This window comes from Mastigoproctus giganteus, chromosome 4 (assembly GCF_048544385.1).
Source record: "Mastigoproctus giganteus isolate SK-2022 chromosome 4, ASM4854438v1, whole genome shotgun sequence".
NCBI classification, from domain to species: domain Eukaryota; kingdom Metazoa; phylum Arthropoda; class Arachnida; order Uropygi; family Thelyphonidae; genus Mastigoproctus; species Mastigoproctus giganteus.
Window position 1 is genome coordinate 7968325 of NC_143578.1, and position 140711 is coordinate 8109035.

A 140711-nucleotide genomic window follows, 5' to 3' on the forward strand; every position below is an offset into this window, starting at 1 on the left:
GTTCTTGGCAGATGGTGTGCAGGGCGCACGAACGTGTTCTTATTCGATTCTGGGATTGGAGCGAGCTACTAACACTTCTTTCCTGTAAGTTTTATTGCTACAAAACCTATGCAAGTCAGTGTCGAGGTGATGTACTTTCGGTAGCATTTGGTTTGGGAGGAAGCGGTCTGAGATATGAAGCCTCCGATTCCTCGAGCAGAGCATCGGGGTTGACCGAAGTTTTGGCTTGGGTATTCGCCAGTAGCATGAATCCCAAATGGACGGTGTTGAGATCTGGCCCGTTATCATTTTAACTGTAGTTATCAGTCGTTGTATTTCGATGATATCAGGCAGTCGGTGCATCCCCAGTGAGGTAGTTAAGGCTGTAGTTCTGTCCTGTGGTGGGAGACAAGCTTTCCGGTTAGTCCATTTAGTAGCTAGAATTCTGCAGCGAGGATTGGTTTCTTCGTTGTAGTAGCTGCTGATGCCCACACTTCAGCAGCGAGGAGTGGAGAATGATTACTGTTCTGATGAATTTCTTAATTCAACGAGGCTCCTTAACATGCATTAGTTGTTGTTTATCTAGCCATCGGAGAGAGGCTGCTCTGGAAGTGAGCTTGTCTACATGAGCATGAAACCGGAGTTTTGGGTCAAATACTATTCCCAAATCCGCATGTGTAGGAGTGGAAGATATTACAATTCCATCGAGTGTTGGGGCTATTATTGTAAGGGTTGGTCTGAGAGAGAACACCATTAGTTTTGTTTTTTGTGGGTTGATCAAGAGTCCATACTGTTTGAGGTAAGAGGCGACGTTGATGAGACTATTATTAATGCTTGTTGTAACTTATCTCCAAGAATGTGATTCATTAAGACAAGCAGCATAATTTTTTCCAGGATTTTCAGGAGTGTTGAGCAGTTAGATATCGGCCAAAAGTGGATTTTTTCACTCCATGGCTGAGTTAGTCGGTCTTAGGAATAGATAGCAAGGTTTTTCCCCCAGAAACTGGGGTTTATCGTCCAGCAAACAGACAAATCGACCATAGAACACACACGCAATTAACAGACGTGACAAAGATTAAATTATTCGGGCGGCCTAAATACAATAGTTTATCCAAAAGTGCCTGGGTAGAGTGGGGTTTCGAACTTTTGGATGTGGTCTGAAAAGGTAGCTATTCCAGGCTTTAGGAAAATTTCTTTTGGTTAGAATTCCGTTGAAGATGGACTTGAGCAGTTGGAGGATGAACGGACTAAGCCATTTTACCATGAATTGTGGCACTTTGTCGGCCCCCGCGGTTGCTGTCGCTGGAAGGGAGTTTATCGCTGCTGTCAGCTGGTGTGTAGAGATGGTAATGGAATGCAAGATGTTTTGTTGTAATTCATTGTCGGGACATAAAAGAAAGTTTATTTGACCTGCGCGCGTATTGAATCTGGTAATATGATCTAGCCATTGAGCTGGGTCCAGCTGACTAGGAAAACTATGGGATCTGAAGCAGTATGGGATTTTCCCTTTTTGAAGTTGGGCGCCCAGGTGTGCTGTTATTGCTCGTGATTTCTCCCTATTAAATTGCGCTCGTGCTCTTGAATAAGGTATCCGGTCTGAAATCTGTTAAGTTATTTTCCAGATCTGGTGTAGCTGCTGCTTTAATAGGAAGGCCATGTGTACATTTGGATTCCACCAGGCTTTGGAATAAGATGAGATCCTTATCTTCTTTGCAAGTTGAGATCCTTAACTTCTGTGATGCGGAATATTGTGCAATAGTGTTTACCCAGTTTGTCAATAGTGTTACAGCAAGCGAAACGTCACACGTTTCAAGGACATGCCAAGGTATAAGGGTGGCAGCTTGCAGGCATTTTTGTATGTTAAGGAGCTTGGGGCTGACGATGACGGCGGTTTGAACGTTTTTTCGGACAGGTGGTCCCCGAGTAGAAATAATTAATTTTTGCATTGATAGATTGGTAATCGGATTTGTAGTGCGTCTCAGGTGGCTCTTCAATCATACATGCTAAGGAGGAAAATAACAAGTCAAGGTGGTTTTCTCCTCTAGTAGGGCAGTGATCGATTAGGTGTATATTTGCTGACTTCATGTAGTCAACAACAATTTTCTTGTGATCAGTGAGCTGTGGAGTGAGGTTGGAATACTCGATGGTGATATGGTGAGCTGAGAAGTGAAAGTGGGTGATTGCTCAGTTGGCTGCCTCAGTAGTGATATCAATTGTGGGTACCGGCGGGATATACACTACGCAGATACCTATTGTGGATGCGTTTCTGAGCAGTGTGATGGCTAGGGCTTCGAAATTTGGTGAGTCACTGGAGATAGTGTTGATCAATTTGAAGGCCGCATCTTTGAAGAAAATAGCAACACCACCTCCCCTTCTATTCCTCCTGGAGGTGAACTCCCCCACATAACCTGCTGGTGTAGATATCACTATGTCCTGTTGTTCATGCTCAAGCCATGTTTCGGATATAGCTAAAATATCGAAATCGCCTGCTAGCAGGATTTGCTCTGTAGTCTCTATTTTATTTCGCAAGCTCCTAACGTTCTGACACATTACACTTATGGTGTCAGAGCGGTGCACTTGAATTCAATTTTTGGACCTCGAAAGAGGAAGTACCACATGAGGTCGTGGGTGTCTCATTGTGATCACTGTTGGGATCGGCCAGCGTAGCTTGGCTACTTGATCAGAGAAGTTTGGCTATGGAGTAAAATGGGACCGTTGTCTACTGCGAGGGTAGAACCGACTGTCTTGTTTTGTGTAGAGCCTGCATCTTGAGTCAGTTTCTTTTCAGTCGAGTGTCTGATGCGTGCTCCGCGATGTTTCTCCTTCTGAGGCTGCTGCTTGAGTAGAACCGTCGGACAACACCGACCGGCCAGGAAGAGGGGTTTCTGAGAGCTTCGACAAACGGTGCTTCGCAGTGTACTGTGTGTTTCTTCAGGCATTTACTCAATCAAGAATTCTCTATGCCTCCCTTTGAACTATGCTGCTCAAGCTAATAGACGAGCCATTCGCCACGGTGGTGGAGTTGCGATCATGTATAAAAATTCCTTTTCTCGACATAGGACCCACTCAAGTAGTTTTGAAAACTTTGAAGCCATCTCTGTAATTCTTGACCTCGATGAAATTAGAATACAGATTTGCACTCTCTACCCCCCCCCTCCAGAACACACCCTACAGGTTAGAACGGAACTAGCGGCCTGGATTACTACCAATCTTGTACTCAACGTCCCTACTATTCTCGTAGGGGATTTCAACATGCCCCTGCCAAGGTACACAATGGCTCAGTCTTCTCTGGAAAACATGTTACATATGCTCGAACTTCATTCTCTTCAAACTCCCCCAACTCAGGGAAATCAGCAGCTCGACCTCATTTTTGACAACATAGCTCATGCAGAACTTATGAAACCAACCTTCTTCTTCAAATCAGATCATCAACCGTTAGATTGTGAATTTTATGCCCACTCCGACCTCTCTAATACTTCGTTTGAAGGGCGTGACCCGCTGCATACGAGAAGAGTCTTTTCAAACAAGTTCATAAAGCAAGAAATAATCCTCCATCGCCTCACTACGTATAAATGGAACTGTCTGTTAGAAAAGTCAGGGCCTGAAGCCGCTTCCATCCTGGCTGAAGAATTATTTCAAATAGCTTGTGTTGGTGCGTCTAAGTAGATTCGGATCTCACATCGGTCTAACTTGTGGTTTAACAACAATATGAAGGTAGTGTTTGTAAGAAAACAAAAGACTTACAGAAAATGATAGAAAACCAGAACCCCTGAAGACTACATCTCTTACAAAAAAGAACGAGCATGTTTCTTAAAGCACAAATGCCAAGAGTACAACTTTGCTATTTCTAAAAAGCTTAAACAGTCTATAAGAATCAATAACAACAAGAATACCAACTTCACCATGGATGAAACCTTATTTAGGAAATGGGCGAACAGTACCTTCGGAAACTCTCCAGATGCTAATTTAAAGTATAACTCTCTCAAACCAGACAATACCAGTTGGCTGGTAAATTACATGAAAAACATGACTCTATCCGGATCCAATCTTGTATCAGACCTCTACTAACAGAAATCACCATAACCAAAGAAAACGTAATTCAGACATTAAATAGTCTCCCAAATAAATCCACTTCTGGCCCCGATATGTTCACCCTCTTCATCATGAAAGTAAGCAGTCCATTCATCATTGAGGTCTTGCTACACATATTTAGAGAAACCCTACACACTGGAATTATCTCTGAAATATGGAAACATTATATTGTAAAACCCGTGCCTAAAGTCAAACACCCGAAAGACAAGAAGGATTTTTTGTCCCATGTCTATGTATATGCTGCAATTTATTAAAACTGTTCGAGAAGACTCTGCTGCCAATTCTTTTTATGTATTTTTTCCATAAAAGACCGCCATATTTACACACTGCGATTCCAAAGAGATCAACTGTGACTAATCTAATGGACAAACTATTTCGGATCCAAACGACTCTGAACGCCAAAGAACAGATTGGTGTAGTATATTTAGACATTAAAGCTTCTTTCGATAATGTCTCAATCAATTCCTTGATGACAATACTTGAAAGGCATTTCAGAATACAGGGAGGTTTATTAAAAGTCATCTTTTCCATTCTCAAACAAAGGCATTTGAGAGTAGAACATAGAACCTTCCAATCGAACCACGTCGTCTACAGAGGAGTCCCCCAAGGTGGCGTCCTTTCTGCACTATTTTTTGCTGTCATTTTGGACCCCTTCCTCTCAACGCATCCTGACTGCAGCTCTTACGCAGATGATATAAAACTCTTCATCTCGTCAAAACACGGTGACAAATCTGAAGCAATCACCGCCCATGCCACTGCCCTAATAGAAGAACTTGACCATTATCTTGAGAATATTGGCCTATCCATAAATCCTACCAAGTCAGCACAAATGTCTTTCACCAACCTGAAGAAAAAGAACATAGACATCTACATCAATGGTATTAGGGTCCAAAAGGTCTCTCATCACACTGATCTAGGGCTCACCTAGGATGAAGGCTTGACCTTCCAACAGCACTTCGCCAACACTAAAGCAAAACCTCTGTCAGCAATGTGGGCGATAAGACAGGAACTTACTGGAGTAAACAACCAAAAACTTGCCACTCACTACATACAAAGATGTCTGTTCCGATTCCCACGTATGGCTCGATGATCTGGTCCTCTGCTTCCCTCACTAACATCAAAAAATTCATGGGTATCGAGTATTGGATTTTAAGGTGGTTGAACTGTGTTGATGGCCACACTTTCACCATCTCGAGATCAATCATGTATGCTAACCTTGGTTGCACTTCTTGGAATCAGTTGCTCATTACAGGAAATCTGCGTAATCTCTGTCAACTCCTCACCGATCGCTTTGATGCTCCAAATGTCCATAATCTTGTTGTAGGCCATAGGCATTCCCGCGTCGTTTGCAATAATGCATGGGTTCCCATAAGAAGAAGCTCATTACAGAATCTGACTATGCTTAGAAGATGTTTTCCGTCTAACATCCTCTAAACGTGCAACACCCTGAAGATTGATTCCCACAAGTTCTGTGATGAGAAAGCGTACAGATCTGAGATCCACCACATACAACTGTAGAAGTTTCCTGATTAACTCCTTCAGGATGGAATCTCCCATCAACTCCACTTTGCTGAAGAATTAATTTGTTTTAAATCATTATGTGTTTTGTATGTATATGTATTAGTTGTATATTAGAACGCGTATGGGTTTATATGTCTCTACCTTTTGCTTGTGTCACTGCATATATTTGTATGTGCTTTATTTGCTCACATTAGATGTTATTTGTTGGAATATAGAAACTAATGTTTATAATATTATATAGAAACTAATGTTTATAATATTATATAGAAACTAATGTTTATAATATTATATAGAAACTAATGTTTATAATATTATATAGAAACTAATGTTTATAATATTATATAGAAACGAATGTTTATATATGCGTAATTTATATACGATTTCTATGTTTGCTGTCTAAGTTATAATGTACAAATGTATATAGGCACCCTCCTAGCTGAAGGCTGTTCAAGGGTGAAGCATAGGTAATAAATTGAATAATAAATAAAATAAAAATAAATTGTATGGACACGGTATTTTCTGTTTAAACTTAACATTATATCCATTGGTTAGAGTATCTTAAATGGTCTTGCTGTTTGGTCTGTGGCCGTGCCTCCAACTCTTGTAAGCAAGAGGTTCCTGCGTGGAACTATGTAGACACGTGAATTTATTATGCCTGAATAAAAAGGATTCACGAAAAAAATGCGAGAACTCGAACGCAGAAATCGTGATGGAAAGCATTCTATTCTCCATAATTGGAGAGCTATTGAACTCTGAATATTTTAAATATATCCAAAGTTTGTAGACTTATTAAATTCCTAAGATTTCGTACCATTCCCACCGGAATCAGTAATCAAATCGAAGGTAATGTGTGTGAACCACTATTCCTGATTTTCAGGTTTAAAATAATTCTTCCTTCTTCGCAGAAAATTAATGGGATACTCTGTCTGGGACATTCAACCAAGATGCAGATCACAAATCCTCAATTTGAAAACCATTTTGTGTGTGTCTTAAAAACTTTTGATAAATCCACCGTTAATTATCTCCTCTAAGATACTTTTGCTTTTTAATGCGGGAAATAACCTCTTCATATTCAAGGTCATCTAATAAAATTATTATAAACATTGAAAACACCCTATAGAAGGTGTTTTCAAGTTTCAATGTCTGATAACAAGACGAAAGTTTCGATATTCAGACTGTACAGATATCTTAAAGAAAAAAAATGCCTTGTCATTAGACTTAAATAGGCTACACCAAATTATATAAAGAGCAGGAAATAGTCAAATAACCTTCCTTTCATATCTTGGAGGGAATCTAATTCTTTGAGAAAGCAGTAATGTTACCCTCTACAGTATGGATTTCATTCTGGAGGGGCCTTTCTGAATGCTCTATTTGAGATGATTAATGATACGATTTGGATTAGAGATAAATCCAGTTTCAATTCATTACGTCTATATATTTATTTCAAAGCAGATTTTGGCTGCTTGTTTTGAAGTAGTGTTTTTTACCGGCTAAGGATGGCGCGCAAAGATTAAAAAAAAAAAAAAAAAACACCGATCTTTTATTTAGATCTTTCACGTGGTTCTACCAGGGGTTAATTGCGAACCTGAAATTTGGGATTTCCTTGAAGATTGGCTGTCACGTCACGATGACCTTTGTAAAATCAATAATGTGTGCTTGTTTAATGGATGTAAATGCTCCGTTTAACAGATGTAAATCTAAAGCCATGAAAGCTTACATTGATAAAACACTCAAGGTAGGGAAGACACCGTTTAAGGCAGGACATGATGATTTCCCTCACCAAATTAATCCGATCGAATGGCTTGACTACATTACAAGATTCAAGCGCAAGTCTGCGTCAGACCGCAGGAACCTTCATAACATTTGTCAGCAAGATACCCGCACATCCATCATCATTACAAAAGGAGAGCTCATCCAGGCCATCAATAGTATCCCGCCAACATCATGCGCTGGATTTGATGGGATCCCACAATTTATCCTTAAGAGTGTAAGTGTTTTCATCATAGATGCGCTTCTAGGAATCCTAAATTGAATTCTCACAACTCAAAGTTTCCCAACAGCCTGGAACCAATATATATAGTTCGGGCAATTCCAAAAACACATGGAGCTACTTCAGTATCACAGTTCAGGCCAATTATGAAAGCGTCATGCATCCTCAAAGTTTTGGAAAAGTGCCTTCTCCCATCTTAACCAACCAGGTTCTCCCATGCAATTCACAATTTATCCATTATGCACTGAACTGCAGGTCCACCGTCACCAACCTGCTGGAGACACCTCTACAAGACAGGGAGGAGATGGCAATTGTGTATTATTATTATTATTATTATTATTATTATTATTATTATTATTATCAGCCATATGGTGCAAGGAAGCCTGGAGCTTATGCTGCACCAGCTAAAAAAATTTCTTTCTGAGTTACCCTGAGAGAGAGGAGGGGGAATCATCAAGGAAGAGAAGAATGATGATATCCAGCTCAGGACCCTGGGTGCGCCAAGCCCATACTCGCCAGATGTGAACCCCTGGAGTTAATATCTTTGTTTATTAGTTATGTTTTGACTATGTATATATTTTCATCAGCAAAGAGCTCACTCAAATCTACAACAAAGTTCTCAAATTTGCACAGGTACCTTCAAGCTGGTTATCATACAGAGTCGTGGCAGTTCCGAAAAAGCCTCATGCGAAAAGACCGGCTGACTTCAGGCCAATATCAATTGCCTCTCCCTTCCTGAAATGCCTCGAGAAGTGCATCTATAATGATGTAGCACTCGCAATCTTTGCGCATAGGCCAGAACATACCCATTATGCCATGCCTAATAGATCTACCGTAACCTGCCTACAGTCATTATCACAGAAAATACTTCAGGCCTGGAATGACAACGAAGATCTTCACACCATTTTTCTGGACATGAAAGCTGCTTTCGACTCAGTCCAGATAACACCCCTTCTTGCCTTACTTGAAAGATTCTACGGGATATCCGGAAATATGCTCGAGATCCTCAATAACCTGCTATCTAGGAGAATGCTTCACTTCACAGGAAATGGCATTAGAGTCTCTAAAATCGTCGAAGTCGGGATCCCACAAGGTGGTTGTCTCTCAGCCTTGTTATTTGCAGCAATATTCGTTCCACTAATGGATCAAATTCCAGCTTTCCTATCGTATGCTGATGATATTGTTTGCTACTTTCCATGCACACGCCATGTTGGTGATGCACAAGAAAGGCAAACCGCCTCTGAATCTGCAAACAGTTACCTAAATACATTCTATAAGTATGCTAAATTTTTTGGCCTGTCAGTCAATCCAGAGAAGTCAAACTATCTCATCTTTACGCCAAGTCGAATGACTTCTACTGATACTGCATCTTCTCTACTTCCGGAATTGGCAGGAAAGATCCTGACTCCCACAGAAAGCGTCAAATTCCTAGGAGTAATCCTTGATGCCAACCTCACATATAAAAAACAAATCCAAGCACAGTATTCCAAAGCCCTAAGAGCGTTCTGAGGAATGAAAATTGATCTGTGCAAAACGCACAATAAGAAAATAATCAAGAAGTACCTTGCAACTTATTTCTGTAGTGTGCTCTCCTATGCCGTGGAGGTTTTGTCGGCGGCACCACCCACTAGCCTCAGGAAACTATGGGGCCTCGAATTCTGGGTGCTGAAGTGGGCCAACTTGTGGTCGCACCAGAACTACACAACATCTAAATCTACTCCCTGCTGCAACCTGCAATATACGCCCATAGTCCACAGAGCCCATGTGCTAAAAATAAAGTCATTCCTTCATCTGTGCTCAGCTAAGCAGGATCACATCAACATCTGGAACATGGTTGGTTGGCGTTTGCCAGGCAGACATCTCCGTAGTATCCCTCCCTGTGCTCAAGGCTCCAGCGGTTAGAGAATTTCAGGAGACACTTCCCTAATGTGACTCTGGACACTCAACATCGACATCGACCTGTGGACTATAGACAAGGCATATCGCGATGGCATCTTGGCCCATCTTGCTGTTTGTAAAGGACATTTGTGTAAGTGCCGATCTTAGCTAGCCGATGTCATTTCATGTTCTGCTCAACTTGTAGTCCGTTTTCGCTGTTTCTACTTCATTCATTTTACATTCTGATTATCATATTTGCTTTGATCTATTAATTATTATATAGTTATTATTATTATTATTATAGATACACATATGTATATATATATATATTTTTTTTTATATAAAACAAAATCACTTGTATAAACAACAAATTGTAAGATTCCTCTGGATTTCTGTGTACGGAATCATTATTGTAAAAAAAAAAAAATTTATGTTAATAAAGAATCTTATTATTATTATTATATTAAGTGCAATAGCTGCCTAATCCATTAATACACAGCCATTTCTGAATAAACAGAATATTTTTAAGGCGGCATCGTTTTAAGTTATATCTCATATTGTGAATACCTTCACAACGAGTTGCCATGATATTGCACTACTTCGAATAAGTAACGCTTCACCTATGGAGAAGACTAATGTTACTTATTCTCAGATAGGTATCACCACCCAGAGCACCGTTTCAGGGCTATTTTGTATATGTGTGGGATAATAACTGGACTATCCACTTGTCCCTATTAGACTTAGAAAAGCAAAGAGGTAGAGGGAAAGTAATAGTAGGAGTGGAAGAGGAAAAGAAACGGTGTAGAAGAATGAAAGGGACAGTAACTCCTTCAACTCATACCACTCAAAAACTTATAAACTCCTCGAATAGGCAACGCTTCCCCAGTGGAGAAGGCTGTTGTTACCTAGTCTTGGAAACTCCTGACATCATCAGGCTCCCCCTGGTGCCGTTTCAGGGCTATTTGTATATGTGTGTGGGATAATCACTCGACTATCCACTGGTATCTAGATATCCAGTCTGCCTTCGACTGCATTGACGTCCAGTCCCTCCTTCAACTATGTGAGGAGGGATAGCAGATTAAAGGATATATCCTTGAATTCTTAAAGTCGCTTCTTTCTACCAGGGTTCTTCACCTGATGGTGAATAAAAAATCCTTCACTAGAAAAGTCAGTGTAGGTGTTCCCCAGGGCGGATTTCTGTCTGGGCTTCTCTTTATTGCTGCCATCCACCCATTCCTATGCCAGGAAATGGATTTACTCAGCTACGCAGATGATTTTAAGCTCCTCTATTGGATCCATGGGACCGAACAACCTGAGACTGCTTCTGAAACCATCAACAACAGCCTAAAATTTCTTGTTACGTACTGAGCGCAGTTCTCTCTCCAGATTAACCCAAATAAATCTGCACAAATGGTGTTTTCACTCAAATCACACCCAACTCAACTAAACCTGAAAATCCATGGAACCGCCATCCCTCCAGTAATCAAGCACAGAGATCTTGGGATCATCTTTGACCCTAAGATCAGTTTTAAACGCCATGTGGCCGATATTCACAACAAGGTCTGCCGATTCAGATTGTTTGCCAAACAACTTCATGTCACAGAGTCCCAGTACACCCTTCAATATATTTACTGGTTTCTTCAGCCAGTCATTACCTACGGATCTGAAATCTGGGCGTCGGCATCAAAAATCACGTTAAAATCCATCTCATCTACTGGCTTCTTCGGTGGGTACTCTTCAAGCACAAGCTTCCACCCCTCACGCACACTTCAGAAATGACGAAACTTCTAAAATACAGAAAAGTCTCAGAACGGATCTTCACCCTCCGCTTACTCGTCACCATTAAAATGATAGCGGTGAAATCAACACGCCAAGTTTTTGACAGATTTAGTTGGAGAATCCCCCCGGGACCCTTAAGGCCAGTCAGTGGCGTGGAGGCTCAGGAAGAGCAACAGATTCCTGCCAATGGAGATGCTCCAAAACGTCCAAGATATGGATGCTGACTACAAGAAATTCATTGAGGACAAAGCCGACAGAAGACGTATCATCAGGGAGCAGCTCTCATCTTCAACTGAGTGACTGTCACTATTTTCCTTGATTGGTTTGTTGATATTGTTAAATAAAAAAAAATCTGTTTTCATGTGTTTACAACTTATTTTTTTGTTTTTAGAGTTTTAGTTCGTTTCTATTTTAAATCCTTAGCATTTTTGCTGTTATGGGCAATGCATCAGGCATCCATGTGAATTTGCTCATTTTCGCTGATTGCAATAAAGATATTATGTACTGAGTATGGAAACGACCTTGCTATCAGCGTTCTTCGCAATTCCCAAACACCGTTCGAAGTTCTTTCACGAATTTGTCTCTTGTACAAAAATATTATGGAAACCCTATTGTCTGGAAACTTGCTACTGCGACATGTTGGACACACAACTTGTTTAATCGAGACCCGTTAATATATGTATTAGCGGATCTCGATTACGCAAGTTAGCTGTCCAAAATGACTTTGTCTCATCTGCTGTCTGCAGCTCCTGCACTTCAGTTACATTTAATTTTTAAAGGATTCTATTTGTCCTGGAGGGTGGCACTGTGGGTAAAATCATCAGCTCTGTACACTCATTTGAGAAGGCCTAGGTTCAAATCGGATTGTTATGGGCTGTTTCTTATTATAATTTTTATGAAGTGGTTTCACAACGTGGCTAAGTTATTCGGTCTTCGGAGGACTTTTTTTTAATTTTTTTATTTTCACCTGAAAATTAGGAATTTTTGCTCTTAACCCAGGCCAATCGACCTACAGACTGATCTCATAGCGAAGAGGAAAATAAACATTAGTTTCGCTTGGAAAATTCAGAAACTTTATTATCTCCATTTCCTGTATTTTACACCTCAATATACCAGCTTGAAGTTTTAGGATTTGTGCCTATTTCCTGTTTTGCTGGAACTGCATGTAGGTCACCTTGTGTAATAAAGTAAACAAAACTTGTAGCATTTTGTTATTGTTTCTGTTATATACGCTCGTTATAATAATATTGCTGAATCCACCACTCTTATCTTTGGATAGTTTAGATATTTTATCTCATTTCCTGTATTAGACATCGCAAAATACCAGCTAGAAGTTTTAGGATTTGTGCCTGTTTCCTGTTTTGATGGAACTGCATGTAGGCCATCTTGTGTAAAAAAGTAAACAAAACTATTAGCATTATGCTATTGTTCCTGGCATATACGCCGGTTATAATAATATAATAACAAAATTCTTCATGAGAACCTAGCAATCTATTTGGAAAGATATTTACTAACAAACTGCTAAAACATAGTAAAAGTGCACAGAATGCGTAGAACATACATAGCAGACATACAACATCCATGAAATACATAGAACATCCATAGAATACATAAATCACTGCGGATATATCGCTTTCTTCAACATAAGATTAACTTAAATAGCTTTGAGTTATCGATAATTGCATTTTAACTGGATCTTCTGAGATACTGATGATATAGGGTGATATCGTGGGCACGACCTTGTTGAACAAATTGAGCCAGTCTGAATATCTTTCACTTGGAAGGTATTAGGTTTAATGGCAATTACAGGTATGCTGAGGGCACGTGAACAATAATTTTCTCTTTTTTCCTCTGTAGGTTGAATCACTGGACCACAGATTAAAAATCAATGTCGGGGGAGCTCAATGCGCCGATGATGCCGTTGGGAAAGTGCCGCTTGAAGGTCGAGAACTCCTGCAGATTTGAACAGAGCACTACAGGGTTTCTGAGAGCCCTACCTAGGATTTTACAGCCCACAAATTCCCAAATGTGGATGAAGTCATGAACTGCAGAGCATAGATTAAGTGCCATTGTGAGCTTACGCGCATGTGGCAAGTGCTGGGCTGGAGAGTAGCTTAGATTTTTGCAGGGCTGTGATCTTGATGTCGTATAGGGAAGGTGAGCCCAATTGTTGGCCCACTAAGGACACAGAATTCTAGACACCAAAGCGAATTCATGCTAGAGAAAGGAGCTGCGGACCAGACTTCAATACCTTAACCGGTGATTGAGCTGAAGTAGAAGAAGAGAAATTTTCTCACTGTATCTTTATTAGGCGATCTACAAAAGTCGCTGGATCCACCTTTGTTAGCGGTATAGAAATATATTGCAATCTTCAAAACAGTCAAATTTAGGACATTCAGATATTTTTTACATTCTACACGTTATGGGTGAAGGGGACGTTAATTAGGTGGAGGGATTTGCAACATTGATTAGTTGTGTCTAATTTTGGAACAAAATATCACCTTATCGGAAAAGATATAGATTTTTTAGACTCAGTTTTAATTAGTAAAGACCTTACAGTCATTTATTTATTGTTATATATAAAAAAAAATAAAGTTTGTCAAATGGAGTCAGGTTCACACATGGGTTGTCTCACTGGGATGAAAATTGTAGTATGGAACTGAGGATATTGCAGATTTTACGAATTTTGAAACAAAATGAGTCTAATGTTGTTAGAGAGACCACTAATTCAACAAATTTCACACATAATTTTAGGAAGAATTGAAATTCTTCGCGTAAGCTGGAATTTTAAGATCAAAATATATCACAAGGAAAATTGTCGAAGGGCGTAAGCAAAGAATCTTCTGAGGCTTCTGTCTCCAGAGGTGCGATTGAGAAAATGATGGATGGGAGGAGATTCTCTCGGGTAAAGCGATTATGTTGGCAGAATTGGATATGGATTTGGCTGAGGAAAAGGAAATTTCTTCAGTTAAAATTGAGACAGGAAATGACACTGAAGCGAGTGTTTTGTCGTCGTCTTCAAAGGAAATTAGGAGCGAAAACATGAAATTTAATACTAATTTAATCCTTACAATCTATGTAAATGAAGTGTCAACAGTCTAGCGTTCCAACAAACCAAAACAATGAAACGATGTCACTAGCCACACAGCCTCCTGAACCAGCACCTATTCTGGACCAAATAATGCTGCCCGAGGGCTTTGTAAATGGCGCAGCTCCCAGGCCCTGCGGTGGGAGCTGGAACAGGTGATGGCAGAACTGAATAACCGCATTACCACCGCCCTTCGGGGAGAGAATGCAAATATGGAGCAAGATGGAATTCATTTTCTTCGAAACATATGTTAACAATTAAAAAGCGATGGCAAAGTTGAAGCCATTCATGAAGAACGTGAAAATCAAATGTTTGATTATCCTCAGTGTTGATGCACTGAGGATAATCAAACATACTATAATGATCAGTAAAGAAGCTCAAACTAGGAAAAAAACACTAATCAAACAGCCATTTGATTTGAACGCTAATTAAAGCCATTCGCGAAACGTGTTATGTAGGTGTGGTAATAGAAACCGAGACAAAGTAAGAAGCTGAAAACATCAAAACGAATTCAAATATCCCCACTCTTGGCCTGTCTGCAGAGTACCCAAAAAAAGAAAGAACCCTCAATAATTATTTTTGATTTGGATACTGATTCTACCCCTGACCAACTAGTAGATTAACTATATCAGCGTAATCTCCAAAGATCTCTCAAAGACTAGGACAAACAAATATTCGCCTATACAAAGTCCAAAACTGGCAACAGCACAAATTGAATCGTTGAATTGGAACCAACTGCATGACAAGTAGTACGTTCAAAGCAAGAATCTACGTAAATTGGGATAACTACCGCTTCCACGAGCGTATGGCTGTGCCCAAGTGCTACCAGTGTTATTAATTTGGCCACAGGTCGCACACTTGTTCCCAGGCTTTTGTGTCTATTGCTTAGAAAAGGGGCACGATTTTAACTCATTTTGTCCAAACAAAACCTAGGAGCTTGTCTGTGCAAACTGCAAATCCCTAAAAATGGATCATGCCCACTCCACCGGGAATTAGCAGCGGTTAACGTTTAACAGCAGCTAAGTTAGTCTGTCTCAGATAAAAACAAGGTTTTTCTTCCAGTAAAACAGACAAATCGACCATAGAACACACGCAATTAACGGACATAAGACACAGCACGACAAACGAATTTAAATATTCGGTTAGCCTCATATAATATTTTGTTTTGTTTTTCTTGTACTTAAGGATACGATACAATACACCCATCACGGCATGCTGTCAGTGGGTTCACGTGCATAATGATAATGAAAAATAACAAAATTAATAAATAAAATAACATCCATGAACAGATGTCATGTGATCCAGTTCTCCATACATCTGGACTACAGGATTCGTCTTTTGCAAATACAATGGCACAGATCGAGTTTTTTTCAGAGTTCACAGATAGATTTTTATAGTTCAGAATTGTCACCCTTCTGGGTAGCGAGAAAATCACGTGCTTTCGTTAGACTTTTTCTCCTGTACTCCTTGTCAGAAGCAAACCGGTGCATATCAACGTCCAGCGAGTGTACCGTTAACATATCAGTTGGGAGGAACCTTTCAGACATGTGCAGTCTCCTATGGGTCGAGTAAAACTGTGGCTTTGCTCTCAGCGCAGGAGGAGGAACTCTCCAGCAGTTTACGTCCCTGATGTTGGGGCCACAGATCTTTCCCGTGAGCATCTTCACAGTGAACGTTATGCGTCTCTCTTCCATCTTCACTGGCAATCGTTCCTGACCGAGTGCCGTGCCACCGCTGTAGTTCGCAGGTATGGAGGTAACTGTGACTTCCATGTGTCCCATTTAAATAAACAAAACTGGGCTTCATATAGTGGCTTTAGAGTGGTTCGGATCCCTAACCCCAAATTTCTGTCCGTGGAGGATACGTTGGAGGATGATGGGCCCTTGGTAGAGTCAGTTTTTGTGATGTACAGAAGGTGTTGTTTTGCCATCCAGCGATTTCAACTCATTGGAAAGCGCAGATGTTCAAGTTGGTGGTTGAAGCGTAATTTTGCGTCGAAGATCTCCCCGAGGTCATCATGTTTTGCTTCACTTTTCATGACTTCCTCTTCAAGTGTACGCTGAATGACTCTCGGATCTGAGTGATGATAAACATGACGTTGAACACAATGATATTAAACACCATTATGAACATGATGATTATGACATTGGGATTGAAAATTATCTTAATTATTGCGGTTATGATATACTGCAAACCTCACTAAAAATCTGAAAATATCGATCTGAGCAAAATAAAAACAACAGGCAGTACCAATGTCTACAGTAATACTGATATTGGTTTAAAAAGTGGTATAAAAACTTCATTTGATAAGTACAGTGTTTGATATTCTTTTTTTTTTTTTCTAATACCATTGAGGACCTAGTGATTACATCATTAATGAAGTAATAACCTGGATCACTGCTGTTCTTAAGCCTCAAACTAGCATCATTATAATGGACGACTTTAATCCCCCCTTGCCCAAATATAACTTACAAATGAAGTTGCTGTCCCACTCCTTTTTGTTCTAGGAGCTAAAAATTCAACGTCCCTGTTACAAAAGGAAATCAATTGCTTGATCTTGTGTACTCTAATTTTCCACTGCAAGAAAAACTTAGCAGAAACATTATATATTTAAATCTAACCACAAAAATATAGAACTGCAAGCAACAATTTGTTGCGGGTATCCTCGCCCCCCTCTGAAAATCACCAGAAGAATATCATCAATTAAATTCCTTCAGAAAGAAAAGTTGCTGCAGCTCTCAAAATACTGCCCATGAGATTCTTTCAAAAATATTCCTATACAGGACGTCACCTTTCTTCTTATAAAATGGCTGAATCAACTGAAAACAGAGTCGGCATCCAAACTTGTTAGAACATCTTTTTACTCCACACCCACCTGAAACCATACTTTAAAAGTAAGCAAATATACCACAGACAGTGAAAGAAATACGGCACTTCATCAGTGCCCAAAAAATATAAAAATTGCAGGGCTGGCTTTGTTTCAATTAAAAAAAAATCAGGTCGTACAAAAATCATGTTATGTCCAAAGAACAATAAAAAACAGCTACCTTACAGCACGATCTAGATTTCGAGTGGATAAGATGCAATATGGAAACAAGCCATTCTGACGTCCGAACTGAAGGTATGTAAAACAGATTTAAAGAATTCAATTCTTATAAACAAGCAGATAATGTGCAACGTGTGATGTCTCCCGGTCAAGCCCAACTAGTGAACAACCAACGTTTCCACATACAATACAGTTCGGCATGCAATTAACCAATTATGCCTTGATAGTAGTAAGGGCTCTGATGGCATCCCTAGTTTTATTACTAGATTGACCATCGTCGATTCGTTAGTGCATATCATTTTCAGGTGCGTTTCCCAGCCATTCTTTCCAAGACAATGGAAGACTTTCAGGATTACGCTGATCTGATTCCTAAAAAAAAGTTTGAAGTAATAACCATACAAGCTCCTCAAACAGGCCTCTGAGGTTGGGTATATTCATATTGGGTATATTTATAACCATACAAGCTATCCACCAATTGATGATTCGTCAAAATTACTAAAATTATTGAAAAAATTCATGCTCCCATAACTTGAACATGCAATCTTCGCTAATCCAGTTGTCAACATGCATTTTGTCTTAGAAGGCGCTCTACAACACTAACTAGCTGACACCATTGTGAGTATCCAAACTGCGTTTCAAGATAAGGCCCAATGCGATGTTTTTACTTAGACGTCAAAGGTGCTTCCAAGAAAGCTTTCGAAATACTAAAAATTCATTTTCTCGTTGACACAATGATAATTTCCTATTTTCAGTACAGCCTAAGTCGCAGTTTTCTCCTCTTCGCCACTAGTACTGACAATATTCTCGTCACAACCTAAACAGGTATTCCTCAAGGAGCCGTTCTCTCCAGTATTATATTTTCAGCATCTCTTCAACAACTTCTACAAGAAAACCCAAATCTACTGGCATATGCAGATGATTTAAAGTTATTTATAATATCCAAAGCCAGTGAGGATATTCGCAAATAAATATCTGGGAAATTAAAATCCCCCATTATAAGACTCTCTGATTTACTGGCCCACTCTATTTCCCTGTACAGTTTCTTAACTAATGGCATAATCTCTCCTCCTTTCCAATCCTGTTTATTCTGCCTGTACACATTGTACCCCCCAAATTCTAGTTCTGCATTCCTTATATCTGTGTGACACCACTTCTCTGATATCCCAACAATATCCGCCTTTGATGCTTTGAGCAATACCTCAAATTCATCAAATTCATTTACCAAACTCCTAGAATTAATAACGTCACTTGTGCAAGGTAAATGATACAGAGACATTCAGATACAGAAATGCAAATACACAGAAAAAACAAAAAAAAACAAAAACATGGCGTATCGGTTCCTGTTTCATTGTTACCAATCTGTCTATTCTCTAGACTCCAAAATTCCTTAATATTCACCAAAATTCCCCTAACTCATAAGAGGGGCTATATCGTGTAGGGAGCCGAGAGCTAACTAAGGGTTTTAAATATTATATTCGTTGTTCTCATGCTGAAATTTAGAAGAATTGACTATTTCAAGCCAGAAATATTTTTGGTGTTGACCCATATAATCTAATTAGTTTACTAGCCCTTAATAATCTAACTTTTAACCAGAGATTTTCACAAGAGCAGCTCTCATGAGTAGCACATGTGTATGTGAGCTCTGTCCATGGTGGTCCAAAAGAAATGTCCTTCTCCATCTAGTGTTGTTGTGTCCATATACAGAAAATCTGCAGATGGACTGGGGTGTGTGGTTATTGTGCGCTTGTGAAGCGTTAATCCTTGTACTGTATTGTGTGTCACGCCTCTTCGCCACCAGGGAGCTGCCATCACTGGGAGAACTGCTGCCCAGTACGTGCTCTCCGGCACATGGAGCTAGGCGTGTAATCCTGTCCAGATATGCATCCCATGGCACTAGTGGGTGCATATTTAGATGAAAAGTACCCGAGTTTGATTCCCGTCAATTACACCAGGAATTTTTCACAACCTGGGTGTTAGTTGGTCTCAGGCAAGTGCAGCATGTTTTTTTGTCCTGGAAACCCACATTTTTCGACCACCAACCAGCAAATCCACTACGGAAATTGCTATATATTTCCAAACCGATAAGAGAGAGATGGATACAGCTACATTATTATAACACGACAATGGCGTAATACCAATATGTTCACTTTTATTTATTTCATTACCTGATGGTGATGGCCTACATGCAGTTCCAGCATAACAGGAAGCAGGTACAATTCAAAGTGCATAATGCAGGAAATGAGATAGTAAAATTTCTGAAGCTTCCAAGGGGAACTAATTTTGTTTTTCTCTTTGCTATGAAATCAGTATATTGTCTCAAGATAAATTTCCTGAATTAAGGACAAAAATTCGGAATTTTCAGATAAATAAAAGCCATAAACCCTCATCTGAAACCCAAAAACTCAGCCACGTTGAGAAACCAATCCATAAAAATTAGAATAATAAACAGCCCATAAGAATCCGATTCAAGACCAGGCTTCCTCAGATGACTGTACTCAGATGGTGATTTTATCCACTGTGTCACCCGCGAGGGCAAAGTTGTATCCTTTAAAAATGAAATGCAACTCAATTGTATGAGTTGCAGAAATGATTTGTGAAACAGATGAGACCAGGTCGTGAAATTTCTCAATATGTTCCCTAAGAAAAACGTTGATCTCTTTCTAAATAACTTTGAATTGTCATGGAAGGTCTTCTAATCCAGATTACGGCAGCATTAACAGCATCAGATTAACGCACGCAATTTGCAGACACAATACATATATGGGAGTATAGAAGAAATTCTTGGTGACTCTAATAAAATAATTTCAATTCCAGAAGTGGAAAGTTTCGTTGCTAATCTCTTGAACTTTCTCATCAAAAGTCACCAAATTTTTACGGTAATACTCACACTAAACGTTTTAATCAATTGTTCTTTTGAAGAATCTGATGGGCTTTGAAAATCCAGAGTTCTTGAAACAAAGCAAACTGTAGCTCTCCCTTATTCTTCTAATTAGTACTCCCTTATTAGACGAATAATAATGTTTTTCTGACATGGAAGTTAATTATAAAATATGAGAGTGTGGTAAGCAAGAGGAAACCACGCCTATTGAGAGAAAGTGGTGCAAAGATTGCGCCATAGCCACAGCTGTGTCTATGACGCATTATTTTGCATCACAGACACAATTTCGTAGTGATCCTATTAGAATGGTGCAGACGCAATTCAAGATTTCTAAAAATGGAGAAATTTCCTGCATAACGAAAGCCTCGACTGCTTATAAAATGGAGCATTCGTCATTCGTTTTAAAAGTTGTCTCACGTTTACACGGCGGCTTATTGGTGCTTGTAGAATCAAACGGAAATCTCTTCGGATCTCCATGGGACGATCAATGCAACTCCACTTCTCCCTGGCGTTAGCCCTACTCTGGGGTTGCAGTTGTCAAGATGACTCAAAATTCGGAGAGTTACAAGAAAAGCCAGAAATATTGAGAGAAGAATTCAGAGAAGTTTGCAGTAAGTTTGTCTTTTTGTTCACGCTTCCATATGCGGTTTCAAAGTTTTATGAGCAGACAATTATATGATGATATAATGACGCTCTATTTCGGAGAAAATTTTCATTTTTCCAAAGCAATTACGTCCATGGGGGTTAGCAGAACTACTAACACCCAATGGACTTAATTGCTACCCTTAAATTTTCAGATCAGAAAAAACTTTGGGGGGTGCAGAGGAGGAGGCAAACCTGAATTATTTAACCTGAAACACGCATTTTTTTATGATTTTTAATTAAATAAATACTAATCTGGTAAATAATATTCACACATAAGTAGGAGTTAGGATGATTTGAACAGATTTTTTTCATCCACGATCCATTAAGGCACAAGCGATGCCGTCATCCACACGTGACTTGCGACCTCACACACACCACTGTCGACCTCCCATGACCCGTTTGAACACCTTCCCATGATGCTTTGTTCTGGCAAAACTCCATTATTTATTTCTTTATTTTATCAACAGATTATTTAGTTATATTATTTGAGCACATATTTTTTTAAAATTATTTCAACACCAGTTCTAAGTGCCCTAGAAAGGAAAGGTAACTAACGCAGATCTGGCCCAAAATCCCTCTCAAACAAAAGTTTTACACCTATAGAATCCACTGTTGTTGATTCTTCCTCTTCTGGCATATGATCAAAATGAGCTGGAAGTTAGATACTAACATCAAGCACAAGATCAGGTGCGATAGACAATGCATCGGTTACGTAGGCAGCCATATTGGCGATCGTTGGGCCCCTATTTTTAAAGAAGAAAAAAGCCACTGTTGCCAGCACTTTGACATAAGGAGACAGGTCAGGCGCACCCAGTAGATTCTTTAAATACTGTAGCAGGCCCCGCCACCTAATTTTCGAGGATTTCAGTGGATATATATAAAAAAATAAAAAATAAAATAGGGGGGATGAACACTAGGAGTTGGAAAGGCCGAAAGAGGTTTACAAGAAAGCAGTTGATTTAGACGTTGATTAGAATTTGGCGGCATTGGTAGGGGCGTACTCGTTCGGTTTAATTAGAGTGGGGAGAGGGGGAGACTGCAAACTGGACAGAAGGATGGAAACGATAGAATAGACATCCCCAAAGAGGTCAGTAGGGACGCTCCCCACCAGGGAAAAATGGGGGGGCCAGTAACGGGTGCTGACAGAGACCCATACCCTGCCCCGTGCCTGGGGATAGGGTTTTAGACGGAACTGGGTTTGAGTATCTGGTTCCGATCTCCAAATGGCGTGTCGGCATTGACGTCACAGTATGTCTCCGTCTGTTATCGTTGTCAGATCCATGTAAGTGTCGAATACGCTAGGAACGTCAAAAACTATTATTTTTAGGCCACCGGAATAATTAAACTCATCAGCCGTGTTGTGTCTTATGTCTGTTAATTGCGTGTGTTCTCTCGTCGATTTGATTGAGTTTTTCAGGACGAAAACCTCTAGTTTATGGAGGAGAAACGTTGCTATCTACGCTGAGACCGACTAACTCAGCACGGAGTGAAAAAAGCCCACTGAAGTTCCTAGCGTCATCGACAGGATTCGAACCCGAGCCTTTTATACCCGGTGTGGAATGAATGAGGTAGGAAGACCATGTACGTGTTTCCTGTCTATGGTGGCTCCTAGGCGTAAACGGGCCTGACATAGTATTGGCGTGTGTTTGTGTCTGTGTTAGTGCGTGCACTATAGTATGTGTTGTTCATGTCAGGCCACTTTTCCACAAGGTAGCAGCTAACACCTGGATAGCTGAGTCCTGGTGTCACCTCGGTACGTAGAGACGGATCTGTACCAGTAGAGAGAGAGAGAGAGAGAGAGAGAGAGATAATCTTTAATGCCCTTCACGGCCAAAAAGCCAGGGGTTTACATTTGTACAACTTCCCGAAACTTCCGGGAAAATAGAACAATTAATTTACAAAAACAGGTAATTTTACAAAAGAAAACATATTTTAATACAAAAGAGAGAACTCCTTACGAGAGTTAGGTCTGATTGAGCTGACTTAACATCAAGATAAGAGCACCAGCTCAATCAGACAGGAACAGATGCAAGGTACACATGTCAATGCAGATTAGTCCTACTAGACATAATTTTTTTCCTGTAAGTCCGGTCAATAGCGAATTTTTTCAGGTCGGCGTCAAGTGCCTGGGTTTGCTTGAACATCTGCTGAGGAAGGAACCTGTCCGAGAGATGGAGTCGCGCTGAATGCGAGTAGAGCTCGGGATTGGCCCTAAGTGCAGCAGGGGGGATCCTCCAGCCACAGGTATCCCAGAATGAAGGTGTTGCGATTATGCCTGTTATCATCTTGACTGTTGCTAGGAGGCGTTGGTCTTCGACTAAGGTGGGAAGCCGTGGAATCCCGAGAGAGTTGGCAAGCTGCGTGGTGTGAATCAGAGCTGGAAGGTTGTGCTTCCTGTTGGCCCACTTTAGGAGCCAGAATTCTGTGGCAAAGAGTGGTTTCTTTATTGATGGTGCCGCTGACGCCCAAATTTCAGCAGCATAGAGTAAAGGTGGAAAGATGATTGCTCTTATGTACCTCACGGTTGTCTTTTTATCTCTGATATGAAGGAGATGCTGTTTTGCTATCCACCGGAGTCTTGAAGCACGTGTGAGGAGCATGTCTATGTGGGCGTTGAATCGAAGTTTGGAGTCGAATACAACGCCCAGATCACGATGGCTGGATGCAATTGGGATGAGGATGTTGCCGACCGAAGGCTGGAGAGAAGAAGGAGTTTGCTTCAATGAATACACCATGAATTCGGACTTAGCAGGATTGATCTTGAGCCCGAACTGGCAGAGGTAAGATGTGACTGCAGTGAGAGTGTTGTTAATTTCCGTTTTTACCAGATCAAGGTCTTGACCAGGGATGATGGGAGTCAGTATCTTGATATCATCTGCATAGCTCAGTAGACATCGAGAATGTGCAACCAGTGGGAAGATAATAGATGAGAACAGAAGGCCGGAAAGGACCCCTCCTTGTGGGACTCCTGCGGTGACGGATCTAGTAAGGGTGCGATCTCCTGTATGAAGCTTTATAACTCTGTTATTCAGAAGAGAGGAGAGAAAGCATAATATGTTCCCTGTGATCTGGAAGTGGCATTCCAGGAGAGTGAGTAGTTGGTTTACTTGGACGGCATCAAATGCAGCCTCAATGTCTAAGTAAGTCACAGCTAGTTCGTGCCTTTTCTCGAATGCGATCACAAAACTCAAGATAGTATTCGCTGACAAGATAGTATTCGTTGTGGCTAGCAGATTTGTGATCGTTGATCTGTTTGGAAGGGAGTAGTGAATTTGGGCTGGATTACTGGGCATGATCTGCTTGGTGAGGATCGGGAGTAAGGTCTTCTCCAGGAGCTTCAGCAGGCTGGAGGAGTTGGAGATGGGTCGGAAATGTTTAGGTTTCGATGGCGACTGAACTTTGGCTAAAGGTTTGATAAGATAGTTTTCCCATTGCTGTGGGAAAATCTGGTTCGAGAGTAACTGGTTGAAAATAATTAAGAGTGGCTGAATAATGTACGGACTTAGGCATTTGAGCATGAATTGGGGAACTCCATCATCACCAGCGGTTGACGAGGCAGGTAGAGAATTGATGGCGACGATCAGCTGTTGTTTTGTGATCTGAATGGTGCTCAACACTTCTTGCTGGGTGGGCTCTGTTAGTAGAGCCAGATCTGAGTTTGGCATAGGATTACGATTAAATCTTGTGACGAAATCGAGCCACAATTCAGGATCAAATTGCAGAGGAAAATGAAGGTTCACTTTCTTGTATGGAATTTTTCCTTTAGCCAGATCTCGGTTAACATATAATTTGATTGCCTCAGATTTCATGCGATTAAATTGAGCCCGTGCCCTAGAATAAACGATGCGATCATTGACATTTTGCGACTGTTTCCATGTGCGATGGAGCTGTTGCTTCAGCTGGAAACTCATTTTGAGTTCTGAATTCCACCAAAGTCTTGTATATGGACTGATTGTGATTTTTTTAGAGGCGGCATATTTGGCAACCGTGTTGATCCAGTTTGTGAGAATGTTCACAGCTATTTCTGGGTCACAAGTCTCTAAGGCCACCCAGGGAATGAGAGAGGCGGCTCTGATGCACTTATCTACGTCAAGTAAGTTGGGGCTAGTGATGTCAACCTTTTTTTTTGTCCTTCTGGTTTCTAATTTGGGGGCTGGCAGATATGCAGTCACATGTATTGGGACATGATCAGAGTCGAATGACGTTTCTGCAATGTAATCAAGGGTGCAAGGGATAGAGGCTAGAACTAGATCTAAGAGGTTATTCCCCCTGGTTGGAGCTTCATTAATAAGTTGTAGATCAGCACATCTCAAGTGTGCCAGAAGATCCTTTTTCATATTAGATAGCTGAGGAGGTAAATTGAAATCACCACAAACTACGTGAGAGGCTGTGGGATGCAGCTGATTGATTATCCAGTTGGAAACTTCAAGGATGATTTGCGGGGAAGGCGTTGGAGGTATGTACACCACACAGAGGTCAAACGTCACGAAGTTGTATCTTAACGTAACGAGGATTGCTTCATAGTTAGGGGAGTTACTGGATTTATTATCCAATAGCTTGAAAGTGGATTTCTTGTAAAATATTGCGACGCCTCCACCCTTGCGTGCAATCCGAGATGTGAATACGACCCCATAATCAGCTGGGGCAGCTGCTGCTAGGAATTCTTCATCGTCATTGAGCCAGGTTTCGGTGATGGCGAGCAGGTCAAAATATCCGGGGAGCAGAATTTGCTCCATAGTGTCAAGCTTGTTCCTAAGACTACGCACATTCTGATAAAATATGGTGCAGGCAGGTACTGTAGGTACTTTGATACGGACAGGTGGTCTCTGACATCGCACGACTCGATTCAGCGGGGTGTGTCTAGGACTGATGAGCACAGGGATCGGCATATTGGTGTTCCGTGTCTGTGGTTCTAGTTGCGGTAACGAGATCTGGGATTGCTATGAATCAGGGTACCATTGGTGGGAGTCCTTTCCATTACTTCTATATCGCTGCCCTTTATGCCCGAGATATGGCATAACAAGAGCTCCAGCAGGCCAGATTTCAGGATTGAAGAGTGCTTCAAAATCTGCATCAGCCACATCGATCTTAAAGGAGGCGTAGGTGGGATATTTTGTGTATAGTTTGGTGACTCTACCATTCATTTTGAAAGCAGCAAGAAGGTGTTCCACATCATCAGCTGTGGTAGCAGGGGAGAGCCTACTAATGAAGACATTACGGATCCGCTTGCTCATCATTCCAGTGTTCGCAATTTGCATCTTGCTGAAGTGCAAATTGGTTCCAATAACTTTAAGATTGGGGCTCAGTTCCTTAACAGTTGGATTACGGGTCAGTGTTTGTTCTTTTGTTCGTTGGCTTGCAATCATTGCATACGTTGTAGTGTCTCTATGGGTCTTTACATTAGATGCAATCGTAGTCCCTGCATAATGGTTACCTCTCACGTTGTTTGAAGCGGAACTACAATTTCGATGTACTTCAGCAGCCAAAGCATTATCCGGTTTTGAGCGCGAGGACCCCATATGTGAGTTTTGTGATCGCGAATAGGTGCGATTTGGCCGATTCTGCTCCTGATGAATTCTTTGGATCTTCTGTGAGGCAGTATTTCCTGAGTATCCGTTGGCATCTGCTGTGATTTCAGCTTATACTGGTCTAGTGCTACGTTCAGGGCACACAACTTCAGACTCACATGTTGTAAGAATGGGGGCTGGAGAGGGGTCAAGTGGTAATAAAGATGGGGTGGTTTGGGTAGGAGCTCTCGGTTTCGCGTGAAAGTGTTCGTCCGGAGGCTGCTGCTCATGATGGTTAGTTTGAACAGCAAGATCACAAACCGATTGCTTCAGGTCCTCAAAATTTTTCCGCAACACCTCCAATGTTTTGTGTATGCATTCATTGTGTTCTCGTAGTCGCTTGTTTTCTAGCAGTAGGTCTGCGAGGATATTATGAATTGGCGACAGCTTTATACATAGAGTTGTCTCAATATTTGTGAGGAGCGAGACCAGGGGTGGACTGTGTTCGAGTGATGTTTGATTAATTATTGCGGAGATCTCTGTTGATAGGGTGTTATCCTGTTGGGAGCTACTAGATTTTTGCATGATGAGATCTGAATGGTCATTTTGTTCTTCCTGTAATGAGTCGGGTGTCAATTCCACATGTGCATCTGGCGATGTCAATTTTTCCGTGTCTACCTCAGGTTCGGGTTGGGTCCTGTGCTCAGGTGAATCCGAAATTTGGTTAACGTCGTTAAAAGTTTCACCAGTTGTTCCGAGTGAATGCATATAATTTTCTCCCTTACAGGGGGGACACTGCCAAACTTTCCGTCGCTGCTTTCCGAGCCTCTTTAGGTCCAACGCGAGACATTCGCTTCCGTATGTCTTGAGACAGGAAGTACATTTTATAGCTACGTCCGGAACAATTCCACAAATTACACAGCTTTCATTATTTGGGTGATCTTGCTTTAAAGGCATTTTCAGATTTTAGGCGCAGATAAAAGGATTACGAGTAGTGGGCTGGAAAAGAGTTTACAATTGTGTTTAGTAGTTGCCTTAACTACGTATCGTATTCCAAGTGATACGTTTACCGATCAGATACAAAATAAGTCAAAAATTACGGCTTATTTTAGTTGGCTGGACTTGTTACTGTTGGATGTAGAAATCCGCTTGTACGAGGCGTGGATAATTGCTAGGAGGCAGTAAACGACGTGTGTTGCCATGGTCACTTGACCGCAAGTACAAACCCACAGCGCATTTGCCTGACCTTGACCTGTAGCCGGAAGCGATAGGTATCTCTGGTCAGCCGTGAGTAGCAAAAACAGCAAATTTTGCAGTATAAGAAAACTATAAATAATAAATACCTGGATGTCCAGGTCGCCACACAATGGATATCCTCTTGTTCAGCATCAAATTAGGAATACACCAACATAAAAATCATCATATAAACCTGAGCATAATTCTGTTAATTTAACTGATTAACCGGAGCAACAAAGACACACAGCCGTACAACTGAACAACTCTCTATGATCAGTAGTCTGTGCTATAAAAAAAAAAAGTAAAGTGCAGCCATTATCAACCCACTGCAGGGTGGAAGCCTCCTCAACAATTCATGCTGAGGGAAATGGACCATAATCTGCCACGCTGGTCCAGTGCGGGTTGGCAGATTGACCGTATTCAGCAGTCAGGGTCTTGAACCCCGGTCTACTCAAACAGCGTGTGCTACTGCACTCCAGCTCCTGCCCACTCGGCTACGGAGGCCGTTCTATAACGTGGAGTCTGTGCTATAACGCACCAAATTCCGCATCCACCAGTATGTGTGCCATACTGGTGCATGCCAGCAATCCCGTATCCAGGTTGCCCACACCCGAGTACTAGCTAAAAAAAAAAAAAACACTGGATCCCGCAACCCGTCAGTTGCCAGCAATATCCCGTACCTGGGTACCAGCAATAAAAAATAATGATAATAAATACATAAAATGAGAAGAGTATGCACATAGACGTGGAGCCGATTGCAAGTCATGAAGAACTTATTTATATGTTCCTGTTCACTACTCCAGGACCGTCAATATTCACCAGGTTTCTTCTTCTTCTAGCGAAGGCACGAATAGAAAATTTCTATAATGCATTGAAATTACTAGCATTAGACAGTAGTAACTGCTCCACTGTTGGCTGAGTTGTGGAACCTGCACTATCAGTTCCTGCCTCTCGTCGAAGTAATGTGGACATTCATAGAGCACGTGCCCAGGTCTCTTCTAAACCACAATCACCCTAGCTATCAACTTCTAATCCGAAGTAACACAACTTAGATTTAAGCGACCCTTGTCCAGTTAAAATATAAAACGTGACCATGGGGGGATCGAACCATTTTCCCGCAGATGTACAAGTAACGTACCTTACATCAGGAATAAACTTCATTGTAACTTTTCCTGTCTCACTAGCAATCCAACCTTCTTGCCATAAGCTACATAAAAGCTGCAGTATTCTCTCTTTTTTTTCTCTCTTAATATAAGAATAAATGTTTAATCCGAACTTTACTCATAATGTACCATATTCCAGCTGCATAAGTAAAAAGACAGCCTTATAGTAGAGCATTAAGGTCTTTTTCTGTAAACCCCACTCTGATCTTGTAATTCTCACTACCACAGATGTGAAACCTTTTATTTTCTCCGTAATACCAGCAATATGGGGCATAAAAGTAAACCGGTCTGTGATTACTCCTAAATATCATCATTACTGCTTTCTTAGATGATATTTTTAATATATTTTTATTAGCCCAATTCTCTAGGTCCTGCAAAACAGGTGCAACTACTACTTCCTAGACCTGCATGTGATACAATTAACCAAATCGTCCGCATACGCTATCTTGTGGCAGTGTGCATGATTCCGAGAGAGCCAGTCATCCAATAATAAGTTCCAAAAAGTTGGATCTAAAACGGATCATTGGGGATATCCTCTATATACCCTCCTACTGTATGACAGATGCGTTTTAACTTGAATACTCCGATTTCAAAAGTAGTTCTCGATGACTTGATATAGCTGGGAAGTGCATTCATGCTTCCTAAGAACACCAAAAATACTGTTCCACAACAGGGAGTCGAAAGCACCCTCGAAATCAATAAACACTGCCATAACATATTTCTCAACTGATGTATTACAATTCTATGAAATCATTTACAGCATCCTCTCAAGATTTGCCCTTTTGAAATCCATACTGACTTGCCTCTTCTAAATTGCAACAATCCACCAAATATTGTATTCGAATCAACAAAAGTCGCTCATACAGTTTGCCCAAATGTGCCGCCAAGAGTATAGGACTGTACGCTCTGGGATCGGTCACCTCTTTTCCTGGCTTCCTTAATATCTTTATCAAAGCAGACTTCCATATTGCTTGAAAATTACCCTCCAAAAGACATTTGTTACACATGTTTAGAAGAACAACTGGAAACAGACCATACATCTTGACTATAGCTACGTTTTCAACCAAGTCTTGTCCGGGACACTTACTACTATTCAACTAAGACACAGCTACCTTTAATTCTTCAGCAGTATATAACTCCGTATGCACATTAATGGTGTACTCATCAGATTTTGTAAAGAAGACCCCACGGCTCTCTTACATGTGGTTGATACCAAATTTTTTCAAGCCTTTAATTTACTATCCATAATAAATTTATAATATTATCTTCTTTTAACTCTATATGTTTTCTTCAATAGATGTACTTCACTCTTTTCCCACCGCTGTTACGCTGGTAATTTTTCCTGGCTCTAAACACTTCTCGCCTATAATTGGACAATTCAGAAGTCCACCGTGGCAGAACAATATTCCTTTTTAACTTTTTCCTCAAAGTCAAACTGCCCATCTTGCAGAATGTATTTAGGTAGCTGTTTACAGATTCAGAGGAGGTTTGTCTTTCTTGTGAATTTGCATGTGCATGGCATTTGAATTTAAATTTGGCATTTGCATGGCAAGTAGCAAACAATATCATCAGCATACGATAGGAAAGCTGGAATTTTATCCATTAGTGGAACGAATATTGCTGCAAATAGCAAGGCTGAGAGAGAACCTCCTTGTGGAATCCCTACTTCGACACTTTTTGAGACTCTAAAAATTGCCCGTGAAGTGAAGCATTCTTCTAGATAGCAGATTATTGGGGATCTCGAGCGTATTTCCGGATATACCGTAGAATCTCTCAAGTAAGGCAAGAAGGGATGTTATTTGGACTGAGTCGAAAGCAGATTTCATGTCCAGAAAATTGGTGTGAAGATCTTCGTTGTCATTCCAGGTGTGAAGTATTTTCTCTGATAAGGACTGTAGGCAGGTTACAGTAGATCTATTAGGCATGGCATAATGGGTATGTTCTGGCCTATGCGAAAAGATTGCGAGTGCTACATCATTATAGATGCACTTCTAGAGGTATTTCAAGAAGGGAGAGGCAATTGATATTGGCCTGAAGTCAGCCGGTCTATTCGCACGAGGCTTCTTCGGAACTTCCACGACTCTGTATGACAACCATCTTGAAGGAACCTGTGTATATTTGAATACTTTTTGCAGAGTTGAGTGAGCTCTTTGCTGATGAAATAAGAAGCAATTTTTAGACTAAAAAGAGGTATTGCGTCAATTCCTGTGGTGGACTTGTCACGTAGGTGAATTTATTATTTTTATTAGTTGTTCTTCGGAAATTTCTGTATTACTAGTAGGTGAAGAAATGTTAAACGCTTCGTTCCAAGGATATGCTTCTGACACACGGCGACCTCGCTTAAAACGCAGCACTTGTTCACACCATTCCTGGACATCTAAAGATAGAGGGGAGCAAATATGACTTGTGGATCACACACGTTTTCCCCTGGATAGCTGGCCGTTCATGAAATTGTCAATAGTAAATTGTTTACTCTTCTGGAAATCCATCCTTTCTTTGGAAAATTTACTGACCGAGGAATGTTCCTTCAGGCTAGGATTAAGTAGGGTGGTGATGAGTTGACCGCTTACTTTTCGCAGTATGTGGGCTTCAACAGGTAAAGGAATAAACCTGTACTCACAATGGCGAACAACAAGTTCCGATTCAACTTTAGCAATTCTGCCAGGAAATCCGAAATTGCTGGACGAATTAATAGGAAAAAGCACTTCGATACTTACTCCTCACAAACTGTGAATATAGATCTAAGACATTAGATGAAAATTAAGATGGTTACACTAGTTTAAGAAACTAAAACAATGGAGAATTTTTCACTTCAATATGGAATTTATATTCTGTTAGGCCACTCCCAAAAGTTTCCCAGCCAACTGAAGCCAGGCACTTTAGACCCATCTCTCGTTCCTCGTGTCTATTGAAATTACTTGAAAAAACAGTACTGAAAACGCTTACCACGCACATTCTCCCACACAGGCCCCAGCAAATTAATTATTCGTTGCAAAACAGATCCACAGTTAGTAACCTGATTATGACTACTAATGCAATCCTTGGATCATTTGAGGAGAAAGAAGAAATGGCAATCACATATCTTGATTTACAAGCTGCGTTCGATAGTGTTCACATCCCAGCCTTGCTCAAACTCCTTCGAAATTATTATCACATCACAGGCCCAGTATTGAAGTTTCTGACATCCCTTCTCCAAAATAGAATCATCCAAATGTACAGAGCAAACAAAGGTATACTAGACAAATACATGCAGGCGTTCCACAAGGAGGAGTGCTGTCCGGAATTCTTTTCACTGCTATCATCTACCCACTAATACACAATAGAACAGATATGATATCATATGCAGATGATTTAAAGATCTTCACAAAAATAAATTTGACCGATGAAGCCAAAAACGCCACAGTAACTATCAACAAAACCTTATCAGAAGTACAGCAGTACCTCAAGAACTTTGACCTGCAAGTGAACCCTGAGAAATCTGCCATCATGGTATTCTCTCTTAAACCCATACCAACCTTAATTCAGCCTGCGATTGACGGAGTCCCGATCCCCTGCGTTGAAAAGCAAAGAGATCTGGGTGTAATCTTCGACAGAAAATTACGATTCCATCACCATATAGAAGAACTCTGTGCTAAATTCAACAAGAAACGGTGGGTTACCAAGCAGCACTTGCTACACATTCACAACAGAAACCTGATAAAAATGTATATCAGGATGATGATTTTTGGAAGTGTACTGTATGGAGTAGAGTTGTGGGGCTCAGCTGCAGACACCATAATTAAACCATTAAAAGCCGCTAAATACTGGCTCCTGAAGTGGGCAACCTGGAAGTGTCATCTCCCACCACAGCAGCGCACAACACCGATGGCCAACGCGCTGAATTTAACCAGGTTTTCAGCATTAATGCACGAGAGAAGACTCGTCTTCACCGTAAAAATGATTGCCGTGAGAGTCTCAGCACCCAACGTTTGGGACACCGTGTGCTGGCGGATTCCCCAACCAGGTCTCCGCTCCACTCCCAAGCTTCTTGCTCTTCCTTCGAGACTACATTTGAAAGATAGGTTCCTCCCTTATCAGAAGCTCCACCTGGTTCAATCCCTGGATGCTGACTTATTTAAAATCATAGATGATAAAAAGTATAGACGGATCATCCTAGATCTGCACGTGGTCTCCAGAACTACCAACTGATCTCAGATCGTTATGGCGGGGCAAGAGACTCTCAGAAAACTGGACTTGAGGAAAAGCTTTTGTTATCACAATTTGTTATTTTTGTTATTTTATATTAGTTTTCCTTTCAAGTCAATGTTATCTGCTATGAGTACTTTTTTTTTTTTATTATATAATTTGCTTATAATTAATCTTTACAATTCCTTTATTATCTCTGCCGTTTGTTAACCCCTGGCATGGTGCCGTGAAGGGTATTGTATGGTCGTGGTACCTGCGTGTACCGGTGAACTGTACAGTAAAGAAGTAAGCGGAGCGTGTAAATCACCCGAGCTGAACAATCACGCGCACGCGCACTGTCTCCTCGATAGCTGAAACGGCCATGCTTTCGTCATCGCCATGCTAGTGCTCCTGAACTAAAACTGGACTTTGCGATGGCCTCTGGTATTCAAACAAGTGCACGAACTATCCAAAGACTGCTTTTGGAATGTGGTTTGCATGCCTATGGCCCAAGAAATGTTGACCCAACAAATGAGGAAGAAGCCACTTGCTTGGACTAAAACGCATGTTTCGTGGACAAAAGAGCTCTGCCCATCATGTTTTCCGACGAATCGAAATTCAACCTACATTTTTTTATGATTATTATTATTATTAGTGGGTTTTTGCGGATTTTAGGGGGCCCCGCATTCGCCGCTTTGTCGTCGTGTAGTTAGGAAGCGCCATCGCCGGCCGTTTGTACTTAGTGTTGGAATATGTGAAGGAGTGATGTGTTTCGAGTGATGCCGGCCGGCGTCAGGCGATTTATCAACCTGGGGCCAACAAACACATGTTTGATTTCCCCCTATCTCACAACTCTAGCTGCGCAGAGGTAGGCCAGCTTCATCTTTTAGCTCTTGCTGGGCGGCCCCAGAACGGATGATCTGGGGAGGCCCGTGGAAATATAGGAAAACAGTGGATGTATATCAGGGAGAAGATGGGGAAGGAAAGGAGGACTGGGGGGAATATAGTGACAGAAAGATGGAGATGAGAGTCAGAGACATCCACATAGAAATAGGAAGGAGGAGTTGTTAGTTAAAGTGATAGAGTAGAGCACTAGACAGTATGTCCAAGAATCCCACCCTTTAGTAGGGTCAGCAGTGCAGACTGCACCACTGGGTGGGTCAATAGCTGAAATCCCACCCCTCAGTAGGTTTCAGCAGGCAGCAAAGATTCCACCTCAGGTTGGGGTCAGAAACAAAGATCCCATCCTCATTAGGGGCTATCAGGCAGTGAAGGTTACATCCCAGGTGTGGATCAACAACAAATTTCCCACCCCTCAGTAAGGGTCAGAAGCAAAGATCCCACCCCTCAGTGGAGTCAGCAGGCAGCAAGGATCCCACACGCAGGTTGGAGTCAGCAACAAAGATGCCAGGTTGGGGTCAGCAGCATTCAACCTGCATGGCTCGGATGGAAAGCAATATGTCAGAAGATGAAAATAGGACGCATACCATCCTGACTGCATAACACCGACTGTAAAGTTCCCAGCAGATCAGATGGTCTGGGGATACATGACAAGCAAAGTGTTCAGGCGAATTAAGTTTATTGACGGAACGATGAATGCAGCAACCTACACTGTTATTTTGGAGGAGTGCCTGAAACCCGCCCGTTATTAGGGATCACCACACAAACGTCCAAAACTGAATTTTTCGACAGGACTCATCACCTTGCCACACAGCAGAATTGGTAAGTTTTATGCTAATTAAATTTAATGATGAGTTTGTCTTTTTGTCTCACAAGGCTTAAAACATACACCAAGTTTTCCCTCGCTTTTCTCCCTTAAGGTACAGTCATACCTCACAAATGCTGGCATTACGGTGTTCGACTGACCCGGCAACGGTGCAGATTTGAACCCTATTGAAATTTGCTGGTACATAATGCCTTCTAAAATTGGTCAAAAGAAGCCAACAAGTAAGATTCAGCTGCAGGCAAGCTTTCTAAGGATGTGGTACCACGAAATTGGGCAATCGTATATCCAGAAGTTGATTAACTCTATGCTAGATCGTTGCAAGGCTGTAATTGCAGCTCAAGGAGGAACAACAAAATATTGAGGACTTATTTTGCTGATTTACAGTACATAATACCATTACGTTAACTTGTGATTTCTCCATTAATTATGCATTTTACCCTATGGGATTATATTTATGGCAATTAGGTTTATCAGTTGGAGTCTTTTTATTGGATTTCATTCATACAGATATATATCCCATCTAACAAATGCATTTCGAACATTTCTGCAACCCACAATGCAGCGCAAAAGAAATTATTTGCAAAAATTTACAAGTGATGCGTCAGCCACGTATATATATATATATATAACTTACTGTTATTCATCGGTTGTGGTGCAGGCCTAGCTGCAAGTTTCTGCAGGCTAGAGGAGAATGGAGTGATAGTGTTGGCGTTATCATCCAAATTTCTTGCGACGACCGACTAACTGGTTAAAATAGATTTATTAAAATAAATGAATGATATATACATAAAATATAACAGAGATAAAATAAGATAAAAGCTTTAAAATACAATAAGATAAAAATGTTAAAATTCACTGAAGCTTTCGAGACTAAATGCCTCTTCATCAGCTAGTCGGTGAATGATGCACTTCAGTATATATTGATGGTTACAATAGCAAAAGTCAGTTGGGCATCATCATGTATCACGAGTCTAGTTTCGGTAAAACAGAATTACATACACGTGATGACCGCCAACACTCATCGCACTGCAATACAGTACATTCTATAATAGGGTGTCAGTGCCCTCCCCTCGTGCAATTCATAGTACTTTTATTGGTAGCTATATGCAGTGCTTCAAGCCATGAGCGCTGGAGGTAATCACGTGAATAGTCAATGATATCAATATCCCGCCGGGGATCAAGTTTGTGCTGCTCAACGCAACAATGCTCGGCGACTGCAGAGCGTTCAAAATTAGCGGTTCGAAGAGCCACCTCATGTTATAAAACCCGGTGTTACAATCATCCACCAGACTCACCTACATAAACCCCAACAATCCGGACACGTAATGCGGTATACGGAATCACTCCGTAGGAAAGGAGGAACAGGTGTTCACTTTAGAAATAATGGATTGTAATTTCCTCCCAGGATGTTGAACACATCGTATATGATGGAGACGCGAAAAATCCTAACAAAACGTTCCAATACGCCCGGATAATAGGGGTTGTAGGTAGGGATAAATTCATTGACGCGAGGGGGGTTAGTTTGCGTAACAAATTGGTGACCTTGAAGTCACATCTATCTAGAACATGAGGTGGATAGTCGCAATTAGAAAGCTCTGCCCTAATTTTGTAAATCTCCAATTGCCTATCACCAATCGAACTAGAGGGTATCCAAGCTCGGGAGAATAAAGTGCGAGCAGTGCTACGCAAATGACCAGGCCTATACTTGGTAAATTGGCCTGCGCACATTGACTTCCTAAAAACGGAAGTTACTAAACGCGAATCCATGCATTGGACTAACACATCCAAAAAAGAAGAGTATTGTCAACCTCTAGTTCAATCGTAAACTGAATGACGAGCGACAGGGAATTGAGATATTGCAGCATATCTCAATTCCCTGCAATATCTCAATTTTTGTCATGTCATGTTTCTGCCAGGGTGCAGAATACTGCTATCCTGACAGTTTTTAAGTCATCGTCTGGGCTTGGTGAGAAACGTGGGCAATTTTAACTATTCATTAATGTTTTGTTAAGGGGGGCTGAATTGCCATTCTCTGGATAGTTCTGCGTATTTCGAATACTTTCTCTGTGAAGGATGTAAAGACTTTAAATTTTTCCTCTTCTACGATAAACAGATGTTCTTCTCTCCTGTGAAGGGGGGGGGGGCAATCTATGCTTTTAGCTGTGTTCTGGAGATGTCATAAATTATACATCCACCATATAGAATGAGGGCCCAGTCTTCACTCTCGCCACAGGTGCAGTTTGGGTAATCAGTCAGAACAAAGGAGATTAGTTTCGCCTTTAGGGAGCCGTGACCTGTCAATATAAATGTTCTTAAAAGTTCAGGGGCATACGACTTAGGGTGGCTTTGGGCTAACCATTGCCACACGTGGCAGAAACCTTTCGTTAACCAGACCTCCGGTTTCCTGCTCTCATTTTGTTTGCCAGAGCTCATGGAGCTTTGTGGCTATTCTTTTCGTTTCAGCATTGAAGATGTTGGCTGTGTCAAGGGCTATCCCAGGAAATTCTGTGGGTATGCCCTTTTTAAGTCTATAATACAAGCCTCTTTTGGCTACTTCCAGGTGTGCTTACTGTGCGACATGCTCTGGTAATAGTGAGAAGTATTGTCCTTTGTATCGATTCTAATTTATTCTTATTTCTTACAATGGCCGAGTGGGTGAACCACGCACAAGTGCAAAGGTGATAATAGGTAGGAACATTCCGCCGTATATGATTGCCAGGGTCTTTCCTTTGAGTCCGCAGTCTGTTCGACTTAACCTGGCAATCATACCTGCATAATTTCTCACTTTCTTGGCCAAATAGGTCAAATGGGGATAAAAAGTAAATTTTTAAACAAAGACCACTTCAAGATTTTAGTTCTGTTACAATTTTTGTAGTGGTTGTGTTAATTTTAATTTGTGGACGTCTTCTTATGTCCAACTTGCCTTTTAGAAGTATTTGTTTGGTTTTTTCAGGCGATATTTTGAAAGCGTACATTTCTGCCCACTCCATTTTGCCAAAGAGGGGATACTTGAACTTTGCTCTACAACCACTCCTATGTTACCTTTTACAAGGAAAATCGTGTCATCTACAAAGGCAGGCTAGGGTTTCCACAGAGCCCAAATCCAATGCTAGAAATTCATCCAGAACAATGGACGAATTTCTTTATGGGCCTTTTTATAACGTAGCTGAGTTCGTCGGTCTCAAGAGAGAGTAGAATGGTTTTTTCTCCCGGTAACTCTGGTTTTTCGTCCAGAAACCAGGAAATCGCCTTCGTTTACAGATGGTATAAACGGGGCAGTAGGTCCTTAGCTGCCGATGCTCCAGAATCATTCGTAGATCCATAAACACGGGTTACTAGAAGTTTTGACTAATGGTCGATCTATAAAATACACCGCGTATGCATGTAAAGTTCCATAATTTGGGTACCCTATTTCCTACTAGTTCTTAAATGTATTTTTTAAATAAATGTACTTACCGAATCCGCATGGTCCACGTGAAGCAAGAAAAAGAGACTGAGTAAGCTGTGTTGAATAGTTGTGATGAATAACAAATAGCGCCCTCAAGTTTTTCTTCTAATGCTACTCTAATTTCAATATTTCTATAAATCATTTTTTTTTAATTACGTTCTTTTCATTCTGTTTAATGTTCAAATGATCATAATTTTAAAAATCGTCAATCAGTGAAACAACTTCGTTGATAGAAGTATTTGTTCAATAAATATTATTATAATACTTATTGAAATTGTAATTTTATTCATTTTTTTTTTAAATGTAACGTTCTTTTCTGTTTCAGAACGTGTACTTGAATACCAGATCGGTTTCTGCTACCTGAATGAAAGCGAATTTCGGGTAGGTATGAATCTAACAGCGAGATTATATAATTATTAAAAATAACATATTTCCTATCTCAGAATTGAAATATTTTCATAACATTAAAGGCATTTTCATACAGCTAGGCAGTGGTCCTTGCTTCTATTATATTAATACTCTCCTGTGTTCGACCTTCTTTGCTTTCGTGAGTAGCACAATTGATAGAACCATCTTACCCCCACGGGGTGGAAAATATCTGAGTTCGAATCACTTCAATGAAACGACGAATTTTTATGGGCTTTCTTTCACAAAACGGTTGAATTAATTACTCTTAATCTAGGACAGCATGGTTTTTACTCCCCCTGGTGCAATATGATCTAAGTCGGTGCTGGCCATAATATCCAATAGCAATTAACCCACCAATAATCCATCATCTGTACATCGATTGAAACTGCCTGGCTCACCTCCCTGTGGTGGTTGTTGGCACCGTGGAGTCCTACTAAGGGCCGCTGCGGCCAAGTATCACAAGATCAACACGTGTGTGTGTTGATCCACACATTACACGCTCTTCTGAGCATTTACAGAATTCTTTTACCTCAGAAGAGTACTGATGGCGCAGTTGTGGCAAATCACCGGTGGATCCTTACCACCCAACAATATACCAGTATGGCGTATACCTGTCTACATTGGTAGCACAGGAAGGTATCATCACTGTCCTCTCCATACCGGGGGAAAAGCCTGCGTTCGAATCCCGTCAACGATGCGAGGAACGTTTATGTTCTTTTTGCAATGCGCAGTCGAGTTAATCGGTCTGAGACGTAGAAATCCAGGTCCTTCCCCGGAAAATCCGGCTTTTCTTCCAACAAAACAGACAAATCGACCAAAAACCACCCAACACACATGGGTAGATGAAATAATATTCCGGTTGACCCTAATGTAATATATTTTTTTATGGGTAGGCCTTCAATAGGTGTAATGCAGATCGAACTATTTTGTGGACACAATAAGGTAGATTTCAAAAAAACATACGCATTTGAATCGCAACAGAAATTTCCTAAATAGTGCTCAGAATTAGGTGGATCCTTTAACTTGAATTTAACCATTACCAATTTTCTGTTGATCGTAAAATAACTTCAACATTGTTCAAATCAGATCTCTGTTCCGTTTATAGAAAGAAAGTATAAATTCAAAGATCGCGGTTTAGGATGTAAACAGAAGTTAAGATTAAAGTAAAATTAATTGGTATTAATTATAGATTCAATAACGGATATTGCCAAGTTCAATTGAAAAGACATTTTACTCTCTAAACACTCAATTCTTTTCATCAAATTTTAAAGTTGGTTCTAAATGGTTTTGCACCATTCCGGTGGTGTACTCAATCGAATTTTCCATTCTGGTTCTCCAAGTCTGTTCACAAATAAACGAAAATGCGTATAGTAGGATTCCGATAAAGAAGGAAGTGTTTTTTTAAAATAAATATTCTTTAAGAAGACAATTTAAGGCTGTATTAAAACGTCACTAATATAAAAAATTTGGACTTCGTTGAAAGAAGTGTTCAATGCTGATGCCATTCAGGCTTTATTCAGTTATTTTATGGGAAATAATTAAAATGCTATAAAGATTACGATTATTTATATTATATTAAAAATAAATGAGAAAAAAGAATACGTTTATTAATTTATCTCTCATTTATAAGAGGATTGATTATTTGGAAGCAGTTTCGAAAGAAAATGCAAATATGACCATCTAAATGAATAAGGAGGCGCTTTCCTTGAATGATATACTGAACTGCTTCACTTTCAACAGCATTATTTTATTTGTAAAATGCTTTACTGACATCCACGTATATGATGTCACAATTATATGAATTACATTTGTATATTTTGCACCTAGTTCCTTTGTAACGGCATCCTTGAATCCAATGAAACCGGTCACGTCACAAGATCGTCCCTTAAAAACTCTACTGTGACTGAAGTATAAATGCAGTCATGTCTAGATGTTCCTGCATTACTTATTCAATCAGCCACTCCATTATTTTCCCTTGAACAGCAGGTAAACTAACAGGTCTATAATTAACCCAGTGACGCTTTGATTTCCCCTTTGAGAACTGACGATTCATTCGTACATCTCTTCTCGGAGACTTCCCCCGAAATCCAAAGAGGCTCTCACTCTTATGGGTAAGGATTTTTTAACTCCTCTGTTGCCTCCCTTAATATAATCAGACAGATCCCATCACCCCAAGTTCCATTCTTTCCATTAAAATCAACAGTTCCTCATCCACTTTCTTCTCAGTTTTACAAAATCTTTAACTCCCTATTAGAATTTCATAAACTTCTGTCGTCCGCAGCCCGAAAACATAACTCATATGCGAATGTAGATGAAAAATACTTATTGAGTTTGTCAGCAACCTGACAAGGATCATCAACAGTTTAACCGTCAATATCTTTGCTGTTTTTTTTTTTTTAATTCTTGAACTAAGCACGTCATAATTTTTCTTGACGTTATATCTGTATATGATAGTATTTCCATCACATCTTTACTTAACATCCTGAAGGATTTCAGGATGTTAAGTAAAGGATTTCCGATAACCTCCTCGTTCTATCAAAAATATTTTGCATAAAATGGGGGGGTGCATTGTTGAGAACAATGGACTCTCACGAGCCTCTACTGACTTCAGAGGGTTTTCTTAAGGTGGCGTTTTGTCAGCACCGCCGTTTCCAGCGGCTTTAGAATCTCTGCTAGCAAATTTTCAAAACATGATATCGTATGCCCACGATCTGAAGATCTTCATTCATTGCGATCAGCCAGAGAAAGCACTCTGTCCGAAGAACTGCAACAAACCAAATCTTTCAGATAAACACCTTTCTTCAATACATTGGTCTTGAGATAAATGCCGAGAAATCTGCCCAGATGACGTTTTCAAAGAGATGAAGAATGAATCTAATGCACGACACTATAAATGGATATCAAATTAAAATTGTCAACTCTCACAAGGACTCTAAGAAATTTTGCTAGCCCTTTGGTCAGCTCGACAGGAAGTTGTCGGTTATGGCCATAGCAAGCTAATGGCTAGGTTTGTCCGAACTTCTGTGGTACCAATGGCACTCTACGCATCGGGAATCTGGTCCTCTTCCCTTCAACCTACCTGCGGAAGTTCTTGGGGGAAAGGGGTTGTATTCTTCGATCCCCCAATGGGACTTCAGGATATCAGGTAGACTGGATGCCCCCAGCATCGATAGCCTCATCATTCTGCCCACGAATAACAGAAGAATGGCTAAACGGCAAACATATATAATCAGATCTGTCGCAACCAAATCAGCTCGCTCAGCCACATGGTCCCAGCAAACACGATTAGACTCCTCAAAACATAAATATCAACCCTAAGACTATTTGATTGGACTAAGCCTATAGATCAAAAGTTTTTGCTGATATCTACACAATTTCAAATATTTTATTTCACGGTTGCTATAAGTGTAGTCTGTGTTAGTGGATGATATGAGCTCCTTCTCTGGTTCCGGACAGCCTGCAGCATCTTGCCGGAATACACGCACTCTACTTCGACATTCGCTGAATGTATTTAGAGCATTTAGGTAGAACGTGATCTGTCTTAACCTTCTACAATTAATTATTTACTTAATCTGTGTAACGTTTATTTTACCCGATATATATATTGTATTAATCTCTTATGGTTGTGTCTACCCTCCTAGCATTTGATTGCTATATAGGGGTTTATGTAACTTTTCTTCACCAGATTAAATAAATAAATCACTGCTGATAATTAATCAGATGAAGAGTATTACTCTCTCTTGTTGCCTCTTTATCATGCTTGTGCAGAAAACTGAAAACGAAATCTTGCTAATGTGTGAGTGATCAATCAGAAGTTAAAATCAACATGTGGAAAATTAAAATTCCTCATTTCAGGATATTCTGATTTACCTCCCAATCAATTTCTCTGTCCCGCTGTTCGTTGTACTCATCACAACACTTACGCCTGTTGCATACCCCCCCCCCACACTCATTTTTGCTTTCTTAGATCTTATGTTACACCAAAGTGACTCAACTTTGAATATGGAAGTACATGGTGCATATCCACTATTGTCAAGGGCACCGGTGTCCTCCCAAACCGCGTAGTATACTATTTGTCGCAGACCAAACTCTGTAAACGCCTCAGATAAGACTTAGGTGTTGGTCTGCGTAGCGTATTGTTTGTTTGTGTTATTCTATCGTTTCTCTGGCATTTAGCTGCGATGCCCCTAATGGAATCCCACGTTGCTCCTCCACGCCCTGAGGAGGAAGCCAGATATGTACAGAAAGAAAAGACAAGATTGAAGGGGGGACGAGATTATGCACTTAGTTAAGAAGCACATAAAATCTGAGACAGTGAATCCGGTTGACATGGGTAGCCAACGCAGAACTACCTCTGATATATCCACAATTTGATCATTTCATTGGGACTTTAATTTCATCAAATTTATTTATTATACTCCTAGCATTTGTGTCCATGAAAGTACACATGGACCTATTCTTACTCTTAGTTTCCCTAACACAGCCCATATATCTACTTCTTCCCTTATGACTCATAACAGGCTTTGAAAACCCAAGCACGTTGCTTTCCATGCTGCTGTTCAATCCAATAGAAGCAGTACACAAATCACTTCACTTCCGCTTGTGACTACTTTTAATCAGTGAAACTCTCCAAGCTATTAGTTTTCTGACCGACTTAACACTTATATGACTAGGCTCTTATCATATAATCCATATTATTGCGTTTGGGTAAAATTGCAATAGCGATAAAATTCAACCCTAACTCGCCAATTTTTCTCAATACTTGTCCCGTATTTTTTAAGAGAGTCAGCAGATCTCCAACTCTTAATGTCATTAGTGTCAATGTGGCTACATCACCCTTTGTGCCTTAAAAGATGATATCTGCTCATCAACCTTAGCCCTTTGAATACATATGCTACTCCTGTTCCAACAACGCAGTGCTGACTCTGATATATCCTTTTGCACAATATATTTCCCGTTTTCCCTCACAATGGGGTCACTGACAATTACTACCTTCTTTGGAACATTCTGCGATGGGGATTACAGCTGTTTTGCTTCATGCAAAATTGAGAGGCTGCCATTGAATTCTGCAGCTAGCTGAGAGCTGAATGGGTTCACCATTTTAATTCCTTGAACAGATCATCCACCCTGGTTTTTAGGCAGCTACAAACGCCTATCGCAATGTTGAGTTCGCTCCTAATTTCCTCATGCCTGTTGCACCTAGCACACACACACACAAAGACATCCCATTGGCTTCGTCATTAAGTGTTTAAGGGGTTGCCCGCAAACATTTCACAAGTAGCACATTTCGCTAGGCATTGATTGGGATTAATTTTTAATAAGTAATTATTGGTTAAAATTCGAAACATTTATTTTTGGTATTGATCTAATAGTTTATCCATCGATATTAAGAATAATTTATTATTTTCACTCTTGATTTTTAAGGAGTCCTTATATACTGTAATCTAATAACTAAATCGTATGTATAGCTTAGCTTAATTTTCAGCACTCACCTCATAGTAATCCGCTTGGCTGGTGGAGAGTTTTACCACATATCTAGTGGTTATAGGGTTCTAATAACTTACAGGGATTATGGGTCTAAAACTAAGTTATGGGCTATAAAAATATTCTTAAGAAAGGAGAGTGCACCTTCCATGGTTTCATAATTTAATTAAATTAAATGATGAAATAGAAGCTAATAGTCGCGCACGAGCGACTTTCGAAATTCGTCCTCAGTTAGTTATAGTGGGGGGAGGGAGAGCGCGCCAATTTCTCTCCCATTTGGAGCGGGCTAAATTCCAAATGGGAGAGAAATTGGCGGGAATCTTTTTCTTTAACACGTTGAGTGATGTATGGCGCTTAAACCATTCGATGACGAGGGCTTCGTTTTCAAGGATTTTGTAACTGGAATTTAATTTGACTACTGTGATGGCTGAATCGATGAGTGGGTTGGATTTTTAGATTGGACATGTTGTGTTAGTTCTGTACTTGCTGAATTAGTTTTGAAGCTATTAAAGTGGTAGTATGCGCGCGTGTTGGAAATTTTTGATGTCCCGAATTTTGCTGTTGTACTGCCTATGTAACATGCTTGGCAATCTGATTGGCATCTGATCAAATATATAATGTTGTTGTAATTTTGTGTCTCGTACTCGTGTGTTGTCTTGTATGAATTGAATTTGGAACTTAATTTGTTATAAGATGTGAATATTAATTTGATATCTGTATTTTTAAAAATCTGTTGAAGTCTTCTAGCGTATTGTTGATGATATGGGAGCGCGATAAGGAGTTTATGTATCTTATTCTTTTTCACGTGGTTAATAAAACTAATAAACCTAACATTCCCCAACAACAATTAACCCACATACGAGACTTTATGAAAACCCCGAACGTTATAATACAAAAGGTAGACAAAGGGGATACCATCGCAATCATGGACAAAAACACATATATAAAGAAAATGTTACATATCTTATCAGATTCAACAACATACAGAGCTTGCAACACGTTTAACATTAACAAACTTAAAAATAAACTTGATGGGATCCTAAAAAGACTCAGAGCCAACAAACAAATTAATTTATATACCCTCCAGCAAATAGCCATACGCAGTACCATTCTCCCACACATTTTTGGAATAGTTAAACTCCATAAACAAGATTATCCTGTAAGACCCATCGTTTCCTATAAACAGTCCGCCTATGCTAACCTATCCATATTCCTCGTCAAAATTATTTCACCTCTTATGAGATTTTCTCGGTTCAGGGTTAACAATAATAAACAAGCACACGAACGTATAACTTCCATAACCATGTCTGAAAACGATATTCTCGCGTCCTTCGACGTCGTCTCCCTATACACAAACGTGCACATCGAATCGTGCTACTGGCCCTTAAAGAACTACTAATTAAAGACGACACATTGACAAAACGTACCGACTTAAACATTAATGACATTTTAGAACTCACATCACTGTTACTTGATCCCAAACAATTTAAATTCCAAAATAACATCTACGAACAAATTTTCGGCCTTCCCATGGGCCTCGGAATCTCTGCCCCTTTATCCGAGATCTACCACTCTTCTATCGAAGAAAAAATTCTCCCACCGTTTCCCCCAGGAATTAAACTATACATGAGGTATGCAGATGACGTCCTCTTAATTGGCAACAGAACCACCATCGATACTTTACTGAACACCTTTAACACACCACATGAAAGACTGAAATTTACCCTCGAAGTAGAAACCGATAATAAAATCAATTTTCTAAACCTCACTGTATACAAAATAAGCACATCTTTAGGCACCAAAATATATATATATTTTTTTTTATGAGAACCCCAAACACGAGAGGTATTATAACCTATAGTACTTAGTACCGTGCTTGGGTTGGAGGTTGAGAAGACGAAAGAAGATATTTGTTGATATTGGACTTGAACTTCTGTAGATTTTAATTTTCAGGAAATACGTATGAAGGAAGGCTGTTCCAGAAAACGGCAGTTGAATGAATAAATGAGGAAGATGAAAAGTTGGTTCTGTGGGTTTGAATTTGGACAGTAAATGGATGTTGGCTGGTGGCGGCACGTGTTCGGACTGTTTTGAAAGAGAGAGCGGGAATTATAGAAGCCAATTCAGAAGAACAGTGCCCATGGAAGTATCTGTAGAAGAGGCATGCAGCAGAAACAGTGCGTCTATGAGAAAGCGAGTGGAGAGACTCTGTTAGATATGAATCATTAATTAACCTAACTGCCCTCTTCTGAATGGAATCAAAAAGCCTGAGAGAGGTTTTGCGGGCACCACCCCAGATGTGGGAACATTATTCAATGGCAGGGCGGATTTGCGATTTATACAGAGTGAGCAGCTGTTTTGGAGAAAAGTAAAGCCGAGAGCGAAAGAGAAAACCAAGTTTTTTAGATGCAGAGGAAGCAATATTTGTAATGTGCTTGTGCCAAGAGAGATTAGAAGTCAGGGTAATCCCCAAAAGAGATATATCATTTTGCCTACAAATCGGAGTGTCACTAAAGATAAGCATAGGAGCAGAAGAATCCTTTTTGCGAGATATAAGACAAGATTGAGTTTTAGAAGGGTTTAAATCAACTAAGTTGTCTTTGCCCCACTGGAGAATTATCTGAAGATCGGCATTTAAGGAATTGGCATCAGAATTTCGAGAACTTGAAGCTGATTGAGCTGGACAAGGTTTCTCAAAATGGAAAGTTGAATGCAATGTGCTATCATCGGCAAAACTATGGATAGGATTTCCAGTCAATGGAAGAAGGTCATTGATATACAAGAGGAAAAGAGTGGGGGAAAGAACTGAACCTTGGGGGACACCGGCATTAGTGGAGAAGTTAGAAGACAGAGAGCCATCTACCATCACCCTCAGTGAGCGATCAGAGAGAAAACTGGATAACCAATTACTAAAAACAGTTGGCAAACCATAAGATGGAAGCTTGTTTAGAAGACCTTTATGCCAAACACGATCAAAAGCCTTTGATCTGTCAAGAGCAACTACTTGTGTTTCTCCGAACCTTTCCATTGAATTAGTCCATAAATGGGTAACATAAGCCAGAATATCACCAGTGGATCGACACTGACGGAATCCATACTGGCGATCGTTGATCAGAGGGAAGGTTTCTAGGTAGTTTAAGAGTTGGCGGTTAATTGATTTCTCCATTACTTTAGAAAGAGTAGAAGTAATTGCAATGGGACGATAATTGGATGGGAGGGATTTGTCACCCTTTTTAGAAACTGGCTGGATATGAGCAAATTTCCAAGCAGAAGGAAAAACACCTTTGGAATAAGAAAGTGAAAAAAGGCGGCAAAGAATAGGAGTAAGTTCAGGAGCAAGGTTTTGAGAACAAGTGGAGAAATACCATCAGGACCTGGAGCTTTCTTAGCATCAAGATTCATCAAAATCCTTCTGATATCCTTTTGACAGAAGACCACAGGAGGCATTGAATGGAGCGTGTTAGGAATGGTGGGAGGTGTTTTACCAAGATCATTAATACATGAGCTCGAAGAAAAATGGGATGCTAGCAGGTCAGCTTTATCCTTGGCGCCAAAGCTCGCAACAATTGTAAAAAAGTTATTAATCAGTCCAAACTAGAGTTTGAACAGGCCAATAGCTTTGGTAAGAGACCAGAATGCTCGGCTACCATTAGGGCAAGAAGCAAGTTTTCTACTCTTAGCCTGTTCAAACTCTAGTTTGGACTGATTAATAACTGCTTTACAATTGTTGCGAGCTTTGGCGTAGGCAGAAAATGAAACTGAAGAATTAGAACAAGCCAATTACGATATGCAGCATTCTTCTCTTGGACAGCCTTAGCACATTTATTGGAAAACCAAGGTTTAGATAAAGGACGAGATTTTAAAGTGGAGTGTGGGATAAAGGATTCCATTCCTGCAAGAATAATTTCACTGACACGATCTGAGCAAACGTTGATATCAGAAGTTTTGAAACAGTAATCAGACCAAGGAAAAGAAGAAAAGAAGTCTCGCAGGTCATCCCATTTTGCATTCTTGTAATACCAAACAATACGAGGTTGGGAATAGCCATGAGATAAAGGTTCCATTGGAGAAGAGACAATCACCAAGTTGTGATCTGAAGTGCCTAAAGGACCTCTCACTTCAACGTTGTACTTAGAAGGGTTGTTTGTGAGAAAAAGATCAAGCGTATTGGCTGTATGATTAGGATTGGACGGTATTCTTGTAGGTAAATGAACAATCTGTGCTAGGTCATTAGTAATTGCAAAAGCCTCAGCATCTCGACCTGCTGGGTCGGTGTGACTAGAAAACGGAAGCCAGCTGGAGTTGTGAACGTTAAAATCACCAAGGAAAATTACCACACTGTTAGGAAAGTTGGACTGGAGAAAGTCAAGTTGCAAAGAGAGGAAGTCAGAGAGCTTCAAGTGATTAGTGGAGTTGGGAGAACGGTAGAGACAACAGATGAATTTTACACAATGAGGTAGAGAGATTTTAAGCCAGAGAAGATCAAAGAGAGGAGATTCCAAATTGCCAAGTCTCTGACAGGGAATATCAGAACGGACATATGCACAAGCACCACCTTTGAGGTGAAAGGAATCATATAGCAAATAATTTGGACATCTGAGATGAGCAGTAGTTGAATCAACTGATAACTGAGATTCAGTCAGAAAACGTACATGGGGTTTGGAAGACTGCAAGTGGAAATGGACATCGTTGAGATTAGAATTGAGACCACGTATATTTGTGAAATGAATTAGGAAGTCCTTGGGAGGTTTAGATCTTTTCGCAGATAAGCTTGCTCTATTATTTTGACACCAAAAATATACAGAAAATCACCAAATATATACAGAAAAAACACACATACAGGTAAATTCTTACATTAACCACTCACATGACCCTCTATACATCAAAAAAGCAGTTCTATACAACCAGATATACAACGCTGTAAAATATAGCCACACACAAACAGACCTATCCGTAGAATTGCAATACCTCACCAAAAAATTCGTCGACAGAAAATACCCATCAAAACTAATAAAAGAAACCATCACCAAGGTTCATAATAACACTAATAACCCAAACAAAATTATTAACCACGTGAACAAGAATAAGATACATAAACCCCTTATCGCGCTCCCATATCATCAACAATATGCAAGAAGACTTCAACAGATTTTTTAAAATACAGATATCAAATTAATATTCTCATCTTATAACAAATTAAGTTCCAAATTCAATTCATACAAGACAACACACGATTACGAGTCACAAGATCACAACATTATATATTTGATCAGATGCCAATCAGATTGCCAAGCATGTTACATAGGCAGTACAACAGCAAAATTCGGGACATCAAAAATTTCCAACACGCGCGCATACTACCACTTTAATAGCTTCAAAACTAATTCAGCAAGTACAGAACTAACACAACATGTCCAATCTCAAAATCACAACCCACTCATCGATTCAGCCATCACAGTATTCAAATTAAATTCCAGCTACAAAATCCTTGAAAACAAAGCCCTCGTCATCGAATGGTTTCAGCGCCATACATCACTCAACGTGTTAAAGAAAAAGATTCCCGCCAATTTCTCCCCCATTTGGAATTTAGCACGTATTAAGTTTCCACGTGCACTGAAATGCATTTCGGGAACCCAACCCGTATATAACACAAGCGCGCTCTCTCCCCCACCCCACAATAGCTAACTGAGGACGAATTTCGAAAGTCGCTCTTGCGCGACTATTAGCTTCTATTTCTTCATTTAATTTAATTAAATTAAGAAACCATGAAAGGTGCACTCTCCTTTCTTAAGAATATTTTTATAGCCCATAACTTAGTTTTAAACCCATAATCCCCGTAAATTATTAGAATCCTATAACCACTACGTATGTGGTAAAACTCTCCACCAGCTAAGTGGATTACTATGAGGTGAGTGCTGAAAATTAAGCTAAGCTATACATACGATTTATTTATTATTTTCATTAATTTATTCAATGGGCAGAGAAGCATTGAATGAGTAACTTTGTGATTTTATTTCTTTCACAGTACAACCCTGCTGTCAACTTCACCTATTGCTACGAAAAATACGTAACCGCCAGGATCGAAAATGAATACGTCGCCTTTGATATGTGCCGTAAAATATTTTATGGAAGGTATCGAACACTTGTGGTAAGGAATCGAAATTTTAACTGCTGTTCAACTTTATTTTAACAAAGAAATAACGGCTGTTTTACATTTGTTTTATTCAGTGTGACAAATTTATGCAAATTATTCAATGAAAACGAATAGAACTCTTCATTTTTTTTTTTTTTTTTTTTTTTTTAATAATTAAAACGAAATGGCCTTTTTTTTTATTAGAGCCGAAAAAAAAATCAGAATTTCCTTTGTGGAATGCAGCATTCTGAATATTCTGATGAATTATGTTTTTTTCTATACAGCCTATCAGACTGCTCATGTAGCACAATAACATCGTCACCGTACTTTCCACACCGGGTGGAAAAGGCTCGGGTTCGAATGTCGTCCATGACGCGAGGGAATTTAATGGGCTTTTTTCACTCTGTTCCTGGTCAGGCGACCAGCACGGTGCATGATAAGGTTTCCTTCTCCCAGCCTGAGGCATTAGCCCTTATGCATTATAGAAGAGAATAGCATAAAATAAAAGAATAGAAAAGAACAAAAATAAATAAATAAAATAATAATGAAATAAAAAATAAATAAATAAAATATTTATCCATATCCTTGCCCCTGTCTTTATGCAGTGCTGCCCAAAGTAGTCCACAAAGAGAAAACGTTTAATGAAACAGAAATAGTAAAGTTATTCAAAAACAAGATCAGCAGGGACAAGTTCTAGATATAGCACAGTTATCTCTAGATATAGCATAGTTATCTCCAGGGAAGAATGACAGCTATCTCTTTTTGCTCTTTGATATTCTCGCTTTTGTTTGCCTGGTCAACGATTTTAACTGAGATAGAACAGGGGACCACCAGGGTCCATGATATGGTTTCCTTTTTCTATAATACATTGACATTTTACAAGCCGTTAAGATTTTCGTTTGTAAAGAATCCACGTGATCATCGACAGTTAGAGATTTCATAGAGTTCAGCTGTTCCTGTGTAAAAGACTCCCTAAGCTATTCATCAAAGATTTGGCATTTTGCATTTTTCGTATAAAATCTATGGACATCTCTAGAATCCAATCTTCATTTCATGACATCACCTGCAAGATGAAATGTTATGACATTGTGGTCACTAGTCGACCAGCGTGTATGAGTAGATTAGGTTGAAGTTCTAACCGAGTACGGCTCTATGAATTTTGGCGTCAATTTTTGTGCGTGCTGCCTCCTCGGTCGTTTGTTTTGCCGTTTCGGTTTTGAGCGTGTGCCGGTGAGGCGAGCCGAGGTTTAGGTTTAGCTGTCGCGCCGAGGCTTAGTTGCCGATTCGGAGGAAAAATATATTTTAGTTCTTATTTCGCCCGCTAGATGGCGCTACTTATTTTCGAGTTTAATTCAATATAAATTTATTTTTTCCGAGGCTCTAACCCATGTTGTCGTTACTGGCAGTCCAGTGCTTATCTCCACGGCTACTCTTTCAGTTATAAGAATATGTGTAAATGTGCCTGTTATAGTTAAGAGTGGCGTGTGAGTGTGACGTAGGAAATTTATTTCGCCTTGTTCTGATTGGAGGGGGTATGAACCGATGTGCTGATTGGTCTGGGGGTATAAACCGAGAACGGCTCTGAGTCTGCCGGTGATTTCTGGTCGGTTGATGCCGTAGAAATCGTCTGTTTTTTGCCGCGTTGGTTTCAAGGTAGCGTTGGAGGGTGCGCAATGAATTGTGGGTTCGTGCATGCACGCACACACAACCATACACACTGAACAGCAGATCCCCAAGAACAAAGGATTTGGCGGGAAAAAACGTGGGCACTGTAGACTTCGACTAACATACGGGTACTTGGGGGCCACAACAGTTCGTGCACGGAGATCGCCATGACAAAGGAAGACCCAGAAAACTGTGGCGCCATCTGTTGAAGCATTCTGAAAGCTAAAATTAAAGATTTTATTTAAGGTGTTTAAATATATATTTTTTTTCCCCACATATGGGTACTTGGGGCCACAACAGTTCGCGCAGGGCGTTTGCCATGACAAAGGAAGACCCAGAAAACTGTGGTGCCATCTGTTGAAACATTCTGAAAGCTGAAATTAAAGATTTTATTTAAGGTGTTTAAATATATTTTTCTCAATAGCTATGACTTTGACGTTTAAATATATTTCCATAGCTTTGCAAGATGTGTCGCCATCTGTCGAACCATTCTGAAAGCTGAAATTAAAGATTTTATTTTTAAGTTACTTTGATGTTTAAATTTTTTTTACCAAAAGCACTGAGACTGTCATGACATTTGAAACAACCAAGAAACTGTGTCGCCATCTACCGATCCATTCTGCAAGTTGAAAATCTGAAAATTAAGTATTTTTATTTCATTTTATATGTTTAATGTTATGTTTTTTTGATGGTTAAATTTATATGTATATATTTTTACCCATAACTATTTATGATGTTTCCTCTGCAAGTTGAAATTGTATCCTGATGTTTAGAGTCTTTCTATCCTGGAATAAACCTGAAAAGTAAATGTATTGATGTGTATATATATTTATTTACCGTCTTCGTGAAACACTGGCACCATCTTCTGTTTCTGTCTGCAACTTTGATTTTTTTTATCTATATTTGAAATCATTTTCTTTCCTAAAAGTAACTTCTCAATTTTTTTTTATTTTTAAAAAAAGGTTATTGATTAATGGAAAATTAAAACTTAATTTCTACTTTCTGAGAAAAAAGACAGACAATATTTTTTTCATCTGTCTATGATTCTAGTAGATATAGATTCAAGTTCAGAAAGGCGCCATCTACCAATCCATTCTGCAAGTTGAAAATCTGAAAATTAAGTATTTTTATTTCATTTTATATGTTTAATGTTATGTTTTTTTATGGTTAAATTTATATGTATATATTTTTACCCATAACTATTTATGATGTTTCCTCTACAAGTTGAAATTGTATCCTGATGCTTAGAGTCTTGCTATCCTGGAAAAAAAAAACCTGAAAAGTAAATGTATTGATGTGTATATATATTTATTTACCATCTTCGTGAAATGCTGGCGCCATCTTCTGTTTCTGTCTGCAACTTTGATTTTTTTTTTTTTAATCTATATTTGAAATCATTTTCCTTCCTAAAAGTAACTTCTCAATTTTTGTTTTTTAAAAAAGGTTATTGATTTTTGGAAAATTAAAACTTAATTTCTACTTTCTAAGAAAAAAAAAAGACAGACAATATTTTTCAAATAGATATGTTTTATTGATAAGTTTTACAGATGTAGTTACTAATCACAAAAAATCAACACAAACACATATGTACATTGCTTTGATCAGAACGGATACTTCCTATATTTCATAGTGTAAGCAGTTTGAAGTTCTTCGATCATCGAAATTACAGCATTGTACAAACCATAATAGTTGAACTCAGTAACTACACCTTCTTTCAAACACTTAGCTGAAAAAATTTTAACACTTGTAGATGGTTCAGCATTTCAACTTAAAAAGCATAGACATCGTTAAACGAAACATCGATAGAACCAATAAACATGTCATTCTTTATACGCTTTATACGCTCTCTAACACAGTCAAGATGTTCCAATATAACTGTGTGCATTAACAGAAATGCAGGTTTTTCGTCTTCTAGACGTTGAAGAAAAGAATCTATGTCTATGATTCTACTAGATATAGATTAAATTTCAGAAAGGTGTAGAGTCATTAGTCTTTCTGCTGCTAGAGAGAATTGCTTCCAATAGAAATCACAAACGCCACCATCGGTATTGATTCGGAGTCCATGTAGCTGGATTTCATCTTTAGATCTTGCTCTTACGGAAAGTAAGATATCACCCATTTTGTCTTTGAATTCATCCCATTGTCTTCTCGATAACATCATATGCATATTAGCTGTCTCGATCGCAACATGTGGCTCGAATTCGTGGCAATAAACACGAACTGTGCTACTGTGACTCAGACGTCTGTAGAAAGTTACGTTAGGTTTTCTTATGTCATCAAACATTTCATGGCGTGACATTTTGGGAAAAACAACCGCACTGAGAAAGTTCCAAACTGTAAATGCGATCCAAGGGCTATAATATCATGTGTTTAGAATCTAGTCGCTTGGTTATTGGCTCATAAACTCGTGTAGTGTCAGGAACATGTAGACACATGTCGTTCAAAGGATATATAATCTCACATAACTAACGATGGCATCGCTCCCAAAGCATTTGGCGCGACAAAAAGCAAAAAAAGATAACTCACCTTCAAATGTGCCTGTTTGTGACATGTAGTACAAAGGATATATAATCTCACATAACTAACGATGGTATCGCTCCCAAAGCATTTGGCATGACAAAAAGCAAAAAAAAAGATAACTCACCTTCAAATGTGCCTGTTTGTGACATGTCATACAAAGGATATATAATCTCACATAACTAACGTTGGTATCGCTCCCAAAGCATTTGGCGTGACAAAAACAAAAAAAAGACAACTCACCTTCAAATGTGCCTGTTTGTGACATGTCATACAAAGATATATAATCTCACATAACTAACGCTGGTATTGCTCCCCAAAGCATTTGTTCAAATTTAGATCGACAAAAGCAAAAGATAAATCACCTTCAAAGATTACCTTCCAAGATGTCACACCCTTACTGATGAATAAGGATTTCACTCCCAATACCATAGTAATTTCCTATTGGTTGTGACTTTCACTCTCATACAGTAGTAATTTCCTATTGGTTGTGACATTCACATACTCTTGAATCTAAACATTGATTGGTTGTCATCAAATGCCATTTCAATCCACGAGTTTGCTTTAAAAGGGGTCAATACGACCACATTTCATACATGCTTACAAAGAATCGATATGAATACTGAAGAAGCTTTTCTCGCTATGGATGACGATTCTGCCTTCCTAGATGACGTTCTTAAGATGGAAAAGGAATATGAAGAAGCGCAGATGGTAGAGGCGGATATTAAATTCTGCCAGACTTTACTGTATACAAGTGTGAGTATTCCTTTTTTTTCATTACTGAAAAATTTTTTATTTGATTTTTTAAAAAATGTTTATAGAATTATTGTTTGGTAATTGTGTTTCTTTATTACGTTACTCTTTCAGGATGCCGAGTTCTTTGGTGCCGGTGTAGATGATGGTGTTCTGCATCAACCTGGATGCTCACATGATGCCGTATTAGGTGTAGGAGCATGTGAAGTAAAGACAGAGAGTCCATCTTTAGTGGATGGAGATTTTTTAAACGTTAATGACGATGATGATGTAAGTATATCTATAGATTTTTTTTTTTTTTCGCGAAAACAAATCCACTAAATCTTATGCGATGCTTTTTTAAATTTTAGACGGAAGAAAGAGAACCAGCAGCAGCACAAGCTTTCAAGAGCAACTACCAGGTGGAGGATGGGGTTGCTCGCTATTCTAGGAAATACCGGCCCTTATTTAAAACTTATGAGGTCCGGTTTAGAAACTTGGCAGATTTAGCAGACGGGGGATCTGTTTTTTTCGAACTTTCGACGGATACTAGAGGGAATAATATCCAATTTAAGCAATCAAGGCGATTATTCCCATGTTAGGTTGTGCTTAGACGCCCCCAGCCTAAAAAGTCCTATAAATTTACCTTTCGTGCCCCTAACGGATCTAGCGTTTGACCGTGTGATGGCAGCTTTCATAGCAGTCGACCAATCAAATAGTGAATTTATGATAACGGACGACTTGAGTCTGAACGTAATTCTTATTAATATCACCAATAGGGGGGAGGGTGGCAATCGTCCTGAGAATATAAAAAAGGGCAATGTTGAATTTGAATGATTTTTAAAAAAAAAAAAGCTGTCATTCAAATCAACAATACCGATAGTTTATGTCTTGCCCGAGCTATAGCTGTCGGTATATCTGCCCATCAGGACGGTGCTAAAACATACAGACAGGTGCAAGAGGATAAACGTAGTATGCAAACTATCAGGGCTACAAATTTACACGGAATCGCAGGGGTTGCTTTAGAAAGTTGTGGTTTGAATGAAGTTGAACTGTTTCAGCGTGCGATACCCGATTACCAACTTGTTGTAATTTCCGCAGAGTGCGGCTTTGAAGTTGCGTATCGGGGCCCCGCTGCTGATAAACAGGTATTTCTTCTCAGTCACGACAGACATTATGATCTTGTGCGATCTTTGAAAGCTCTGTTTGGCAGTGATTACTATTGTCCCCTATGCCTTAACGTTTTACTTACTCGTGAAAGATTAAACACTCACAATTGCTCTTTCAAGTGCAATAGATGCAGAGCTGTCACCGTTCATAATGAAGACAACCTTCTCCTGTGTAATTTTTGTAATCGCTTTTTCCAAGGCGAAGCATGCATTAATGCTCACAGGGCAAACAAAACTTGCTCTGAAGCGCATCGCTGTAGCGTTTGTATGTGCACTTTTCTTACCAATACAGCACACAAATGCATCAATCCCGACTTCTGTAGCCACTGTAAGACTGTACACAAAACACAACATTGTTTTGTTCAAAAACCTGAGGACCCGGAACACGATGTTTCTGTTGTTTACTTTGACACAGAAACAGTCTTGCTGGACGGCGAACACGTGGTTGTGCTCTGCGTTGCTTCTTTTGGCGACCAGGAATGCGTTTACTGGGGCCGAAATTGCATGGCTGAGTTTTTGGATGAGTTGTTAGGAGTCCGAGAGACCTTGAAAGGAGGTAGTGATGGCAGAAAACTTCAACACACAGAGCCAAAATATAAGAATATGCGAGTAATCGCCCACAACCTTCGTGGTTTTGACGGTTACTTTGTGCTTTCTTATATTTTCGCGAAACACATAGTTCCTGACACGATCTATGATGGGTCGAAGATTTTGGGCATCTTTCTGTCATCGTTAATCATAGTCTTCTTGGACTCTTATTCATATCTAGCAGTTCCGCTCCAAAAACTACCAGCTATGTTCGAGCTGCCAGAGGTGCGTAAGGGCTTCTTCCCTCACGAATTACACAAGATAGATACATTAGATTATGTGGGAGCTTTGCCCCACCAAAAATATTTTAAACCGGAATTCATGAGCGAAGAAACCCATACGGAATTCGTGTTATGGTACCAAGAGAAGTCACGAGATACCCACAACCAGAAATGTGAGCTATTGGCCTATGCCTTAGATGACGTGAGGGTTTTGCGAGATTCTTGCAATAAGTTCTGTTCTCTCTTCATAGCAGTCTCGCAAGTTGACCCTTTCTGTCAGGATATTACTATCGCTGGTGCTTGTAGCAGGATCTTCACCAGAAACTATTTAGAACCAAACACAATGGCTATCGTGCCACCTGGCGGCTACATAGGGAACAACACACAGAGTAGGAAGGCGTTGGCTTGGCTTTCGTATCAGGAACAACAGAACAACATTAAAATTCAACATGCTCGATCACAGGGAGGGGAAGCTAGAGTAGGTCCTTTTTTATTAGATGGGGTATGTGGTAGCACAGCTTACGAGTTCTACGGTTGTTACTATCATGGGGGCAAGAAGTGTTTTCGATCTAGCACTATACAGACAGAGAAACAAGCCTATGGGCGCCCTATACGCTGAAAGCATGGACCGTGAGGCCTTCATTAGGGCTCAGGGATATGATGTGGTTTCCGTATGGGAATGCCAGTTTGACAACCAACAGAAAAACGACCCTGCCATGAAAGAGTTTGTTGCAGCATTCATAACGCACGAATCGATTACACCACGTAGAGCTCTCAGAGGTGGTAGAGTTGGCTGTTTTAAACTTTACCACCAGGTGGCGGATAACGAGGAGATTCACTATGTGGATTTCTCTTCGTTGTATCCATGGGTTTGCAAATATGGCGTATTTCCCCGCGGTCACCCTGAAGTCATTCTTAGCGACTTTGACTATAGTCACAATGCATACTTTGGTATTATTCATGCTAGGGTGACAGCGCCCGAAAAGGAATTCTTACCCATCCTCCCAATAAGCTCCAATGGAAGCTAGTGTTCCCACTATGCGGTGCTTGTGCCGAGCAGATGTCGCCCACTTGTAATCACGAGGATCGGAGCTTTTCGGGGATCTGGTGCACGCCTGAGTTTTACCTGGCTGTTGAGAGCGGTTATAAAATTGATAACATCTACGAAGTTTGGCATTTCAAAAGAGCCATAAGTCTTTATTTGGTGGCTACATAGACACCTTCTTGAAAATCAAACAGGAGGAATCGGGCTGGCCCGAGGGGGTTGAACCTGATGTATATGTCACCGAATTTAAAAGTAGGGAAGGTATCTCTACGGATAGGCACGAAATAAAGGCAAACCCCGCTAGGCGCTCGCTCGCAAAATTGTCTCAATTCTTTGTTGGGGCGGCTCGCAATGAGAACTAACAGGGTGAGCACAGCAGTATGTAACACTTATGAAAGCGTTGTAGAGCTTTTCATGGATGACACAAAAATCATACACAACGCCATGTTAGTGTTGGAAGAAATAATGCAAGTTGCATTCGCCCCAATTGATGGAATCGAGGAACCATACCATCGGGGTAATGCAGTCATTGGCTCTTTCGTCGCTTCCTATGGCCGAATGAAGCTCTACAAGGCTATGGCCCCTCTATGCCAATCTTTATTGTACTCCGATACCAATAGCATAGTGTTCATCCAAAAACCAGGTGACGAACGTCCACCCATCTGTCACTCGTTGGGTCAGCTCACAGACGAATTGTCGGGGGACCACATTGTCGAGTTTGCTTCGACCGGTCCTAAATCTTACTCGTTCCGCACCTGAATAGGTAAAACAGTGACCAAATGCAAGGGTGTGACCCTTAATGCCAAAAACGCGAAGATAGTCAACATGAACGTTATGATTGCTGCTGCAAAAGGCGAACATGTTGACGTTTCTGTCGAGGTACCGTTTTCTGTCTGGAGAGACAAACGTACTTCTCGTCTCCTTCAGTCCTCAGTAACAAAAAGGTTTGGATTTACTTTCGCTAAACGTGTAGTAGGAGATGACACACGCACTTACCCTTATGGATATTTCCAAGACACATAGTGAAAGCTAACCACCTAGTCATCATACTATCAACATTAGAAAAAAACCCAGTGAAATCCCCATGTTTTTGACACTAAGCAATTTTTCAGTGGCTACCTCTGGTGACGTCTCCTTTTTTTTCAGGATGTTGGTGAGGTGGATCGGGCACGTACTTTCCCATCCTATTCCCACCGACGTCACATTCGTGACGGCACTCGGATGGGAATCGCAGGGCGCCGGGGCATGGGGGATCGCGGCACCCATCACATTGTGATGGGCGTGCGCACGGGGGGATCGCGGCATCCCTCTCACCCAGTCACGAAGTGATGGGCACGCTTAGATGAGGGGAATCCTTTTTCGTGTTGTCGTGGAACTTCCAAAAACACCTTTTTTCAAAACTCACAGTTTTTTTTTTTTTTAAAAAGGGGACAATGTTTCGTTTTTCTGGAGACGTCACCTTCTGTCTTTACGGTTGCTAGTCCTGCCTCTCGCATCGGCACATGAACACACATAAATACATGGTCCAGACTCGCGCGCGCGATCATTTACAAAATGTTCAAACACCCCTTCACAGTGATAGTCTCGGGAGCAACACAGAGTGGAAAGACAATGTTTGTGTTGTCGCTATTAGAAAATAGTGAAAATTTAATTTCGCCACCACCTCAAAGAATCGTCTATTGCTATTCAGAACTTCAAGATAAGTTTCGGTGTTACCCGCAAATCGAGTTCATGGAGGGTTTAAACATCCCCGAATTCGATCCAACAGTAAGCAATTTACTTGTTTTAGACGATCTCATTAACCAGGCAAAAGATAGTGTTACAGTGTCTGAAATATTTATAAAGGGATTGCACCACAGAAATCTGAGTGTTATTTTATTAACGCAAAATCTGTTCTCCCAAGGCACTCAGTTCCACACTATTAGCTTGAATTCGCACTATCTGATTGTTTTTAAAAAACCCTTGCGACTCGAGACAAATCTCACATCTAGCTAGTCAAGTGTTTCCCGGAAGGTCACATGTTTTAGTCGACATATATAAAGATGCAACACGAGATCCGCATTCATATTTGCTATTTGATTTTTGTCAGGACACTGACGATAGGTTGAGACTGCGATCACACGTATTGCCAAGCCAAGGATCTACGATTATTTATATACCCACATGGCTAGATGTCTAAAACATAACGCTAACTTCATAAAGTATCTGTTGGAAGCTCGACCAAAACAGGCAAGCGCTCTATTAAAGACCTCAGATCCCACACAAATAAATTTGCTCTGTGAATTCTGCAAAAACATAATCAAAGGCTGCATTCCTTTGCCAGACAGAGTGAAAAGCAAGTTACAACACAAAAAACGTCTGCTCAGAACACTAGCAGATAAAAAAGTGGCATTTAAGACCAGGCGGAAATTAATAATTCAACAAGGAGGTGCTCTGTTTCCATTATTAGCGAGCATAGTATCACCACTAATTGCAAGTTTGATCCAAAGATGAGCGAATCTTTCGGCAAATTCTTGCTTGTAGCTGCACCGCCAGAACAAAAACAGATGCTCTCTTTAGACAAGCAAATGTCTGCAATCTTAAAAAGGCAGGATTTGCAGCCTGAGTCTAAAGTTAAAATGTATCTTCAGATACTACAGTCATATTTAGGTCTGAAAACTAATGCCGCAAAACAAGCAACGTCGTCGGCATCAAACAACATCGAGACGGCCGTATCAACCTCAACCGCTGCCGCTGCCACATCGTTACCCACAATCCCCTTTGAAACATCACAGCAGCAGCCCGAGGGAGGAGTGCTAAAATCCCGTAAGCCGGTCAAGCGCCGATATACAGCACTGATTTCACCTCGCCATCTGAGACATAAACATACGCGGATATCGTTGTGGTAAGTTTTTTTTCAATAAAACAGACACTTTTTTTAAAAAATAAATAAAAATTTTATTTTGTAAGTAAATGCTGAATTACATGTAATGTGGCAATTACATCATTTGCCCACAAATCTTTACAATAATATTTGTTTACAATCTTTGGCATAGAAATGCCTCTACATCTATGAGTTAGGAAAAAAATACAGTGTAGTCCACAAGCTATAGATTCTGTATGTTGAATTATCACTTTGTTATAAGTCCATTTTTTACTGTTCAGGTTAAGGAAATCTGCAATGTCCTCTGTCGGCGGTCTTGCAAAGCTGTCGAAATATTGACTTTCGTTTTTTCCTAAGAAAATGCACACCCAGTGAGCACCCGGCATATGGGAAAAGTCAGTATTGATGACTAGAAGTGTTGGTTTTCTATGTATTCTTGACAGTAATTCGTCCCTGGCACAGACACCGATCAGATGTTTTCTCGATTCACTGTCTGCTTCTAAAACCTTCAAAATTTGATCAGTGTTTATAATTAATTAGGATTGATCGGTCTTCAGTCACAGAAAGAATGTTTTCGAATTCGGCATACAAGATCACTGTTACGTTTTCGGGTAGAGGTTCTGCGAATTTCAGTTCAAGTCAAACTCCACCTCATCGTAAAGAACTGATGTGTTCGCCGACCGCGTTGCTGTCTGGAGTCAGGTCGAAACCATAAAGCACATTCCCTTCAGTATAATCCAAGAGTGATATGCCGTTTCCACAATCTGAATTCCACTTGTTTAGCGAAGTAAAAAGAGATATGTAGGATCTGGTATAATGTCCGTTCTTATAATCGGGTGTTAGTGGTATGGAAGGATGTTGGACTCCATCAGCCGTCAGAAGTAAATAACACAGGTTGTAGTGACCAAAATTAAAGGGGTTGGTTTTGAGGGAGCCATTGAAACTATCACTGGACACCATACCGACTATTAAACGAGCGGGGATCTGGCCTAGATATATATTGTCCCTGGTAGAGTCTGACATACCTTTTGGGATTGAGAAGTAAGTAACATCAACTCTGTTAATGGGATATACAAGGGGGTGTTTTTCAAGAACACTCATGTGCGCTAACTGTATGCTGGGGTTAAGTTTAACTTTACGCACAAAAAGACAGGCCTCGCGTATGTGAATCTTCGCCGTATTGTCGAGAGACAGCAGACAGAACTCGGGCGAACTGCGAACCATTCTCAGGCAGAGCGATACGTTGTTAATAATATATTTGGCCTGATGGCACCAATCAAGTCTGAGACGGCCCAAAAGTTCCGCAGTTTTGGTTTTCGAAAAAAACTTCATATGTTGATTCATACCGCTGTCGGGCTGAGAAAACATTTGTGAAACATCACAAACATTGTCTTTTACGAACAGTTCTGTAGTGAGTTAGGATTTTTTTGCTCCTCTGTCAAAATTCAAAAGCGTTTCTAAATAAGCTCTATAGGCATATTGTCACTGCTTGGATTTATTAATTTGTCTTGAATGAAAAGATCCACATGTTAAACATGGAGTGAAAAAAGTTATTGACAACGCCCACACTTGACTGCAGTTCTTTTCCGTCGCTTTGAGTTAATTGTACTTTGAGTCACAAACAAGTTTTTCCCAGGTCCAGATATTCTTCCGACGTTCCTGGTATGGAAAATTCTATTGGCCCCGGCGTGTCCACAGATGCTAAAGGCAAGAAAGTAACGTATGAAGATCGTTTGATGCACAGATTAGTAGCAGGCTGGGCAAACAGGTCTAGTTCTGACATCATAACTTCAGCCATCATTGAAAGAGGTCCTGATATTTTTTTTTCGACGCTTGCCTCCACTCTGGCTACGGACTTTTTGCTTAATGGCCTGTCCTACTTCAGAAGCTCGATTTATAAATGAGCATTTCACGAGTGCTCCAGAAATGACATCATTGATCATATTACGGCCTGCCGACAACACTTGCCGACCGATGAACTTGGCAGCGGGTTTCAGAAGTGGAGAGAGAAATGTAAATGCAGATCTGAATATACTGCCTAAGCCCTGACCCCTCTGGATCGCTGCTCCTGCAAAGAAGGGATTTCCCCCCGCCTGCACTTTGTAGTATTCCACGTACGTGTTCATTGGGGTCGAAAATGCAACTTAATTAGAGTTTTACCACCTCTGAAAGGAAATAACTGACCGCTGTCTGTGCGAATTTGAATAGGAACGGATTGAATGTTTGAGAGAAGCACAGGGTAATAATCCAAATGTAAGAATTCACCACTGCTTCCGAACGGTACTACTCGCAAAAGAGGTGCTCTCGTATCACCCACAAGCTGATCTTCAATCACAGCACTATAAACAAAGTAAGAACCGACACCTCTATTTATATCGCATGGAAATTTCGATCTCGCAGTTCCTTCGAAACCCTCGGGCATACGTTCAAAACCAAGTAACTCGCCGAGTCCACCCTCAGGGAAGCGAAGACGCACACTGCTTTCTATTTCGAAAGAAACAAAACCATGTGCATTAACAGAACCTTTAATTTCAGGGCCTATAAAAGTCATAACCTTTAGAATTTCGGAGACGCTATTGTAATTACCATAAGGAATTTTATGCTCCCGAACATCACAAGTCGGCGGTTGTACGAGCACAAGCTTCCTATCACCACACTCACTGTTAGGCTTTATTGATGGTAACACTATTTTACCTGTAGGTATCCACTTTCCGATGTACTCCCCTTTGAAAGTTCTAGATTTGTCAGCAATATCGCTCGATGCTTTACGGACTAACCCTAGAATTCTGGCAGTTCGTAAAAATCATACGCAACTCACAGCCATTTTTAACACGAATTGTGAATCTCACTTTGAATTCTGTCTCTTCTACTTTAAGCTCTAAATTGCCATTAAGACTACACACATGCTCAATCAATTTAGTCGAATTTTCATACTCGTCATGCAGCATGTAAATCTCGGTGTTCCTAACTGTCAGTTCTTTCTGCAGAATTGCAAACTCAGCCCAACCTTTGGAAATATTGTCCCATGACTTAGGTACGTGTATTTCTGCAAGTGCTACCTCCCACTTGCCTTTGAGCGCTATAGTGTCGGGTAAGACGATGGTAAAATTAGATTGCGTATTCTGGGGATGGAAATCTATACACGCATTACTCGGTAGGGTTAAGAAGAACATCTTTAGCCGAAACCCAACTGTTGCAGGAAACTGGATATCCTAACCACTTAACACGCAATTGACACTCTCCACCCACACATCGCTCCTTAAGTACTTTTTCAATAAGATATGTGTCGAGTGGCAACTTGTCGTGGATATTAGCAAGCTGTAGCTGTTGTTCATAAAAGGTACCTTCGATCGTATCGCCGTTTTGTCTTGTACTCTGTACACAACTGGTTTTCTTCGTTTCAATACTTGAGATATAGTAAAAATCTCACGAGTCCAACTACCCCAGAATCCTTTGCGGAAAAGATGTGAACCTGTATTTAGAATGACACGATCCCCCAGTTTAAATTTAGGAATCTGTTCTTTGGTTTTTTCAAGTACAATTTCCTGTAGACGTCTTCTTCATTATGCAAAGTGACATTGGCTGGTGGCATTCCTATGGTTCGATGTGGGGTTCGATTATAAGTAGCTACAATGTCAGGAAGAACATGCACATAGTTCTTACTTTCAGAATAAGTTATCCATTTAAATATTTTTTCTTTCAGAGTTCGGATAAAACGCTCAACTATTGTGGCCTTTTTTTCTGATCTAGTTGTATAAAAATTAATGTTGAGAGACTTAAATAAGGCCTTCACATCTTTGTTTGTAAATTCCCTGCCTAGGTCGCTGTTAAGACTGAATAGCGTTTCTTCCTTGAAAATTGATTTGAATGCTTTTACCATCTGCTTTGATGTTTTATTTCTAAGTGTTCTCACCCAGGCGTATCTAGAAAAGGCATCTATACAGACGAGTAAATAACGCACTCCACCATTAGCATCAGACAGATTGGAAACTTCTGCTAAGTCACACTGAAACATATGTTGTAGTCCAGGAACTATTATTTGGTTTCTAGGAAAATTAACTCTTTGAGGTTTGTGCCTGACATAAGCAGGTTGAGATGACAAGTACTCTTTCACGATACACCGGGGTAATTTTGTATGTTTTTGTAATGATTAACACCACTAAAACTTCCCACAACATGTGAATCATTGTAATCTTCTAACATTTCTTTTTTTCTTTTCCAGATAGCCTTAATATACGACAACCAAGAATACTTATGGCTGCTATAATTTTTCTTTGCGCCTTATGTGTGGTTTGGATGTTACTATTCAAAGAGGGGGTAAACCTGATGATAATCCCCTAAGTTGTAATTTTTATTTTATTTTTTTTTTATTATTTACAAATAAAAACATCTATATGAAAAAAATATTGTCTGTCTTTTTTCTTAGAAAGTAGAAATTAAGTTTTAATTTTCCATTACTCAATAACCTTTTTAAAAAAAAAAATTGAGAAGTTACTTTTAGGAAAGAAAATGATTTCAAATATAGATTTAAAAAAAAATCAAAGTTGCATACAGAAACATAAGATGGCGCCAGTGTTTCACAAAGACTGTAAATAAATATATACACATCAATAAATTTACTTTTCAGGGTTTTCTTCCAGGATAGAAAGACTCTAAGCATCAGGATACCATTTCAACTTGCAGAGGAAACATCATAAATAGTTATGGGTAAAAATATATACATATAAATTTAATCATCAAAAAAAAACATAACATTAAACAAAAGGATATAAAATGAAATAAAAATACTTAATTTTCAGATTTTCAACTTGCAGAATGGATCGGTAGATGGCGACACAGTTTCTTGGTTGTTTCTACTGTCATGACAGTCTCAGTGCTTTTGGTAAAAAAATTTAAACATCAAAGTAATTTAAAAATAAAATCTTTAATTTCAGCTTTCAGAATGGATCAACAGATGGCGACACATCCTGCAAAGCTATGGAAATATATTTAAAAGTCAAAGTCACATCCTATGTGAATCTATTGAGAAAAATATATTTAAACACCTTAAATAAAATCGTTAATTTCAGCTTTCAGAATGTTTCAACAGATGGAGCCACAGTTTTCTGGGTCTTCCGTTGTCATGGCAATCTCTGTGCGTGAACTGTTGGGGCCCCACGTACCCGTATGTGGGAAAAAAATATATATATATATTTAAACACCTTAAATAAAATCTTTAATTTCAGCTTTCAGAATGTTTCAACAGATGGAGCCACAGTTTTCTGGGTCTTCCGTTGTCATGGCAATCTCCGTGTGCGAACTGTTGTGGCCCCAAATACCCATATGTGGGAAAAAAATATATATATATTTAAACACCTTAAATAAAATCTTTAATTTTAGCTTACAGAATGCTTCAACAGATGGCGCCACAGTTTTCTGGGTCTTCCTTTGTCATGGCAATCTCCGTGCACGAACTCTTGTGGCCCCCAAGTACCCATATGTTAGTCGAAGTCTACAGTGGCCACGTTTTTTCCCGCCAAATCCTTTGTTCTTGGGGATCTGCTGTTTGATGTGTGTGTGTGTGCGTGTGCATGCGTGCGCGAACCCACAATTCATTGCGCACCCTCCAACGCTACCTTGAAAACCAATGCGGCAAAAAACAGACGATTTCTATGGCATCAACCGACCAGAAATCAACGGCAGACTCAGAGCCGTACTCCGTTTATACCCCAGACCAATCAGCACATCGATTCATACCCCCTCCAATCAGAACAAGGCGAAATAAATTTCCTACGTCACACTCACACGCCACTCTTAACTATAACAGGCACATTTACACATATTCTTATAACTGAAAGGGTAGCCGTGGGGATAAGCACCGGACGGCCAGTAACGACGACATGGGTTTGAGCATCAGAAAAATTAAATTTATATAAAATTAAACTCGAAAATGAGTGGCGCCATCTAGCGGGCGAAATAAGGACTAAAATATATTTTTCCTCCGAATCGGCAACTAAGCCTCGGCGCAACAGCTAAACCTAAACCTCAAAACTGGGCACACGCGCAAAACCGAAATGGCAAAACAAACGACCGAGGAGGCAGCACGCACGAAAATTGACGCCAAAATTCATAGAGCCGTACTCGGCTAGAACCCCAACCTAATCTACTTGTATGCAAATTCCAACTGAGTCATGGAGCAACACTTGCAGTTGTCAGAGTGACATCAATATATGAATGACCTAATGGCGTCACACAAGTTGGAGGATGGTATGATGTGTTTAAGATAGTTAATCGATGAGATAGAATAATATCTTCCAGCAATTCACCTTTTTCATTTGTATGAGCACTATTCCAGAGCGTAGATTCGGTATTAGAATCCATCATTATGATGATGTGTTTGTCGTTAAGTGATCACAAAATTGTGTCAAGATAATTTACAAAAGGTTGTATAGAATCCCCATATTGAGAACACTGACACTACAGGGAAACTACATAAATCTGGTCAAACTAACCTTCCAAACAAACACACAGACACACACACACACACACACACACACCATATGTGTGTGTGTGTGTGGTATCTCTCGTGGCTCCTAGGTATTTGTCCATCTTCACCTTGTTCTTCTGTGTTGTTGCAGAACCTCTGCAGAGCGGGCACAAAAAAGGGTTGGCGCTTGTGTGTCAGCCTAATGTGCTGGTTTGGATCCACTATCACCTTTAGTGCTGAAACACACAAAATCCCGCACCCACCACCAGAGGCAGTGAAATACCAGTAATCCCGCTCCCAGATTGCCCAAAGCAAAAAAAAAAAAAAAAAAAAAACCTGTGTAAATTAACCTATTAATTATTTTACTCAGAAATATTCTGATTTTTATCTTACTTAAATTTAACTTTAAGGTATTGCGAGGAAATTTAAATGTTAAAATTTAACTATAGGCAAAAGCATTTAAAAGTAAAATTTTGTTCATTTTCTAGAAGGATATGAACATTACACACCGATACGTTAGAGACCCTATTTATAAGACGTCGCCTCTGTTCCAAATACAGTGGACACATTAGCAGGACATGTGCCCACACCCACCTTGTGCAGTACAAAAACTAGAAATTTTTGTAACGGTTAAGACTGGTCCAAAATTGCAATTGCAGTGCAGATTCTGCACTGGTCATTCCGCCAGTTAGAATCCTTTAACAAGCCCCTTATAAAAACTAGGCTTCTGCAGGGCATGAACCTGGATTGAGTGCTCCTGAGTGATCGTAGTCAGATCATTTGTTACTGCTTTACACCGCTGACAATTTAATTATAAAAATTTAAGATTTAAATTTTGTATACTTCCTGAATCATTAATTGTAGGTGTTCTATTATCTATGAATGGTCTTGGAACGAATCGCTTCAATGGCTTTTAGATATTCTTCGCATTTTGAGCCCTTAAAAGAATGTGCACAGTTTCTTTTTCTTTTCTTACAATTTGGACACGGACGGATTATCTCTGTTCGGGAAATCAGGCTAGATTATGCCCCATATTTCCACAATGCCCACATGTTTGTGATTCTTGAGTACATACTCTTGCCGAATGACCATACCTCAGGCATTTAAAACACCTGGGACAATTGTGTAATCTTTAACTGTATGAGATGTCCATACCAAATACATCCTATGTGCTGTTAGAAAAATCTTACGGATTGCGCCTGTAACTTTAAGAATCCAGTTGACACTGGACTTGTCAGGCTTAGGATTCGTTGAGAATCGTGGTTAAACCTGATCATTAATCTCCTCGAGTGTAAAACCAAGGTCCTTCAAATTCTTTTGGTAGATATCCTCTAGTATTTCATCAATCTTGACATCTTAATGAATATCGTATATCACCACAGTTGGGCCCAATTTCCTGGGCGTTTCAGGCTTAAGCCCACATTTTTGTAATCTAGGACAGTTTTTATTCTTTTCCAAGTCTTGAGATGTTGCCGTCTCAATCAAAACACCATTCCCGAAATTTACGCGTGTACTTAATCTTTGGATCTTTAATATCGTTTTTAATAATCGTTAAATATCGTTTTTAATAATCGTTAAATATCGTTTTTAATAATCGTTAAATATCGTTTTTAATCTTTAATAACTTAGTTTTTATTTCTTGTCTGACCTCCTCGCTAGTTGTCAAGGTACAGTTATCCTCAGCCTTTATTAAGATCACATGCTGCTGTGATGGCTTACTAGCTACTGCTTGTTTAGTTGCAACACTATAAATCGGAATGTACAGTTGTGCTGCCTGAGCATGAGACATAGAAGAAAACGCAGAATAAGAATGAGAATCCGAAGATCTGTTGTAAGTCTCCTGTAGTTTATTGAACTGGAACTTCTTTTCTTCCAGTTTGGCCTTTAAACGTTCATTTTCTATTATTACATAAGTAAGAATCTGCTCCATTGCAGACCATGTATCCTGGATCTCCGTTGGGACTTGTTTGGTTAATCTACCCCCATCCTTATTAATAGCAGAAAGCATACCTCAATGTTGTTGTTGTTGTTATTTTGGTTTTTAGGAGCATTAGCAACATATTGCACCGGAGATATGCGGTGGTCATTCCCTGACCTTTCCGCATCCTCCGTATTTGGTGGTCACGGGCTCGAACCCCGGTCTGATCAAGAAGCGTGTGCTACGCACTGCTGCTGCTCCAGTCCACCTGGCTATGGAGGCGCCTACATCAATATAAACACTTGTTCCATATGGGCACGAATATTTAAACTGGATTGAAATTGGTCAGCAATCTGAATAGATTTATCAAGTGACGGGGAATCAATAGTCTCAGACAATCTCACACAGACCTTATCAACAGCTGGGTGGTAGGTCTTTAGGGTCAAGCCTTTGTAATTCAATTCTGGGTTTCTTACGAACAGAGGAACTAACGGACGTCTCTGAAACACTTTCATCAGCAGTTTGTGTAGAGGTTGGTAAAACAGAAGAGACCTCCAAATGTTCTGGATCCATGGTGATTCAATAGTATTAAGATTTAGATTTTTTTTAAAAATTGTTTTCGGTATTTTCTGTAGGATAAATGGCCAAATTATGAATTTTTGAATTGGTTAGTCTTAAAAATCATGCCAAAGAATATTTTAGAAAGAGCCACAAGTTTAAAAGAAATTTTATGAAAGCCCTCTTCTGTGGTTGTCCTTTTTCTAGGGTTGCACTATCAGGCTATAGTGTACAATATACACTGTGCTCCCACTTTATTAGGTACACCTACTTAGTAGCGCGTTGAGCCTTCAAAACAGCCAGAATTAGTCGAGACATGGATTAAAGAAGATGCTGAAAAGGTTGTGCAGGAATGGAGTACCATGCAGATATCAGTGTATCACGCGGTTCCAGGAGATTCGACGGAGGTGTAGGCCTGCAACGAACAGCCTTTTCCAGCTCATCACAAAGATGTTCAATAGGATTGAGATCCGCGGACTCAGCGGGCCACTGCAGCAAAGAAAAGTTATTATCATGTTCCTGGAACTATTCCATAGTGATTCGGGCTTTGTGTACCGGCGCATTATCCTGTTGGAAGTAACCACCTGACAGGATAAGCTGTCAACATGAACGGATGTACTTGTTCAGCAACGATATTTAGGTACGTTTGTTTGTTTGTTAGTTTTTTGTTTGTTATTGGGTTTTTAGGAGCATTAGCAACGAAGGCCATATTGCTCCGGGATATGCGGTGGTCATTCCCTGACCATTCCGCATCCTCCGTATTTGGTGGTGACTGGCTCGAACCCCGGCCTAATCAAGAAGCGTGTGCTACGCACTGCTGCTTCTTCTCACCTGTCTACGGAGGCGCCGTTTAGGTACGATGTGGCATTCAGACATTAATCTATGGGTGTCAATGGACCCAACGTGTGCCAAGAAAACATTCCCCACACCATAACACTGCCCCCACCACCTTGCACAGTAGTCGTCAGACATGACGGGTCCACGGTTTCATGTTGTTTTCGGAAAATTCTGGGCCTTCCAGTAACATGATGCACCAGGAACTTCGACTCGTCAGACCAAGCAACTGTTTTCCAATCTTCGATAGTCCAGTGCTGGTGTTACTGTGCCCACAGGAGGCGTGCTCTCTTGTTCTTCATTGATAACAAAGGTACGTGATGTGCCCGTGGGCTGTTGTAGCCCATTCGCGACAAAGTGCGACTAGTAGTCCGTTGCGATATTTTGTTCTGCGTACCAAGGTTGTATTCTGAAATGATATGCGACATTTTGGTCCGTCTGTTTGCTTGCACAATTCTAGCCATCCTCCTGTGACCGCTCTCTCATCAACAAGCGATTTTCTTCCACAGGACTGCCGTTGAGAGGATGTTTTCTTTTCGTGGCACCATTATCGATACACCCTTGAAAGTATCGTGCGAGAAATGTTCAGAAGAACTGGCGTTTCAGAGAATGCTTTGTCCAGCACGTCTTGCACCTACTACCATGCCACATTCGAAGTCCGTTAGATCAGTCCTTTTTGCCCCAATCTTGCTACGGTTTGCACGCTTAACTGATACTAGAAAGGTTCTTCTGATGCATTTATATCCACAACTGTGGTCATGTGACTTGCAACGTTGTTGGACAAACCATTTGTGTGGACAGCAGGGGTGTACCTAATAAAGTGGGAGCGCAGTGTATACTGTAATATTATATATTATTATTTTTAATATTATTTCTTCAATTGTAGTTCATTCTAGAGAAACACAAATCCAGGTGTCACTAAAACTCATATTCAGCAGTCAATTTTCCTTCCAAAAACCTTTTGAAGTCAAAACCTTAATTAAACCAAAGGCAGTATATCTCGTAAGATGAAGAAAGTTTTCGTCTTCCAAACTCTCCTAAATTTATCACTTTTAACAACAAACTGGGAGTTGTTACCAACCCAAGAAGAAAAATAATTCTATGGCTCAGTAACAGTTAACCAAACAAGTACTTGTCAAAATGGCTGCATAATGTATTCCTATGGACATAATTACTACATGTAAGTATATGGAGAGCCATATTTCGTTTTGACAGTTTTCAAGCCACGTTGATATTTATACAAAAAACTAAAACTATTGTCATTGCTGACCCCCAATTTAAGTGTTACTCGTATTTCAAGTCTCGGATTACGCGTAAGAAACAAAAGATAAGAACTTACAGGAACCACTTCATAAATAACTATAGCATGGATTACAGAAGGGTCTGGATTTATTTCCATGAAAAATGGTATTATGTCCTAATGCACGGATTTCTACTATTTGGGAGTTATATACCATATTGTACTTTACAAATTGAAGACATAAAATTAAATATGTTAAGAATAAATTTGAATACAGAATTTTTCCTTACTCATTACTAGGATAGGACACAATAAAAATGCTGTTCAAGGGTTGACAAATGGACTTTGAGTGCCTTCTTGTTTTTTTCTTCTCGCTGTGTTGTACTAGAAGACATGGATTAAATATTTCTGTGAACTATGAATTGAGGACATAATAACTAAACTAATTGTGAGTATTAAACAAGAAAAGAACGGCCAAGCCTTCTTTTGATATTTGGACTCTGCCGAGATGGAAACCTGGACTTTACGGACTCTGGCATCATGGTAACGGTCTTATTGTGGCTGCTAAAGTAAATATATTAGAGAATATTCTTCTTCATAGTATTTCTTTGGAAAATACAAATGGTGGCAAAGGACTTTAGAACATGTGGGGGACACATTTTAGAGTTTAAGAACTTGGGTTTCGATCCACCTTAAAGAAATGAGTGAAGAGAACAATGTGAAAAGTACATCATGAGGATGTTGGCAGAACCCTTCTTGTGGTTATCAGCCTCTAAAGTTTGGGGAGTTGGTCTCTTTGCGACTGCCTGGTTGTTCTTATGGAACAGATTGTTCGTGCTCCTTAACTACCGTTAACGAACACGAACAATCTGTGTGTCCCAATTGGCAATTCTAACTCGCTCTGTTCTCATCTTAAAACTTGGTGCAGGCGTTTCTCTTTTAGTGGCTAGGGTTTTTCTCAGCAATGCTTTCCATAATAAGCTCGTCTCATCAACAGTATAAACGCTTTCTTTCTCTTAATTTGCTATAACTGAAGCAAACTTACTTTTAGCACTTCCACCTGTGAATGCATGATTTGTGCAATAAAGAAAACACAGGGAACATTAGGCACACGAGCTAACGAGGTCCTCCACAATAAATGCGCAGTTGTGACCCAACCCCCAGTGGTGTTGACTGACATTGAGCAGGCTTTCCAGGTGATCGCCATCCTGGTGATAAAGAGGCCAGAAACAATTAAACAACATAATAACATTCACAAACACTGCACAAACATAACATTGCACAAACATAATACTAAACACATTTCTGGCCTTTTACACAGTTCTGTGTCCCTCACAGTGTATCAAGGAGGAGTTGAACTGACGTACAGGTGCCGTCCTACAAAATATAATACTACACGTGTGTTGTTAACTTTGACCAAGTTATCGCTCCAGCGTCTAAACAGAAAATTTATTTGTTTATGTTTGCCTCTTTACACCGGAAGGCCCTACAATCTGGAGATCAAATCTAAACCGAATTGACTACAAGTTGTATCCCTGTCCATACTCAGATTGGTCCAAACGATATCGCCAACTGTCGGGGATGATCATTAAAACAATTAAGATTAATAATTAAATAAATAAATATTTTTCGGAGTAATTTATATTTTGCTAAGAATAAACTGATCCGTATTTATTTAAAATAACTGTTGAAATTAATTTTATTTTCAGATTGTAAGCAGGGCTCTGATCTGTGTTCTCGATAATGCAACAGACCTGGACCGTTTCTTAGCACAATTAAAGTCTGAAATAATGGTAAGCATTCTTTTATTTTGCTCAGTCATTTCTTAAAAAATGGGCGATAGAAATTGGAAAAGATAATTATTGGGAGCAAAAACATTACAGGATAATCAATATTTGTGAGTGTCAACAGCAGGAAACAAACCATCTTAACATCCTAATAGCAGAATGCAATTTTGAAGTTCCAACAACCAAAGGAGGCTCAGGATACAAATTACGTGGCAGGTTAACTACACTGCGCGAAAAAAGTTAATTAGAATTCTGCTAGATTAGTATAGTATTATCAATAAAATTTATTAATTTTATTAAATTTCATTGTTAATTAAATTATACTTAACGGAATCATGATCCAGACTACAGCAGCAAAGCAGCGTTCACAGAATAACCAGAGCTGTGGCTCGCGGGACAACCAAAGGGGGCGATTCTCCCACTCATCACAGGTCTAATACAATGCGCGAAGTGTGAAATGTTTGCAGATCTGTCTAGAACAGGACATGATCAAGCCAAGGTTTTTGCATGGTATATTCCTGGTGGAAAAGACCCGGGTTCGAATCCCATCGATGACGCGAAGAACTTTAGTGGGCTTTTTTCACTCCGTGGCTGAGTTAGTCGGACTCAGGCGTAGATAACAAGGTTTTTCCCCCGAGAAACTGAGGTTTTTTTTGTCCAGAAAACAGACAAATCGACCAGAGAACACACAATTTACAGACAAAATAAATATGGGTAGATGTAATCATTTACAGGGGACTCTAATATCATATTTTTTTTTTTTTTGCAAAAAGGATTGGTAGAACAGGACCAGGGTATATCTGCCAGGGACAAAGGTTGTTGATGATGTAGAACAGTTATTATTTTTTAAGGGCACAAAAGGTAATAACGTTGTACACGTTGGAACTAATGACCTTAACAGTAAGAAATCTGCAGATTTACTTAACAAATACAGGTCAATGCTGGAAAAAAGTCGCGAATTAGTATTGAATGTGAAAGTATCTGCAATTCTGCCCAGACACGATAGGAGGGAGTACATGATGGGAGCCTTGTCAATCAATTTGTCCCTGGAGAGATTGTGCAAGGCTCAAGGAGTAGAATTTTTTTCAGCCTGGTCTTTGCTTGTTGACAGGAGAGACTGCTTCTACAGGGATGGGATACACTTAAATAGAAAGGAAGAGGAATATTTGGTGAGCTATCGAGGCAGTGTCAGGGGGGTGGGAAAACTGCTAGTTTGGGGGATTCACAATCTAAAATATTAACAGTAGTCGCAAGCAGAGGCGAAAGCGATTCTTGCACAGCTTCTATTGTAATGAGCAGCTGCCTAGAGAACAAGTTGCTGGGAAATTCAAGAGCTGCTGGGAGTCATCATGATGAAACAAGTGTTAGGGTAACTAAGAATAAGAACAAGTACATGTATATTTGCACTTACACCAATGTTAGACGTATAGTAAATAAATTTGATGAATGTGAGGTGCTGGTGAAGACATCAAAGGCAGTTATTGTTGGAATATCAGAGACGTGGTGTCACACAGGTATAAGCAGTGCAGAATTGGAATTTGGAGAGCACAATGTGTACAGAAAGGACAGACAGGGTAGGAAGGGAGGAGGGGTTATGCTATTAGTTAACTATATAATATCGGTGTAGATTCACCACCGCTATTAGTTAAGAAACACATAAATGTAAGGAGGTGCATCCAGTTGACACGGGTGGACAGTGCAATCTTTAGTCTGTTTGGTGTGACATAAGCACTGGGAAATCTGGGAAAGGGAAAATGAAAGTAGTGGAATCTTATAGGCCCAATGACTCTGATGAGTACAATTAACAGTTATGCAGAAAAATATAATGGGCCAGTAAATCAGAATGTATTGGAATGGAGGATTTTAACTTTCCAGATATTGACTGGAACTTGTGAGTTGGTCAATCGCACACTGGCAAGGCTTTTGTGGGTATATTTTCTACAGCAACATGTTCGATAGGCAACCAGAGGGAGTAATAATCTTGATCTGATTATCAGTAGTGATTATTCTTGCATTAAGAATTTGCACATAAAGAACCACTAGGTGACAGTCATCACAATGTACAGTGGAGATAGTGCTGTGCTAAAAAGGATTTCTGAGGAAATTCAGATTTATTCAAAGAAATTATGAGTTTCCCAATGCACACAAGAATGAGTTTCCACAGAATGAACATTCTTCTCAGAATAGGTATGGACTGATCAGTAAAATCGCGTACAGATGCTGTCAAAGTGTTTATCATGACAAACACTTTGATTATCGATGAAGTTAAATAAAGATGAGACAATAGAGTTTATTATTGATTTAGAAGAACGAGATTGCCCATTTAAATTAAGACATAATAGAATCCTGTTCCAAAACTTTCTTATAATATACGTAGTTTCTCTTTATTCCAAAAGACGTTTTTTTTTTCCTTTATACATATAATTCTATTCAGAAATAGGTTTTCGCTTATTCTTGGATCAGTTTTATTTGTAAATTGCAAGCAGCACGGGCCGAACATCGAAAAATATTAAACGATATCATTTAGAACAGCGTATAATTGAAAATCTCTTTTCTCAGATGAGTAAGTTAACACCTTTCTTTTCCTGAAATATGTATTTTATTGGTATAAGTGGATTTTTGTTTTTTTTTTTACATTTTTCTTTTCTTGAATCCGTTCTTTAATGTTGTTTTCCAGAAATGTGTTCCAGACGACATTGAAGAAATTTGCCAGGAAAATTGTGAGTATTGATTAATTTGAAATAATATTATTTCTCTTTGAGAAAGTGATTATTATTTTTTTTTTAAACTCTAATATCAAATGTGGTCATGCATTTATTTCTTCGTATGCTTATCGTTCCCTCTTGGACTTTCCATTAGCTTGACCCTCGTTAGTAGTACAGTGGTTACGATTCCTAACCGTCGGAAACTTAATGACGACAGGAATTTTCATTAGCTTTTTTTTTGCCCATAGTGATCGAGTCAGTCAATCTGAGACAACAGGTAAAAGTGTTTAACTGGGAAACTCATTATCATGGACTCAATCATCCATCAACAAATTGCAACAATTCACAAACATAATTCACTACCTAATTGTGGTCATCGTGGATTTGAAACAAAACAAATGTCGAACAATCACTTAGTCCACTACTCTCAATCAAAGTTCTTTATATGATAACGGATCCCCAATGATATTATGCTCAAAAGCCATGTTGCTTGTATGAATTGGACGGATGAGCAAGAAATCAGCAGTGGACAAGAAAGCAGTGGTCACTCAGTGGCAACTGTTGTTGTTGTTGTTGTTGTATGTGTTTTAAGCAACAAGGAAACTATAGCCCATGAGTCTTCCGTATTTCGTATCATATTTGGTGTATTCAACAATTGATTTGTCTGTTTCCTTGACAAAAAGTCCCGTTTCCTGGACTGGAGCCATTTGTCTCTCACTCCAGGCTAATAAACTCACCACTAAAGTAAAAAATCGCCACTAAAAATTGCTTCCGTGATGATAAGATTCGATACACGGGTTTTTGTTTTTTTACAGGTTTTGACAGAATGGTTATCGTGATCATTGTGGTAGCTAGGATTGCAGAGAGGCTTATAATTGTGTCCAAAATGACCACAACTGAGTTCTCTGGATTCAAACGTATTGACCAACAAAGTCTGGATATAAAAAAGTTATACTGCTTTAATTTCGTATCAAAATAAAGTTAATGATAATTCAAATTGAAATGTCTTGAATTCCCACGTGAACTTTGTTTCTGTAAATTCTTGGTTCTTCCGTAGGGAAGGGAACATTGTGAGCGATTCCACCAAGATAAAAAGGAGATCGGAGAGAGAAAATAAGTAAAGTGATACCGAAATATGATTGCAAATTACTCTCGGTCTTAGAAAAGAAAAATACCTGCCTTAATGCATAAAGAAATAACGATGAACCTTTCATACGAGAACTAAATTAGAAGAAAATTTAAATTGTAAGAAATCTGGCGAACCACTTAATTCACTTAAATATGTTATTAAATGTAATAATGTAGTAATAAATAAATAAATTATTATTATTATTAAGAAAATTGATGGAATTAACAAAATGACTAGTTTTTATTCAGTTTGTGGAAATTATTTACGATAACAAATATTTATTCGAAGTCCGAAATGTGTGTCTAATACCTTTTTATATGTATTTCAAAAATAGGTTTTGAAGGCTGCTATTATCCGAAGGCTAAAGTGGAAGCGAGGATTCGACCACGGCTCTAAAGAAACTGATCGTGGAGTTTTGATATATATATATATTTTTTTTTTTAAATTTTTATCCTTAAATTTCTTATTTTTTGAATAGAAAAGAGAGGCACCAAAATGTTACTGTTCAAAGTGCACTATGGAAGAAGCATGCACAATTAAATGTACAATGAGCAATTTTGTTTTATTTCAATCAAATACGTCCATCCACTGTGCACAGCAGGAAGAAAAGAGAAAATATACCATCATACAGTTATATAATAATATAGCAATAAAGTTATACAATAATATAGCAATCAATGAAATTCCTTTGCTCTTATCAAATCTCTTCTAATTCATTTTCTCTCGGGAAAGAATCTTCTCTTTTGGAATCAGATGAAAGATTTAACATTCTTCAGGACTTTGCTTGCAAGAGATTTATTTACCATGACTACAAATCAACATTGCAGTCTGCAGCCGAGCTACAACTCCATCTGCTGAATTCTATGGAATCATTTCTTGACCTTCTCCCCACCATCACTTCTCGCCACAGACTGGGTCTGAGGGAGTATTATTGCTGGCACAGACTTGCTTTTGGGATTCCTCATTATCGTTTTGCTTTTCTAATCTTATTTCATTTTCATCTGTCCTATCAGGTATGCTCTAGCATGGTCGAGTGAGTGTGTTTGTGTGTGTATGCAGACTTCAAGTTTCTGGAGTGGAATAACGTTTTTTTTTTCTTTCTTGCTTTGCTTCTTTATTATTATCATTATTATTATTATTATTTTAAATGATCCCTAGCTTGCTTTGGGAATTCGGTACGAGATTACATTTGTATTCTTTTTTCGGTTGAAAAACCACGCCCCTGCGACCAACAAACTCAGCCATGTTTTGAAAAACGCCTACGAAAGTTCCCCGTGTTACTGGCGGGATTCAAACCTAGGCCGTTTTCCAGATAGTGTGCTGAGAACGGTGACTTTAACCACTGTGCTACCGCGCGGACTCTGACTTAAGGTAAAAGTAAGATGGTAATCCAGACATTTTACGGACCAAACGAATTTAAGGAATGCGATAGAAATTGCGTAGGCAACTTGAATGTCATACATAATGAGTCAATCGCGATTGACTCATTATGGATGACATAAAACTGATTAGGCTGGATTGGTGGATGGATAATGGGAATCAGGTCTCTGAGTCATCTGGATGAGAGTATTTATTGCAATATGTCAGAAAAGATACAAGGGCTCTATCATCGATCTGGTTCTCATAAGAGGTCCAAACTATGTACAACGTTTGACAGTTTAATTTCGCAGGTAGAGACCACATCATCATAAAATGGAAAGCATCCAAAGAAATTCAATTGGGAAATTAAAAGGGGAAGGTTTCAATTTCAAAAGCGTGTGACTATATCGGGAATTTCAGGAAAGAAAGTGGATTGCAAGTGTTCTTAAAGGTTTAACTGAATTAAAAAAAAAAGAAAGAAAGCATGGGATAGTTACAGATTACTGCGAGATATTCATTTATATGGTTTTCGTTCATGAATACAAAAAATGAATGAAATAAGCGCTCTTAATCGATTGAAGGGGAAAATTTATAGAAAAGTCAGCAGAAGGCATATCGTGTAAAATAAGTACTTTACTACTGTATTTATAGTAGAAACACCACTTGGACCATCGAAAAATGGTGACGAGTACTTGTGCGCTTATAAATAAGGGATATATTAATCTTGTAGAAGAATATCTAAGGGAAAGCTATTGAATATGAGAGAAGTAAAGGCTCCAGGAGTGAATGATATCCATCCAGCATTTATCAATCGACTTGTACATATAAACTAAAAGTGAATCCTACACGACCAACATGATTGTTTTCAAGAAAAACTAAACTATGTACGATCACCAAAACCTAAAATCAACAGCACATAGATGCCAATGCTGATATCCCAGCCTTATTATTAATGACCAATTCAGCTTTTCTTTTCACGATAATCATCATGTCGCCAAAGTTAAAAGATTCACTGGGACATTAGCAAAAATTTCAAAAACGAATGGCGCCTACAGTATAAAACTCTACACATTTTCTAAAATGTTGTGTTTGTCCGTATGACCACATATAGTAGAGCATTATGGTACATTACGGCCAAAAATCGCGAAATTTCAATCCAAACTCCATACAGTTCAGAGATTCATGTTCCTTGCTATTGTATGAGCATGTCGAATGGTTCAAAAATGGTGCTTGCTTCAATTTCTGGCTTGGGTTTGCCCTCTCGACTTGCATTTATATTTTAAAAGTCTCAATTTCAAAATAAGAAAAAGCTGACGAATTTGTTTAATGGAAACTTAGTATCTGATTTAAAGCTGCGAGTTAAGAAAGTACTTCTGAAGCTGTCGTCTTGGTTGTCTAAGATTAAACTGAAATTATCCCTAAGAGAATCGAAGACCATGGTTTTTAAACATAAATTAGATTATCGCAGATGATAGCCTCAGTTAGCTTGACAACAGGATTGCCCAACTATTTGGGAAATATCTCTATTGAAACTAATTCAAATTCAACATCTTATTGCTGTTCGATTGGACTCGCTTTTCACAGAACTCTCCTTAAAATCAACAGATCAGTTTCGGTTCAGTAAAGGACGCGGTACTAAAGAAGCTATGGTCAAACTCCCTATGGTGGGGCAGTTTGTTTGCTCTCCTTAGTGCTGTTAACTGTTTTTCGCAGTTTTTCAGTCTTACTCTTTTTTTTTTTTTTTTTGCTCAGTTCAGGTTATATGTGGCACTTAGAAAATGTGATTTTCTATTTCACGAGGATGTTTTCAAGGTTCTGTTCGCAGCCCACTCGTCTCGGATTTTCTCCTGGACAAGCTGGCTTTGCTCTATTCCTAAAAATACAGACAAGTATTCCAACAGTACTTCAAGAGTCGTTACGCCGACGATCTTACTCTTTTGGTGTATGGGAACTTACATTACCCCACTAGAAATATCTGCTAACAAAATTATGACTGATTTGTGTTCTTGGGTTGCATCTGATATAAATTCTTTTTCTTCAGAAAAACAACGCTTCTATATTTGAAAGTTATTCTATCTACATCTAAATCGCCTGTTGCAAGGCTTTATATATTTCCTCTCCATAGCTGTTTCTCATTAATTCCTTGGCAGCATTATAGACCATAAACTTAGTTTCGAATCTGCACGATAAAATTATAAAATACACATCTACGGTTGTCCACTTCTCTAACCAATCTTGGGCACTTAATCATCGAATACTTCGTCTCTTCATAAAGTCGTGTTTCTTCCTCTCAGTTTCTCCCACAACCAAGTGACGCCTGGTTGTGGTATGTTAAAAAGATACACTTTCTGCAAAATTCATCATTTGTTCAGCGATGCATGCTTTTAGTCATGTATCGAACATGTCGTACAATGTTAACGGCTGAGCTTCAGGTCATAAATGGCTCTCTTCTGCTGGACTTCCAAAAACAATCTTCCATGGATTTTGTTTCCGTCTTCATCACTCAAGAACAATTACCTTTTTTTGGATTCACTTTAAACACTCAGGGTTACCCAAAAATTGAAAAGAAACGATGATGGGTCTACCTTATTCAACTTGTCAGCATCATTGGTCCAGTATTTCTAAAGGTCTGGTCACATTTAAAATATTACGTTGGTTACTTTTGCTTTGCAACAAAATGCAATAAAATGGTTTGCCGAAATTTAACACATTTTTCTTCGTACTGGGCAGAATCGCTCACTTTAATCGGAACTTATGACTTTGAACTGTCTGATTCGCCTTCATGTTTCTGTGCCCAACCCGAAGATTGGAAGATTGAGCGATTTATAATGATCTTTGTCAGCCTCTTCTTACCTCTTGCACTTGCCTCTTTCTTGCCAGCGAATCTTCTCTTTTGATATCAAAGGAAATATTTTACCTTCTTCAGGCCGTTGCTTGCAAGTTATTTCCCCGCCGTAAATATATTATGCTTTTTAAAGCCAATAAAAATTCCTTACTTCGTTCACGTGATTCGAATTCGCATCTTTCCTGATCAGAAGTCCGGAAAAGTTGGTAAAAAAGAGACCTGGAGTCAGGCTCCTCGGTATTATACTAGTCAGTGAATCTCACTGAGATTCAGTTGTGTGGGCGAGCCACAGGCCGTGGCCTCCTCAGTTTTACTTTAGGTTATTTTGTAATAATAAATATTATTATTACCCCATGCGCATGTGTGGTCTTGTTTGACATTTTCTCTCAGTTACAGCAATTGTTGAAAGGGCTGAACAAACTTCGCAGTTCTATAGTGTGACAATAGAACCTGTATTGCATTAGAAAGACCAAAGAATGCAATGAAGTTAACAGTCCAATGCACGATGAACTACAAACAAGAGTTGATGGGATTCTTCCACTTGTTCAGAATAATCGCCTGAGAGGGCATAAATTGAAATTGAGGAAAGACAGATGTAGGATAGACGTGCGGAAGTTTGCCTTTAGCCAGCCGGTGGTTAATTGCTGGAACAAACTTCCATCTGTCGTTGTGGAAGTTGATAGGTTAAATAAATTTAAGGAGGAACTGGGCAAACATTTAGAAGGAACTGTTTTGTAAATTTTTTTTTTCGGCTGATGCTGCATACACTTGCTTTCTTGCATCACATGCCACTACTACTACTACTACTACCCTGCCTGCAGTTCTCAGAAAAATGCGGTCAACGTTAAACTTGAACTGCCATTTCACAGCTCATCTGTCTAACATTTTTAGATCTTGTTGCAGTAGTGTACCTTGATTATTGTCATTAACCACCCTGCACACCTTTGTATAATCAGCAAACTTAAAAATTAAACTTGAAATGCCTTCAGCGTGCATTCTGTGGGTTATTAGACACACAGTCTGAAACACTGATGAATCCAATATCTTTCCATGTTAGAAGATTTAGAAGTCCGGTTGGACCGCCTCCCTAAAATCCACTCATGCACACCTTCTCGTTGGTAAATCCTGTTCGTGAAAGCGACAAACAGGATTGACAAATACTTATAAATCAGACTAGAGTTTATTAACATTGGGGTAGTCACCGATTCCGCGAACATGTGGCTATCATCAAATGCTACAACTGCTGCAAGTTCGGACCCACGTCGCACAAATGCTCCCAGGCTGTGCGAACCTGCGGCCACTACACTGGCAAGGGCCCCAACTTCACTAACTGCCCAAATAAAGGCACAGACCCCATCTGTGCTAACTGCAAAAGTCAGAAAATGGATGCCTCCCATTCCCTAAGAGACAGCATGCGTTCCATCTACCAAAAATACAAGAGCTTGCCCCAATCCAGAACAGATTATGGCACCACACCATAAACACCTTAACACTAAAGTAATCAAATTCTTCCAGCTAAACGCTCATAGAACCAGGGCAGTGGCCGACCAGGTCAGGATGAAAGCCGACGATGAAAATATAGATATCATCATACTCCAAGAACCATACGCAGCTGCCAATCAAGTAAGGGGATACCTCCTATAATACAAAATTATACAGCCTGAAAATGAAATTCCCTACGCCGCTATTGTGTTCAAAAACCCAGATATAACAGTTACCAGGATCACTCACCTCCGCACCGCCTGAGCAGGCTGTGAACACCTTATCTCAGCACTGGAACCCTTCTACGTCGTAGCCATCTACAACAGAGACGACATAACGATGACTATAAGATACCTAGAACATGTAACAAATATCCTCCCTGACCAGAAACTAATAATAGGAAAGGGCGTGAACTGCAGGTCAGCGGCTTGATACAGCCATACAACGGACAGGTAGGGGACAAGGAATGGGCAGCGCCTGGAGGAATTCCTAGCAACATCAACGATAACAGTGCTAAACCAACCTAATCAATTATCGACTTATTGCAACCTACGTTGAGAAGCAACCATCGGTGTTTCCCTAGCCACTAGGAATATTGCTGGCATTATAACAGACTAGACGGTTCAAGATGCCTGGACAACGTCCAACCACAGGGTCCTGACCTTCCAACTCAAAAGAAACAATATCGTGGGAGAAAAATGCTACACAGATATGCGCTGCACACTGCAACCTGGAACCAGTTCGGAGACACTCTAATAGCAGAAAAAGATACACAGCAAGCTGCAGATCAAACAGACCAAGACCCTGACGAACATTAACAATATTATGTCAAATACATCTGCCAAAACAACTAAAGAAAAATTGATTGTAATACACAGCAAATATATATCATCTGTATAACACATAGAAAAATACCCTCGGCTTCCAAAGTGAAAGTCCGAAAGTCGCCAATTTCCCATAACTTCCAGTAGGTGAAAGTTCATAGGGACCCGAGTTAGAACTGTCATAAGACCCTTAATTACCAATATAAATACATAATATATATACAGTAACAAGGTATCACAAGACCTAGAAAGATCAATTGAATAACTTATAAAACTCATCAAAAGTTCTATAATCGACTTCCATATGTGAACGTTCGAGAGGAAGATGAGTTCCAGTACATTCAGAGCGAAAATAGTAGGCAGCAGCAATGACTTCCAGTAGTCGCGAAAGTTCATGCACACCGTGAGATTCACTAGATCAGTATAGTAGCCACATATGTAAGTGATGCCTTCCAAAATAATCGAAGAAACATTAAAAAGAATTTCCCACGTGTAATTCCAAGGTTGAAATTTTTCATAAACAATTCACCTTATGCATATGAAGAAGCTCGTTGCAAATGCTCTCTTCTTTTGAGAGCACGATTGGCAAATGTACTGAATTTTACAAACACAATTCGAGAAGAAACCAACACCATTTTATTGCCGTGAGAAAAGTCATCAACATGATCCGCTATGTCCATCCTCATGTCATTGTAAGATGAACAGTGATACAAACATTCTGTTATCTGGGTTGCCAGATGGGAGAATTCCCCAAAGGGAGAAGTCACCAATCGATTCTTCTCCAACTTTGGACATCTCTACCCAATGGTCCCAGCATGGTTCACGCCGGGATTCCACACGACCTTCCTTCTAACGGGACACGGTGCCTTTAAAGCTAACCTTACAGTCCTGGGAATCACAGATGACCCTACTTGCTGCTGTGGAGAGTTGAAGAGCTGGCATGACCTCATGCATGAATGCCAACTTTATGATGACCTCTGCTGCCAGCTCATCACCCGGATCACCTTTTGCCCACAAATCGACAACAACATCTTCTGGAAGGGAGGCAGGAATACATTGCTTCTCCAAGTTTGCTGAAGACTTATATAGAGGTAGACGGGACCTGAACGCACACTAGCGACATAATGACTAGAAGCCAAAATGTGTACAACACCAAAGATGACTTACGGAGCAACCATGAAGATGGACAAAAGATCTGAATAAAGGACGAATAGCAGCCGTTATGGCGGCTTGAGCCAAGCACTAGATGGCTCGCCTTTAACGCCCCTCCCTGCCATGGGGGACGAGATGACCAGTCGCCTCGCCTCCCTGCTACCCCATCTTTCCGAACTCCAGACCACTAGCAACCTGGAAATCCTTCAGCGGAAGACAACAGCCCTCATCACTTAGGCCTGCGAAGCTGCAATACCTGGGAAACACACAGCCCCGAGTGCAGTGCCATGATGGAACCGGAACCTGCAGCGCCTTAGAAAGGACACTCAGATCCGACGCAAGGGATTTCAAAGGCCAGCAGATCTTGACCAACTGCAGAAGAGGAGGCCCTACGGCAACGGTACAGAGAAGCTACAAATGCTTACACCGCGCAGATAGGTCACTGCAAACAGGAGACTTGGCAGCGATTGGTCAAAACTACTGGCAGTAACGACCCCTGGGAGGTGGTCTACAAGATAACCACAAACAAGCTCCCTCGGGGGAGGTTGTCGCTGCTACTAGAACCCCACAAGGTGCCATGACTACAAACTGGGAAATCACCATAAACAATAACTTGGCGTGGTCTTTCGACCACCGGCCAAACCACAGACTGACGATCAGAAGAAAATGTGCCAGGATAACGCGACGTACAATAACCAAGCAATGGAACTGCCTTTCACCAGGGAGGAGATAATTGCAGCATCAGCATCAACTATCAGAGGAAATAAATGCCCAGGTCCAGACCTGCTAGAACGAGAAATTGTTAAAAAGACAGTGGAACATGCCCCTGACCTGATGCTAAATCCTTACAACAAATGCCTCCAGGCAGCCTTTCCAACATCATGGAAGGTCGCCAATCTAAAACTTATCCTAAAAAATCCTTCCAAGTCGCCTATCCTCCCAGACCCTTACAGGCCTATAGCCCTGCTCTTCGAGAGCCTATTACATGCTCGTCTCCAACATCACTACAATACTGCAGGACTAACAACGCCCAACCAGTTCGGCTTTCGACAGGGTCATTCTGCCATAGATGCCCACCAGCACCTCCTGGGGAAGGTGGTGAATTGCAACAGAAAATACTTCTTGGTGATCTCTGTGGACTTCGCTGGGGTGTTCGACACACTTTTGTGGCCGAGCGTCCTGGCCGACTTAGAGCGGCAAATCTTCCCAGCAACGTCTACCGGACCTTACAGAACTACCTCTCCAACAGATTAATAGTAGTGAATGCGCTTTATCAGACCCTCTCCAGAAGCAGCATCCACCGGATGCTGCCCAAAGGGTTCGGTCCTGGGACCATTCACATGGAACGTCGTCTTGGACAGCCTCCTCATCTCGCACCTCGAAGAAGTGGACGTGTGGCATTTGCCGACGACCTCATTCTCTCCGTCTCGGCGAACTCACTGGGAAAACTGGAATAATCTGCAAACCTAACCTTGGAGCTACTGCAGAACTGGCAAAAGAGAATCACCTGAGAATATCACCAGAAAAAACCAACTCAGCCTTGCTGTAAGGGAACCTGGACCTACGACGGCCTCCTCAAATTAAGATAAACCAGATGACAATAAAATTCTCCAAACAACTCAAGTATCTAGGGGTCATCCTAGACTGCAACCTATCCTTCAAACACCATCTACAATACGTTCGAACAAAGATTAGGAAATACGCTTCCCTCGTTGCTAGGGTCGCTTGAAGAACTGGGGACTTGGCCGGCGTACGCTACATATCTTCTACAAAGCCATATTCACACCCATCATCACTTATACCTCTGGCGTATGTTATCACAAGGCTACTACCGCAGTCAACCGACGTATTATGGACTCAATCCAAAGATCGATTCTACTATTTACTTCTCGCGGCTGCAGCACGGTGAGCACCCACGCTTTACAGGTCCTGACCGGGGTTCTCCCCCATGACCTGGAGATTGTGGGCAAATAATTATTTTACTACCTGGCAAAGGACTCCTCAAGGACTTGTCTCAGACATACAACTGACCCAGAAAATAACCGCACTACTGAAAAGAAGAGGCTCTACGCTCACCTGCTGAAGATGTGGCAAGAGAGATGGACAAACTCCCACACAGGGGAGATAACCAGAAAGTTTATACCTGACGTCGGTAGGGTGTACCCTAAGTTCCCAACGTAGTTCTCACCTGGACTCCATGCGGCATACCTTCTCAATGGACATGGCGCCATCAATGCCAAACTTTGCCTTTTGGGAATTGAACAGGACCCTACCTGTGTTTGTGGTGGTCTAGAGAGCTGGCAACATCTAATGTATGATTGCCAGCTTTATGACGACCTCCGCAACATCCTAATAACAATGATGCTATATTGTCCTAGAGGACCGAAGCACAACATACTGGATACAGAACAAGAGTATTTGGCTTTCTCCTGTTATGCCCAAGAGCTCTTCGCAAGAAGACGAGTGCTCGCTGCTATGGAGCACAACTGAACCCTACACATGACAACCAGGAATAACAACTGAATATACTTAACAAATGACAAGAACTGACTTGACTAAACTGGACAGGATCTGGTCCCATGAGTGATGTCCCAAATGGGAACACCCATACCACTGAACACCAACTGCAGCTTGCTGCTAACCATCTTGGCTCTCAAACCATACTCCCTTTCATGGTCCTATGTTTTATCCTGCCCTCCCTGCCACTCCTCTCTTCGCCTGGTGTGGCATGGGCCTGCTCCACTGATTATCTAGGGTCACCTTCTCTATCGTCCCCATATTTCTGTCTTTTCCCCCCAGCCTTCTGTCCCTCCCCCTCTCTACCTAATACACTAGCGTAACCCCACATAACTTGAAAAATTTAATAACGACTAAATTTAATTGCTTTCACACTAAACTCATTTGGCATTTCTACTCAATTTTCTTAACGCCCACCGAGCAAGATTGTTTATTTTTATTTTGTTTATTGATTATTATTTTTTATTTCTTTTCTTTTTTTTAGGTCCTAACCACTGAAATCTCAGGAAATTAGGTGGCAGAACCTGCCAGAGTAAATATCTAAATACATATATTGCGTGTGCGCGAGTTGTGGCATACGGTGTTCGTTTACGCTCCTGATATTAATTCGGTTTTAGATTAGTTATACTTTACGTTATGAAATGATTCGCCTACCAATGAATTCCTCTTCCTCTGCTCAAGCTGGATGTGGTATCATCTTCGTGATATGATAAACAGATATTTCTGATTTTTTAATTATTCCTGCTCACGTTTGAAGTTCTTCATTACGATGTATGCACAGCACTTTAGCCCTCAAGAATTTAGCAAACGCCCCACTACCCTAAAGGCTTAAGTGGACAATGAACCTTGACCGAGTCACAAAGCATCGCCACTACTGAGTTCCCTAGGGAAATCCTCCCTCTCTTCTGTCTTTTGTACTTAGCACACCTGTCACAACCATTTATGTTTTCTTGTGTTTTCTCAGTAATCTCTTTGGAAACGCGAATATAAAAGCTGCAAGCTTAACAGTGCCAGAGAAAACAAACTACTCGGAATTAAAAACTAACTAATAAAACTGAACATTGTTCACTACTTCCAAGCGATTTAAAGACCCTAAATCAGGCATGTCACAGAAACAGAATAACTTGCAACAATTGTCTGCCTAGCCTGCCGCGATGGGAAGCAACCAACCATTCGATGTCATGTATGCAAATTAAACTTTTGTGCCCACTCAGTTAAAATAAATATCGCACATCTTTCTAAACTACGTCAGAGAATGTTCGTATGTGACAAATGCCTTAGAGAAGACGCTGAAATTTCTGAACTGCCTCTATCCCAGACTGAAACTAGCCCTATCGACCAGACGTTAACTGATCTCATTCAACATTGAAATACTGGTTTGCCTGAACTTATGACCATCGCATGCGACGAAACAGTCGTCAACGGAACACCATCTTACGGGACTGCAAACAACGATATATGCTGCATATATATGCAGCATATATCGGACTGATTAGCGCTGCGCTAATCTGTCCAAGTCTCCATCGGAAACCAATGATAAAAATTGTGCCCCAGTCGTTAACGTGTCCTCCACCTCAAACCAGACGCTAGTCACAACAGGTACTTTTCAACGTGAAGATGAATCTCCAAGAATTAACGCCGAAGCTACAGTGTCGACCCCCTCCTCTACAGCCAGACAGCGTAGACTTCTTGGTCCACCTAATTCACCAGTTGAGGTCCCAAATTGAGGATCTGAAGGATGAAGTTAACTCGCTGAGGAACCAAAATAAACATATCACTCATATGCTCTCTGACCTCTGCTCTTTGGTGAGCGAAAATGGAAAGCTGACATCTCAGCCACCAATAATAAATAAACGGACAAAAACTATTCAAACTGTCAAACCTCCTAGCCTTATAAAGTCTGGCCCTATAAATTCTACACCGGCTTCTATTAAGGCAGGTGCAGATGAAATACCCCAATTCATTATTAAACGTCTTAGCCCATTCATTTTTGGTCCCATTCTAACTATTTTTAATGCTATTTTGTCAAGTCATTTCTTTCCCCACCAGTGGAACATCTACCTTGTGAAGCCTATACCCAAAATTCAATCTCCTACTCTTCTTAAGCATTACCGGCCAATCTCCAATGCCTCAAGTCTTCTAAAACTCCTAGAGAAAGTACTTCTCCCTATTCTAACTAAACAACTTCTTCCACATCAGCCTCATCAAATCCACTACTCTCTTTCTTATAGATCGACTGTGACTAATCTCATAGCCACCACCAGCTCTATCATCTCTGCGTTTGAATCCAACGCAGAGCTCGCAGTCACCTATGTAGACCGCGAAGCTGTTTTCGACTCAATAAGCGTTCCTGCAATGCTGAAGCTACTTTCAGACCATTATCAAATCAAAGGAGACACTCTACAGTTCCTCACTTCACTCCTTAAAAATAGAATAATCCGGCTTACTGTCCACGGCCAAACATACGAGCGATGTGTCACTTCAGGCGTGCCACAGGGTCGTGTCTTATCTGGGCTCTTTGTTTACAGCGCTTATCTCGCCGCTTGAGTCCAGGCATGATACTCTATGTTATGCTGATGATATGAAACTCCTCACACTGATTTCTCCACATGATGATCTTCTCATGATAACAGCATCAATTAGCAATATACTCCTGGAATTTGCAAACTACCCCAACCAGTTTGGACTAAAAATAAATCCAGAAAAGTCTGAATTTATGATATTCTCATTAAAGAAAACGCCTTCCTATATTCAGCCAACACTATGCTATGCAATTCCCCTATTCCGATCGTTAAGAAACATACTGATTTGGGGGGTATAGAAGATATATAAAAAGCACAGTATACCCTCCGCTTCTATATGCTGCAGAAGTATGGGCATCTGCCGCCCCTAGTACAATTCGACCACTCTTTTCTACTGAGTTTTGGCTCTTAAAATGGGCCATAAACAAACATGACCTTGCTCCACAGTTAAGGACAACTGAAATGGCCAGTTTGATAAAATTTCACAGGCTTCCCACGCTGATTAGGGTGAAATGCCTTACCACAACTGTAAAAATGATCACTGGAAAGATCTCGGCACCATCATTCTGTGACCTGTGCTCTTGGAGAGTCCCTCAGCCTTCCCTTAGAGCGACTCCAACTCAGTGCCCACATCTCAGCCGTCTCCCCCTGTCCGATAGGTTTCTGCCATATCAGCTACTTTCATGTACCCAGTCTTTGGATGCTGATCTTAATAAGTTTTCTTGCGATAGGGAGTACAGACGCCGCATCCTTAAATTCTACTTCCCTGTCCCTGATTCTTCTCCTTGAAGCTCACGTTAATGCCGCAATCCTGCAAGACGCCTCCATAGCCAGGTGGGCAAGAGCAGCAGTGCGTAGCACACGCTTCTTGATTAGACCGGGGTTCGAGCCCGTCACCACCAAATACGGAGGATGCGGAAAGGTCAGGGAATGACCACCACATATCCCGGAGCAATATGGCCTTAGTTGCTAATGCTCCTAAAAACCAAACAACAACAACAATCCCGCAATTTGACAGAAGATGGCTTGCCAACCAACCGTGCAGTTTTTCACCTGCATATTCATTGTACATTGTGATGTTTATAATTGTATTATACTTTTGAGTGTTGAGCTGTATTTACTTTTATTCGTTAACATATGCATTTTTATATTTAATTTATTAATTTATCTTTCTTACATATTGTAACATTACTGTTAACCCCTGGCCTTGTGGCCGTGAAGGGCGTATGTAACCATTGTATTGTATCCATTGTATTACTATTATTAATGTATCCATTGTATTACTATTATTAATGTATCCATTGTATTACTATTATTAATGTATCCATTGTATTACTATTATTATTATTGCAATAAAGATTTCTATCTATAGTGTACCTGGTCTGCTTCCATGAGTGCGGACAACGTTGGGCCCTAGCTGTGGTCTAGCGGCTAAATGGCCAGAAGAACAACGATACACAACACTACACTTACAAAATCCATACACTTTTAAATTTGTGGCCTTTACACATTCTTGCTACGGTTTGTACGCTTAACTGATAATATAAAGGTTGTCCTGGTGCATTTATATCCACAACTGTAGTCATGTGACTTGAAACGTTGTGGGACAAACCATTTGTGTGCACAGCAGGTATATACCTAATAAAGTGGCAGCACAGTGTATATATACACAATATACTTAATTACATTTTACTGCCACTCTCTCTCAGTATATAAACATCAAATTAGGCATTTAATCTTCTCTTAGCAGATTCGTCTCTCAGTGGTTAAAAAAAAAGATTATGGCTCCAACAGCAGCACCTACTTTCCTTTTTAATGACAATCTTATCTAATCCTTTTACTCTACATAGGCGTTTACATCGCAGAGAGATAACTCACTCTCTCTTCTCTGTCAAGCCCTTTTAGCATCTCATATATTGAATTTAGGTGTACTCCAGCTGAACTCCAGCTATCGTTTTGATGGGAATCGACCTATTGGCCCTATATATTATCTGTCAATTTAACTGAATCAAATATCCAGGGGACTTACTTTTATCTTTTCTACCTTTCTCTTTCTTCCCACTGTCTGGTTTGGGACTCCTGGCTCCTGATCTCCTTCAAACGGTCGTCTCTGCATAGAACTTGCTTAACCTTCATTCTAATACCACTGTAATCAAGGCGAGGCTCGATGCTAAGTGGAATTTCTGCTTCTCGAACACCAAACGATTATCGATGCCCTCTCGTCGTCTTCACTCCTTTATGCATTCTTTCACCCTTGAAAACTTTCTACAGTCTCCCACTCCTTTGCACATTCTTTCACCGGCCAAGACTTTCTACAGTCTCCCATTAACTTATTCCATTACCCTGCACTCCCTCACACCAAAACTACCGCACTTCTATATAACGTTTTCCCTCTTAATCCTTTCCACACCTATTCCTCTCCAACTGTCCGATCTGCTACAAGGCTTTTTTTCCGCCACAATCCAAAATTCTCTTTTTCTCCCCATCTCTCCTCGCATTCCTTTCTTTATGTTCCACCTCTCCATCCTTTTTCTTGACCAATCAATTATCGTTACTCTCCACCCCTCTATTTCCATTCACTCAAATCCTTTCTCTTTGTCCATGACGGGCTCTTTTACCTGTTTGGATGGACTCTTTATCCCAGATAAAACAGACAGATGCCGAGATCTTCCCTCAGCAACCGTGGCTTAACAATCTTTTTTCCAATTACCTCTTTCGTTTCGCTATTACAGAAGTAACCGCCCTCAAACCTTTCAAAAAGAGCCCTCAGCGTCGTCCTATTAATGCCTCTTTGCAAAATCCTACTCCTGACCATGTCCCCACTCATAATACTCTGGTCATTGCCTGGGTACTGCGTCCGCTCATTTTAAGGTAATCCGCCCTGTCTCCAGCACTCACCCTTTTATTGTTTCTGTTTCTCCTGGAACAGCTTCCATTAACAAAGATGTACCATGCTGCACTTGAAACGAAAATCCGCCGAGAGTCTTTTTATATACGAGCTATTTGCCCAAACTCATAGTTTTATATATAACTGATTCTAAAATAATAGATAGATAAATGCTCGAGGCGTGATATGAGTTTAAAATACACTATAATATACAGGTGTAAATAACCATAGCGAACTCATAATTTTATCTCATATTTTTATTAACTTCACAGCGAGTTATCATTGTATTGCACTACCCCGAATAAGAAGCACTTCACTCATAGAGAAGAACTGTTTCTACTTAATCCTCGTGCCCACTGAGAATAAGTAACAACCGTTCTTCTGTGTAACACAGTTCTTTTTCTTCATTTTAGCTCCCACATATAATGAAGGCACATGACTTATTCCCATTCCAGAATAACGTGCATTTTTGTTACTTGATTTGCAAAACAAATTGCCGTTTTGCCGTTCTTTTTCCTCATTTTTCAGCTACGACATATTGTCATGTGAAATTCGCTACGGAGTCACAACCCGTCAATCACTGCATTCCCCCTCTCCCCCTCTTCTCCTTGCCTCCATTTTGTAAGGGGTGCCGTAAAGTGAAATTTAACCAATTGTTTTTTTCTTCTGTCACTGTCTTCACTTTGGATTTTAGAACTCTTGTTTTCTGTGTTCATCTCTAACGACTCTCTTCTCTAACGCTCTCCATCACTTGCCTATTTGTAGTCTTGTTGCAGTCGTTATTCTATTTGTATGCTGGTGTATGAAGTGTTCTAAGTAATGGCTTAACTCTTAAATTTGTTTGATTGGGTCTTGAATCTGGTTAATTGTTTCGAAACTTATTTCTTCTTATGTTTTTTTTCTCTGTGTTTGCATTACTAGCTTTTTCTTTCTACGCTTTATTTTCTCTTTGATTTCTCCGATATTTGGCCCTTTTCATAACAAGTTGGCATGAGGGACATGCTTCCAAGTCTTCCTTATATATTTCCTCGTTACTGTTAGGGGTTCTTTCCATTAAAACTGTTATCTCAATCCGGGACATTCTCTATATCTGCGTTTCCTGGATTATGACATTTTTGAATTTGATTTTAGAAAAATAAATTTATTTAAAAATTTCCGTCACCCCTTTAATTTATCCCGCCACCGCTCTGGATGGTCGCCCCCCCACAGTTTAATCACCATTGGTCTATTTTAATAACAAGACTCATAAAGCTCAAATAACACTGACAATAATGGCGGTTGAAATTATTGTGGTTCTGGGGCAAATATTATTCCAAGACATATCTGAATATCCTAAAATTTTTAGATTGCAATACATTTCTAGATCGATAACACAGGTGTATCCATCTATATTATTATAAAACAACGCAAATAACAGGAAGAATGGTGCAATACTAATACTTCGACTTTTGTTATAATTCATTGCACAAGGTGGCCTACATACAGTTCTCGATAACAGGAAGCAGATACAATTATATATGCATTGAGATGTCTACGGCAGGAAATGAGAAGCATGAATACAAGAATGAGAAGATTTTGAAAAGCAGGAAATGCGATCATAAAATTTCTGAACCTTCGACTGGAACTAATATCGCTTTTCCTCTTCGCTATGAGATCTGTATATTGCTTCTAAGTCGATTTGCTGGGTTATGGAGAAAAATTATCAATTTTCGGGTGAAAAACAAAACATAAATCCTCTTGTGAGATAACTAGTTTTCAGTCTAATATAGTTAAGATTTTTGGGCCCTTGACTTGCAGGTAAGTCATCGGTTCTGACAGCAAAATCACTACCACTAGCGCTGTAGCGATCCTTACAGAAATACGCCCAAAAACACAAATTGTATATGAACAACAGGAACAAAACTATTACCTCAAACAAATTACTTCATTTCATCTGTGTGTATGAAATATCACTGGTGGCTCCTAGGCATTTGCCCATCTCCACCTTGTCCATCTGTGGTGGTGCAGAGCCTCTGCAGAGCGGGCTAGAGAAAGTGTTGGGGCTTGTGTGTCAGTCTGATGTGCCGATCTGGGTCCACCATCATCTGTAGTGCTGAAATGCACAAATTCCTGCACCCACCGGATATTGGGCTATACCAGTGGAGAGCAGCAATCCCACTTCCAAGTTGCTCAAACCAGGAGCCAGCAAAAAAAAAAAAAAACTGTATAAACCAAGTAATTATTTTACTCAGAAATTTTAATATTTTACCTTACTTGGATTTAACTTTTAGATATAACAGCGCAAGGAAATTTAAAACTTTTAAATATATATACAGAAACATTTAAAAAGGATCAAGATTATCATCATCAGCCATTTTCAAACCAATGCAGGATGAAGGCCTCTCCGGCAACTTTACAGTTTCTTCTGTTTTGTGCAATGACCATCCATTTACTACCCACAAATTCATGAACTTCATCTGTCCATCTCCGCAATTTTCTTCCAGGTTTTCTTCTAGTCCTCTTGGGTACCATTCTGTTTTTCTCTTAGTCCATCTGTGATCATGTCTTCCAACTATGTGTCCTGCCCAAGACCATTTTATTTCTTTATTTTTGATAAGAATGTCCTTTACTTGAGTTTGCTGCCTAATCGATATGTTTGTCTTCTTATCTACAGTCTGATTCCCAATATAATTCGTTCCATTCTTCGCTGTGTAGTTCTCAGCTTCTCTTCCATTCTTTTGGTGAGTGCCCAAGTTTCACTTCCATAAGTCATGCATTGGGGAGTATACATTGGTTCATTATTTTACGTTTCAGACAAACTGGGATATTGCTCTTCAGTATGTGACTATATTTCCTGAATGCTATCCATCCAAAATTTATTCTTCTCTTGACTTCCATCCATTCATTATTATTACAGTTAATGACTTGTCCCAGATAAGTATATGACTCCACCTTTTCAATTACTACTCCTTTCATCATTATATCCCTTTCAGGGCATATTTGTCCATCATTACTTTTGTTTTAGTCATATTCCTAGGACCGCTAGGTGTTGGAGATGACAACAGTGTGATTATCGTGCTCTGTGTTTTTGACATTTTCAGTTTAATTACGAGACATGTACTAGCTATATTTAGTATTAATCGAAAGTTCAGAAGTGCCTCTATCTAAATATACCAACTAAGGAAGAAATGACAGTCAGGTAAATTATGATTATTTTTTTTTGGTCTCATGCATGAACTTTGCTATATGTGGTACAGCTATAGATAAGTGTTATTGTCTGCGGAAAGTTCAACTACTCAGCTTTCCCCACCACTAATCCTCTCTCAAGGTCGCTCCTTACATTAAAGGCTCCAATTAAACCGTAACTGGGTGTGGAGTGTATAGCTCTCCCCACTACCGCACCTTTCATCGAGAAATAAGTGAAATATCTGGCCAACGCTCCAGATTTAAGTAAAACATATAAGTAACGCCTCTACGGTCTCCATCGTCACAAATATGGAAAAGAAACCATCTGATATGACGGAGCAAATATGCGGCATTTGTAACGTTGTAAATAAATATGCCATTAAATGCTCGCTATGTGGCAGCGTCATTGGGAGCTGCTGTTCCCAAGTTGACATCGTGCGCTTAAATCAAAGCAGACGAAAGAAGTTCCTTTGCTCAAAATGCAGGTCCCCAGGTCCCACAACGAGAACAATAGCGCAGAACAACGGGAAGAAATAAATGCAGCAGAATCTCACGTCATAGACAGCGATGACTCAGAATCTGACGAACCTTCCCCACATGTTTCCGACAACCTCGCAGTAACGGAGCTGAACGGGAACCTTAGTGGCTCATTAATTGATATCTTAGGTTGTGACGCATGCCCAGACGACTGCGTGCACAAGAAAACATATGAAGATGGAAATGATACTCTTGACTACATTAAAGAAATAGGCTGTAGTGGGGCTCGGAATGATCAAGAAAGAAAAACAGGTCAGGATTACTTTAAGCATGAGTCTCAAATGCTAAAAGAGTTACTCGAGGAACTCCTTCTTCCAATCCACAAAACTCGGTAAGGAATCAAAGAAGAAGAAGAAAACCATGAACTGCATGAACAGAATAGAACTTTAATAGCTAAACAGAAACTAATTGATGATAAATTAGACACAGTCCTAACTCAACTACGCGCAATTAACGGAACAATCGGACGAAATATCCCGATACTCGAAAACCCACAGGCTTGCCCAGCTGGCACCTCGAAAGTTGCAAGAGGGAAACCGATGGAGAACCCGCACATTAAATCACAACGGACGACTACCCTCAAATGTAGGGCAGAGTTGCAAGATGCTGATCCCAGCAAAGAGCAGCCACCTCCTCAAAATTTTGATAATTCAAAAAAGCAATCCTCCAATAAAAGGTATGCACAAATGCACAGGTCGGAAAACGGTCCAGCGACTGCTATCCCCAGCTCTACTTCTTCTGCAAACCAAGATCGCAATAAAAAGAAATCAACCCCTCCATCGGAGCCAAACATGAATCAGAAACCTACTTTTGCTGAGGTTGTTTCTCTGCCGACAAAATCGCCCCCTCAAAATTCCACTAAAAAGGACCCCCCTCACCTAAATGCCCATCAGCAACATTCCATACGGACAAATGGCGATCCTACTGATCATCCTCGAACATTCTAGCCCTCTGATTATCACCCTTGTCTTGCAGAAAGGTACAGCATCACCTCAGTTCAAACGAGAGTAAAGCTATTTGTCTCGCGGATTGAACCCAGTATCACACCGAGCGTCATTAAAGAAATGTGCGTAGAGGGGATGGGTATTGACTTGGAAGTACGACAAGTACGAACAAGACATCCAGCATATTCCTCCTTCACTATCTCATGCCCTATCAATTGTGAAGCACGATTACTAGACAAAACCATTTGGCCCACTGGCATCCTGGTTAAACGCTTCAGGGAACGTGCTTCGAGGCTCTCAACCAGGGTTGCTCAGTAGCAATTAAGGAATTCCTCATCAGACTCGAAAGAAAATATGCGAGTCTCTCTTTACCTTCAAAATGTGCGCAGCATAGCCAATAAACTTCACACTTTGCAGAACCTTCTGTTAAGCTCCGAATATGAATTCATCTGCCTGACAGAAACATCTAGATGCTCTGGCTGAGAATTTTGGCTTTAAATGCGTTACAAGAGAAAGAGAAAACAAAAGAGGAGGAGGAGTAATGATACTCTATAAGAATAATTTCTCTGTAACTAAAACCCAAGAGTCACACTCGAAAATTTTGAAGCCGTCTCAGCAACCTTCAGAGAAGGTACAAAGAATGTACAAATTTCTATTCTATACCTTCCACCCAACCATGACAGCGAAGCCAGAAATGAACTCCTTACTTGGCTCGTCGCAAACTTGAACCCAAATGTAGAATCTATTGTAATGGGAGATTTGAACCTGCCTCTTCCTAAGTACAAAGATGCGAAGAGCGAATTGGATGATACTGTGGAAACCCTCTCGATGAAACAACTTGAAACGCTCCTCACAAGAGGCACACAACGCCTTGACCTGGTATACTATAATGCTCTAGACATCACATTAACTGACAGTACGACTCGCTTCGCTTCGGATCACATCCTCTCTCAATCCAAGTCAATCTGAGAAGTCAAGCTTGTAGACAAAAAGAGAACTGGAAGAGGGAAAACAACGCTGATGTTATCTTCTCAACCAAGTATATAAAACCAGACGTAATTTTGAAACGGCTCGTGAATTTCAACTGGCAAAATCTCTTCCAACTCCCCGTAGACGACGCCTTAGAAACACTTTCGGATACCCTTCACTTTATTGCTCTTGAGGGTGCATCAAAACGCATAAAAATTTCCCATCGAGCAAATTCCTCGTTTAGTCCACAAGTAAAATATGCTTTTAAAAAGAAGCAAAAACTCTTCAGAAAATGGAAAAAAACTGAACACACACCTGATTATATTCGATATAAAGAAGCTAGAGCGCGGTTCATTCGATTGAAACGTCAAGCTCACTATGAGATAGTGCGATCACATTTAAAGAAAGGAAACAGGATATATAATAAGAAAAGGCGTACGGATATAATGCCCGAGCACATCTTCTCAGAATGGACCCAAGCCACCTTTGGTACTCCTCTGGCAGAAAATCAAGTTGAAAGTGAAGTCAACACAGAGAAAATCCGTGAAGCAATTAGCAAACTGAAGACAGAGGTCTATGCTGAACTGTCTCAAATCAGTATCGCTAGAGATTACATTAAAGCCGCTGTGAATAGTCTCAGGAATAAAGCCACAATTGGGCCTGATAAATTCCCACTCTTCATGATTAAGATCAGCAGTGTATACATCATAGATCTGCTCCTTCACATTTTCCACAAAATTTTAAGTGAAAACCACTTTCCGAAGATATGGAATACATATTTCGTTAAACCTGTTCCCAAAAATAACAATCCTAAATCCGCCAAAGACTACAGGCCTATTGCAATTGGATGTTCGTTTCAAAAAATATTTGAGAAATTCATTTTAAATACCATCAACCATCACTGCTTCGGGCATAGACCGGAGTACCTTCATTCAGTGATCCCACAAAGATCTACTATCACCAATCTCATGGAGACTCTATTTCGAATACAACACGCCCTTAACTTCAGACAGCAATTAGACATAGTCTTCTTAGACGTTGCATGCGCTTTCGACAGAATATCCATCTCGGCTATTACTATCATCATGGAGGAATATTTCCATATAACTGGGCATAGCTATAATAACGAGTTCTTTGAGGGAGAGACACATCACTGCCATAAATGGAACTTCTAAAGAGACCTTCCAAGTCAACAGGGGAGTCCCACAAGGTGGTGTCCTCTCTGCTACTCTCTTCGCAACAGCACTGCATCCCTTCCTGACTCAAAATCAAAAGCAATTTGTCGTATATGCAGACGACTTGAAATATTTCGTCACCTCGAATGACCAAAACACATCTTTACAACGCGACAACGAAGCAAACTCCAAAATCGCCGAGTTGCAAGAATACCTTAATTGCATGGGGCTTCGACTAAATGAACACAAGACAGCACAAATGGTTTTCACCAACAAGGTATTTAAAAACCACATATCAATACGCGTAAATGGCAGTGTGGTCAAAAAAGTCAAGACACATATTGATCTTGGTCTGAAATGGGACGAAAACCTAAACTTCACACCCCATTTCGGACATGTAAAGAAGAAAACTTACGCAGCGCTATGGACCTCCAGACAAGAACTGGTAGGCATCAGGAACCTTGACCTTGTTAAACAATATATTTTAAGATGCGTCATCCCCATCCCTCTCTACGCATCTCAGATTTGGTCTTCTGCCCCAGATGCTACCATCAAGGCTTTCCTGGGTTTAGAGTACTGGACACTGAGATGGTTAAACAGGATCACTACGCAGCCATTTACAATCTCAAGAACCATTTTATATGCCAACTTGGATGTCACGCCTTGGTCTCACATTATTGTCACCAAGAACATCCTCACGCTTGCAAAACTACTGACCGGGAGAGTCGACTCGCCGAAAACTGATCACCTGCTGACTCGGCCCCGCATGACGCAAAGGTGGGCGAATAGAACAACATCCCCTCCAATCAGTAGCGCGCTCACACAGCTGGAAAGCCTTCGGCGATTTTTTCCTTTGAACACCATTAAGATGTTCAACGATCTTCAAGCAGACCCAGAAAGGCTTTGCGCAGAGAAGAGATACAGGACCGAAGTGTTTCAAAAGGCATTACTCCACCTATAAATGTTGAGTGATGCCGACAGAGGGAAACAAAAGAGAATGCAGGAAATGAAGACTGAACTGGTCGGCACTGTTTTTGCTCCGCACTGGTGCTCGTGTTATGTTTATATTGGACGTCTTGTCTTTCTGTGAACTCGCTGTAAATAGTGCTGTAGATGTGAACATTCTCTAATTCCTTGTAAAATTGTAAATTATGCTTGTGCTCTCTTTCGATCTGCCTGTCATGTAAAATAAGGCAATGATGTGTATAATATAATTAATCAGACAATGTATGATTTAGAAAATGTATAATTTAGACATTGTATAATTGGTATAATTTATAAAGACTGATTTGTATAAAATTATAAATAGATAATTATGTATATAAATTATATTTGTATATATGAATTGCACCCCCTGGTTAATAGCTGTAAGCGGGTGTCTCTTAGGAGAAAATAAAGATAATAATAATAATAATAATAATATTCATCTCTAGTACAAAATCCTTACTTACTTTGCATAACTGATTAAGATTTTCCTCTAATTCTTTGGGATCGTGGCTTATGATCACAATGCTATCTGCAAATCGTAAATGGTTTAGGTACTCTCAATTCACATTAACTCCTTTCTGCGACCAGTCTGTAGGGGGGTAAAATTTCATTCATTTTCTAGAAGGATATGAACATTATCCACCGATAGGTTTTGGAGCCAATTTAAGAGACCTCGTCTCTGTTCCGAATACATTAACAGGACACGATCTCAATCTCGTTCTGACTACAAGGGCAGAACTGATCTGACTCCAGCCCCATCTCATGGAGCTTAGCCCGGAGAGAACCATGACCCGTTAGTAAATATGATGTAGTCAAAGTAGGTGAGAACCATGATCAGATTCCCGGAGAAATCACAAAAGTCACTTTCGAAATAATTTTTTTGTTACCAGTCCAGACACAGATTCGTCCTATCTGGACTGCCAAATAGCTGATATCTCAATCCAGATTCTTTTCTTTCCTGCTTTAATGTCATTTGCTGGGCCTGATGTTATGCACAAAAACGTTGTAGCTATCCTTTTCTTTAACTTGCAAGTTCCAGAGGAGCAGTCCCAAAACTGACTCTGGGGATACCCTCTGGAGATTTGGGCGTCGTCAGTAAGATATTTAGTGCAAACTTTTACAAACCTCTCATCACAATAGGATCTAAGCACGCCGTATATTTATTGATCACAGTCAGCAGACCTTAATGGCCTGAGGACGCTCTCCCTCCGAAGTAAGTTGAGAGCGCCCTCAAAGTCAATGAATACCTCGAGAAAGTATTTTGCAGGTGTATTCTGAATATAATTTGTCAGGGAAGAAATAGCGTCCTATGTCGACCTGCCCTTTTTAAACCCAAACTGAGAGTTGAAATTTAGACGTTTGTTCTGAAAAAATGCTCTGAATCGTCAGAGCCAGCATTCGCTCGAAAAGCTGCGCCAAATACGCCAGCAACGTAATAGAACAATAAGCACGAGGGTTCGATGGTAATTTCCCCGTCTTCTGAAGGATCTTTAAGAGGGCAATCTTCCATTGAAGAAGAAAAACTGACTCCAAAAGGCATTTATTCATCATATTCAATAACACCTGGATTTCAAGATAAAAAACTTAACAATAATGGCGTTTTCCACTAAATCCAGTCCTGGACATTTTTTACTGTTCACCTTTGCCACGGCTGAGGCTAGATCTAAGATTGTAAAGGGCAAGATATCTGAAGGACCCCACTACGATGCATTTTCCTCACGAATCCTAGCTTGTTCAGGAGAATCGAGCCCAGATATATCTCTTGGAAACAGGTTTTCAATAATTGATTTGACTGTAGAAGTCCCGTCCTGGGATTCCTGTCAGTTGTCAGTAACTGTGTTATATATTTCATTACAAATCATTTTATTCCTAGTCTGTGTGTTCATTTGAGTGTTCATTTGACATTCGTTTCTGCTGGATCCCAAGCCACATTGGGATAGTGGGAAATGAACTGGCAGATGCTGCGGCCAGGTCACCCGAACCCAACAACACTTATTGCCTGTTAGTCCCGTATACAGACTACAGGCAGTTAATACACGATAAATTACTGTCCCAATGACAAAAATCCTGGCATGAGCAAGTCACAAACAAGCTCTATCAGATAAAGCCTGTAATCCGACATTGGCAGTCTGGTCTGCGCAGGAATCGCAGAGAGGAAGTTGTTTTAGCTCGGCTCCGCATAGGACATAGTCATCTTACACATGCTTTTTTGCTGAGGGCAGATGACAGTCCTATGTGTGAGAATTGTGACACCTATTTAAGCATACGCCACATTTTAACCGAGTGTCCACGTTTTAGACACGAATGTGATTTCTATTTCACCGCTTTTAGTCCTCTGGCTGAGCTTTATACACTCAGTCAGATTTTATCCGACAATGACAATGTGTCTGCTGTTTTTAACTTTTTAAAATCAGTAAACCTTTTTAATCGAATTTAAAATTCATTTGGCATTCCTTTGTTCATATGTTTTGTACTTTTACTCCTTTTATATCTCGACATGGTGGCCTAACTACTTAGGTCACTGAATATTATCACTTTTTATATATGACCGGTATTTGGCGCATTATAGCCTCAGTTGCTGATGCGCCAATAAACTCCAAACCAATCCAATCCAATCCTAGTCTGTAAACGAGTCCCCATTGCTCGGAATTACATACTTCCTGCACAAAGTCTTGCCAGAATGATCTTTGGCATCTGATATGGCCTTGTGATAAGATTTCCGAAGAGACCTAAAGTTATCTTTATATATCTGAACATCATTTTCTAAACCCGTTAAAATGTAAATCATTTCGTTTTGCTCGAATCGTGTAGTTAAATCCTCCATCCTTATTGATTATTATTATATTGGAAATTCTTTAATTGCAAATACTGATATGGTCAAGGATTTGGTGTCCTATTTCTATCTAACCTGCATCCCTCTTCCCGCTTCAATCACGTAATATCTCACATTTCTAAACTTTTTGCGGTTAATCAAGCGTTCTTTTCTGTTTTCAAGACCGACAAAGTTATAATTCTTCTCTACAAGCAGCTTATACTTCCCATTTTTTATTATTGTGATATTATCTGGTCCCCACACAAGGAATATATACCATTCTCACAGAATTGAGATAATTCAAATTAAATTCATTAAATTCTTACGCTATCGAAACCACATTGCTTTTCACCGTCGAAATTATGGAACTCTTTGTGGTCGCTTCAGAATCATTCCTCTTCACTCTAGACTACAACTCCATAGGTCTCTTTTTGTCTACAATATCGTCAACTCTGTTATCGATTCTCCATCACTTCTTGAACAAATACTTTTTGCTATACCCCGTTTGAATTCTCATTAGAAAACTGAATCTCGCTGCCACTCCGTCCCCCGTCCTCATCACTTATTTTATTGTGCCCTATTTCGTTTCCTTCAGTTAATGAATAACTACAATATTGATTTTACTCTAAATCCATCTATCTATAAGAATTTGCTAATTACTCTGTTTTCTTAATGTACATTTTGTATATATAATTTAATTCTTGATTTGTATTGATTATTTCTGTTTTGTATTTTCTGTAACTCCCAGCGTTCTCACCTTTATTTAGGGTGTGTGTGCCCTGTGAGTGAGAAACGTGTATGTATATAAATAAATAAACGGCTGTGACGTTGCAAGTCTCTTCTTGCGTTCAATACCTGTGATCTAAGATTAATTCAGTCAATGTTCCACCAAGGAACTGAGGGTCTATTGCATTATTTCCTTTTTGCCGCATGCGCCATTGCGATAATTTTTTTTTTTTCTGGAAACTCGCGTTTTTTGTCCACCAAACAGCAACTCTACCACAGAACACACGCAATTTACAGACATTTTAATTATGGAGAAATGCAGCCAGAGCTTCAGGTTCGCCTAATATGCTACAACAAGGACAACAACTACAGAAGCTTTACCACTCTATTTTAACAACTAGGATCTTATAGATGAAATAACACTGACAATAATAGAGATTGAAATTACCGTGGTACTGGAGGAAATATTATTCCAAGACATATCTGAATATCCTAAAATTTTTAAATTGCAATACATTTCTAAGACAGGTGTGTGCATCTATATTATTATAACGAAGAAATATTAACTAGGGCGTAATACTAATATTTGGGCTTTTATAAAGACGTGCAATTTATTGCACAAGATGGCCTACATGCAGTTCTCGCATAACAGGAAGCTGGTACAATTATATAGGCATTGAGATGTCTAAGGCAGGAAATGAGATATGACGATGTGAAATGCAGGAAATGCGAAAATAAAATTTCGAAACGTTCCAGTGGAACTGATGTCTCTTTTCATCTTCGCTATGAGATCAGCATACTGGCTCGAAGTCGATTTGTCTCGGTTATGGGGCTAATATTCTGAATTTTCAGGTGAAAATAAAAACATAAATCCTCTCCTGAGAACTAATAACTCAGTAACAGCGTGAAACAAGTCCATAAAAACAGAATAAGAAACAGCCCATAAGAATCCGATTTGAACCCAGACGTCTTCCAGTGTGTCACCCGCCAGGTCACAGTAAGATTCTTTAAAAATGAAATGTAACTCAATTGGATGAGTTGCAGAAGTGAGTTGTAAAACAGAGGAGACAAGGTTGTGAAAGTTCTCAATATGATCCGTAAGAAACAACGTTGAACTCTTTCTAAATGAGTTTGAATTTCCAGGAACGAGCCTCTTCTAAAGTTAATTAACACAATATAAGTAATTAAAACTGTGCTATTCGGAAGTATTAAGGATCGATTCAAGTACGCATTCTGGTCCTCACATTCTAAAAAGCAGAGTAGTCCAGTTTTTAATTTTGTTAGATTTCAGATGTGTGGCTTCATGTAAGAAACAGTTCATAATTAGATGTACATTCTTAAGAGATTGGTATGAAGTTCGAACCGTGTTTGGGAATTAATATTACAGTGTATCTCCATAAGCTGTAATATTGATTTTGCGAAGGTCGTTGCCACATGACAGAAAATATTCCAGGAGATTACAAATTTGAAGCTCGCGACTAACTCTTGGTGGCAATCACAGGAAAGATCTGATAAAAATATCAGTGTTGTTGTTTTTTTTTTCCTCTGCACGTTGAAGAAATAATTAGATATGGGAAAGAAGATGTTTAGAACAATTAGCCTTCCTTAACCCGTAAAGTCACTACTCCGAAACAAGAAGTTAAAATCTTCTTTGAAATAAGTATACAGATCTAACGAATTGAAATTAGATTTATTTCTAATCCAAATCACATCTCTAATTACCTCGAATAGAGCAACTTGGAAGGGCTTTCCAGAGCGAAATCCGGAAAGAGGAAATTTTACTGATTTCTGAAATAAATCGATTAATCCTATATACGATAAAAGCTCCAAGACATGAAAGGAGGGACATTTGATAGTATGATTTCGACCATTTATACGTTTATCATATGATGGTATGATTTAGGCCATTTATAGGTTTAACATAATTTTAAGTAACAGTGCAAATTCAAAGACGCAAATTTCTTTGGAAATCCAAATTAAAATGGGAGATTTCATGCGGGAATGAGATATTAAGACTTAATAGAATGTTTAGATGAATATATTTAATCCGTTTCTGATAAACAGTTATTCCGACTGATCAAACCCTAGCGTTTAGCCATTTTAATTGTGGAAATGGCAGCATATGACTCCGCAAACTTAAATAGCAATGTTTGATCAATTGGAAAATAGCAATAGCTAAACCCCAAGAAGTTAAACCGACATTAAAAAAAGTCACAGCAAGGATTATCCACAGGAGAACGTCGATCAAGAATTTTGTTGATATTGTCCGCCAAAGTGAGACATTGAATCATTATCAATAATGATATTAAAGATTATTCGAAGGTATACGTTATTTCTGCTGATTTTATACACGATACACCAAGGGTTATCGTTTCTTTCGGATTTTCGACAATTTTTCATAGCCGTCAGGTTATTCTTATAGATTTTATTACATACTTCTATTCCCTACTTTTATAAATTTTGGTGAGGTCTGTTTAAGACAAATGGCAATGAATTTCTATTTCGTTGATATCTTTGAAAAGACTGAATGTTGCAACTTCAGCTTTGCTGTCAGACCTCTAGGCGGTATTTTAAGTGTTCCTAATCATTTTATTAGATAACATTGAATATGAAGAAGATAATTTCCGCACTAAAATGAACAGGAGCGTATGGGTTACCATAAAGGAGAACGTTAACGCTCGATTTATAAATAACCAAGCGCAGAGTATCCCATTAATTTTCTGCGAAGAAGGAAGATTTGTTTTAAACCTGGAACACAGAAAAGTGTTTCAGAGTATTATCTTTATCATTCGACAGATTTCCCATGAGAATGGTTCGAAATCTTAGTAGGTCAATAAGTATTCAATTTTTGGAAATATTTAATATTTATAGAGTTCAATTGCTGCGCAAATATGATCCAGGAGAGAATATCTTGCATCAAGTTTTCAGCGTTCAAGCAATCGCACTTTGGTGAATCTTCTTTATTCAGACAAAATAAACACATACACATCCAGGGCAGGTCAACGTAAGAACATCTTGTTTACAAGAGTTAGAGGTCCAGCCACAGGACAAACAGCAAGACCGTGGATCTTATGTGAAGATTAACCAATAACTAACCTGTCCGTAGAATTCTTGATTGAGTAAATGCCAGTAGAAACACCGAGTACACAATTTGAAGAACTTTTACATCGCCCTTTGTCCTGAACCCAAAGATAATTCTTCATCTGAGGAATAAATAAAAATGTCAGAATCTTTTAACTTTTCATAATAAAATCATCCAAAATCATTTTTTTAAATTATTGTCTATATTTTCTATTACAAAGTTGTTCTAGTTCTCTGGGACTTTCAATTGAAATATTGAGTTAAACGTGTAGATTAAATTAACGGACTGATGCCGTGACTCTTTGAATGAGCTTCATAATTGTTCCCATAAATATCACAACCCACTGTTTCACATCTTTTCTGGTAGAGAGCACAGATTCCTTTTGTATCTTTAAGTAGGATTCAATTTTCTTGTCCCTTTTACGAAGAGTTTTATATGTAAAGTGGACAACTCATTACGAGAGAGAATAAATATTTCTATAGATTTAAACTTGTGTAGATGGAGCAATGGAATCCTTGTTCAGAGTAATATAAGCCATTGTCAAGGGAGGGAGAGAAGAGGCTTGTGCAATTTCAAACCGTAAATTTTATTCACGATATTTGAAAGATTTAACAATTGTCTTACACCAAGTGATAAAACTTGCAGCCTAAGCTGAAAAATCACTGATTAACAGAAATCTTTTGTTAGTAATATTTTCTTCCATATCTAAAAGAAACAGAAACATCAAAAATGCGTCTCTCAAATCTCATAAGGATTCTCATTAGGGCAGCTCAAATGGCACACGATATGAACATTAAAGATAACTATAATCCGATTATCCACTTGAAGTTTAATAAGTTTCCCACATCCACTAGGATTGACTTTGCGTGTAGAAACCTTTTTAACAATTCCCGGATAAGCGAAGTAAATCTCAGAAGAAGGAGTGCATTCCCTAAGTATCTTCATCCGACTACAGTATCCAGTACAATCTAATAGAACAATCTTCCGTTTTTGTATCGTTTATTTTTTATTGGTGTTTTCAAATTCATTTTTTTTTCTTTTTTCTTAGTGCAGCAAAAACCTTTGACTTCTTACAACGATGCATAATTGCAACCCTAATACTAATCCTCACACTAAAAATGTAAACTCAAGTCGATAGCCAATTTGAAGGAAATGGCCGAAAGGTCACTGATAATTTCTTGATACCCACTCGTCCAAACGTCACCAAATATCTACTGTATGTTCCAAAAGCACTTTCTGATCAATTAATCCTTTGGAGAATCTGACTGACCTTGATAATCCAAAGTAATCGAAAAACCCATGACGAAAAAACACAGCAATTAAACAAAGAAAAATGAAAACCTCCCTTATGTAAGACGAAACGAATATAATATCTTCTGATATTAAATTATTTTTAAAATATGAGCCTCTGATTGGAAACAAGAGGAAGCCATGCCTGTTGAGCGAAAATAGTGCAAAGATTACGCCACAGACACCATTCGGTCAGTTGCGTTAATATGTGGTGGTCCAATGAGAAGAATGCAGCAGCAATTCAATGCTCCTAAAATAGTGCAATTTACTGCATAAGGAAAACCTTAACTGCATTTAAAAGGCAGCACGCTTTGTTCGTTAGAACAGAGGGTTTCCTCACTGTGGTGCTTGTAACACGTTGTCTGACGGTGTCTGGCTTGTGGTGCTTGTAGAATCAAACGGAAATCTATTATCTTCGGACCTCCATGAAACGATCAATGCATATCCAATTCGTGCTAGCTTTAGCTCTTCTCTGGGGTTGCTGCTGTCAACGCACGGACAGAAAGAGGTGGAGAACCGACAGGCAAAAAGACGAAATGGCAATAAAAGACGAATTATGCCAGCCTTGCAGTAAGTGTTTAAATTTTTTTATTTTGTTCACGCTTCATATGTGCTTTCAACAGTTTTAGAACAGATATAATTATACTTAAACGCTATTTCGCAAACAGATATTTAAAGTTCTTTTTGCTGGAGCAACTAGGACCATGGAGCGACACTAGAACTGCTAACGCCTCACGGATTTAAATGGTACTATTTATGATCGGAATATGTTTTGGAGGAGGTAGAGAAGAAAGGCAAACCTGAAGATTTTAACGTAAAATACGAATTTTTTGATTATTTTTTATTAAAAATATTAATCTAGTAAACATCATTTACTTATCCACTCCATGACTAACAGTAACAACAGTGGCAAATGATGCAAGAAAGCAGCCAAAAAAAAAAACGTATAGCCGCCAAGAATTTGTCTAGTGCTTCCTTTAATTTTTCCAACCATCTACTTCCACAACAACAGATGGAAGTATGTTATAACAATTAACCTATTGGGGCTAATGATTTCCTGATGGTCTTTTTATGGAGACCTTTCGGTCACCTACATCGTTAAAGTCGGTGGTAATTTGTGCAACTCTGCTCTCCGGTTAGCTGAAACAATGAAAGATAGATGCCAATGGCCTCGTTCATCCACCATTTCTCCGCCAACAGCGCTGTCCACGATGAGATGTTTTTCCGAAAACTGCATATTTATGATACACACCTGATACTTACAATGGGGACAGTGCAATTTCTGTACCATCTCCGCGATATATATCTGCCAAGTGGTTGGTTTGCCAGCTACAAGTGTGTTTATAGCGTCACGTTGCTCAGTACCGAGTTATCCCATAAATTCTTTCCTTTCAGTGTAAAACCACAGATAAAGTTATGAAGGCCAGTCCACGTATGAAAAAGCTCATCAAGAAAGCGAGGATCGGGGAAAAGGAATCTAAGCGAACACAAATCAGAAGAAAGCGATTAAATTCAGATCCTTTGCAGTGGGTGCGGGATAGTCTTAGATAACTCAGCTAATGCTGCTAATCAACTGAACAAGTATTTTGCATTGGAACACCAAACTTGGTTTTACAATTACACATTTGCTGGAGTTAGGGACTACCTCATCCATACTCTAAGAGAATATGCTAATTTTATTCTTTTTGCTTTTTGGATTTATTTCCCCTCTCTAACACTGTTATTGACACATATTGAAACGCAGTTCCTGATACAAGGTCAGGTGTAGTCTCCTGATGAAATACCTAACCATGTATCAATATTTATTTCAGCTGACATCAGATTTTGCATTTTTGCTATCCTTGTTTTCGACTTATACCTACATTTGCCCACCCATATCTGATAACAGCTCTCTCAGCTTTTATTTTATTTTACTTTATTTTGTTTAATAATTTGTATTTATCATTTTACTTTACAGTTTAATCTCCTCTAATTGTCTTTGCAATTCAGTCCATAATTTTCTTAATTCTTCATAACATTTAGGATATTAATATTCTTTCGCCTTTACAAACTTCTGCTCTGCTCTACTCTGCCAGATAGTGACTGGAGGAAGTCTGAGAAGTGTGTATGCGGGGAGCATTGTCGAGGCCACGTTATGTCAAGGATTTCTGTATATTGTTACCAAGTGTACACCATATCCAAAAATTTTCATTACTTCATACAGCATGTCCCACCCACTTTTTCATACTATTAAATACACTATGAATTGTCAAACTAATAGAGCAAGCTTATCTGCGAAAAGATCTAAACCTCCCAAGCACTTCCTAATTCATTTCACAAATATACGTGGTCTCAATTCTAATCTCAACGATGTCCATTTCCACTTGCATCTGTCAAACCCCATGTACTTTTTCTGACTGAATCTCAGTTATCAGTTGAATCAACTACTGCTCATCTCAGATGCCCAAATTATTCGCTGTATTATTCCTTTCGCCTCAAAGGTGGTACTTGTGCATATGTCCGTTCTGATATTCCCTGTCAGAGACTTGGCAATTTGGAATCTCCTCTCTTTGATCTTCTCTGGCTTAAAATCTCTGCACCTCATTGTTTCAAATTCATCTGTTGTCTATACCGTTCTCCCAACTAAACTAATCACTTGGAGCTCTTTGACTTTCTCTCTTTGCAACTCGACTTTCTCCAGTCCAACTTTCCTAACAGTGAGGTAATTTTCCTTGGTGATTTTAATGTTCACAACTCCAGCTGGCTTCCGGTTTCTAGTCACACCGACCCAGCTGGTCGAGATGCTGAGGCTTTTGCAATTACTAATGACCTTGAACAGATTGTTCATTTACCTACAAGAATACCGGACAATCCTAATTATACAGACAATACGGTTGATCTTTTTCTCACAAACAACTCTTCTAAGTACACGGTCGAAGTGAGAGGTCCTTTTGTCACTTCAGATCACAACTTGGTGATTGTCCCTTCTCCAATGGAGCCTCTATCTCATGGATATTCCCAACCTCGTGTGGTTTGGCATTACAAGAATGCAAAATGGGATGACCTGCGAGACTTCTTTTCTTCTTTTCCTTGGTCGGATTACTGTTTCAAAACTTCTGATGTCAACGTTTGCTCCGATCGTGTCAGTGAAATTATTCTTGCAGGAATGAAATCCTTTATCCCACACTCCACTTTAAAATCTCGTACTTTATTTAACCTTGGTTTTCCAATAAATGTGCCAAGGCTGTTCAAGAGAAGAATGTTGCATATCGTAATTGGCTTGTTTCTAATTCTTCAGTTTCATTTTCTGCCTACACCAAAGCTCGCAACAATTGTAAAGCAGTTATTAATCAGTCCAAACTAGAGTTGGAACAGGCTAAGAGTAGAAAACTTGCTTCTTGCCCTAATGGTAGCCGAGCATTCTCGTCTCTTGCCAAAGCTATGGGCCGCAACTTTTGTCCACCTTTCCTCCCAGCTCTGTCCAAACCAGATGGTTCTGTTACCACTTCAGCCAAGGATAAAGCTGACTTGCTAGCATCCCATTTTTCTTCCAACTCATGTATTAATGATCTTGGTAAAATACCTCCCACCATTCCCAACACGCTCCATTCAATGCCTCCTGTGGTCTTCCGTCAAAAGGATATCAGAAAAATTTTATGAAACTTGATGTTAAGAAAGCTCCAGGTCCTGATGGTATTTCTCCACTCGTTCTCAAAACCTGCGCTCCTGAACTTACTCCTATTCTTTGCCGCCTTTTTTTTACTTTCTTATTCCAAAGGTGTTTTTCCTTCTGCTTGGAAATTTACTCATATCCAGCCAGTTCCTAAAAAGTGTGACAAATCCCTCCCATCCAATTATCGTCCCATTGCAATTATTTCTACTCTTTCTAAAGTAATGGAGAAATCAATTAACCAGCAACTCTTAAACTACCTAGAAACCTTCCGTCTGATCAACAATCACCAGTATGGATTCCGTCAGTGTCGATCCACTGGAGATATTCTCGCTTATGTTACCCATTTATGGACTAATTCAATGGAAAGGTTCAGTGAAACACAAGCAGTTGCTCTTGACATCTCAAAGGCTTTTGATCGTGTTTGGCATAAAGGTCTTCTAAACAAGCTTCCATGTTATGGTTTGCCAACTGTTTTTAGTAATTGGTTATCCAGTTTTCTCTCTGATCGCTCACTGAGGGTGATGGTAGATAGCTCTCTGTCTTCTAACTTCTCCACTAATGCCGGTGTCCCCCAAGGTTCAGTTCTTTCTGCCACTCTTTTCCTCTTGTATATTAATGACCTTCTTCCATTGACTGGAAATCCTATCCATAGTTTTGCTGATGATAGCACATTGCATTCCACTTTCCATTTTCAGAGACCTTGTCCTGCTCAATCTCTTCAACTTCTCGAAAATCTACTACCAATTCCTTAAATGATGATCTTCGGGTAATTCTCCAGTGGGGCAACGACAACTTAGTTGATTTCAACCCTTCTAAAACTACTTGGTCTTGTCTTATATCTCGCAAAAAGGATTCTGCTCCTATGCTTATCTTTAGTGACACTCCGATTTCTAGGCAAAATGATATATCTCTTTTGGGGATTATCCTAACTTCTAATTTCTCTTGGCACAAGCACATTACAAATATTGCTTTCTCTGCATCTAAAAAACTTCGTTTTCTCTTTCGCTGTCGGCGTCGGCGTTACTTTTCTTCCAAAAAGCTGCTCACTCTGTATAAATCGCAAATCCGCCCTACCATGGAATATTGTTCCCACATTTGGGGTGATGCCCCCAAAACCTCTCTCAGGCTTCTTGATTCCATTCAGAAGAGGGCAGTTAGGTTAATTAATGATTCATCTCTAACAGAGTCTCTCCACTCGCTTTCTCATTTCTATTTCTGCTGCATGCCTCTTCTACAGATATTTCCGTGGGTACTGTTCTTCTGAATTGGCTTCTATAATTCCCCCTCTCTCTTTCAAAACAGTCCAAACACAAGCCAAGATCCATTTTCTGTCCAACATCAAACTCACAGAACCAACTTCTCATCTTCCTCATTTATTCATTCAACTGCCGCTTTCTGGAACAACCTTCCTTCATACGTATTTCCTGAAAATTACAATCTACAGAAGTTCAAGTCCAGTGTCAACAAATATCTTCTTTCGTCTTCTGAACCTCCAACCCAAGCACGGTACTAAGTACTATAGGTTCTAATACCTCTCGTGTTTGCTGATCACATTAAAGAAAAACAAAAAAAAAAAAAAAAAAAAAAAAAAACACACACACACCTACAGCCGACCGGGCCAGCCATGTGGGTAAAGTGCCTTCGTGGCAACCTAAAGGTCGCGAATTTGAATCCTGCCTCGGGCTTGGATCAGAGTAAAAGGCAAAACCTTCGTGAGGTGCATTATGGCCACAGAAGCAGATGAGCTAATAAAAAACCTACAATACTTCTTTTTTTCTGCTATCCTTACCCTTCTAGTCCTTGGCACTTTGTTTATTTTTCACCTCCATATGTGCAAGTTTTATCAGACTTATCTATCCTTTCAAACTTATATATATCAAACTTAATTATCCTTACATACTTATATATATCAGACATCTATTCTTACATAGTTATATACATCAGACATCTATCGTTATATACTTATATGTACTTTTTCATTCTTATCTGCCGCATTGCGCGTTTTGGTGTATCTGTCATACCTTGCTTATTTATTTTTAACCATCAACTGAAACTTCGACTTTATATTACATTTAAAATTTACAATGACTGCCCGATCTTCCAGCAACCGTTATAAACTTTTATTAAATTAAAATAAAATAAATTACAGTTGTTAAGGTAATACTAATAAAATGAAATAAAATAAGTAAAATGAATAGTATAGTTCATAACGGTTGGTGTAGGTTCGTGTAGGCATTGTGAACATGAACATTTCCAACTCCAGAAACCTATTTGAAGAAATTATTTTCTCTTTCAGGAGGTATAGTTGAAAATAATATCGAAGGCTGCATCGTGAACGAAGATGCATTTCGGGTAGGTATTAACTCATTTTTATTATTAATAATAACGATTCTACTATCTCCAGATTGTTATTCTATATTATCTAAACTTCCCAGCTGTATGAAAATAGCTTTAATGTTTGATAACATTATTTAATGTTTGGTCTTCTTCAGCATAAAATAAAATCCTGTTTGACCTGAATAGGTCGAACAAAATGGCATTAAAAATTATATTGCCTTTTCTCAAATTTCTTTAAACGTTTTCTTATGCTTAATCCAAAAGTTGATTAAAGGGTTGATTTTAAAACCAACCATTAAATTTCTGTCAAAATAAATTTCTAAAAGTTGCTCTTTTTCTTCAGAAGAAAGATAATCTGGTACATAATCTGGAGAAATAATCCGATTCCTGATCCAGCTTTCTTTTTCATAATCTTCTGGGAAATACAATTCGAAATTATGTTTTAACTGAAAACTATGCCTTTTTATATTTAATAATAATCCTTGTCTCAAATTTAAATTGTTTTCTCCAAGAAAACTTTCTGAAGTTGGTAGGAAACGTAAGACCTTTTTATCCAATACTTTCATGAATATCTCAAGTTTTTTGGTTGTTGCATTTACTTTGTCACTAACTGTGAAAAGAGCCACCACGTTTGTTCCTCGTAAAGTTAAAGTTAAATTCAGATCATTAAGGTCTTCCAAAAATATTAGCTAAATAGGCTAATCTAGCCAACCATAATTCATCAAAGAAATCATCTTTTAATTCGAATATTGAATCTAAAAGGAAAACTCGCACTTCCGAACGAAGTTCTAAAAGTCGGTTTAAAGCTTTACCTCTGGACAACCATCTGACTTCGCTATGCAGTAGTAGTTTTTCATGGTCACTCCCCTTCTCTTGGCATAAAACGTTGAATATCAGAAATTTTACTGCACGGAATTTAATAAAATTAACAATATTAACCGACTGATTTAAAACAGTTTTCAGTTTTTCTGGTATGGCTTTTGCAACCAATGATTCACGGCGAATAATGCAGTGAATTAACTGAGTTCAACAGCGACTTTCTCCATTGTAGCTACACGCCATGCTTTCCTCTTAAAGCCTGAGCTCCATCAGTACACAAGCCAATGTTCTTCCAAAGAATATTGTGTTCCGTAAAAAAATTTACCAATATTGTAATATTTCATCTGCAGCCCTGAAATCCTCACGCAGACCTTAACTAAATCCTCCACGCAGAGGATTTATTAAAATTTCATAAATTTAAAAAAATTCAAACGTCCGTTATTCATGTACCACCGGTTGAGAAACGCTGCTATAGAGAATAAGTATATTTATAATATATTAAAAATAAATGAGAAATAAATGAAAAGTTCATTTATTTATCTCTCATTCAGCAATTAACTGTTCCACAAGGAGCACTGCCAATCGACAACAACTCTTTGTCTTCTTCCACTCAACCGCCCTTATATTAATAGCAGTATGGACCAACATTAATCCCAAACTGCTCCACTTTTTTACAACAATATTTTATGTGCAACAGTATCAAACGCTTTCTGGAAATCCAAGTATATTATAACAAAATTAATTTTTCCGTTGAATTCCTTTGTCACTGCATCATTTTATTCAATGAAATTGCACACACAAAATCGCCCCTTAAAAACAATCCGGCTGTGACTGACATATAAGTGTTGCAGTCCTGTCTAGATGCTCCTGCATTACTTCTTCAACCAGTGACTCCATTAGAAGGCAAATTAACAGAACTGCAATTAATCATGTCAATCTTTGATTCCCCTTTGTGAACTTGTAGTACATTCGCACATTACTCCTCGGAGACTGCCCGATGAATCCAAAAATGCTCTCATAATTAGCAAAGTATTTGTTTAGCTCTTCTGTTGGATACCTTAATATAATCGGATAGCTCCTATCCACTTGAATTGCCATTCTTAAGTTTCTCATCCACTCTTCTCTTAGTTTCACAAAATCTTTTAACTTCCCATTAGAATTTGATAAACTACTGTCGTCTGCGCCCCAAAAAATCCTTATGTTTGAATGTATATAAAAATACTTATTCGGTGTTCAGACGCCGAGACACCTATCAGGACATTGAGTTAATGACAAATTTCCACGTACTGTTTGCACCGAGCACCCTCAAAGATATTCAACTTGGTTCCATCATGTTCTGATCAAGAAGACCCTGCAAACATCGCACAAGTAGCACATTTCAGTAGGCCGTGATTCATAGAGAAACGGCTCCTTCAGAACTTTCCCTGTTTATTTCCTTATTAAATGGAGCAGCTGTACCCATATTTGAATAATATGAATGGTCCATGTAATTTAATAAAAGATTTTGATGAATTTCAGATTAGTAGGGAAAGTGAATCAATTATGTGCTCAGAGACACGGCTTGATATCTGAATTCAAGGCTTGCTTTGAAGCGAAAGATATATCTGCATCTTTTAAATTTAATTTTTCATATTTTCTGAAACTCCAAGTTAATGTCCACACCTGTCAACTTTTTTGAGATTTAATAGTTTCGATTTGTAACTGTCAATTTCCAAGTTGTTCGCAGGAATTATTTTCCAAAATAAACAATATTTGCTGACGACATAAAAATTTATAAACCTTTATAAAATACCATTGATTATATAATATTAAAGGAAGCTCTTCAATCAATAATTTAGAGGTGGAAATTCTAAACATATTTTTGTAATTGATCTATTAAGTTTATCCTTTGATTACATCAATAGTCTATTAATTTTATTAATCTGTTCTTGGCTCAGAGATGCTTTAAAGGAGTTACTTCCCGATTTCATTTCTTTTACAGTATAATGTTCGCAATTTTACCGATTGCTACAGAGAAAATGTAAACTCTACCATCGAAGATGTCGATGTCGTCAGCGATCTGTGCGAAAAAGTTGTTGATGGACTGGAACGGAGAAAAAGAATCTGGGTAGGCAATTGAACTTTTAACTTTATTTTAACAAATACACAACCTCCGGTTTACATTTGTTTCATTCAGTGTGATATTTTTATACGAATACTTAAATGAACAATCAGTTCACATGATTTTATAACAATAAAAACAAGATGACATTTTTTTAACAGCAGCCGGAAAAACAAATCAGAATCTCCTGATCGAGCTGTATGAAAGTTTCACACATGTGCAGTCAGCAAGATTTACATACGTGAACGGTTCCGAGCAATAGCCGAGTGGTCAGGAGCTAGGGTGCTTAACACGCGTTATTTGAGTGGACAGGGGTACAAGCCCGTGACTACTAAATACGATAAATATTTGTATCGATGATTTATTGTAAACTCTACTGACTTGGTTGTCGTGCCGGAGTATAAACAGGAAATTTACTTATTTTTTATTTGTTCTGAAGGAGGGAACAATAGAAGACAACTGGACCAGTTCACTTTGTCTAGAAAAGAAGGAGCATGAGGCTATGTGCAAACCCGTGTAGAGCGATGGACCAAGAATTCCCACCACCTGCACCGGTCCCACATGTTCTTGTGTGGACATTTCGTCGTATAGAACAAACTGCCCTCGTATACAAGTGGTCAAGCGCGAAGGTGGGGAGGTACATCTGCTTTGAATGACCGTAGTCCCTGTCGCCGAATGCTAAAAACGGTAGCCCTTCTTCTAATCTCTCCGTGTGTTGTTAACTTTGCCCAAGTGGTCGCTTCAGAGTCTAAGAGGAAAATGCATTTCCTTAATTTGATCTCTTTATACTGAAGACCCTCTCATCTGGAGATTGAATCTAAACCGTATTGACTACCAATTTCTTCTGCCTTCCACACTCAGATTGTACAAAGACTGGTCCAAACGATGTTGCCACATCCCACGAATGAGAATTTTAAAAAAATGTAAGATTAATAATTAAATAAAACCCAAATAGAACTTCAGCTGCATTAGTAGCCACATTCCCTAATATTTTTTCAGGGCATTTTATATTTTGCTAAGAATAAACTACCGTGTATTTATTGTAAATTACTGCTGCAATTAATTTTACTTTCAGAAAGTACTGGACGCCTTTTATTGTGCTGTTGTCAGAAGACGACGACTGGACGATTTCTTAAGCGAAATAAGTTTAGAAATATCGGTAAGCATATTTTCTTTTGATCCGTCAGTCATTTCTTAATTTCTCGTGAAAATAATTATTGGGAGCAAAAACATGACTGAATAGTTAATAACGGTGATAAATTACAGTACCTGAAAATATGAATTGTGATATCTTTGTGGGTGTCAACAATATCAAAATAACCGTCTTAATACACTTAACAGCAGGGTACATTTATAGGGGATTGAATAACAGTATCCAACAGTTCACATTAAAGAAGTCCACACAAGGTTCTCGAAAATATGGTCACCGGACATCAATACTGCATATGATCCCCACCAACAGCTAAACAGGCCTGACATCGCTGAACCATATTCGATATAAGAGTGTTCATAAGATTGTATGGCAACAAACTCCATTCTTTCATCAGCGCCGCACACTTCAGCTAACAAATTAACAGAGTAGTTGGCTATCGGCATCCAACACGATGTCCAAGGGCATCCCACACACGTTCGATCGGATTTTCGAACGTGTGTGGCCAAGGCATTCGTTGGATATCTTCAGTTTCAAGATATTTCTCCACCACTTGAGCTCTTTGTGCAGTGGCTTTGCCGTGTGCTAAAAGAAGGATAGATGAAATGTTTTAAAGATGATTTTGGACATATTTAATTAGGGAAACCATTATTACATAGTCGTTTTGTTATTAAAAACATAGAAAATCAACAATATGATTCCTTTCCGTATACTAAGAAATTATTAAGAAATCTGAATAGAAATAAATGAAAATCTGGTCCAACTACATCCCTGAAAAAGACGCACACAGGGTTCGATTACATATTCTCGGTACTTCTCGCCGAGACTAGTTACGGTATACCTTTCATTAACCATTAAGAAGGGTGCAACCGTTGGTTATTACTTTTCCCTATGCGAGAACACACACCGCAAATTTCCCTTTCTGACTTGTTGCACGGAACTTGCCGATGACTCTTTGTCTCCATATGAAATAACGTCTAGAGTCCGTTTGTAGGCTAAAAGGGAATTCATCAGAGAACAGAACTGCACCCCACTAGCCAAAGCTTCAAGTCACATTTTCGTGTTATCAGTTTGAACAAGCTTTCGATGGTTTGGGGTTAATGGGATACAAACCACTGGCTTCCTTGCGTAGAGTCCATTTGAATTCCTAACACAGTCTCTTTGAAAATGTTTTAACCTGTGGCCATAGCGACCTCAAGAGACAGTTGGTGACAGAATACCGTAGGGGTTCCGTCTTGTTGTTAGAGTCAGACACCGGTCTGTTCTGGTTGACGTAGCCTTCAGGTGATCTTGGCCAGATAATTAATATTCTTGTAATGTTTTTGTCTCCTGAAGCTGCTTAATTAGTGCCGAGACGTGTGACATTAAACCAAACTGCCACCTCGCCCTTCGACTGTACGGCTTCAAATCGTCTAACGCCCCACCATCTCAAAGAATCATTTAAGCTATGATCACTTTCCATCCTGAGTACTGGAGAAGTGGTAATCCCACTGAGCAAGCTGTTCACGATAAAATAAAACATTTGCTCTGTAATTTTGTCGAAGAGTGTATTTCTCAACGTAAAAATCCGTTTTTCAAGATAAGAAATACAAACATTTTGCAAGATAAAAACACTATATCAAATCAAATTAAAATTCTCATAATCTAAAGAAACATTCTTAATTTCTTTGTCAATAAAAATTTCTTCGGTGAAATGTCAGATATTAGCCCTCCATTACCAAGAAATACCATACAGGCCCAACAACACAAGCACACAGATAATCTCATTGCTTAGAAACATAGCATCCAGTAAACCATTCTAAGGATAGCAATCGTTTGTGACTACAAACGATCAGCAGCCTTGAACTTGTACATGAGCATCATAAGTAGGAAAAGTGTCCAAACTCGTAGATTAACGATTCCCAAATGACATCGGTCTGACCTAAAAAAATAGACGCGTCATCATTACCGTTATAAACTACTTCTAACCCAAACTCTACGGAGGATCCATAAGACGAACAGAAAGAGCACTACTCTGATATAAACCCAAGTATACTAAAAAAAGTTTAAAAAAATCTGCAAGCAAAAGCAAAATAACAGAGCAAGGCCACTTTTATCTTTTCAGTGAAAAAGGCCATAAAATTGTGAGCTCGTAGAATTTTTCGAAAAGACCACTTCTGAAGATATAAAAGTAATAACCCAATGATGCATATTTTGTTTTTGAAGTTTCACCTCGGAGATAATATCAGATTCATTTACCATGTAATTCTAAAAATCGCAGGTTTAGTTTGGTACGAAAGTGATTCTTGTTTTAAGGCAGTCCTGCATACCCATATTTAAGGATGATGATGAGAACTATGCGCTACGAACTATTTTGAGAGAACAAAGAGTGCATATTCAAGCAACCAAATTATTCATATCTGTTCCCTCAACTTGAATGTGGAGTAACGGCTTGTCTAGATACTTTATCTGAAATCCATTTAGGTCTAAGCCTTGAACATACAATGGTGTGCAAAATTTAAGGACCAGTCACGTTTTCATCTGTAGCTTCTCAGAGCAGTGGCCTGGGTATCGGAAAGGCATACCAAAGGAACCTCGTGAGGTACAGAAAATAAGGAAACAATATCGACACAACAACGGAAACAAAACAATACAGAGGGACTTTATTCAAAATGGCAACATAGCACCGGCTGCTGTGATACAGACGCATCACTGCCAACGATTGGACAAATGGAAGATGTGGTCTTCAGTAGGAGATATGGCCACCCCTAATGTCGATGCAGGCTTTGCACCGCCTTTTCATACTTAGAACAATGTTGTTGATAAGTTCTTGCAGTAACATCGTCAATTGCTCTGTCAGCGCTATCTTCGGCTGGTGAACATTTTTCTGGTGGGTGTGGACGTGCCTCTAGACGTGCCATAGCGTCCCATATGTGTTCGATTGGATTTATATCAGTAGAACGGGCAAGTCAATCCATACGAATCAAAAGCAGCTGCAGTGCGATGGGGTGTGGTGATATCATCCATAAACACGAACTCCGGACCAATGCCACCTCAGAACAGAGGCACATGGGGAATGATTACCTCCGTACAGTAGCGTGCACAACATACTTCTCAGAACAGGTCTGGACCCATCAGGAAGGTCACCTGGAGATTGAACAACTTGTTTATCATGAGGAACGCTTTCATTCGAGGAAGAAGTAAAGCTGAGGCAAATGATTATCTGTTAGTTTAGTAGAAAAGGATTGTCCATTATAATTAAGACAACAGTTTCCTTGTCAGAACATTTTTTCTATAATATGAGTTGTCTCTATTCATTCCAAAAGTTTTTCTCTTCATTTAATTCTTACTTATACACCGATGAGCCAAATCATTATGACCAGCGAGTAGTTATGCAAATAGAAGCAACAGCAGAGGAGCTATGGCGCATGCACTTGTTTAGACACTGTGTAAAAACACCTGATACTGAGCTCCGTTAATCACTGTTACTCTTGTTCTTCAGATGGGAAAGGCAGCGGACTTAAGCGAGTTTGACAAAGGCCAAATTGTAATGGTCAGACGACTGGGTCAGAGCATTTCCGAAACGGCACGGCTGTTGGGATGCTCACGGTCAGCCATGGTTAGTACCAACTGAAAGTACTCGACGTAGGGGAAATCCACGAACCGCCGGCGAGGTGATGAATGACTGTGGTTAATCGATGCTCGAGGTGAGCGAAGGCTCTCCCGGATGGTATGTCGCAATAGAAAGGCGACTGTGATGCAACTCGCCGGTGATTGGAATGCTGTGACCGGACGGGAATCGCAACACACAATACATTGAACCCTACTGGAAATGGAGCTGCATAGCCGCAGTCCGCCATGAGTGTCCATGCTACCCACGGTTCACCATGACACCGCCTACAATGGGCCCGCGAGCATCGAAACTGGACCTTGAGTGATTGAAAGAAGGTCGTCTATTCCGATGAATCACGTTTCTTGTTGCACCATGTGGACGGCCGGGTACGTTTGCGTCGTTTACCTGGAGGTGTGATGGAGCCTGAATGCACCGTGGGACGAAAAGAAGCCGGTGGCTGTGATGTCATGCTTTGGGCGATGTTCTGCTGGGAATCCTGGGTCCAGTCATCCATGTGCCGGGCACTGTGATGTCAACCACCTACCTAAACAGCAATGCTGACCAGATACACCCTTTCATGGCGACGGTCTCCTCTGGCAATGCCGTCTTTCAGCAGGATAATGCGCCAGGCCACACCGCCCGAATTCTTCGAGTCAGGTTCGCGGAACATGAAGACTTCCAGGTGTTGCCCTGGCCTCCAAATTTCCCAGACATGACAGACATGACATAAATCCCATCGAGCATCTGTGGTTTGTGTTGGAGCAGCAACTCCGATCTGCGGCGTCTCAACCACGGGCCTTCCAAAAGTTAAAGGAATAGCTGGTCACGTGTTGTTACCAGATACCACAACACACATTTTGAAATCTTGCAGTGTCGATACCTCGCGGGGTACGAGCTGTTTTAGCTGCATGTGGAAGACCAACATCATATTAGGTAGGTGGTCATACTGTTTTGGCTCATCGGTGTCTATAAATCCACACAGAAATACATTGGTTTATGCTTATTTTTGGATAAGTTTTAGTTCATCCAGTAGCATGAACTGTCACATTGAAAAACATTAAACGGTAACAAAATGTCTTTTGTTAGATGAGGTACTTAAATATTTCTTTTCCTAAGATATGTATTTCTGCATTTATAACGCATTGTATTTTTTAAATCTTTAAAATTGCTTTATTACCAACTTTGCATTTAACTGAAATAAGTGGTTTGTTTTTTTTAGAATTTTTTTTTATTACAACTGCTCTTTCGTTTTGTTTTTCAGAAATGTGTGCCAGAAGATTTTGAAGGAGATTGCTTTGAATATTGTGAGTATTGATTAGTTTGAATTAGTATTATTTCACTTTGAGAAAGCGATTTTTTTTTTTTTCAAATACTCTTATATCAAATCAAATATGTCAAAAGTAATCCTATATTAATTTTGTCATACGCTAATCATTCCCTCTTGGAATTTCCATTTTCTGGGCCCTCTTAAGTAGTTCAGCGGCTACGATTGGGTTTTTGTACCTTTATTACGTTTTTAATTTTAAATAGGTTTTTAGGGTCTGTAGTCGGACGAAGGACCCTTAAAATGTTTCTCAGTTGTCTGTCTGTCCCTCCGTCTGTCACACCATTGTATCTCTGGAACCACTCAACCTACTGACTTGAACTTTTGCATGGGTTTGTACATCGTATGGATCAACATAACGCCATATCGATCGTTGTCGACAAAAATTTGTCTGAGAAATGGGGCTAAAATATCTGAGGTGGACAAAAAGTTTTTTCGACAACCTATAGCTTATTATGCACCGTTGGAAAGAGCTCACACAAATCAAACAATTCACTACCTAATTGTGGTCATTGCGGATTTGAAACAAAAACAAATGTCGAAAAATCTCTTAGTCTACTACTCTCAATCAGATTTCTGTGTATGATATCGGGTCCCAATAAGATTATGCTCAAAAGAGATGTTTCTTGTTTGAATTGGACGGATGAGCAGGAAATCAGCAATGCACAAGGAAGCAGTGGCCACCCAGTGAAACTGTTGTTTTGTGTGTTTTTAGCAAAACAAGGAAGCAAAAGCTATGCATCTTCCGTAATTTTCTTTCATGTTTGTTCATTATTGATTTGATTTGCCTGTTTCCTCGACTAAAATCCAGTTTCCAGGACTTGAGCGATTTGTCCTTCACTCGACGCTGCTAAACTCGTCCATAAAATAGAAAACCGATGATAAAAATTACTTCCGTGTTGATAAGATTCGATGAAAGACTTTTGTTGTTAAAGATGGTTTGGTAGAATGGTTAGCATGATCAAACTTCCTAGTACCAGAAGGGCAGAGAGGGTGATAATGTGTTTCCATGTGACCACAACTGAGTTTTCTGGGTCCAAGAGAATCGACTGCAAAAGTCTGGACATAAGAAAAGTTCTATCACCTTAATTTAAACTGGAGCACATTGAAAACTGGAGTCTCTTGAATTTCACTTGAACTTCATATCCGGTTCTTGGTTCTGCGTAAGGAACACCAACAATTCCACCAAGACAGAAAGGAGATCGTAGAGACACAATAAGTAAAGTGTTATACAAACGTGGTTGCAACCTATTCCCAATCTTAGAAAAAGAAAATTCCTGACTAAATGCTCAAAGAAATAACCATGAACCATTCACACGAGACCAAAATAAGAAGAAATTTTAATTCTAAGAAATCTGGTGAATCACTTAAATGTTTTATTAATGTAATAAATAAATTATTATTACTAAAACAATTAATGATAAAAACAAAATAAACAATTTTTCTCACTTTATATAAAATGTCTACGATAACAAATGTTGAGTTTAAGTCTGAAATGCTAATAAGTATTTAAATATATTTCAGAAATAATTTTAGAAAAATACTGTCCATCGCGGCTGCTCCAGTGAAGCAAGAAAAGTACCATGTAACCAGCGAACGGGTCTTGGAGTTTTGAAATTTGTTTAATTTTTCTCCTTAGATTTCTTAGTTTTTCAATAGTAAAGAAAGGCACCAAAATGTTTCTGATCAATGTGGCACCATGGAAGAAATATGCACAATAAAATGCACAATGAGCAATGTTATTTTGTTTCAAAGAAACCCATCTACCATGTACTGCAATATATGAAAAATAAAATACACGATCATACAGTTGAAAAATAATAAAACAATATATAATATGCAATAGCGCAATAATAAAACAATATAGAATATACAATAGCACAATAATAAAACGAAATTCTAATGTCTAAATTGAGATATTTTCAATGAGATATTAATACTGTGTTCAAAGCACAATGACAAAATATTTGGCTTATTCCCAAAGAGAAAATGAAACAGTCATTGTGATTTAAGGTGTAGAGTACCAATTAATGATGTGGAAGGTTCTGATTCGAAAAAAGTTGGGCGAGTTTCTGTAGCAAGAGCCTGTACGATTTCTTTGAAGATTACAGTGAAATCCATATTGAGTTCATCGGTCAGGGAAGTTGTTTAAGGAAATTGTTGGCTTGTGCCAGCAGCTAAAACGTGGAGAGGAAGATGTTGGAGGAGGTCTATTACCAGAAACACCCCAGCGAGGTTCTACGCGCATGCATTCAACACCATTTAAATCGCTGCAAATTTCCAGCGACTCCAAACGATTGTAAAACTGCTTGTAAAAGATCCTTGTTAAAGTCCACTTTCAATAAGATAATTAATGAAATTCCTCTGCTCCTGCCAGGAATAAATATCCTGGAATAAATAAATCTAACAACGATTACTCACTTACATACTCTGCTATGGATGTTCCACATTTCTGAGAGATCATACAGAGTTTAATGCAATTTTTATGTATTTAAAGATGCTTTCTGGGATTTTTTTATAAATGGGATTTTAACATAATGATTATAATTATTTAATAAGCAGAACTAGTTTTGCTTTTTACTCATCTGAATGGTCATACAGCTAATTATAAGTTCTATATGGTTAACATTGTGTTAATTCAACTATAAAAGTAAATTTATTTAAACCCGTATTATTCGTTTAAAACAGCGATTATAATCGACAGCTTCATACTTCTGAATCATCGCCGTAGCACAATTGGTATAATCCACGAAATTTTATGGGCCTGTTTCGCAACGTGACTGAGTTAGTCAATGTCAGGAGAGGGTTTCACGAATTTTATCTTCGAAAACTTGGGATTTTATTCCAAAAAACCGATCAAAGAGTGCACAGTGGTATTAACCATATAATACTGTACACTTCGTAGTCATGGTCCTGGAGAAGGAGGGTCCTGTTCGCAGTAGGGTCTCCTGGCACATTTGGCATAATCACCACTTCCCCACAACCAGTGAGAATGACCACAGTTCGAATGCCGACAATGACACGAAAAATTTATATTGGTAATTTTTCAAGGTGGAAGATTCTCTCACAGACATGAGTAGTACGGTGTGTTCTCCCGGAAACTTAAATTTTTCATCTAAAATACAGCAAACAGATCACAGAACACATGCAAATTTACACACTCAATATATATGACGCAAAAAGCCTGAAGTAGCTAATGCGCCTAAAACCCTACTAAAAACAAAGAAACAAACAAGTCCTAGAGACAAATGTAAATGGAGTTCTCACAGCTCTCAAGTGACTAGGATTCTAATGACAAGGAACAGGCCAATTGTTTTTTTTTTTTTTTTTTTTGAATAGAGCAGTTAGCTTCATACTGCTCCAGTTCAAAAGAATTTAGTTCCAGTGGGAGTTCTATTGTCATAAAAACATTTATGCATTATAATAAGATTAGGTGGAGTACATCCGGGGTGCCGGGCGACAGGAATTTAGGATATCACCAACAGATTGTCAGATTTTAAGTGGTATTAAGAGAGAATTGTTATTCACGTTGTGACCAACAATATTGGACGAAAACGACCTGACGATTTCTTGGATAAATATAGGGACATGTTGAATTTAATGGAATTTAATGAAATTCAACATGTCCGAATTTCACGCGAAAAATTACGAGAATTAAGTCACAATATAGATGTGTCTGTAGTAGTTCTGCCCACGTACAATAGGAGAATTATATTCTGAAAATTTGTGGATTAACTCAAGTCTTGAAGGCCTCTGCAATGCGTTTGGTGGAATTTTCGTAAGCTCTAGAAGGAATGTATTTTGAAGAGAAAGGACACACTTCAGCAAAGGAGATGCATGTTTTGTTTTACTAGTATTATTGAGGGTACGTTAAGACTTATCGATATTGGCAATGTTTTCTCTGAGTTGCAATTTTTCAAATAAGTGGTAAGATAAGGGTAGGGAAAAAAGCCTAAGGGTTGTGTCAGGATGGCAAAGGGCGTGTTTTAGGAAAGCAAGGAGTGTGTGAGGATGGCAACCTATAGCAGTATACTAATTCTTAAATCTATGTACAAAGTATTTTATTATTTTCTGCAGGCTCCAGGGTTTCCCCTATTGATGGCATATGTCCATTCATTTTGAAACAGCGGAAAGTGAATGCATTGGATCATTAAGGTTAATTTTAATAGAATAATTCGATTCCAGAGAGAGATTCCTCCGGAATTTGTAAACGTCACTGCATCAACAATACGTAAAGGGGTTCCACTGGTCAGTTTAGGTCATAATAAAATGACCTAAAGTGGTCATTTTATTAAAAGTCGGATCTTCAGTTATAGCACTGTTTTATTATAGGAGAATCAGGTTTAATTATGGTTGTTAGCTAATTTACATAACTCATGAGCTCGATGTAGGAAATAATTTGGGTATTGTTTAATTGGATATTAGCAAAGCATTTCACTTCCCCTTTCATGACAGGTTACTTTTTATTTGAAACATGTCCTAATCACAGGAAAAATTCTGAATAGATTGCATTGTGGGTTTAAGGCACGAATGAGACGTTCGAAAGTAATTATTACCCTCAGATTGAACTAACTTTATGAGCGGTTTCCTGTACGTATGGCTTCTGGACGTTTCGATACTGTTTGACATTATGTTCTGCGAATCTAAGTCGACCTTATAAAAATAGGCTAAAATCTAAATCTACAAACCAAATATAAGACCACACTTTTATTTCTTTGTTTAAATACGGAAATCACATCTAAAACAAGGATATGAAGCTTCTTGAAGGGTGCAAATATGGGAAACTGTAGGAAGTGGGGTTGTTCTTTTATTTTATCTATTTTATTCCTTATTACTTTATAATAACCCTATTTACGTTGGAACCACTATGGTAGTTGTTATTAGGTTTCGAATCACACAATACTTTCTCCTTCTTCATAACATTACAACAGGTCCTATGCATGCAACACACCACAGAACTTGCTATAAATACAGTGGGCTTCGAACCGACAACTGCCAAAGTGGGCATGCAAAATGACCCGTTCAACAGAATATCCTCAACTGTTGAATACAATTGATCACGTTAACAAATGCTAGACGCCGATTATTATGGTGTAAGGAGCGCGAATCCTGGATTGTAGAGCACTGGAAAAGAGTCCTATGGACAGACGAGTCGAGGTTCGCACTCTTCCAGGCTGATGGCACGTCCTGATTGTGGCGAATGCCATGGGAACAGTTCCTTCCTGATGGTATCCTCCCAAGCATTCATGGTATGGAGCTCTTTTCATGGTTTTGGTTGGGCCAATTAGTCCTTATCGACAAAACCATGAATGCTGTGCAATACCAGGACAATCTGGACAATTATGCACTTACAACATTATGGCAATACTTCGAGGAAGGTCCATACCTGTATCATGAAGACAACGCGCCATGCCATACTGCTCGGGTCGAAACACAGTGGTTTGAAAAGTTTTCAAGCCAACCAATCCAACTTTTCCACACTTTCTATGGGGGTGGGAAAAGTTGGATTGGCCAGCCCAGAGTCGTGATCTGATCCTTATCGAGCAGCTTTGGGATATATTGGATCGTCGGGTACGTGCACATCGAGATCGCCGAAAGAAGAAGACCGAACTGGTGGCTGCGTTAAAGGCCGAGTGGAAGAACATATCTCCTAACATTTATATTAATTTGGTTGAGAGTATGCCGCGAAGATTGAAGGCCGCCATGAAAGCAAAAGGATTTTTTGTCTAAAAGGCAGGCGTCCAGATATTAATAGTAGGCTGACCGGGCTAGGCGAGTTGGTAAAGTACCTACCCTGCAAACCAAAGGTCGCGGGTTCGATTCCCGCTTCGGGCTGGGATCAAAGTACTGCAAAAACCTTGGGAGGTGCATTATGGCCACAGAAGACGATGCGCCAACAACTACCAAATCAAAAAAAAAAAAAACATATTAATAGTAGGGCACGTGTATAGACTGTATACACAGGGTGTGTATACATTCACAAACATGTATGCACAGGGTGTCTCAAAAATACACGGCATAACTTCAGGAATGACTTCTTCATACGTAGTCAATAAAAATACTGTATTTCATATCAAGATAACTCCGGAAATGCTTGGTTCTCGTGTTATTAACTGGAATGTCTTATCTTCCGCAGATAATCTCCTGTCTTATCACCTTTATCACAATGTACTGACAGAATCTGGTGGTTGTCCATTCCGACTCCGACCATGTTCTCAAATCTAGAGCACTCGGATGTGCATTTTATGTAGTTTGGCGAACGACAATGCTCTGAAGGCTCGTCGTTTGTACCACGAAATATTCCCAGAACGAAGATGTCCAGACAGGAAAACGATTGAATGTATCCATCGCCGCCTTTGTGAATATGGGACCTTTATACCTCGTACTGCCGACAGTGGACGACCAAGATCTACGAAGCCTGAAGTAGAGGAGAAGATTTTGGATGCTGTGCATGCCACTCCTGGAATTAGCACACACAGAGTAGCAATGCAACTGGCTGTTCAACGTTCGACTATTTGGAGAGTGTTGCTAGAAAAACAACTGAATCCTTACCATCTGCAGCGGATACAGGCCTTGTCCCCAATTTGGCATCGTCTTCGTGAGTCCATGAGACGTCGATGTGAGGCCTGTATTCACGAACAAGGCGGACAATTTGAACAATTACTATAAGGTGATATGAACAGTTAAGTGTCATAGACAGATTCAAAACTCTGAAACCAAGCATTTCCGGAATTATGTTGATAAAAATATTTTTATTGTCTACATATGAGGGACTCATTCCTGAAGTTATGCCGTATATTTTTGAGACGCCCTGTATATATAGTGAGTTTCATGTAAAATGTTGCCGTTGAATGTATCGGTTGTGACGTCAAAAGGTCTGAATTTTTGTGAATATTTTTAATATTAATTACATGGCATTGCACTGTGGATCGTAATTAGGAAGATTCATTCTGGGAAAGTTATTTTGGTGTGGTTTCGTGGTGATGTTGGGAGAGGACGGACCGCCGCCATCATTGTGCCAGTTTAAAAACTTTTTTTCTGGGGTTAAACTTGGAATTTCTCTGTTGATAGTGGCATGGTGTTTGTTGACTTTATTTTAAGCTAACACGGAAAGCTTTCTGCCTGCTCGATCAAAAACCCTTTTTAACTGAATGAAAACCATAAACTTAGAACTTGGTGGTACTAAACTTTGATTTTTTCCTTGACAAAGTTTATCTCTGTTGTTGGCAGTACCTAAAATAAAAATTGTGAAGTTCCTCTCTGAAATCTAAAAATAAAATTGTGTGCGCGTGTGTGTGTGTGACTGAAACATTTTCAAATGTGTTCTTGCAATCTGTATTTTCTCAATCTGCTGAATATTCTTGTTTAGAAATGCAAAGTTATCAGAAAGACCACAAAGAACAAACTTATATAAGATCATTGTTAATAGATGTTTTGTTTAGGAATCGCGCAGTAAAACACTAAAATCAAAACTTACCAGGTGGAATCCACTGCAAAATCAGATTATTTTGCAAAACTTCAATTTCCGGCACACTCTCCAAAAGGGGAGAATGAGACGGGGTAAATTAGTGAATGATGGATTCTGACTCCGCTTACTCACCGCCCCCCACACATCGTTTCAGGCGGATATCACGTGATGGTAGTGGTAAATGCAAAATTATCATTTGCTTCGTTTCGTCGCTGTGTGCTCGTATTCGTTTGTTATCCTGCTAGGCCAGCACTGATGACCCGAGTTCTATTTGTATTCATGTCGTTTCTGAAGATTACAAAATCGGGGTTTTCCAGCAATTCACTTACGGTAGTCTTGTTCCAGACGTTCCAGCTGGTGCACAAAGTGTTGTAAGTAAAGTTTTAACTCTTTAATTTGTTTGATAGGGTTTAAATCTGGTTAATAGTTTCAAAACTTATTTCCATTTCTTTCTGTTTTTTTCTCTGTGTTTGCATTACTACCTTTTTCTTTGTACCCTTTATTTTCTCTTTGATTTCTCCCATTTTTGGCCCTTTTCATAACAAGTTGGCATGAGGGACATCCTCTAAATCTGCTTTTCCTGGATTATGAATTTTTTCGACCAGATTTAACTCATTTTGAATCGTTTTTTACTGGGATTTCCAGATTTTAGCGGAAAATCGCCTTGAACAAAGGAAATTATTTTAAAAACTAAAATTATCTGAAATCAATTACCAGATCTAAGTTTCCTATCAAAGACAATCTTGGTATTACTAGTTTTCAGTCTAATATAGTTAAGTTATTCGACTCAAGGGTTCTGACAAGAGTTCTGCATTGGTACCGCTAGCGCTGTAGCGATCGCACCTTACAGAAATACGCTCGAAAACAGAAAAATGTATATGAACCAGCACTCTTATCTCAAATAAATTACTTCTCTTCATCTACATTACGTTCTAAGCCGTAAGGCCGAGAAGCGATTTCTCTTCATCTGTGGTTACTTTAGGAATCAAGAGATCCAGGTTGAATGCTTGAAGAAAATACACAATCAAGCTTAAGGATCACTGTCCGCGGTATATATCAAGCGGAACTTCGTGTGGATGCCACCTCATGGGTACCACAGTAATGTGTGTTAATTGTCTTACGGCACCAGGACTACCCCCAATCACCGTGTTGTATGCCGTTTACGTGTGATAACTCTGTGAAGGCCAGATGTTTAAAAGTGTATGGGAAATGAAATTTTGTTTATTGTGATGTACGGTTGTATCTCTGACCATTTAGCAGTTGGTCCTCTTGCAGGACGCCATATTGTCCACACGTTGTCACGGGTAGGCAAATCAGGCATTCAGTAAATTTTCAAGGGTGTTCTGGCAGTGTTTGCCACCTAGTTTCTAAAGATTTCAATGGCCAAAGCCTAGCGTAGTAATTGGAATTAAAACTCAGGTTGTTTCCAATCCAGATTGGGTAAAAATATCTGAGTTTTAAAAATTCCTGACGTCACTCACGAAGGACGCCAGAATTTTTTTCTAAATTTATTTTAAAAATAAATAAATTTTAACTTGCAAATTTTATTTTAGAAAAATAAATTTATTTTAAAATTTCCTCGACCGCTTTAATTTATCCCGCCACCCTTCTGGGTGGTCGTCCCCCTCCACAGTTTTCTCACCACCGGTCTATTTTCACAACTAGGCTCATAAAGCTGAAATAACCCTGGCAATAATGGCGATTGAAATTATTGTAGTACTGGCGGAATTATTATTCCAAGACATATCTGAATCTCCTAAAATTTTTAGATTGCCATAAATTTCCAAATCAGTAAGACAGGTGTGTCCATCTATATTATTATAACGAATACAAATAATAGGAAGAATGGTGCAATACTAATGGGTCGACTTTTGTTTTAATTTATTGCACAAGATGGCCTACATGCAGTTCTCGCATAACAGGATGCAGGTATAATATTATATATGCTCATTAAGATGACTAAGGCATGAAATGAGATATGGCATTTTGAAATGCGATCATAAAATTTCTGAAACATCCACTGGAATTAATGTCGTTTATCCTCTTCGCTATTCGATCAGTATATTTACTCCAAGTCGATTTGCTGAGTTATGGAGAAAGATTCTGAATTTTCGGGTGAAAAAACAACATAAATCCTCTTGTGAAATAACTAGTTTTCAGTCTAATATAGTTAAGATTTTTGGGCCCTTGTGTGGCAGGAAAGTCATGGCAGTAACCTCGCTAACTCTAGCGCTGTAGCGATCGCACATTACAGAAATACGCTCAAAAACACAAAATAGTATATGAACCATCAGGAACAAAATTCTCACCTCAAATAAATTATTCTCTTCATTCCTTAAAAAATTACTTCATATCATTGATGACTCCTGGCCATTTGCACATCTCCACCTTGTCCATCTCTGGTGGTGGTGCAGAGCGAGCCAGAAAAGTGTTGGGGCTTGTGTATCAGTCTGATGTGTCGATCTGTGTCCACCATCATCTGTAGTGCTGAAACACACAAATTGCCGCACCCACCAGAGATAGCGCAATACCATTGGAGCCCATCAATCCAGCTTAGTTGCTCAAACCAGGAGCCAGCAAAAAAAAAAAAACTGTATAAATTAACCAAGTAATTATTTTACTCAGCAATTTTAGTATTTTAGGCTTACTTGGATTAAACTTTTAGATATTACAACGCAAGGAAATTTAAAACTTTTAACTATATACAAAAACTTTTAAAAAGGATCAAGGTCATCATCATCAGTCATTTTCAATCCACTGCAGCATGAATGACAATCCAGCAGTTTTACAGATACTTCAGTTTTGGGCACTGGCTATCCATTTACTACCCACAAATTCATGAATTTCATCTATCCATCTCCGCCGTTGTGTTCCAGGTTTTCTTCTTGTCCTCTTCGGTACCATTCTGTTATTTTCTTAGTCCATCTGTCATCATGTCTTCGAGTTATGTGTCCTTCTCAGGCCCATTTTAGTTCTTTAGTTTTGATAAGAATGTCCATTTACTTTAGTTTGCTGCTGAACCCATGTGTTTCACTTCTTATCTACAGTCTGATTCACAACGTAATTCGTTCCATTCTTCGCCCTGTAGTTCTCAGCTTCTCTTCCATTCTTTTGGTGAGTGCCCAAGTTTCACTTCCATAAGTCGTGGTGGGGAGTATACACTGGTTCATTCTTTTTCGTTTCAGACAACTTCGGATATTACTCTTCAGTATGTGACTATATTTCCTCAATGCTATCCTTCGAAAATTTATTCTTCTCTAGCCTTCCAGGCATCTATCATTATTACAGTTAATAACTTTTCCCAGATAACTGTATGACTCCACCTTTTCAATTACTGCTCCTTTAACCATTATATCCCTTTCTGGGCATACCTTTCCATCATTACTTTTGTTTTAGCCATATTCATCTTAAGTCCAAACTCTTTACTAACTCTGCATAATTGATTAAGGTTTTCCTCTAATTCTTTCGGATCGTGGCTTATGACCAGAATGCCATTTGCAAATCGTAAATGGTCTAAGTACTCTCCATTGATATTGACTCATATTTATGACCAGGCTAATCTTCTGAAAGCTTCCTCAAGGGCAGCAGTAAACAAATTCGGATATATTGTTTCTCCTTGTCGAACTCCTTTCTCAATTTTAAATTTATTACATTCTTTGTCTAGTCTAATAAAGGAGGTGGCATTCTCATATATTTTCCTCAAAATCATAAACTGGAGGTATCAATGCCTTGTCTTTCCAGTGCCCGAAACATTGCCTTATGCTGTATGGAGTCAAATGGCTTTTCATAATCCACAAATGCCAGGCATAATGGTGTTTTATATTCATTCGCTTTCTCTATTAGCTGTGACATTACATGAAGGTGATCCATAGTTGAGAATCAAGTCTTAAAGCCAGCTTGCTCTTTCGGTTGATTCTCATCAAGTATTTTTTCTAATCTGTTAGAAACGACCCTTGTGAACAACATGTAGATGTGGGATAACAAGCTAATTGGTCTATAATTTCTAATTTCTGATTTATCTCCTTTCTTAGGCAGCAAAACTAAGATTGCATTATTCCATTGCATAGGCGTCACACCTTTCCTAATGAATTTTTTGAACAGTCTTGCCATTTTCTCTGTCATGTCTCTTCCTCACAATTTTAACAACTCTACAGTAACTTTTTCCTCCCCTGTGGCTTTGTGGGTCTTCATTTTCTTCAACACATATTCTACCTCATCAGGAAGGATATCAGGTATGTGTTGCTAATTTCCGATTCATCTTCTCTACTGCTGGCATCATTCCCTCGCTCCTTGTATAGTCCTCTATAATAATAAATAAATAAATAAATTTTCTGTTTATACTCCGGGACGACCAAACGGTCAGAGGAGTTCACAAGATAGACAGAATACAAGAAACAGCACCGCATTCAGCAGTCATGGGCTAGAACCCCCCGTCACTCAAGGCACGTGTACTTTAGCATTAGTAGAGGCATTTGATGCAAGAAAGCAAGCTTATGCAGCATCAGCCAAAAAAAAAAAAAAAAAAAAAAAAAAATCCACTTCCACTTCACCCCTCTGTTCGTTCCAAATACCTGTCCAGCTGAGCCTTAAACTTATTTAGGCTATCAACCTCCACGACAAGGGATGGAAGTCTGTTCCACCAACCAACCACCCGCTGGCTAAAGGCAAATTTCCTCACGTCTATCCTACATCTGTCTTTCCTCAATTTGAATTTATGCCCTCTCAGGTGATTTTTCTGAGCTAGAGGAAGAATCCCATCAGCATTGAGCATGCTTAAACCATTCAAGGCTTTATACGCCTCTATCAGATCACCTCGCTGGTGCCTAGTCTCCAGACACTGTAATTTGCAAAACTTAAGCCTTTCTTCGTAAGAGCACCCCTTTGTTCCATTTACTAATCTTGTTGCCCTTCTCTGTACTCGTTCCAGCAGCTCTACGTCCTTCTTGAAATGAGGCCTCCAGACCTGTATACAGTACTCTAGGTGTGGCCTGACCATTGCCTTATACATTGGAATAATCACCTCCCTTCCCTGCTGGAAAAATTCCTGTATATCATTGACAATGCTCCATGAGCTACTCTTGCAGCCCGTCTGCACTGTGCAGAGAATTTCATGTCTGCTTGCACAACCACCCCCAAGTCCCTTTCATTCTCTACCACTGTCATTGTAGTACCACAGAGTTGATACGTTGCTCTGGGGTTGCTGTTTCCAATGTGTAGTACTTTACATTTGTCAATGTTAAACTTCATTTGCCACCTCTCAACCCATCTGCTCAACCTTTCCAGATCCTGTTGCAGCAGCATAGTGTCAGTAGTGTCCTTGACAACCCTGACAACCTTTGTATCATCTGCAAACTTGGACATTAAGCTTGATATACCATCATCAATATCATTTATAAATACAGAAAACAATAAAGGACCCAACACTGAGCCCTGAGGGACTCCACTAATAACATCAGTCCACGATGAGCAGTGTCCATTGATTACCACTCTCTGTCTTCTCCCCCTCAACCACCCCTTTATCCATAGCAGCAATTTGCCTCCAATGTCACACTGCTCCAATTTGTGTAGCAGTCTTCCATGTGCAACAGTATCAAAAGCCTTTCTAAGATCCAAGTATATAATATCAAAATTATTCCCTGCATCATAGTATCCAATCAAGTTGGTCAGGCAAGACTTCCCCTTAACAAAACCATGCTGTGTCTGAGCTATAACTGAAGTCTTGTCTAAATGATCCTGCAGTGCTTCCTTAACCAGTGCCTCCATTAATTTTCCTGGAACAGACGTTTTGCACCCGCGCGCCTGACCACTAGGCTACGGCGGCCTCTAGGCTTGTGCTATTTGAATTATGCCTTCTCTGTTATTTATAAGAACACCATCGCTATTTTTCAGTTTCAGTATCATTTTTCTCTCTCTATTACTGCTCATGGCTGATGATTTAAGTCCTTTGTTTTTCCTTAATACTTGTTCTATTTTCCTTGTGTTAAATTTTCTTATTTTCTTTTTTCCTTTCTTTCCTTACATCTATATCGAGTGTGCATCTTAACATTCTGTGATAACTTCCAACATTTACCTTGTTCAGGACGGTAACATCATTCACAATATATCTTCTGTTAGTGAGGATGAAGTCGATTTCATTAGTTGTTAATCCATTTGGGCTATTCCATATCCACTTTCTGTTCGCTCTTTACTTGAAAAAAGTTTTGATTACTGACATTCTTCGAGATTCTACAAATTCCAAAAGTCTTTCTCCTCTTTCATTTCTTTCACCAAATCCAAAATTTCTTATAGCTCCCCTTTTTGCGATGTTTAGTCTCTTTCCAACCTTAGCATTGAAATCCCCCATAATGATATGTAGTTAGTTTTTCTGTTCATCTAGAAGACTTTCAATTTCAGTGTACACTTCTTCGACCTCTTCATTCTCGTGGCTCGATGTTCGTGCATTTATCATTTATGATTTATTCACGAACATCGAGCCACGATGATGAAGTTAACCTTTAATTTGTACCTCTTAGAAATCCTGAGTAGCAGTCTTGAAACCCTTGGCGATGTACTTTTGAATTCCAAAATGTTGTTTTTTATATCTTTCTGGACTAGAAAGCCAACTCCACCGTCTCTTTTTTCACCGTTTCCATTGGTGCAGCAGTTGCCACGTGATAAACTTATAAGTGGCTCATTTCTTCTTCTTGTTTCAGCCAAACCAATAGTATTCCAATCCACATTTTCTAATTCATTTCCCAGCTCTAATAACCTGTCTTCACAGATGAGGGATTTTACGTTTACAAATGAGATTCTGTAGCAAGTAGTCACGATGAGACTACTGCCGCCGAAAGCATGTTGGTATTCGTCACTTCCGCTCCAAGATACACAGCAATGAAATACATCTTTACAACCTTCTACGTGAAGAGGCGTACTGGAAGCAGATGGTGATGACAGCAGCGTCAACAGGGAAAGAGCTCCAATGAGACTGTTTCTTTATAAAGCAGTTAATTGCACGCAGTCCGATTCAGGAAACTTTGATTAAAATTTAATGAAGATTGTGATTACTAAGAACAGCCACAATGAGATTGTCACAGCCCACTAACATTGGCCGGTCCAAAACGGGGTTACTCAACTTGGACTATCAACTTTACAAGAGACCACTGCCACAAAAAGCATAATGATCCTTGTCATCCTCCAAATCAAAGGTACTCAACAATTAGATATCTTGCTTTTTAATCTTCCCCAGAAGAGATATATTGGATGCAGATGACAGAATCGTCTAGCGTCAGGAAGGAGGTCAACATCTACAGTGCCTCTATGATATATTATTTCACAATTCATCATTTCCCATGTAGTCAAGGCCAGGAAATCATTTGATCAGAAAATTAGGAGTGGTGAAAATTGCTGTGAAAAGCCGCAATGAGATTGTCACGGCACAATTTATATTATCTAACCAAAAGTGGAATTTTTCGGAAGGTTCTTTGACTTTTACATTGGGCTGTGTGGTGTCGGATCTGTATGATATAAATTTCCAGGGTCCAACAAGCGGGAGGTTACAAGATTCAAATAATGAACTTAAGAGTTTTATTTTTTATTTTTTTTTTTGTCCCGAATTATCCAAAATAGGTCTTCCCTCCTAGTATTAATATTTTTATTATGTACATTGTTTACTTGATTTACCAGTGTAACCAGGTTTCCAATAAATCGCAATTGGCTGTTTTCTTCATTAAAATGCAATTCATGCAACTTGCACACCAATTTGATTTCAAATTAATTAACCAAGCTGATTCCTAAGTTCAGTTCTCTTCTGAAAATCTGACACTGAGAAGATCTGGAGCGGAGTAAAATTTTGTTCATTTTCTAGAAGGATATTAACATTATCCACCGATAAGTTATGGAGCCAATTTACGAGACCTCGTCTCTGTTCCGAATACAGTTGGCCCATTATAAGGACATGATCCCAGTCTCGTTCTGACTACAAGTGCAGAACTGATCTCACTCGAGCCCCATCTCATGGAGCTTAGCCCGAAGAGAACCATGACCCGTTAGCAAATATGCTGTAGTCATAGTAGGTGAAAACCATGAACAGCTTCCCGGAAAAATCACAAAAGTCCCTTGTGAAATAATTTTTTTGTTACCAGTCCAGACACAGATTCGTCCCATCTTGTCTGCCAAATAGCTGTTATCTCAATCAAGATTCTTTTCTTTCCTGCTTTAATGTCATTTTCTGTGCCTGATGCAATGCCCAAAACTTTGTAGCTATCCCTTTCTTTAATTTGTATATTCCAGAGAAGCGGTGCCAAACCCGACCCTGGGACATCGTCTGGAGATTTCGGCGTTGTCAGTAAGATATTTGGTGCAAACGTTTGCAAACCTTTCATTAAAGTAGGATCTAAGGTCGCACTATATTTTTTGATCACAATCAGCAGACCCTAATGACATGAGGACGGTCTCCCTTCAAAGTGAGTTCAGAATACCCTCACAGTCAATGGACACCGCTAGAAAGTATTTTGCAGGTTTATTCTGAATGTAATTTGTAAGGAACGAAATAGCGTCCTATGTCGACCTGCCCTTTTTAAACCCAACTTGAGAGTTGAAATTGAGAAGTTTATTCTCAAGAATGCTCTAAATCGCAAGAGCCAGCATTCGTTCGAAACGCTGTGCCAAATACACCAGCAACGTAATATGACAATAAGCACGAGGGTTCTATGGTAATGTCCCCGTCTTCTGAAGGATCTTTCAGAGGGAAATCTTCCATTGAAGAAGAAACACTGACTCCAAAATGCATTTATTCATTATATTCAATAACACCTAGAGACACAGATAAAAAAAACCTAATAATAATGGTGTTAACAATTATGGTGTTTTCCACTAAATCCAGTCCTCGACATTTTTTACTGTTCAGTTTTATCACGGCTGAGGCTAGATCTAAGATTGTAAAGGGCAAGATATCTGAATGACCCCAGTAGGAGGCATTTTCCTCACGAATCCAGCTTGTTCAGGAGAATCGAGCTCAGATATACAAAAAGATTTGTATCTCTTGAAAAACGGTTTTAAATAATTGATTTGACCGTAGACGTCCAGTCCTGGGATTCCTGTCCGTTGTCTGTTGGACTCTTTCCTTTTTGCCGCATGTGCCAATGCAATAATTTCTTTTTCCTGGACTCTCGCGTTTTTTGTCCACCAAACAACAAATGAAGCACAGAACACACGTACACGTACCCTATACAGACATTTCATTTATGGCGCAATGCAGCCAGAGCTTCAGGTTCGCCTATATTCTACAAAAAGAACAACAACCAGAGAAGCATTACCACTCTATTTTAACAACTAGGCTCATAAAGCTGAAATAATACTGACAATAATAGAGATTCAAATTACTGTGGTATTGGAGGAAATATTATTCCAAAAC

General features: G+C 39.4%; 2 protein-coding genes across 2 annotated transcripts; both read left to right on the top strand.

The window, feature by feature from the left end:
- Positions 1 to 20726: 20726 nt before the first annotated feature.
- On the top strand, positions 20727 to 82062 carry LOC150086364 (uncharacterized). The gene is made up of 5 exons (XM_090371288.1): positions 20727 to 20862; positions 38466 to 38521; positions 50058 to 50180; positions 73691 to 73774; positions 81940 to 82062. Exons 1-5 carry the CDS (start codon positions 20727 to 20729, stop codon positions 82060 to 82062), a joined length of 522 nt encoding a protein of 173 aa, XP_090227414.1.
- A 27288-nt stretch (positions 82063 to 109350) lies between these two features.
- LOC150086365 (uncharacterized) lies at positions 109351 to 125445 on the top strand. The gene is made up of 6 exons (XM_090371332.1): positions 109351 to 109447; positions 114826 to 114881; positions 117667 to 117792; positions 118862 to 118945; positions 123790 to 123832; positions 125377 to 125445. Coding segments are annotated over exons 1-6 (345 nt in total). The 5' UTR covers positions 109351 to 109413; the 3' UTR covers positions 125379 to 125445.
- The last annotated feature ends 15266 nt before the right edge of the window (positions 125446 to 140711 follow it).

What these genes read in the sequence shown, in the direction of transcription:
- LOC150086364 (XM_090371288.1), top strand. Translation starts at nt 20,727, where the DNA reads ATGGGACGATCAATGCAACTCCACTTCTCCCTGGCGTTAGCCCTACTC. An exon ending in TGAATGAAAGCGAATTTCGG is followed by an intron (nt 38,522 to 50,057) that starts GTAGGTATGAAT and finishes TTTCTTTCACAG; the next exon opens with TACAACCCTGCTGTCAACTT. An exon ending in AATTAAAGTCTGAAATAATG is followed by an intron (nt 73,775 to 81,939) that starts GTAAGCATTCTT and finishes TGCTTTTTAAAG; the next exon opens with CCAATAAAAATTCCTTACTT.
- LOC150086365 (XM_090371332.1), top strand. Translation starts at nt 109,414, where the DNA reads ATGGCAATAAAAGACGAATTATGCCAGCCTTGCA. An exon ending in AACGGAGAAAAAGAATCTGG is followed by an intron (nt 117,793 to 118,861) that starts GTAGGCAATTGA and finishes TTTTACTTTCAG; the next exon opens with AAAGTACTGGACGCCTTTTA. An exon ending in AAATAAGTTTAGAAATATCG is followed by an intron (nt 118,946 to 123,789) that starts GTAAGCATATTT and finishes TTTGTTTTTCAG; the next exon opens with AAATGTGTGCCAGAAGATTT.